The sequence below is a fragment of the Magnolia sinica genome, chromosome 5, assembly GCF_029962835.1.
Source record: "Magnolia sinica isolate HGM2019 chromosome 5, MsV1, whole genome shotgun sequence".
NCBI classification, from domain to species: domain Eukaryota; kingdom Viridiplantae; phylum Streptophyta; class Magnoliopsida; order Magnoliales; family Magnoliaceae; genus Magnolia; species Magnolia sinica.
The window spans coordinates 17,341,183-17,485,361 of record NC_080577.1 but is presented as its reverse complement, the minus strand read 5'-3'; the positions used below and the strand labels follow the sequence as shown (position 1 = coordinate 17,485,361).

Here is a 144,179-nt window from a genome sequence, read left to right as displayed (position 1 = left end):
ACGTCCTAACATAAACTATGTTATTGCAATAAGAAAGAAAACTAAACTAAGATGCAACCTAAAATGAATAAAACTAAAGGAAAAAGTTATGAATTCCTAAAACAAGAGAAAGCTATACAAACGAGAATTGGAAAGAAGAACCCGAGAAAAGGAGATGATGAATGTCTGAAGATTTGAGAGCTCCTCCTTTTGAAGACAATGTTATTTAGCAGCTTCCTTCCTTAATTCCTGTAAACAAAAAGAAAACAAAAATAAATTAAATTTACTAAAATAATGCTAAAAATAAAAAAATAAAAAAAAATCCTAAGCAACGGTTAATTTCTAAAAAAGAAAGTTTGTAATCTTAGAAATAAAAGCTAAGTTAGTTTCTAAAAAAGGAAAATTTCTAAAAAATAGGAAATTAGAAAATAAGAGAGAATCTTTCTAAAAAAATAAAACCTAAAGACTCTTCTAAAAATAATAAAACCTAAACTAGAAAATAGAAAGTTACTTGAAAGAAGAATCAGAATCTAGAATTAGAAAATAGGGAATTTCTAAAAATAAAAAAATAAAAATAAAAAAATTAAAAAAATAGCCTAGAAATAGAAACTTTCTAAAAAAAATAAAACCTTAATTCTAAAAATAGAATTTTAAAAATAGAAATTAGAAAAAAATAGAAAATTTGGAAAGAGATTACCAAATTAGTAGTTTATGTAAGGTCCCTACAAAACAGGATATAGGTTAGTTTCAAAAAATTTAACCTAGAGTTAGTAAAAAACCTAAGACTATGAATTATGATAAGAGAGAATCCTAAATCCAATTAGAACAAAAAAGTCCCCGCGGCGCCAAAAACTTGATGTTTTATTTAAACCAACACGATTTAAATGATTTTTAAACTCGCAAGTATACGAATCAGATGTAGATACGGTACGTATTACGAGATCGTTCCCACGAGGACCGGTCGTCACAATTCAAATCTATGATTCTCCTTAACTAATCCAACAAATAATGGAATGAATTACTAAGCACAACTTTATGAAAAACAATTAATTAAGAACAGGGAAGAAAATCAATCCGAGAGAGAGCACTAGGACTTTCGAATCCACCCCTAATTATCCTAACCCTTGTTTTGTCTCTGTTGATTCACCTTGATCTAGATTGATACCACTTATACAGAGAAAGCACAATCTGTGTCCTTAATCGGGCATACAAACTGCCTAATTCCTTTAAGCAATGCCATGAATGACATATCCCATATCCTTGGTCGGGTACATGGAATGTACATTCATTAAAGCACCTGTTTCTTCCTCTATAGGAAACTTGTTCTTGATCCGACATAAGCACCTATAATAAGCATCCAAACAACATCCATATATATACTTTAATCAAGTTCATAGATGGAGAAGTATAGAATTTAAACCCATAAAGCCCACTTAGAGAAAGAAACAAATTAATTGAAATTCAAAGTAAATCAACCAATACAAGAGCTGATCAAATTAAGGGCTTCATCTCAGCCCTAGCTGAGAGATTAGTGACCCATAAAATCCATAAAAAATATTAAATAAAATTCATAAAAAAACATCAAACCAAACAATCTCTCTCTCTCTTCTTTCTTCTCTTTCTTCTCTCCCTTGCTCCAGATCTGGAATCCCCTGGTTCTGAATGCCTTTCCCACGTCCAAAACTCCCCTTTTATAGCTGCTGGATGGCTGGGGTCGGTGGCAGAGTCGTAGAAGGACTCGAAGTGCAATTTTTCGCAGCCGTGATCGGTGGGCCCCACAGAGGCATTTTCTGAAAAATCTACCCCGTCCATTGGATTCAGGACGAAATTTCAGTCAAGAATAGGTGGTTTTGAAGGTCCATTAGTGCGGCCCAGAGAAGAAAATACAAAAAGATCAGTTTTGAACGTCCCGGGGCAGTCTACTTTTGGCCTCTGCACCGCACACGTGTGTACGCATGGGCACAAGATGAAAACATGGTTTTGTAGTTGTCAAAGCCCTCTACACGATGGACGGCTTGGATCAACCGTACGTGCTACCGGGAGCGGTCCGTAAAAACGGACTTCCGTCCGTTACGCGCGCTGGAAACGGAATTTTCCGTTTTTGAAAAGGAAAGTCGGGTCAGCGCTGCTGACCGACTTAGGTGCATTCGGTGCTCCGATAGTGCACATGTGCACTATGTACATACATTATACATATGGGTCCACTGTGATGATTTCGAGAAATCCAATCCGTCCATCCTATTGCTCATCTTCTTTAAACCGTCAGGACCAAAATTGATGTATATCCAGATATCCAGCGGACCCCACTTAATGAATTAAGGGGCTGATCTGGCCGTTAGACCACTTCCTGAGATTATCAATGGCTGAAATTTAATATGTACGGTTAATTTACGGCCCTCATCCCATGTATGAAGTTTCGAACTGATTGGATAGCGGGAACCATGTGATCTTGCATTCTGGACCCTTTTCGGGCCCCTTTGGCTTGCTTTCCTCAGATCTCAGGCGTGTAAAATCTTCATTATTGGTTCTCTGGAGTCCATCCCGTGCTCTGGAGACTTTGGATCATGAAATCCATGCCTTTAACATCAATTTTCAATTAACGCTCCTGACTTCATCCTGTAACAAAAATACAATTAAAATACTCCATTAAGCATTATCATATACGTAAAATCTGGTAATTACTGGGGTCTGATATGCAATATTTGACCCTGATCACCCTCCATGGCTCAAGACAAGCAAAACAAGCCCAATATTGGGCATATTTCGGTGTATAACAATATCAAGGAAGGTTTCAATGGTGAAAACTACCATTTGCTATGGTATGGTCTGCCCAAAGGTCTGATTGGTCCCATCTTTCGGCTCAACGCCTAAAAGGGGCTTGGGAAAGGAATGGATGGTATGAATTGAAAACATACATCAAGATGGAGCCTACACAAGTGGACCACCCTCATTGGCTTGGAACCAAGCTAGTATTTGTGTTTTCCAACAAACGTCCAGCGTCCCTGGATGCTGGACGTTGCATGTAGCAATTACAATAAAGGTGGGCCCTGCTTAGGTGGGCCACTTCATGGAGGGTGGTGTGGATACAACACACACAAAGTGGGCCCCACTTGTAGATGGTTTGGATAGAATACATACCTCGTGGTGGGGTCCATTCAAGTGGGCCACACAACCTCATTATTATTACACATAAAAAAAATAGAGAGGGAGAGAGAGATAGAGAGTGAGACCCGCGTGATGGAGGGACCACGGCACTATAGGCCCTCCCTTGCACTAAATCATACATCAAGTGGGTCCCATTACATATAGGCCCATTAAATCAAAATCCAACGGCGGAGATCCCTTCTCCACTAAATTAGATGGTCTAGATGACCCTAAATATGCAAGAAAATAAATATCATGATGGGGTCCATGGAGAATGGCCCCATCATGGAATGATCATGATGATCCAAGTGGGCCATCGGCCACATCTTAGGGTCCAAAGTGAGATCCAAACCATTGATCGGTTGGGCTCACTTGGCCCATCAAAAAAAAAGATTAAAACTACCCTATCAAAGCACCCCACCACTTGATCTTCTTGCTCCCTTGGCTTCCTTAGCTCCTTGTGCTTCTTTTTGATGGAGGAAGATGAGAAATGGACGGCTAGGATGGGAGATCTAGGGATGGAAAGGTGGGCCTCACAAATGCATTTTTCTCTCCATGGAATGGCTTAGAGGTGAGGAGCTCTTAGGTTGCTTGGATTCTCATTTCAAAATGAATGAGAGAGAGAGTTGTAAAGAGAGAGGGATGGGTGATAGATGTGTGATGTGGTGAGTGATGAGTGTAAGAGCCCCTTTTTTTACTTTTGTGGCAAGAGTTGTAAGAAAAGCATGGGTTGTAAGAAACTTTTTGACTTTGGGGGCTTGCTTGTGAAAGGGTGTAAGGTGATGTGTACTTAACATGATGGGATTGTTGGGATTGATTGATTGATGTGACATCTTGTAGAGATTCTCTCAAAATTCGCATGTGCGGCGTTGTCCTCGCACCGAACGCTGGCCCACATCTCTTGGCCAGAGCATCGCATCAGCGCTCGAGTCGAGGCATCAGAACCGCGGCGACGACGCGGTCGCTATGGTATAAGTCCTGGGTTGAGTCGACTCGGGCTGACGGCATGAGAATTACGATCACGTGCAAATACCGATTAAGGGTCGAAGGTTGTCGAAATTCGACCGGAAAGACCGCGGAAGCCTATGGAATGGTACGGTCTAGGATACGGGGCTTACACTAATATTAATCTCTTTTATTTGCATAATTCTCTAGCTCATTTTTGTGCTTCTTTTTGTCAGTTAGAAGTAACTCGAAAGGTGGTTATCATTCCGAGATATTGGCTCACTAGAAGGAGTTGCTATTACTCAAGGATAAAGTTTCAAAAGCCGGAATGATGTTTTCGGGCTATAATAAATAATACAATTCACTTCAGGAACAATTGAAAACTTCAAAGCAGTTTTCAATAACCATTGATGAGCAAATAATTAGCCGGCCTCAAGAAGTAGATACTCAATCTTGAAGCTCAAAAGCAAGAAGATGATTTGAGGTCAAGCAAGATTGAGGTAGACATTGAAGATAACATCCGAATAACTAATCTTTAAAAATTCAATCTTTTAAAGAATGAAGCAATCATAATTTCCTTAAAATAAGAGTTAGTTGATACCCCTGATCAGGCTAAACTCATTGTTGATATTAAGTTAGATACTACAGCCACTCAGGTGCAGTTTAAACAAGATCTGCAAAGATATATGGTTGCATTAGGTATTCACGAAGAATTGTAATATTTTATGTGATTAATGCATATTATCATTTTTTATACATGAAATTTAAACAATATTTTCATAATAACTTCTAAGTATGAATGCTTTACAATGTCAAATTCCTACGAGTATTTCATATTAATAGATGTTCACATTCCCATAATTGAGAAGTATGATCATGATAGGCGCATATGTCTTATGCATATAAAATACTTCACATGTTGTAATTTGAGCATTCTTCGCTATGTTTCAAAACTTGGGGATATTATATAATAACATATTTTGTTAGTATGCCCTACATGATGTTTATTTTCAATAGGTGGAACTATTATAGCATTCAAATTAGTGTTCCTAAGGCGCCACACACAGTTTAGGCTCATGAGCAGTGGAGCGTACACAGTTTTATCTGTTGAGTAGTTAGAGCACACACAATTTTACCTTTTGAGTAGTTGGAGCAGGTGGACTTATGCAAATGGTCTATGTAATTCTTAAGAGTTCTCTCAATCACCGCAGCCAAGGAGTTCACGAACCACGATCCATCAAACGGGCCCAGTGAAGCTACCGGGGCATTGAACTCGGTTGGATTTACGTGTAGGGTTGGCCATAATAACTCTTTAGAATTCACGGGGTTCACCGAGCTACCTGTTTGAGTACCATATCCAAGGCCGTTGGTCCATCGATTAGGAGGAGATTCATTTAGAGGTCAACTATTCCCCATGAGTTCTACTGAAATTAAATCAAGAACCTGGGAGGTCTTACGCACGATTGACCTATCTATAGATGAACCAAAGAGCTCACACTGCGGCCCACTTTTTATTCGTCTATAAGGCCTGACTAATTCATGGATGGGCATTTTCTCTCACCTGTCCCCATGGTGCTGTCAGAAAACTATACAAACGGCATTGGTCTCACGCATGATTGGCCTTCATGGACTCTTGGCCGCTTAGGGCTTTTAGTCATTGGCTCTCTCCACAACCCGCATAGGTTTAAGCATGTGATTGCCTTCATGGGTGTTTTAGGGTCAATGGCTTTTCACTAATGCCCACATAATGTTTGGCGAATTATTGATATAATAGGTCTTATGCATGGTTGGCATACTTAGGCGCTCATCGCTGTTATAAATGATAAATCGCTATTGTTGATAATATAGGGCTTATGCGCTCACCGTTACCGTAAATGATAAATTTCTATCATTGATAATGTAGGGCTTATGTGTGGTTGACTGTTATAGGTTTTTAATCATTGGCGCTCATCGCTACCATAAATGATAAATAAAGATATGTGTGATAATTAGAGCAATGTATCAGCTTAGCGATAATATCAAGTAAGCAATGATCGGTGATTTAGCAATAATATCAATTTGGCGATATTGGTGATTTTGAAGATGTTGGCGATATCAGTGATGATAATAGCTTCAATTTAATAACAATTGGTGATGACATCAAATCACCAATATAATCGATCATCTTAAGCGTAATCAGCGATGGTCAAATAGTGATTGATAATTGGCGATATTGTTGGTGACAATAATAAGTGATGATAACCGTCCAGTGATAATATTGTTTTGGTGATAGCCGACGATAATAATAATTTATTTCAACGATAATATAAGCTTGACAGCGATCTATAATAATAATATTCTATAATCAGTGGTAATTGATGAAATGGGTGATGATCGATAATAATTGACGATAATAACGATAATCAACGATGATTTAATAATCGACGATGCTTCATCATGTGCATTATAGTGGTAAGTCTTTTGAAATTTTTAGAAGTCACCTACTGACTATTATTATTCATATCGTCGTATTTGTTATAGACCTTTCGATTGTCACTTTATCATCAATTATTAGCTAAGGAAACCCTTGTAGAGCTTTAGAAGTATGGAGCTTCGGGAGTAATAATATATTCTTGAATTTGTTCTTTATTCGAAGCAATATCTGAATAATACATATGTTTTACAAAGAGCTCTTTCTAATCATGGAGCTATGGTTGTCTTGCCCCCTCTTGATTGTGATAGATTTTATTGATAATCTTTCACAATCAAAATTTTGTTTGTTTCTTAAGGATGATATTTCTTAATGAATCGAGCATTGATATGTAACACCCCGATTTTCGGGACCCGAGTATACAACTCGTTTCCTGAAAATCCGAATATTAGCAGATAATCAAATGATAATCAACAAGATCAAAGTGTAATTAACAGAAATCAAGCGTAGCATAAATGTAACTCAATGATAACAATATCCTGGGCCACTCAGCTGGGGCCCATATATAAAACTTAAGTTCTCAAATGTACTAAAATAGATATAAGCAAATAGTCTACTGATTTAATCCAAAATAAGCAGTCACCTCTTGATATGGCTCATCCTCGAATGGCTCATCTTCTACTGTGACGGTAGCAGTCTCGTGGTTTGCTACGTAGTCGTCCACCTTTGCTCCTGTAATCTCTGTATGGTTGAACATTGATGAATGAGTGACCAGCTCAGTGTGATTTTCTCTCAAAATTTCACACCATCGCCCTAGACAAGAAATAACATAAAAACATCCAGGCAACTAAAACATAGTAGAATGTAGTTTTGTTATATGCATAGATGCATGAATGTAGTAATCGACCCAGGGATGCCCATCCATTCGGAAGTTGGTCACGTCACCCATGTAAAGGCTGACCAATAGCGAAGCATATCACTTGCTTACATTACATTCCGCATATTGACTGCCTAGCGTACATTACGTACGTTAGCGATAGACGCTGGTCTGTGCCATGTATGCATGATTAGCCAAACCATTATTAGTCCAATTACAATCAGCCAATTTAAATGAACTCAAAGGTCACTACGGGGGCTCGTTGCCAACGTAGACCGATGGGTCGGGCATAGTGTCCCATGACCACCATCCCCGGCCTATGAGTCTACCACCTTAGGGTGTGTATAGAACCCATCATCATGTGGCCAATCAACTTCCCTTGTATGAGGACTACCATTGTATGCCGACTAGGAATGAAGTATTGCAACATTAAAACAACAACTAAGGTGAGACGGTATATATGATTAAATTACGAGTAAACAATAGTAATAACAATTGCTGAAAGGTCATTCCATAGTCGGGTAGATGGTAGATGATAAACCCCATATTCAAACTGCCACTAACCATAACCTTCATATTGAGGGTCTATACTTATCACAACTGGTCTAGTTACACCCTAAGTACAGACTCTCTTTAAATAGAGGTTCCCATAGAGAGATTTCAGACAATATGTGACTTACAACCAAAACAATCATATGGAGCCTCAGGCATGCTTCGATATTCAAAGTAAAACTCACATATACGAATAATTCAAGAATCATGTGTTGATAACCTATCAATTTCTAAAGCATATATCTCCAGGAAGCAAATCAAGTGATCCTTATACTTAAATAATTTGTTAATCAATTCTTTAAACATGTACTCCAGTAACTAATCGTGAGTTCTAATAAATCCAAAGCATGTTCTTATGACAAGCTCATCAAGTATTTAAGTCCAGCTAATTAAGTACTCCAATTAATTCTAGGACATTTAGTTAAGTAAATAAATCAAACATCCTACTAAGTGTTAAATAATCGATCTGATAGATTATTTCTAATACAGGTGATAAGTTGATTAATCAATTATTCTAATCAATTCACATCAAGTCTAAGGCATAAGTTAAGCTATCCAAGGATTCAAATCAATTTTAAAGCATAAGTTTAAGTAAACTAACCAAGTATCAAACCACCTAATAAACATAAGCTTAAGCAACTAACCGAATAATTTACCATTTATGGGCTATCATTCATGGTTACCATAAAGGCTAACCTTAGCCTAACTTGGAGATAGAAAGCCCAAGGAGAGAAGTCATCACCTGAGTTATTGTAGTCCTGCCCTTGACCTGAGTTCCTGTGTGTAGCTAATGGCCCCAAGTTACGCAAACAGCTTCCTAGAGGACCAGTTTGCATTAGACAATAATTCTTAAGGCTTTAAGCATATTGACAATTTGTGGGGGTTTGAAGGGCCTATAAATAAGATCATTTGGGCCCGATCTAGAGTGGTTAGGCCCACCGGATCTTGTCCCACTGATGGCCCAGATTGGGCCTAGAATTTGCTCCAAGCTAAGGTCCAAATTGGGCCTAGTATGGTCCAAACTAAGCTACAACATCAAGGTCCTAAAAGGCCTGGGCCCAATGAAATTTGGCTGATCAGTCTGGCCCATTTAGGTGGCCCAAATGGGACTGGGCCGGGCCAGTGGCATGGCCCATTTTGGTAGCCCTTCCATCATCTAGAGACTGGTTGGGGCTGGACCTTGTCCGGCCCACCTCAAGGTCCAGCCCACCTCGGCAGCCCTACTCGCTGCTTGAGTGCGGCCCGCTACAATGTAGTGAGGTCCACTGGCACGTGGCCCTCAAGGTAAAGCCCGCTGGAATTTATGGCAAGGCCTACTGTGCTTCAAATGTGGTGCAGCCCACCTGATTTGAATGTGGTGCGAGCCACCTGATTTGAATGTTGTGCGGCCCACCTGATTTACAGGGTGCAGCCCACATGATTTTCAGCCCCCTGCCACGACCCGCTAAAGGCCCGCATTCTAACCAAGGTTAAGGTCTCTTCAAGGCCTGATTCCGACCTAATTCCAGGCCCATTTACAGGTTGTGACAACTCGTTTCGAAGCCCAAATAAGGGCCCATCTTCTGCCAAACCTCCGGCCCAGTTAAGGGCCTGTTTTGCAACCCTTCCATGGCCTAGTGATTGTTGGATTTTAGGCCGGGTTTTAGTATGTTTACTTAGCCTGGTGAAGGCTCTTTTCAGTCTAACATGAAAGCCGTTTTTGGCCTATTACAGAGCCTAGTTAAGGGTCTGTTTTTTCTCCAATTCAAGGCCCATAGGGAGGTCCGATTGGAAGCTGTTTTCAGCTCTATACATGAACCAATTATTTTCGAATCTCAACCTGATACACGGCCTGATGGAGGCTAGATCTCAGTCCGTTTTCACGGCCTGATGAATGCCCGCATCTCAGTCCTATGCTCGACCTAGAATGTGGGCCGGCTTTGGCCCACGGCTTGTGGCTGAGACCCAGCAATGGGCGGCTGGATGGCATATGAACATTGGGGTGATGCTCCTCAGATAATCCTACCCATCGATTGAAATGGCCACTGCTGATCAATGGACCATCATCCGTTTCTACTGATGGTGCAGTTACGAAGGTAGGATGCCTACTAAAGTAGAGTTCGGCCGAAACTGGGTTCCGACCCAAACTAATTGCATCTCCAACAGCCATGTTGTTGTTGGTAGAAGGAAAATGACGAGAGGGAGTTCACTACCTGGCCTGCTTCGATGTCGGCCGAGTTAATTCAACTCAGTCACAGTCCCAGCGACAGAAACCTGCAAACGTACATTTCGAATTAGCAAACTAACGTTGAAAATGGAAGGACTGACCAAGGCAAGCCCCGGGCCCTCACTTGATGGGTTCCTAGTCTCGGAACTCAGTGAGGCAGCACCTCCTCTTGACTGAGTCGAGCTGGAGATGGGCTGAGTCGAGCTGAGTAGCTGGGACTTGCTCTCTCTCTCTCTCTCTCTCTCTCTCTCTCTCTCTCTCTCTCTCTTTTCTTCTCTCCCACTCTGGTGCAAATCCCGAGGGCAACAATGCCCTATTTATAGTCGTGGGAGAGAGGCCACCAATGACTGGAAAAAGAACTCCCCTAGCAATGGTCGTGATTGAAAAATGGCCATGCATGGGGTCCATCCACACTTGGGGATGGATTACTGATGCCCTGGCCTACCAAAAAAGCAAGTTTTTAGGCCTGTTGGGGTCCATCTCGTGATCACGCTCGAATGGGTTAACAGGGAAGATGACCTGGCTGTTAATGGCAGATCACTACCCAAGACAGTTCGACATAATCTGGTCCATTTGAGTGGACCAGATGGAGTCTCTGATCAGTGTGGGGCCCACTTTTTAGACCACAAACGTGAGTTCTGGTTCATCTCACGAGAAAATTCGATTCTCATCACTTTCTCATGAGATGAGATGTTCTTCTCTCTCACCTCGTACTACCTCATTGGGAGGGACTGGGATCGCTCCACGTGGCCCAAGGAACGGTCAGGGGCGTGCCAGCGTCTAGTTCTTGAAAGGGAAAGTCTGCTTTTGCCTTTCCTTGCCACAGCCGGTAGCCTAGCCATTTTTGGCAGTGAGAGAGAGCTCTCTCGTAAGGGCAAGTGGACGGCTGCGATCTCCTGGCCAAACCGACGTTTGCTTCCACGTCAGGCCCTCTGATGGCTCATCATCCGAGGATCCTAGCCGTACGTGAACTATTAAACAGCTCTATTCCAAAATTGTCGTTCCTTTGCATGGGCTCGAAAGCATATAGGGTTATGATCAGACGGGTCCCACGAGCCTGATAAATGGTCTGGATCAGTCGAATAGTGCCCAGGGTGGGCCACTTAGGAGGCCAAAGTCCATCAGATTCAAATGAACGTTTTTTGGTGGGAGGGAATTTGAAATTTTGTGGAAGGCTCGGTCAAGGCATATTTAACCCGCCCAGCTCATCCGGTGCACATCGTGCACAAGTATACAAGGCGCACTTGCACACCGTGTGGGGTCCATTTTGATGTTTATGTTAGATCCACTCCGTTCAATCATCTTGGGGGCCCCACTTAGGGGTTCTGGCCCAATTTGGGGCGGGGCTAAGGCCTAGGTGGGCCGTATCACATGTCTCAGGCTCTATTTAGCCTAATATACACTGATCCGATGGCTGGATCAGTTTGATACTTAATTTCAATGGCTTATTATGGATTTAAGACACAGTGGTGCTTGGTTGGCTATCCACTAGCCTTCGAAGATCGATCATTAGAGTATCGCTACAATTAGTTGATTTAGAAACTACTCTGACTTAAGGTGCTTAATCAAGGTTACCTTCTTAACTGATGTAGAGTGCAAGTCAGCTCTTAGGGCGTTTGATGGGTGGCTTTAACAATAACTGAAAGCCCCATCCTGCGCATGTTGAGTTCAAGTTGTTTGGTTAATTGACTCTGGATTTCCAATGATGTAGGTTTAAGTGGTAACACCCGTATACCAGAGGTGTAGGGTGTTACATGACAGTTATTCCGATACCTTGCCAATTCTAATTTAATACTCGATAAGCATCATTAGAGTAGACTTCGGTAATAATATATGGTTCATCCCATTTAGGATTGAATTTGCCTACAGTTCTGTGGGCAACCAAAATGGGCCTTTTCAACATTGGTACTATGTCACCTTTCTTCAATGAATGGTATTTGATTTTCTTATCGAAAGCAGCAGATGTTTGTACTTGATATAATTTCGAGTGTTGTTGCGCTGATACTCGCTTTTCGTCCAATCCATCCAGTTCTATAAATCTCATTTTAGCATTTTCGTTGTTTGTTATTGATTCATTGACTGCCACTCTGAGTGATGCAACTTGTACTTCAATTGAGATAACAGCTTCGACCCAGTATAGTAGTGAATAGGGTGTGGCTTTTGTCACCGTTCAATGAGTTGTTCGATAAGCCCACAAGGCTTCTTGTAATCTCTCATCCTAGTCTTGTTTATTTCCCATGACAATCTTCTTTAGAATTTTGACTATTGTCTTATTGAAAGCTTTTGCCAATCCATTAGTTGAGGGATAATAAGGCGTTGAGAATGACTGTTGAATATCGAACTTTTGGCATAATTTTTCCATATTTCTATTCTTAAAAGGGGTACCGTTATCAGTAATAATTTTCTTCGGAATCCCATGACGATATATGATTGTATGACGAATGAAATCAGTAACATCCTTTTCTTTTACACTACACAAAGTGACCGCCTCCATCCATTTGGAAAAGTAATATGTTGCCACCAGAATATACTGACGTCCCTTTGATGATGGCGAATTAATAGGACCAATAACATCTAATTCCCAACCTGTAAAAGGCTATGATGTCATTGATTGATGCAAGCCTTCTGGAGGCACATGTATAATATCACCGTGTATTTGGCATTCATGGCATCATTTGCATAAGCTATTGCATCTTTGAACATGGAAGCTAATAATATCTCATACGGTGCACACAATAAAATAAATTTTGACCTACTTGATGAGCTCCACACTCCCCTGAGTATGCTTCTCGTAATACATGATTTGTTTCTTCTGTACTTAGACAACGTATCAACATTTCGTTATAGGATTTTCTATATAGTACTTCATTGTGTATAACAAACCTTTTCGATCTTTGTTTAATTTGTGATTTCAGAACTCGATCTTCTGGTAGAATCCTATACTTAAGATAATCGACGAAATGTTGACGTCAATCTTCAATAGTAATTTCTAAACAGGATACTGGTAGCATTTTGATAGCTTCGTTTAAGAGTTCCGTTAATGGTAAAAATCTTTGTTCTTCAATAGTTACCTATAGAGGACTCCTGTCATGATAAGAAAGGGCTACGACTAAACTAGCCAATGCATCCTCCCTCACATTTTCATATTGCAGTATATGTTTAATTTCAACACCCTAAAAATCTTCCAATAGTTGATGTGCTCGTCTGCAATAGGGCACTAATTCTGGCTTTCTTATTTTGAATTCTGTTGTTAATTGATTTATTGCCAGCTTAGAGTCTCCATAGATATGCAAACTTGTATCTTCATCTCGTGAGCTGTTTCCAATCCTATGATGAGCACATTATATTTAGCTTCATTTTTGGTACATGTCAGACCTAAGGTGAAGGAATATAGTAACAAATCACCCTAAGGGCTGATGAATATTATCCTGACTCCTGTTCCCGATGTTCGGGAAGCGCTGTCGAAATACATTTGTCAGAGATTAGGTGATTCGACTAACAACACATGTTCAATTGGTAATTTATCATAAATTTCTTCATCATTAGGGATCGGAGGAGCTGCTAAAAAATTGGCAACTATTTGTCCTTTTATTGCTTTTGATGACTCATAAGTGATTGTATATTCAGAGAGGTGCAACATCCATTTAGCTAACCTTCCAGATAACATTGGCCTTGTTGTTGAGGGTCAAATATTGCATATTATCTCTCATTTATATCTTAGTTTTATGAATATGATAATGCTTAATGATCTATTTTACTCATGTTTGTGTTGCAAGGTGAATTTAAGAGCTTGGATTAAAAAGGGTGTTAAAAGTATGAATTTGATGCTCAAGAATCACTAAGGCAAGGGATGGATCTTAGGAGACCAAGATTGAATAATTCACACGCCAAAGATCTAAGAAAACCAAGTGAGGAATGAAGAAAATTAAAGATCTAAAGTGAAGAAAAGGAATCATGAAATCGTCCTGAAAAAACATATTCTGAAACTCTGGGTCATTTTTTGAAATTGCACAAAGTTAAGTCTATTTTGAAAAACTGTGCAGAGTGAAGTCTATTTTAGTAAACTACGTAAATTTGAGAGAGGTTTCCAAATTTTTTAAATCAGTTTGAATGAAGGAGTTCTCCACTTATAAATAGGGCTTCTCAGGGCATTCATAAGCATTATTCAAGGCATTCCAAAGTAAGATCTAGGTTTTTTAGAGAGTTTTATATATAGTTTTTAGAAAATTTTATAGTTTTAATTTATTTTTCTTTATAAGCTTTTATATATTTATTCTTTCTTGTTGCTTTTTTTTTTCTATTCTAGTTATGTTTTTCTAGTTTCCTCTAGCCAAAGCTAAACGGGAAGTACATTGGTTTAATGATTTTATAAATTATAATGATTGATTGTTTTTAATGATAAGAAGAATGGTCTATACATGTTATCAATTATCTAGGTTTAGGTTTTTGATCCTTACATAAGATCCATATGTTTCCATCATATGAGATCCATATTGATAGATAGGCTTAACCTGGATTAGTTAGATTTCCTAGATGGAAGATGTTCTCAACCTACTACATTTCTTTGATTCATTATCTCATGGATATTGCATGCTTAAAATCACTAGCGCTTGGGAATGTATATCAATGATGCTAATCCATGATTCTCTAATCTTTTATATCATTTATTAAAATATTTAAATTGTTTTATTTTTTGATTAGGCTGACCATAGTGCTCATATCCTAGTTGCATTATCAAAGTCATCATGACTTATGGAACATTAACCTATGTGTGAAACATTGAAGCTTGGGTGTTGTTTTCAAATTAATTGAATTCCATATATTCAAAACCTTCAAAATCATTTAATTTGTTTAGTTTCCATTACTTAGTTAATTTTGCATTTGATTTTCTCATTCTCAAAAATTATCTCTCTATGGGATCGACCATGTATTCACAGGATATTACTTATGAACCTCTGCACTTGGAGGCAAGCAATTACTTGTCATTAAGTATTTTATCGGATCAGCTCGTGAAATCAAAGTTATCTCATGAGACAGGAAATAATGTCGCAACTTTTGCACCGTGAATACCAGGGTTAGGCATATTTTCTCAATGAGCGAATAGTTGCATTCCGCACCTATTAGGGTTTTGCTTATATAATAAAGTGTACTTTCTTTTCCTTGTTTGTTACATTGCGCTAATAAGGCTCCTAAGGAATTCTCACAAGCAGCAATATTCAGGAGTAGGGGTTTACCCTTCATAAGCGTCGTTAACACTGGAGGTTGTTTTAGTAATTCTTTGATAAAGTCGAACGCATTTTGACACACTTGATGCCATACGAATCTACCCCTTTATTCATAAGATGAGCAAATGGCTGACATCTCCTGGCTAAATTTGAAATAAAGCATTAGATATATGCTACCTTTTCTTGCAAATTTTTGAGTTCTTTTAATGTTTTTGAAGGCGACATGTTTTGAATAGCCTGGATCTTTCCTGGATCAACTTCGATTCCCCGATGTTTAACAATGAAGTCAAGGAATTTACCCGATGATACACCAAACATGCACTTTGTCAGGTTCATTTTCAACTGTTTCTTTCGAAGTTTGAAGAAGATCGAAGACAAATGTTCGCGATGTTCTCGGTTGCTCGATATTTTCTCGAGACAACCTATAACACCCCGTACTTTCAGTACTTGGGTGTCACCACGTAGATCCAAATTAGCTCACATATATGCATTGACCCACATAATTTGCCTTACACGTCACTATCCAATGACCCTCAATCTATTCATCTTAACCCTTAGATTTTAGACCACGACAACTCACAAAATCATAATAAGATTTGAAATCAATCTGTCCGTTTGACTATCACAAGTTCAACTGTATTTAAATAAATGAATTTTTTTTTTTTAATAATCTTGAGCGTGATGACATCTCATCATACACCTATTTAGTACAGTCGAACCGTATGAAACCAATGTAGGGATCAAAATCACAAGGTCCACTATTCATCGGTCTACAACGCCCCGTAGAAAGATCCATCCTATTCAACTCCTAAATTTCACCTAAACATTCATTTAGACCCCTAGAGTTATCAATAATGAAATACTAGGCAATCTAATCGTTGGGTTAGTTTATAATGGTCCTAACTCCTAATGACCTACAGTGTGGCCCAAACATGAATTATATATATAGTGTGCAGACAATAGTAATAATAATACAGAAATGATATAAATACATACACATAACAAAATAAATGAAATAAAATAAAATTATTATTATTATATGGGTAGTAACAAGTCTTGAAGATGTGGGCAACCCATAGGGCCACTTTAGCCATTGACGATTGATTTGAAGTAAATCTGACCACCAGAACAATTATAATCATCCGTTAAGGGTCAAGATCTGGTTGGCATGGCCCACCTAGGTCTCACCATCGACCATAAATGGGACAAGTCCCTATCAAGGGTTCCTAATGCGAATGGATGGTATGGATTATGATACTAACATCTCAGCGGGCCCCTATACGGTGCATGTGCACTAAGGACGCTGGTACACAAGCCACACTGGGACCAAGCCCTTTTGCAAACAAGAAATATCTCCCGCCTTTCTCTCTCTGTTTTAAACCGGCGTACTTCAAACCTATAAGTGGGCCACCACGGCCACTTTCCGAGCTTTCTAAACCGTTGCAATCCTTCATGGGACCCACACGATCAAAACGGTATAGCCGTTTGATCACCTGTACTTGGATGAAAGAGATCGAATGCCACCGTCCAATCCATGCCAAAAATCGCTCGACCCGAGCCTGTGAAAGATGAGAGAGCAGGACTGCCCTTCCTCTTTGGGAAGGACGAATCCCAGCCGTCCAATGAGAGAGCAATCTCAGCCGTTGTCTCTCTCTCACTCCCTCTATAAGATGGGTCCTGCAGCCCTAGGAAATTCATGCCAGGAGAAAAGAAAGAGAGAGAAAGTGAGGAAGAAGGCCGAGCCTCTTTTAAGCTTGAGAGAAGGAGAAATCTGTCGTTTTAAGTAAACCATTTTTCCCTTTCATTCCTTTGTAGCTCGGCTAGATAGAGGTAATATTTGCCTAGACCGAGACCAGGCAAACCAATGGTCGGGTTCGGTCCAGCCACATTAGCGTCTGAACGAGCCAAGCAATGGCCATTTCAGACCCCTGTTCAGGCCTCATTTTGATGTTGTTTCAGCTCTCCATAGAGCTTCGAACCAGCTTAGGAGACCAGCCAAACAATGGCTGTGGGACGGACTGACGAAGTAGAAATGTCGGGTCCCTGTGTTTAGGCTGGAACGGAGCCAACCCATGGCCCTGTTTTGGTCTGGAACTGAGCCGATCCATGGCTCTGTTTCAGTGGGGAATCCGACCCTATTACAACACTAGTTTCGGCCCAACCTAAGCCAATCAATGGCAGCAGGGTGAGCTGAGAAATCGTTGGGCTGATCAGAAGATGGTCCGTGAGTGGGTCCCAAACCGGACCTTAAACCGCAGCAACCAGGCCGAGGGAAGGAGAAGAAGACACTGCTTATGGGGTTCACGTAGGCTGATGGGCTGACTGCTGGCTTTTGGGCCTGCACAAATGCAGGTGGGCCTTAGTTGTGGGCTGCCCTGACCGCAAGTCCTGCATTGACCGTGGGCCCCACCAACTAAGGGTGGGTTGCACCATGGTTGGCCACCCCGAGCAGCATGATTTGGACCGTCCATCAGGGACGATGGCCCAGCAGCGGACCATGGGCTGGACGTCCTTCAATGACGTCCAGCGCTGGATGCCCCTTTTGCAAGGACACATGTCTACATGTGTGTAGCATGTGCAAATGCACCGTTCAGACAGTGGGACGTAGGTGGGGTACATCCAGGCCGTCCATCCATTCCGGCTTAGGACTTAGGGCCCACCTTAAATTGTATACATGGAAGGTCCATGTAGAACCCATCTGGGAAAAAGAAGGAGTGGTGTACGTACACACCAGGACGTGTAAATAGTACATAATGTTCACCTGCCAACCAGTTACGTAAACCACATGCAAAAAGTTGAGATCTCATCATACCTGATGAGTCTCGAAAATCTGAACGGTCCACCTGAAGCAGAACCTCATGAAACTCTCTGGTCCCAATATTTACTTTGAACCAAAACTTCGGCGGGCCATGATTAAGGCAAACAGTTTCTTCCCTTGAAATTGCATTTATCGTTGCTATGGCCCACCGGAATCTTGGATCAGGGTGAAAATTGACTCCCTAAGGTGTCTCTAGATTCCACACCTCATGAACCGTTCAGATTCGACACCCATGTCACAGGTGTGAAGGTATGCCCGTACCTAGATGCATAGGTAAGCATGTCTCATATATTCATGCAGGGTGAATCCTGCACGTGTGGAACCTACTTTTGTGCTATAGATATAAACTATCCAGGGGCTGGACGTGATGCACCAGGACGCTCGATATTTATATACGTACCATATAATATACATATTGTAAACATAGGTATACTATGTGATATATCTATAATATATATAATATATACATACATACCATATGGTACAAATATAATATGCATGCTTTGTACATAGATATACTGTGTGACGCACCCATATTGTACATAATGTATACATGTATACCGTATGATGCAAATATATTGTACATAATGTATACACAGATATAATATGGGATGTATATAGTGGGCATGCTCATCTATATGGCGGTGGGCCACATATGGGGGCCCCTCCATGATATAAATGCTTATCTGCCTGTCTTAGAATGGACCCCACAAACTAGGAAACTGTATATTGTGCCCACTTATTGGGACAAGTATTGTCGGGCCTATACTCCTCTCAATAAGCACCAAACCATCACGATTTGGGCCTTTCGACCAACCATGGTGTCCTGGAATCTTAGAACTTATCAGCTAATTCAAGGGATTTCTCTAGGAATCTGTTCAAGTGACGCAGAGACGCTAACTTCTCGAGAGGGCTCACACCAAAGGACACCCTACAACGTATCTGGTGATGATTCTTCCCTTTGAGCTTTTCATCTTCTCATTAGCTTAAGTTATAATTTTTATTTAAATTCATAATTGATATCTCCCTTTATAATCACATGTGTTAGCTGGTGGAAATTGAATTGATGTATTACATGCTTTATAATTATCCTGTATAATTGTTCATGCTTGTGGATTTCTTTTTGTGGATTGCTTATGGAATTTAAACTGGTACATTAGTGGAAAATTCCCACATATGAATGTACACCCATACTTGGGATGTAATTGACTAGTCGTGATCGTAATGGACCTTCGACATGGTGGTTATTGAGTGATGGTCTAGATGGATCATTGATGTGGGCCTACTATCCAGGGTTATTGTATCCAATGGCTTTCAAGGATGGTCTTTTATTGCACGGTTCTGATACTCGCCTTATGTGGCCTACTTTGATGTCGCCCTATGTGGCTTTGTTCTAGTATTTTTCCCATATGGGTCCGATGTTTTACACTGTGCAACCATGTAATGGTAAGCCCCATATATTGTAATATGATTGGCCACTAGTCGATGGGGTTCCATTAAACATCCTAAGGTGGTAGCCTCATGGGCCGGGGATGGTAGTCATGGGATACTATGCCCAAGCCGTCGGCTTACGCTGGGTCATGTGCTCCCCGTAGTGACCATGAGCTTACTTAAATTGGCTAGTTGCAAATGGACTAATAATGGGCTGACAAGTCATGCATACGTGGCATATTTCGATGACTTGGATCACTCTGCCCTGCGATTACGCTAAATGTTGTGCTTATAACCAGTCATTCGATGATGATATTGACTTGGATTATCATGCCCTGTGATTATGCTGAATGTTGCGCTGATGACCAGTCTTATTCCTGGGTGACGACTCCGATGTCCATCCGGATGTTTTTCCCGGGACATTGCCCGTCTGGATGTTTTACCCGGGGCACAGACCGTCTGGATGTTTTACCCAGGTCGATCATTACATTCATGCATCCATGCATCTAACAAGACTGCATTTACTCTATTTTGGTTGTCTGTATGTTTTATACTATTTCTTACCTAATGCGGCGGTGTGTAATCTTGAGGAAAATTCACACCGAGTTGGTCACTCATCCATCAAATATAAAACCGTACAGGTAGTACAGGTGGCTTAACTGATATACATGTTCAGACTTGATAAGGAGCAGGGTGTGATCACCAGGAATGCATGACTGTATGCTTGGAGGAGCTGTGTGATCTTGCAACTTATATTTATATACTTTCTATTATTTCTCATGTATTAGATCATGTAATTCTTGTATTTGTTAATTTTGGAGACATTGGTTTGTATAAGTCATTATGGGCAGCACTTGTATATTCTAAATGAAATTTGAAATTTCCCTTTATGCTACTTGTCCACTCGACGCTCATCTACTTACTCTGATAAAAGAAAAATATTATACCTAACCATCCTTTGAGATTAACACTCGGGTTTTCGGGACACGGGTCATGTACTCGGGTCTTGAAAAGTCGAGGCGTTACACAACCGAACCTTGCTGTACCAGTTTGCTCAATGCAATCGAGTCCCACTCAATTCAACCGAACCTTGCTGTCCATGTTCCCCATAATTCTAACCTTCCACTCGATCAGGCAGTTTTACTAGGCCCAATATTACTCCTTTTGGTCCCAAGCATGTGTGAATACACACGTGAACATGCACTCAAATTAAGAAATCAAAAGTAACACCCAAGGACATCCAATTTCTAAGTTAGCAAAAACCAAGGGCGTTACAATTACTGAGATACACATGAGAAAGAAAATACGACCATTCAAAGATTTTTTTTATTGGTATGGGTTCAAATATACATTTCAGGTTATGGTTTAACATAAGCCCTTAATTACATTATATAGGAAAATACTCTTGATTCCAAGGTAATGCTCAAATAACCATTAAGGCATGCATCATATAAAATGAGATAATAACTAGGATGAAGTCGTGACTTAGGAAGAATTAATATAATTTAAAAACATAAAGTGTCCGTGAACCTGCACAAGTTGGAACTTTTTGGGAGATGTAAGGTGCGACTGAGAAGGTGTGGATACAAGCCCTCCTAATGTAGGCCTCGGAACTTTTATGGTGTCGATATATGATTGCCTCTTCTTCTAGTCAAATTGCCAAAATACAAGAGGCACAAAGATTTTTATGGTTTAAAAGTATACATACTCTACAAGCTTATCAGCTTTCATTAAAATAAGAAAAATCAGAAGTACAAGTATTAAAACATAAAAGAAAGAGGGTTGATGCATGCGATGCATATACTTTGATCGGGGATCCCTTATGTTTAAAGTGCCTGAAACACTAATAAGGGCATTCGTAGCATCAAGGAACTATTAGCCTCAACGCCTATCCTGTGCAGTATATAAAGTACACGTTGTAGACACCCTACCCCAAGCTAATAAGCTGATTAAGTTTGAACGGATTGATGGACAACTGAACCTCGATCCTAAACCCTAACCCTAGAAGCTTAAACCCTAGGAACCACAGTCCTAAACCCTAAATGTAACACCCTGCCCTTTTGGTACGCGGGTGTTACCAATTAAAGTATCAATGAGATTTCAAGATTTATTAACGACCAACTGTAATTCAACGAATGTAGGATGAGGCTTCCAATCATCACTAAAGGCATCCATCAGAGACCTTGGGAGCTGAGTTGAAGCCTATAATAGTCATGGGGGTAAGCTTAACTGAACCACCTCAATTAAAATAGTTTACAAATCATCTAGTTGAAGAATAACGAGACAATGCACTGGTGATCGACCCTTGAGGGCTAGTGAATAGCCAACCAAGCAATCACTGCCTCTTGAACCCCCATTTAACCGTTGAAACAAATTCTCAAACCGATCCAGCCATTAGATCGATGTATATTGGCCAAATAAGGTTTGGGATGTGCGATACGGCCCACCTGGGCCTCACATCTGCCCCATACTTGGCCAGGACCCTTAAGTGGGGCTCCTAAGATGAATGGACAGAGTGAATTTGTCACAAACATCACGGTGGACCCAACACAGAGTGTGGGTGCACCGAAACTGCCCATGCACTTCACGAGCTGGTTTGACCAGCGCTGACCCATGCCTATTCAAAAAAAAGGCAGAAATCTCCCACCTTACATGAAATTCGAACTGTGGGACGTCCAATCCCAGGATGACCCACCTTGACCACTATCTGGCCGATCCAAACTGTCCATCGAACTTATGGGGCTCGGACGACCAAAACCTAGTGGCCTATCCAGACCCATGGAAAGAGACGCGGGTTCGAGATCAGTACCTATCAAACACATGTGGATGGCTAGGATCATGGATGGTGGGCTAACATATGGCCACATGGCAACCCACGATTGGCCTGATCGTGCAATCCCAGCCATCCATCCACCCATTTGAAGTCACGCTCTCCCATTGCCAAAAACGGCCGAGCAGCCGTCTGCAGCAGGAAAAGGAAAAGGGAACATTTTCCTTTCGGGAAATGAGTGCTGGCATGATCCGAGCCTTTCCCTGGGCCACGTGGATCGATCCCAGCCACTCCTGCTAGGGCGACATGAGTTGAAAGCGTGAGACGTCTCGTCTCACGAGAAAATGGCGAGATATGGAGTATCTTGTGGGATATTCTAAAACGCACATGAATGACCCAAAAAAGTGGGCTCCGCGGTGATCATAAGCTTCATCTGGTCTGTTCAAATAGACCAGATCTTAAGGAAATACCGTAGATGGAAGGTTGTCATTAACGGCCCTCTCATCTTCCCCGTTGGAGCATCCGATCCATGCTGACAAGATGGGCCCCACCAGGGCTAAAAATTTACTTTTCTAGTGGGCCATTGTAGTGGGAATCCATCATCAGGATTAGATGGACCCCCTGTACACGAGTTTTTAAGGAGGGTCGTGGCAAAGACTACTTTTCATCTGAGCCGTTGGCTGAGACGTGCAAGAAATCTCTCTCAACTATAAAGGTCGCTAGCCCGCCTTGGGATTCACACCAAAGAAAGCAAGAGAGAGAGAGAGAAGGAGAGGAAATGGGAGAGAGTAAGAGAGAGGCAGTAGGGGCGCTGCACCAAGCTCTGAGTCACCTCGACTCGGTCCATTCTCGACCGTTTAAGCAGGGCGAGTCGCTGCTCACCCAAGACCTGGGACCGGAGTCTTTCATCGAGTATGGTCCCTATATATCTCGGTTAGCTCCTGTCGGCCGTGAAACCATACTAACTCGGAAGGAGTGTCCGCAGGTGTCCGTTGTTGTAGTTGTAGTTGTAGTCATGCTGTGCTTGAGTCGACTCAGCTAGCATCAGAGCAGGCTACGTAACAACTAACCTCTCTTCGTTTTCTTTTCATCCAACAACACATGGCTATTGGAGTTACGGTCAACTAGGATCGGAAACCATGTAGTGGGCCAGACTCTGTTAGTGATGCTGGGCCGAGCCCCATTCCGACCTAACTGATTGCCCTCTCAACTCGGTTGGGCACACCCCCTTCACTGAGTCGAAATCTCAGTGAGCCACACCTCAAAGCATCGTGGGCCTCACTGAGAAACATCTCAGTGGGCCACATCGCACATATTACAGTGGGCCTCCATTTTGTTAGTAGTTAAAGGTCATAGTTAGGATGAGGTGGGCATGAGAACATCCACAGCGAACATCTGCTGTCAATGAAATCTTATCAACCATTGAGGGAGGTTAGGTGATCCCGTTCCAGCCATTGTTTGAACAGTTGATAAGCAGATCCACCACCACGCAGATGATATCCTTCGATATTGTTCCGTTTATGGCAGTTAAGCATGGTAAGTGGGCCACACCTGAGAAATGTCTCAATGGGCCACGTCACAAACCACAGTGGGCCTCACCAAGCGTGCAGGCTACACGCTCAGTGGGCCACATCACAACCCACAGTGGGCCTCACCAAGCTGCACGCTCAATGGGCCACACCGTAAATCCCAGTGGGCCGCACCTAGCAGTGCTATGGCCCAACCTTGAAACCATATGATGGGCCAGCCCTTGTAGTGGGCCAGCCTTTTGAGACCATGCAGTTGGGCTCAGGCCCTTTGCAATAACGAGCTGGGCCAGAAAACAGCCCAGCTAATTCCCCCACGAGTTGTGTTGTGGCTGGGCCCACTCATAGATGATAAGCCATTGCTGGGCCGAAATGAATCGGCCTAGCCAGCCATGGTGGATGGAAGACATCTGTTGTTAGGCCTTAGTTAGCCCATCAGCTCAATTTGAGCCAAATGCATGGTAGCTGGGCCAGGGTGCAACCCCCCCATGTGCGTAGGTTTGCTAGGCTAACAACGACCCAGTTTCCTGATAGTTTGCTGAGCCAGGACGTGCCTAACCCAGTCGGTCAGCCTTTGGGCCTCACCTTCACATCCATTGTTGGGCCAAGAACGGCACATCCGATCCTACTCATGATTGCGTTGTAAGTTGGGTCAGGAAGACCCAGCCCAGCCCACTTTAGCTGTCGACATGCACTACCTTAGGGTAATGATGGGCCGAGACAGCTAGGCCAACTCATGGGCTAGTGCGTTTGGTTGCTGGGCTAAGAACGGCCCAGTCCAGCCCAAAAAATTCTAGACATTTATTGGGTCTGGTAGTTGGCCCAGTCAAGCCCAGTTCAAGCCTTAATTATGAGTGGATTCCAGGCCCAATCTAGGCCACTTGCTGGACAAAATCTGGTGAGCCTGGTCACTCTAATGCAGGCCCAAATGACCTTATTCATGGGACCTTTCAAACCCCCCCCCCCCCACCCCCCCCACACACACACACAACTTCAATAAGTTAGTTAGATAAAACCTTGGGAACACTTGACTAATGCAAGCAATGACTTTAGGAGATTCCTTGTGTGATAGCCGCAAGGTACTCACGGGAACTTGGATCGAAGATGGGAATACGATTCTACAGGTGATGACTTCTCCCCTTGAGCTTTCCATCTTTAAACTAGACTAAAGATGGTTTTTATAATAATTACGAATGATAACTCAAGAATGGTTAATCATTCGGTTAGTTTCCTTGAATAATACATGCCTTATAATTGATTTGATCCCTTGGTTAGTTTACGTGAACACATGTCTTAGAATAGATTAAATCACTTGATTAGTTTACTTGAACACATGCCTTGGAATTGATTAAATCACTTGATTAGCTTACTTGAATACACGCCTTAGAACCGATAAGTTATGATTATATGAATGTTAGGACTTGACTGCTTATGTGACTCTTGAATTATATGGATACATGAGTTCTACTTTGATTATTGAATCATGCCTTAGTCACTTCAGATAGTTTGCTACTTAATCTCCATGTCATCCTCTCATATTATTGTATTGGTTGCAAGACACATATGACTCGAAATCTCTCTAGGGGAACTTCTATTTAAAGAGAGTCTGTACTTAGGGTGTAACGAGATTAATTGTGATGAGACTAGACCCGTAACATGGAGGTTATGTTAGTAGCAGTTAAATTCATGGGATTTACCATCTATGGAGTGATTCCACCTACCTGACTATGGAATGAACCTTTCAACATTTTTATCGTTGTTGTTTATTCACATTTGAATCCTACATACCGACTTATTTTAATCGTTGTATTTAATATCTTCAACACTTCATTCCTATTTAGCATACGATGGTAGTTTTCCCTACATTAAGAGTTGATTGACCACGTGTTGATGGGTTCTATCCATACCCCAAGGCAGTAGACTCATGGGTTGGGGATAGTGGAATGGGACACTATGCCCGAACTATAAGCTTACACTGGGTGACGAGCCCCCTGTAATGACCTTGAGCTTTATTAAACCGACTAATTGTAATTGGACTAATAATAGCTTGTCTAATCATGCATACATGGCATATTAACGATGACGGGTGGATATTTCTAGATGTTGTAGCACGTGCCTTCGAGTTATTAGGGTATCGTTTCGTTAGCTGCCAGACCACCAACTATCGATTTACGTACGTGATATACGATAGATAATCGTTATGTGGTATGTGATGTACGCACATGATGTGCTTCACTAATGGCCAGCCTTTGCATGGGTGACGAGCCTAACTGCCGACTGGATGAGCATCCCTAGGTCGATGATACATTCACGCATCCATGCATATAATAAGACTGCATCTTATTATATTTTGTTTGCCTGTTTGTTTTCATACTATAGGTGTCTAAGGCGACGGTGTGTAATCTTGAGGGAAATTCACATTGAATTAGCTACTCATTCATCAATGTTCAACCGTACAGAGGACGCAGGTGCAGGTATGAGCAATTATGGCGTGGATCTTGGGACTGTTACGGCTGGAGCAGATGAGGAGCTGTACGAGGAGTAGCCGCATCAGGAAGCGGCAAAATACTTTGGACTGAATCAGTAAATATAGATGTTGTTGTTTATTTAGTACATTTACACTTGAGGTTTTGTATTTTGGGACCCTAGCTGAGTGGACTAGGATATTGTTACTATTTAGTTGCGGCTTATACTACGTTTGGTTTCACTATTTGCACTTTGATTCTATATTGATTGCCACTTAATGATCTATTAACTCCTGAGTTTTTAGGAAACGAGTTGTATACTCGGATTCTGAAAACTGAGGCGTTACACTAAATTCAACCCAATCAACCCAGTCAACTCGTCAGCCTAAACCTAAACCTTAAGAACCCAAAATCTTAAAGCATTGATTCAACTCACCCAGTTAGTCTACCTAAGCTCACAACCCAGTCAACTCGCCTAGTTAAGCCCAAAATCAAGCCCAAAACCAAGCCCAATCAGAGAAATGATTGAAACTTCAAAGTTGCAACCCTCACAGCAGAGCCTCCACACGCTTGGAGGATGTTACCTGCCAAAGCAGGGAATCTAAGTGGGGGCCAATGACATTCAGGCTGTCATCAGCCATGTGACACTCCCCCTCTTTGGGGTAGCATTCCTAAATCATGTGAGGCTCTCATTTTTCAAGCCTTAAGTGTGCGGTTGAGGTGCATTCACTCCGATGCCCATCTACTTACCCATAAATACACTTTTACCATCTTATCTAACCCATGAGATGATGCCATATGGCAATCTCCAATCCCAACCTTCAACCTCCTTTTCCCCCTATGATCACTAGGAATTACCAGAAAATCAGGGTTGGAGGCTATAAATAGCCCCATTCCCTTCTCATTTCAAGCATCCACTCTTATTTAGATCTACTCCCATTTTTAACAATCTCTCCATAGCCTTAGCCTTAGTCATTCCTCCATCAAAGAGAGTGAGAGTGAAAGTGAGAGTGAGAGAAAGAGCACAGCCTAGCTTAGCCAAAGTCTAAGCCTCTTGAGCCACCTAAGTTCAAATCTAACCCACTCAATCAAGCCTTACGACACTACCGTTCATCCAACCATTCAAGCCTCTATCAGTTTCGTCAAAACCCAGTCATTAGTATCGTGCAACATTCATTCCCTTTTCAACGCCCCTGCTTGTCATATACATTAGCATCATAGTGCATTTTCATCACTTTCATGCATCTGACTGGCGGGCATATTCTCTGTGGCTTGCCGATATAATCGGATATTGCTCATCAGAAACCTTAGCCAGTTAGTCGTCATTTTATCTCGATGGATACTATATAAGGATATTAAGATTCAAACTCCTAATGACGATCTTATAGAAGGAACTCAACAAAAGGTTGAAGCTCAAATTGAACCTCGTAGAAGTCAGAGGACAATGATAAAAAAGAGTTTTAATCATGATCATATAGACTTTTGGCATATCTCATTTCATCTTATTGAGGGTGATATAAAAATGCTATTAGGAAAATACATATAGTTTTAACTGTAGGAGATGACCCTAAAACATTTATCGAGGTAATGTTTTCGAGAGACTCTGTTTTTTGGAAGGAGGTCATTAATGATGAAATTGACTGAATTGTGTCAAACCAAACATGTGAATTAGTAGGTCTACCTATAATTTTCAAACTTATAGGGTGCAAGTGGATATTTAGGAGAAAACACCACATTGACGGTACTATCGAAACCTTCAAGGCTCGACTAGTATTAAAATGATTTCTTAAAAAAAAGAATTGATTATTTTGACATATATTCACATGCGGCTAGAATAACATCGATTAGTATTTTATTCACATTGATATTCATACATCATCTTCACATCCATCAAATGGATGTAAAGACAACATTCTTGAATTGTGACCTCAATGAAGAGGTACATATGGAGCAATCGGAAGGGTTTGCTCTGTCAAAAAATGAGAAAAAAGTATGTAGGCTCATTAAGTAATTGTATGGACTGAGCAAGCACCTAAACAATGGCATGGAATTTCTAATTCAAATGTGATTTCTCATGGTTTTATGCATAATGCAGCTGATAAGTGCATTTACTCTAAAGTGTGTAGTGATTACATCATTATTATGTGTCTATATATGTTGATGACATGTTAATTATTAGTAATACAATAAATGACGTAACTCAAATGAAGAGGTTTCTCTCGTCCATTTTTAAAATAAAGGATATTGGGCAAGTGGATACTGTTGATGTAGAAATTTGGTTAGCCCTCCACGGGCTCGCAAACCTGCACAAAAGACAGACAAGGAAGACCCTGGCTCGTGCAGGGGACCCTATGATGCCCAAGTCAAGAAAGAAATCTGGGTCTAGTTAAATATTGAGGGTTTATGACTAGAGATTATGCGTACCTTTCACCTTTAGCGGTACCTTATTTATAGCCTTAAGAGATGCGGTGGCGTAGAGAGAATCTCCCTATTTAGTAGGTGCATATTAGAGGTGGATTCAGATCCCGGATTAGTAGGAGGATCTTTAGAGATCCTTGGTGAAGATCTCGGGGGTCCGAGCGTGTCACAGACATCCCCCGAGATCCTTAGAGAAGACCTTGAATGGATCTCTCTTGGGCAAGATTTGATTATCTAAGACCATCGGAGACATGCAATGTAAGACCGAGGTGGCCTTAGCCTACCTGACCTAGGAGTGGTGTGCCGCTTCAAGCTATGTCGTCCTGGGCCACACCGATTTGGGTCGTGCCGACCTGGGACATGCCGACTTGCCTCCTTAGTCGAGCAGTGGGACGGGATGTCTCCGATGAACTCTGGGGATCGTGGAATCGAAGGAGGTAGTACTCTTTCATGTGTTTGGGCAGGTCAATGGGTGTTCCGATTTGGTGACAAGATGTCGAGCTGGATCTGACTTCTTGCTCTGGTTTTGAGTATGAGACCGAACCTGCTGCTGTATCCGACCTGGCGGAGTGTGCAAGGTTCCGATCTGACCTTTCACCATTGGTTAACCTATTTTCCTTATAATAGATACCATACTAGGTATCAAAGTTAAAAAATATAGTAGGGGTTATACGCTATGTTAGTTTCATTACATTGAGAAGATGTTAAACAAGTTTAACCACTTGAAAATTAAAAAAAAATGCAAATGCCCCATTTGATCCAAGTATGGAGCTGAAAGAAAATAATGGAATAATAGTTGTATACCTTAAGTATTATAATACTATAAGTAGTCTTTTGTATGCAATGCGGTGCACAAGACAAGATATAACATACACTATGAGTAAACTAAATAGGTTTACTAGTAATCTCAGTGTGAAACACTGGAAGGTTGTTGGTAGAATTATTAGTTACCTCAAAGTAACCAAAGAACTGTGGTTATTCTACTCATAGTTTTTAGTTGTGTTGGAAGAATATACTGATACGAGTCGGATATTGAGTGCAGAGGACAATAAGTCCACAACGGGGTGGGTATTCACCTTAGGAGGTGCAGTTGCCTCATGAGGATCCAAGAAGCAGACATTTTAATACCCTCAATGATGGAATATGAGTTTATAACTCCGATGGCAACATTACAGAGGTTGAGTGGCTGAGGGATCCTCTACTAAAAATCTCATTGTTCGATTCATTTCATTGTGATAATAAAGACACTCTAGTAATAGCCTATAACGGCATATATAATGAAAAGTCTAGACAAATTTGTCTGAAGCATGACTATGTAAGGCAATTAATTCGAGATGGAATCATTATGATCTCATATGTGAAGTCAAACAATAACTTGGTTTATCCTCTTTATGCACGCGAACACTAGCGAGGGTGAGGGCATGGGAGCAGTGTGACTGAGTGGCTATAGAGGTGCTAGTGGCGCACTTTGCACTTCATCATGTCGTGAGTAGTCACTCCCTTGCAACCTAATGTAGACTGTCTCGAAATGGTACGATCGCTGTGCGAGAGGTGCAATGCGTGAGAAGACCAACTTATATAAGTTTATGGAAATGACCAGATCCATCCATTGTAGAGAACGACTAAAAACTGATGCTGGTTAATGCCAACAGTCCAAAAATGGCAGTCATCCAGTAATCCAAACGTTTTAGCAACGATCATAAACGTTTTTGCAACGTTATTATCTTTGATGGACTCAGGTGCAACGGCCCATTTGCTCATTTATATAAACCTGACTTCTTCAAGTCTAGGTCATCATAAAATTAATCAATCTCTTATACATGAAAACAAATGCTCTCTTTTCTTTTTAACTAAGACAAGTTTATAACACACTAAGTACTTGAATTCATTGTATTCTGAGTTAGGATATTCACTTGAGTCTATCAAAGACAATGAGTGCATTAAATGAGTTCCTAAGGTGGCCCCTTCGTGATTGCTGCACGTATGACCTACACGGGCTTGTCATATTCTGAAAGTAATTTGCTAACAACCTGCCAACGATCTCTAATCATCGAGGAGGGGGCGAATCACGTTTTTAGGATAACATATCTAATAAGTGCTTAGATTGATTTTGATAATTTTTATTTTTATTTTTTATGGTATCCAAATTATTAAATTTGGAATTTTTTCAACAGGTCTTGCAACCATGTGCCGTAGGGCCCACAATGATGTTTATATTATATCCACTCTATTCATGCGTTTTGCCAACTCATTTTAGGAGATGAGCTTAAATAAGAAGATCTAAAATTCAAGTCAACTAATTCATTGGAAAAAGTAGAGATGGAAACTCGTTCTATTTAAGCTTTTATATGGGCATGGTGATATCTATAAACAATACGTTCATAATGTAATTCTCAACAGAGTGATGGGAAAAACCAAATTAATAAGAAATTGCACATGTGGCATATAATTAAGTTAATTAAACAATCCAAAATATATATCCCAACTCAGCATGTCTAGGATAAAAAAATTAAGCTTATTTGATTATTCGAACTATCAAATTTATGGACATTCACTAGATGATTAAAATTTAAAATTTTCTATTTCAAAGTAATGGGTCTCTGAGATCAGAGGTTAAGACTATTTAAATAGTGGTTTAACTTTGATGAGGAGACAATGCATCCCACAGTCTAATTGATTTAGCCTGGGTTTTCGACTAGTGGATTGCCTATTAAGTAAACTTATGGATTACCCACTGGGTAAGCTTTGTGGAGTCCACTGTGATGTAGTACATCCATTTTTCCAACTCATTTTAGAGCATGGCCTAGAATTGAAACCCCCTGGATTTGCAATCCTCGTAGTGTGTTTGGCACCCTGGAGTGTGAATCAACTTTAATCCAAAAATACCTATACATGGTATATTTACAAGGGTTTCAATTTAATTACTAAATCAACTTTAATATCTCTAATTAGTGACATATATAATTTTTGACACTATGGTTGTGATAAGCCCGCTGAAATATATGCTTTGCCTGAAAATGATGAAATTCCAAGTCTTGGATGGACTGCAAGCACAAGATCATGTCTGAGTGACTAACCAACAAATTTTAATCTTTGATTAATATGGACAATGTTTAAACGGTGCTGGACAATGTTTGGATGGTGCTGATTTACATTTACAATGTTTGGATGGTCTGATCAGCATTAGTGGGTCATGTGCCCAATAGAATGATAGGGTACAGAAATGGTTTTAGGTGTAATCCAAGCTTTCACTGTGGATTGCAAACCCCCTCAAGGAGGGGATTAGAAACCCCCAACTACTTTATGCGCCAAACAACCAGGGGATTTGAAACCCCCTCCAATCCCCTCCAATCCACATTGCCAAATGACCCCTTAGTAGACCTCAACACAGGAAACAATGGGCATTGAACGTTTGCCATTGAGGGTCACAGAAGTTAGGTTTCAACGGTAGACGTCATTATCCCCACTATCCTGTGGTGTGGTTCATTTGGGCATGCTTCAATTTTGGGTTCATGCCCTAAAATGTAATATGTAATGGTAAAATGGATGGACGGCTTGGACAATGACACAAACATCACGTTGGGCCCCACACATCACGTTGGGCCCCACAGAGAGCCTCCTACTGAGGACACGAATTTCCTGCGAAAGACTTTCGCAGGAAGTTCCTACGCCGGGAACCTAGGTGAGGCCCACTGTGATGCCCACTGTGATGTTTGTGAGAAATCTTACCCGTCCATCCATTTTGTGAGTTCATTTTAGGGCATCATGCCAAAAATGAACCCTTTCTAGAGCTCAAGTGGGTCGAAAATGTGATAATTGAACGTCCACAGTTGAAATATCCGTGGGCCAGGGAAGTTTTGAATCATACTAATATTTGTGATTTTAGTTCATCCTAGTAGGAATGAATTTATTAATGGTATGGATGGCATGTAAATATCACTGTCAAACCCAGGTAGGTTTCAACAGCAGGAATTTACCTAACTACATTTTCCTTTAGTACGGCCCACTTGAGCTTTGGATACAGTTGATTTTTGGCATCATGTCCTGAAATGAACTCAAAAAATGGATGGAAGGGGAGGATTTCTCACAAATATCATAGTGGGCCCCACCTGGGTTCCCAGCGTAGAGTTCTTGTGTCGGGAACCTAGGTAGGGCCCACTGTGATGTTTGTGAGAAATCTTACCCATCCATCCATTTTGTGAGTTCATTTTAGGGCATCATGCCAAAAATGAACCTTTTTTAGAGCTCAAGTGGGCTGAAAATGTGATACTTGAACGTCCACAATTGAAATATTCATGGGCCAGGGGAGTTTTGAATCATGCTAATATCTGTGATTTAAGTTCATCCCAGTAGGAATGAATTTATTAACAGTATAGATGGCATGTAAACATCACTGTCGAACTCAGGTAAGTTTCAATAGTAGGAATTTACCTAATTACGTTTTCCTTTAGTATGGCCCACTTGAGCTTTGGATATGGTTCATTTTTAGCATCATGTCATGAAATGAACTCAAAAAACGGATGGAAGGAGAGGATTTCTCACAAACATCACAGTGTGCCCCCCTGGGTTCCAGTGCATTGCAGGAAGTTCCTGCGCTGGGAACCTAGGTGGGGCCCACTGTGATGATTGTGAGAAATCCTACTCATCTATCTATTTTGTGAGTTCATTTCAAGGCATCATGCCAAAAATGAACCCTTTCCAGAGCTCAAGTGGGTCGGAAATGTGATAATTAAACGTCCACAGTTGAAATATTCGTGGGCCAGGGAAGTTTTGAATCATGCTAATATTTGTGATTTTAGTTCATCCCAATAGGAATGAATTTATTAACAGTTTGAATGGCATGTAAACATCACTGTCGAACCCAAGTAGGTTTCAACGGTAGGAATTTACCTAACTACATTTTCCTTTAACACGGCCCACTTGAGCTTTGGATACTGTTCATTTTTGGCATCATGTCCTGAAATGAACTTAAAAAATGGATTTCTTACAAACATCACAATGGGCCCTACCTGGGTTCCAAGCACAGAAACTTCCTGCTAAAGGCTTTCGCAGGAAATCCGCATCCTCCTACTGGGGAAAACGGATTGGCTATGGATGCGGATTGCAATGTAAGTGTTTTATCCACGCCATTAATCATTTTTATCGGATCACTTGAAAGTATAATCTGAAAAATGTGGCAGCTTCAAGTCCTAATTGAACCACAAAGTGGGGACTGAACTTCCACCATTAAAAAGTTCTTGGACTTGGAGAAGTCTCGTATCAAGCTTATATTTGTGTTTTCACTTCATCTACGTCTACGTGACCTTATTAATAGGTTGGATGGTAAAAAAACATCACTGGCCCTTTAAAAGGTTTCAACGGTGGTTGTCATTAACAAGGCAGATTCCTTTGGTGTGAACCATTGGAGCTGTGGGCCTGCCTTATTTTTAGGATTATATCATAAAATGGTAGGATTATATCATAAAAGGGTTTATAAAAGCGATTAACCGCGTGGATAAAACACTTACAATACTGTGGGCCCACATAGCTCTGCCCGTACGGATTACCGTCCGGGTGGGGATTGGACGCAATCTGCCACCAGCCCGTGGGTGGTAGTCGGTGCTATGTGAACCACGCCATTATGTATGTGTTTTATCCATTCCGTTTATCCATTTTTAATGATCATTTTAATGCTTGATCCCAAAACTTATAGGGATATAAATCTCAGGTGAACCACACCACAGGAAAACAATAGTGATCGGATATCCACCATTAAAATCCTTCAAAAGCCACTGTACTGTTTATTTAACATCCAATCTGTTGATTAGGTCATACAGGCCCAGATGAAGGGAAAAATAAATATCAGCTTGATCCAAAACCTTTATGGCCCCCAAGATTTTTTTAATGGTCAACGTTCATTAAACACTATTTCCTGTAATGTGGCTCACTTGAAATTGGGATATACCTCATTTTTAATATTATTTCATAAAATGATCTAAAACAATATATGGACGGAATGGATGAAACTCATACATCATGGTGGGGCCCACAGAGCAGAGCAGTAACCAATCCGTTTCCCCTACTGAGTTGCTCAGTACGCAATCCGCGTCCTTCGCATGCAATTTCTGGAGTGCCTGCGGATCAAGCGCCGTACTGCCTGAGTATTATATACATATGTCGCCAAATTCCATCCCTTCCCCTCTCCCTCTGGATCGATCGAGAGTGTCCTATAAGTCTGCCAACCCCTAGACGATAAAACCCTCTTTGTTCTTTTATTACTGTAAAACCCCTCCAAATCTCTGTCTCGTTCGCTCTCTCCCAAAACCCTAACCCTAAAACCTCGCTCTCCAGGCACCGTCCGAACATGGTAGAAGGCTCAGCCTTCGAGGTGGGGGCCGTCCCCTTCAACCCCGACGGGTGGGGCCCACCGGATGGTCCGCTCCCTCTTCTCTCCAACCACCCCACTCACGTCCCCTTCGCTCCCTTCTCCCGCTCGGAGAAGCTGGGCCGCATCGCCGATTGGACCCGCACATACAACAACCCTAGCGCCCGGGCATCCAACAACCCTCGTGGCGATATTCCCAGCGTCTTCGATTTCGCCCTCGACGAGTCGTCCGCCGCTGCCGCTGCCGACGACGATTCCACTTTCCGCCTTGTCGACGGGAAGCCCCCTCCCCGCCCCAAGTTCGGCCCCAAGTGGCGATTCCAGCAGCACCGCCCGCTACCACAGCGCCGTGATGAGGAGGTCGAGGCCCGGAAGCGCGAGGCCGAGAAGGAGCGGGCCCGCCGCGATCGCCTCTACAACCTCAACCGCTCTGGCGGCACTGGCCTCCAGCAACGCCGTGAGGCGGCCGCCTTCAAGTCATCTGTCGACATCCAGCCTGAGTGGGCCATGCTGGACCAGATCCCCTTCTCCACCTTCTCCAAGCTTTCCTTTTCTGTCCCTGACCCCCCTGAGGACCTCCTTCTCTGTGGGGCCCTTGAGTTCTACGACCGTTCATTCGACCGCGTCAACCCCAAGAACGACCGCCGCCTGGAGCGCTTCAAGAACCGCAACTTCTTCAAGGTCACCACCACTGACGACCCTGTCATCCGCCGCCTCGCCAACGAGGATAAAGCCACTGTCTTTGCTACCGACTCCATCCTTTCAACCCTCATGTGTGCCCCCAGGTCTGTCTATTCGTGGGACATTGTCATCCAGCGTGTCGGCAACAAGCTCTTCTTTGACAAGCGTGATGGGTCCCAGCTCGACCTCCTCTCCGTCAATGAGACCTCCCAAGAGCCCCTCCCTGAGGCGAAGGAAGACATTAACTCTGCGTACTCCCTCAGTGTCGAGGCCACCTACATTAACCAGAACTTCTCGCAGCAGGTCCTCGTCCGTGATGGGAACAAGGTCACATTCGAGGAGCCGAACCCATTTGCTGCTGAGGGTGAGGAGGTTGCCTCCGTTGCCTACCGGTACCGCCGGTGGAAGCTTGATGATGAAATGTATCTTGTGGCCCGCTGCGAGGTCCACAGCGTGTCGGATGCTAAAGGGCAGCGGTCGTTCTTGACGTTGAATGCCCTGAATGAGTTTGACCCCAAGTACTCTGGTGTGGACTGGAGGCAGAAGCTCGAGACACAGAGGGGTGCTGTGCTGGCCACTGAGCTGAAGAACAATGCCAACAAGCTGGCAAAATGGACGGCCCAGGCGCTTCTGGCGAGTGCAGATGTAATGAAACTGGGGTATGTCTCGAGGGTCCACCCGAGGGACCACTATAATCATGTGATCCTGAGTGTTGTTGGTTACAAGCCCAGGGAGTTTGCAACACAGATCAATTTGAACACTTCAAACATGTGGGGGATTGTGAAGTCTATCGTGGACCTGTGCATGAAGTTGAATGAGGGGAAGTATGTGCTTGTGAAGGACCCATCAAAGCCGCAGGTGAGGATTTATGAGGTTCCTGCAGATGCGTTCGAGAACGACTATGTGGAGGAGCCTTTACCTGAGGAGGAGCAGGTGCAGCCACCAGCAGAGGAAGACACTGCAGCTGGGGAGCCTGCTGTGGCAGAGAATGAAGAAGGAGAGAAGGTCGTTGACGCCGAAGTTTGAAGGGTAATTGTTTACTAATAATGCCATAAGTTTTGGATATTGAGAACAGATTTAGTGTTTTTGAGGGAGTTCATTTATCTTTTTTATTTGCTATTTTCTTGTTTTGACTTCAGAGGGCAATGTGTTTTCTAATTATGCTTGCAGAAACCAGTTATGCTTTTCTGGACATGATGCTTTTTTTTTTTTGCCATGCAAGGAAGTTTGAAGTTTGATCTATTGTAGTTGGATAGAATGGATTATAAGAGTAGAATGTCTATTTTATTATGTGCTTTTTGGGTGTTGTACTTGCTAGTTCATATAAATGATTGCAGGAAGTTAACATGGTGTTCGTTTTTTGTTTTGAATACCGTTTTATACCTTGGCTGTGTTTACATGTGTTTCTCTTTCATAATCTGAATGCAGCATAAGTACTAATCTGACTTTGAAAAAGATGGCATGATACCGGCCAGTGAATTATCATCTCAGACACATGATCTGTGACTTTCCACCTTATACATGTGTTAGGTTTGGCCTAGATTTGAGTACTGAGCCCAAAGTTCTGATTTTTGTAGAAGTCTCACTTGGTTGATATACTTTCCAAAGGTTTATTTGTTGGTTTAGTTCTAATTTTAACATCAAGATAAACCCATTGATTATTCTTTTAACTTTTCATTGCTCCAAATTGATTGTCAAGAAACTGAAAGGCAAACAAATAATGGCTTTGTTGCTAAGATGCGTTGGGCTGTAGCATGACCATATTGTTAGAATTGGGTTTGATTCTGTATTTGTTGTTTTGTTCTGGTTAGTGGATGCTGGACTTTTCACTTAGGTTCATGTCTATGTTTACCTTTGTTTCTAATAATTCTTTCTTTTTTGCATTGGTTATGGACAAGGTAATGAGGCATTTACAAGAAGAGGTCCCATGGTGTATGTTGGTTTCAGATGGCAAAGTTTTCACTGACAAGGTGGAGAGGGGGGAAACAGAAAGCTAGAACTATGGAGGAATGGTTTAGAACCTGAAGGTTTTAAAGTTAGTTGGACTAAAATGGATTATATGGAATGCAATTTTTGTACAACTAGGACTGAAAATGAGGAATGAGTTAAGATTGCTGACCAAGTACCAAAATGATCATTTTTGATATCTCAAGTCGTTCATGACTCATGAGAGTGGAGAAATTGAGAAGGAAGTTGCTTGTAGATTTAGAGCGTGGTGGAAGAACAAGAGAAGTGCCTCTAGAGTTCTTTGCGATTGTGGAATAACAATCAAACTGAAGTGGAAATTTTGTAGGATAGCTATAAGACTAGCCATGCTTTATAGGACATAATGTTTGGAAGTTAAGGAACACTGTTCAAATGATGAGTGTAGCTGAAATGGGGATGTTGGAATGGATGAGTAACAAGACGGGCAAGGATAGCATTAGAAATGAATGTGGGAACCTTGGAGAAGAACCAATAGGTAAAAAGTTGAGGGAAAGGAGACTTTTATGGTTCTGACATTTGCAATGCAGACCAAAAACTGCACCAGTTAGGAGTGAGTGGGTTCAAGTGGAAGACTCTAAAAACGAAAGAGAAAGGCCAAAAAGGACATTGTTGGAGGTAGTAAGAATAGACTTGATGACTGTTGTTTACTTGAGGATATGGTCCTTGATAGAGTGGAATGGTTGAAAAAAAATCATGTAGCCAACCTCAATTGCTTGGGAGGCTTAGATGATTATGACATTTTGCTAAAGGTATCAAATTCAAGTTGGAAACAGGGAAGTTTTGGGAAGATCTTTGGTTTGGGGTTCTATCTAGTGCAGAGATTCTCCCAGACTCTATAGCTCTCTCTCTCTCTCTCTCTCTCTCTCTCTCTTTACTTTTTATAAGGATGACTCAAGCTAAATCCCCATGAAGAATGTTCCAATAAATGATTTCTGTGAGATTCTTGGGTAAAGCCTAGTTTGAACCATCCTTTTCGAAAGGAACCTTTAGGACTATGAAATATTTATCTTTTTTTTATTTTTTATTTTTATTTTTTTAATTTTTTAAATTTATCATAAAGTAGAATAAATTTTATTAAGAAGACAAGCCCTTATCCAATAAGATAATGTGTAAAAGGTTTGTATGCAAAGGAATGGCCTTGAAACACTCTCCTTAGTGAGAGAGTTTGCTAAGGAATCTAGGTCTCTTAGAACATGTACAAGTTTAACTATGATTTGGTTCGCTAATGGAGCACTATGATTTCCTGCAACCCAAGGAAGAGTTGTCCTTAATTTTACCTTTGACAATAATTGGATCTCCAAGCATGTTGAATCATAGCTACAAGCTTCCTTGGAATCTCCAATCCCAGCTGATTTGGAAAAGAAAAATCAAATCATACTATTGTGATCCCTTACCCTAGTCGCCAACTCCACTTTTGTCTTGTTTTCCCATGGAGCTGCCACCGGCATTAACCTTCCTCCATCTCATTGGAGGCAGGTCGCATGAGACAACCTTCTGATTATGCTTGCCTAGTGTCTTATTAGCAAACTCGAATTCTCACTAATTTGATGCCCAAACACCCAAAACTCTTTTAAGTCGAAGGCCCAACTGATGATAGATGGGTCCTGATTCTCTCCTTCAATTTGTCCAAATAAGCAGAACACTCTCCTTCTCTACATAAATGTCATGGGGGAGTATATCCTACAAGATAGCTCCTCTTGACTTAACCTTTGCCCACCCATTCATCACGTTATTCACATTTGCTATTGAAATCCAAAATTTCCCGTGCTTCACCTCACAATTAAAAAGGGAGGTGGCTAATCGATTTTGCTGCTTTCTAACCACATGAAGGAAATGTTGGGAATTGCAAAACTTTTACATTGAAGTTTTTCAAGAGCGAGGATTTTTTTAGCCATTGAAGCCCAACAAAATGCTCCAACATTTGGGAGGCCAATCAATATCGCATATGGAGGCCTATGAAGAATGGCTGAATTGAAGTCCTTAACAAGATTTATTTTTTATTTTTTTGGTTGAAAAGGTAGTGAATGAGGAAGCCCACGGGCACTTGTCCCTGTTTGAGAGGAATAAAACACCCTCAAGACACCCAAGGAGGTCCTCCATCATCCTGATTTTTCTTATCCAATAAATTTCTCGTAAAAATCAATCTCCTCACCACCCTACCTTCGCAAAACCTGCCATGCAATTTTAGCCATGACATCTCCTTTCAAGAGAGAGTACAACAGTATTAATCGATTCACTAGTGCATTATCCCCAGTGCAAATATCCTCCAAGAAACGAATCATTCCCTGCTTCTACTTGAATAGCAATTTCCAAACTTAGAAACTACCATCCAAATGTAGGAGCCCCACCGTTTCATGACTGCCATATAATCCAACCGATCTCGCTGGCCTCATGTTGGCACCTAATAACTAATCTTTGCAAAGCCTCATGTGAATTCCAAACCTCCATGATGTTTCCAATATTGTGGAATTTCTCTTGTGCATTCTTCCCATCCTAGTATCATCACCTTCATCTTTAGGCCCCTATATGTCCTCTCAAAAAATCAAATGAAACTTATGCACCTCCTGCTCCACAAGTTCCTCAGAAATTTCTCAAGCCACTTTACTCACTCTAGCCGAAATCTTAATCAAGGATATACGTGATAGCTGGAAGATTCGACCATGCAACTTCATGAGAGTGATTGTACTCTAGAGTAATATTAGACAATTTTTCTACACAGCCACTTTTTACTTGATCTTTGCCACCATTGTATCCCAACTTGAGGCTGTGTTTGGATTACTGCGCACAGAAAGTGAGGTATTTCATTGGCTTGCATTCACATTTCACAGCCCAAACAAGCCGCAAAATCCACACAACTGGGCCTTTGATCACCATTCCCACCAAACTCTTTTTCTCAAGTTCTCACCCATAGGCCAGACAATGCCTTTGATGATTTCCACCTGCATATCAAAGCCTGCAGAAAAGGATTGCATTGTTGATGCATCCAGGCCTTTGATTGCGAAGATCTGCTGCCAACAATCAAATTGGTGGGCCCCTCAGGTGTCTGATTGAATAGGTGGGTCCACACATGTGCACTGTTCGGGCTTATATTGTTAAGACGTCTACACTGTTTATGCTGGTGCATCATTCACGAGTGTGCACTGTGCACATTGTTCATCTGTACATGCCGGATTAGTATAATGGTCAGTGGGTTTCCTACTTTTTTTCAAGTTATCAGTAAGGTCCCCTTATTTTTCAAGGGCAACTTGATTTAACTAAAAGAAGAGAACACAAAGGAAAGCACACAAACAACCGAAGGGGAGGGAGATGATTAGTGGACTTCTGATAGTAGAAAAGTTAATGAAGAAAGGCCTATCAATGTTGAATACAAGGCCATACACATGGATTGGAGATGGTTATTTCCATAGAAGTTTCATGGAGGCTGTTTCAGCAGCACATTAAAACTATCTGCTTACAATCTAAACCATGCTGGCATAGGTTTTGTATAACTGCCCTTGGCCCCTTTTTTAATTTTTAATTTGGGAAGGCGGAGATCAGCGAGTTTCCTACTTTTATTCAAGTTAGCAAAGGAAAGCAGGCAAACAACTGAAGGGGAGGGAGATGATTAGTGGACTTTTGAGATTAGAAAAGTTAATGAAGAAAGGCCTATAAATGTTGAATATGAGGCCATACACATGGAATGGAGAATTTCCATAGAAGTTTCATAGAGGCTGTTTCAGCAGCACATTACAACCATCTGCTTACAATCTGAACCATGCTGGCATAGGTTTTGTATAACTGCCCTTGCCCCCTTTTTTATTTTTAATTTGGGAAGGAGGTGATTTACCACTCCTGCACATATTACACATGCAAATATCTGCTGAATGTGCGAGATCCAAAGCATCTGTAAGATGCTCCATCACGAGAAATGGTCTTCCTTGAAAAATCAGGCTTGTTGGATAAATATGTGGGCTACAGTTGTGGACACAATCCTAGCTGTTGGTACAAGTTTCAGCAGACATTGATACCACTTGTTGCACTTGTCAGAGAAAAACTCATTAAATCGGGAGGCACCCAAACACGCATATACCCAAACACACATATAATTTTTATCATTCCAGCAATGGGAGTGTATAGAAGAGCGATTCTTCTAATTTTATTCTTCTGGTGTGATGCAGCAGGAGGCCGATAGAAGCCTTTTCTTCAGCAGTCCTTGTGCATACAATTTCAGCCAATCTCTGATCCTGTTTTTGAAAGATCCTCTGCAACTGTTTTACAATTAATCTGTACTTTTCTTTATCACCAATTCCTAGTAACTTTCGGTTGCAATTCAGCCTGAGCTACGTCAGTTTGACATAACATCAGAGCGGGTTCTGATATTTCGAGAACTTTTTTCTACTTCAATCAATCAATTTTTTCATAAAATCTCTTTTCCTGCAAAAATGATATCAGATCCGATCAGTTAAACAAATTTTCCACTTCATGCATCAATTCTGTAAATTAATTTCAAGTGCTGCATCAAATCAAAGTCTTCTGGTAACCAGTTGGCTTAGTTCTTGCTCTATCTCGGCTGTAAACTCTTTATTGGATCTTGGCAGATGAGCCTGATTGCCTCTCTCTCTATTTTTTTTTTACTCATACTGATAGAACTAATCAGGTACCTGGATTTTTTTCTACCGCAAAATCTGCTCTGGAACCTGCTGTTGATCCTAAATAAGTTTCACTGCAAATTCTGATGATTCGAAAAGTTGAATTTGATGGATTGGCTGCTGCACTGATAGTTGGACCCTGTCTTGGATCCGCTGATGGATATAAGCCAATGGATCCACCGATGAATGTATAGTTGGATCAGTCTGCCAAAAATACTACTCAGCAGGGTTCAGGGAAGCTAAATGTTTGAGATGGTGTCCAAGGATATTGGAACATTTAATTTGAGAATTCATTTAGAAGGTGAGGAGAGTTATTGGAGACAGTCTGAAGTGAAGAATGGTTAGGAGACCTAGACTAGATGGATTACTATTTGGTCAATTATAAGCAGTGCTGATTGCTGAGGTGGTAAGAGTTACGAGATTTGAGGACTCAAGCTACATGCAGATTGGGCTCTTTGGGTTAGTTTTAGCTAGGCATATTTGAAGCTTGTCAAGTGAGAATTGGCTGCATAAGGCAACTTCTTCAAGTTGTTCTTGGTAAGTCGTTTGTCTTAGTAAGGATCTAAATATGACATTGATCTTGCTTGTTCCCAAGAGTCATTCATGACCTATAAAAATTTAAACGATGGGGAGCATCCGTAAAATCATGCCTAGGTTTTGGGATATTTGTGCGAATCACTGTTTTTTCAAATATTAGGGTGTGTTGTTGTTGTTGTTGTCCCAAAATGGGTTTAAGGAGTTCCTATCTGACAAGTGCAACAGGTGGTGTCAGTGCTTTTCCGAACTTGTACCGACGGCTAAGATTGTGCCCATGGTTGTGGCTCATTCATTTACTCAGTGGGTTTTATTTTTTATGGGAGGTCCTTTCTCCTGATGGCTTGTCTTGTGGACAATTCTGGATGTCGCACAATGTTTGCATGCCATGTGCTGAGGTGGTAAATTGCTGCCTCTCTCAAATCACTTTTGGAAAAACAGGGCCAGGGCAGTTTTCCTGACAACCGCGCCAATTTGGTGCAGATTTGAAGTTAAAAGGATTTTAATGTGGCACCCAAATAGTCCCTTAGGTTCTCCTTTTTTCTTTTTCAAAGCTTAAAGCAATATTTTATCAAAGTTTGGTGGACATGAATGCGTTGATGTCCATTGCAGTGAGGGATATCCTAGTCTTGTGTGCAGGGTGGATATCAAGAAAGCTTGCGGCTTCACTGATATCAGTTTTCTTGACCATATGGCCAGTTCATTAGATTAGGCGAGCGTTGCTTCAGCATGGCTTTCACTTTCAGTGAATTGTACACCCAAAAGGCCTCTTTTGGAGTTTGTGATGCTTAAACAATGGTGGTCTACTTTGTCCCAATTTGTATTCACCATTGTATCAGGGCTTGGAGTGGGTTGTTCGGGAAAGTGTTGTTTCATGCTTAAACAAAGGCCTCTTTAATGTGGCACCCAAATAGTCCCTTAGGTTCTCCTTTTTTCTTTTTCAAAGCTTAAAGCAATATTTTATCAAAGTTTGGTGGACATGAATGCGTTGATGTCCATTGCAGTGAGGGATATCCTAGTCTTGTGTGCAGGGTGGATATCAAGAAAGCTTGCGGCTTCACTGATATCAGTTTTCTTGACCATATGGCCAGTTCATTAGATTAGGTGAGCGTTGCTTCAGCATGGCTTTCACTTTCAGTGAATTGTACACCCAAAAGGCCTCTTTTGGAGTTTGTGTTGCTTAAACAATGGTGGTCTACTTTGTCCCAAATTGTATTCACCATTGTATCAGGGCTTGGAGTGGGTTGTTTTGGAAAGTGTTGTTTCATGCTTTATTTGCCGGTGTTGATTGGTTGAATTGACCTGATAAAGAAATGGTCTTTCCTGTTAGGGGGCAATCAGTATGTAAATTTTTTTCAGACATTATTTTGCTGAGGATGGAACTATCAAGAGATGCAAAACAATTCATTTCAATTGAGAGATGCAGAAAATGGGTGAAACAGTCACTCTTGACATGGTTTTGATGTTTTTGGTGAGTCACACACTCAAGGGCTTCTCGAGGAAAGTTTAAGATCGTTATGGGAAAGGTGATTTGCCATCCTTATACATCATTGTGTTAAAGGCTAGGTAGTCTGTTTAGGCTTTTGCTTGCACCAGATATCATGAAATTTCATGATATTTGGTGCAACCAAGTGCAAGCTTTAGGGATATTGAATAGAACCTATTCATCTTCAACTGAAATGATGCCCCTTTTCCACATAAGGATTATTCTGCTTGTTCTCATGCAAGTAATAACACAAAACCCTTGTTAGGGATCCTCCACACCTCTTTGATCAATCTGAGATAACGGTTTCCATTTTGGATTCTTCAAGTGCAACTATATCAGTTAATTCGAAATCGAAGCATTTTTTAATTATTGAGATGTTTTGATCTAGTTTCCGTCTCTTACCAGCTGAGCTCCCCTCCAATTTACTAGCCATGATGCTGTTTATCTAATTCATCTCCCTCTAGCCTTTCCTTTCCACAACCAAGATGTCGACATCTGTCTTCTTATTACAATCACGGATGTCCAAGGTCCGAAATGGAGTTTTCCACATCCCTTCGACTTCCCTGATACAAAGGACCAAGTCCACTGTTAAGTTTTGGTGGTTCCTTTCCATTACTAACCTCTTTATCAGAGCCTCCCTGGATTACCTTCAAATTTTCTTCTCTCCATGATCGCCACTAAAAAGTACTATGCCACCATCATTATTTGTTTCAGTATTAACTTACATTGTTGCCTTCTCGTATCAATGCACAGAACCGAAGGGTTGGAATATGGAGATTGTCCCAATTATTGATGAAGTATATGAGGAGCTGAAAAAAGAGGTAAATACTTGGGGGTGAAAAAGATTAACAGGATGTCTTCATCTTGCCCATTTGAGCTGTGGTTTCCACCATCTTTGCCCCAGAATTCTTTGACGGCCTTCTATTCTTTTCCTCACCCCTTTAAAGGTCACCATAAATCTCCCATTAATTTTATCAATAATGGTGTCTCACCACCCCAATAAGAATTTTGCCCTACCACTACTTTCCTGGACATTGCTTCCCTTGGACCTCAGTCCGGACTTCTTTCCTCCTGCATAAATGGCTTTCGTGAACCCAAAAGGCCCCATATGTTGGCTGCTAGTGGTCTTTGCATACTCCCACCAGTTGCCTCACTCGTTTCCTGATTGTCTTGGTTGACTCAGCTCACCATGCAAAAACCCAAGTCTGGTGGCTTAATGGTTTCTCTAACTTGTTTGAAAAACTCACCTAATCCAGTCAAAAAGCATCCTCCAGCTTTCTCTTTTCTCGCCTTCAACACGTCCCAGTCCCTGGATGCATCACAGCACCTTTTGGTGATCCACGTTGCCCTCACTGGACCAATTGCCTAAGGTCCCAACACTAGTTAGAAACAAGAATCTCCCATTTCACTGGAAAATGATGAGAGGAATCACACTGTGATTCACACAGCTCAGCAGTGTGATTTCCTTGTTGGTCCTCCTGACTCTTCTGCTCGCCACCATATCTGACATCCATTTCGGCCACCCATTCATTCTCTGTCAACAGAGAAAGAGGAGAAGACCAGTATTGTTCAAACAATTCCCCATGGTCCTTACCTTCAGGACATAGGCTCTACCTTCAATTAATAGCTGGATGGAGATGATAAAATAATGAGATAACACCAAAAAGAACCTTTACCTTTCATATCTTGACATCCTCCCATGTGCGACTGTATCCTCAAGCTCCATCTCACTTCCCATCATAATAGATCGAGTCATTGAGAGGTTGGAAAAGAAGCTAGCTTGTTGGAAGAGAACTAGTTGAGACTTACTGCTGGTGGAAATTACACCAAGAGGGTGTCTGGTTTTTAATTTACCTTTGTAAATACTGGTAAATGAGTCATCATTAATTACATAGGTAATTCATGCCAGTCACACCCACATGATGTTGACAGTTATGGGTGTTTGGATGGCTCGGACGCTAAAATCGAGAAAAGAAAACACCATACCCTAAAATTTGTGTGGCCCACCTTCATATGTCTGATCCACGCTGTCCATCTGTTTCACCTACTCATTTCAGGGCATGAGCCAAAAGATGAGGCAGAGCCAACCTTTATGTATGTGTCTGATCCATGCTATCCATTCGTTTCACCTACTTATTTTAGGGCATGAGCCAAAAGATGAGGCAGATCCAAAGCGCAAGTGGACCACACCGCAGGAAACAGTGGGAATTGAACACCTACTGTTGAAAACTTCTTGGGGGCCACAAGTTTTGGATCAAGCTGATATTCGCGTTCATGTGGTGTGGTCTACTCGAGCTTACAATCTACCTCATTTTTGGGTGCATGCCCTAAAATGAGCTGGTAAAATGAATGGACGGTATGAATCAGGCACATCACGGTGGGCCCTACATATTTAATCGACGTGCATGCACTCATGGATATCGAGGGGTAGTTAGAAAGGTAATTGCCCTCTTTTTCAAACGTGGGTAAAAAGTCATCATTGTTTGTTTACCATTATTTACGGTGGGAAATGATAAAACAAACAACCCATAAGAGGATGTTTGTATATTCAATTACCAATGTGAATGGTGGTAAATAACTAATAATGGCTTTTGAGGAGTGTTTGACTGAGAGGTAAATACATATATAATTATGCCTTGAAAACCATGTCCAAATGCATGAAATCGAATGGGGATTGGGTACCATTAAAATTTGTGGGTCCCACTGTGATGTGTGTGATCCATGCCGTCCATCTGTCTTACCTTCTCATTCTAGGGCATGCCAAAAATGAGGCAGATTGGAAGCTCAAGTGGACCACACCACGGGAAACACGGGGTTAATGATGTCCACCGACCCCGGCTAGGGTTGTCTTTGTAGCTTCCTTTCTATTGTTGTTTTTTGCTTTGTCGTTTTTAATGAAGTTCTTTACCCAAAAAAAACACAATAAAAAATGAAACCTTCTTAGGGCCCACAGAGATGTATATCTATCATCCAACCTATTCATTAGATCACACTGACATTTACAAAGGGTATACACCAATATCAGCTTGATCCATAACTTCCGTGCCCCCCAAGAAGTTTTCAATGTTAGGCGTTCAATTCCCACCATTTCCTGTGGTGTGTTCTGCTTGGGCCTTGGCAACTTGGGCCTTGGATCTCATGCCCAGAAATGAACTGGCTGCATGGATGGACGGTGTGGATGAGATACACACATCACCGTGCGTCCCACAATTTTTACTTGCCAAAATTGTATGAATATATTCCCTGGAGTCCCAAGCTATGCATGTGTAAATAATCATGACTTATTTACCATGAATTACAATGTTAAATAGAAAATCAAACAGCTCCTGAGTCTCCTCTATGGAGTATTTCCTGTCACTCAATTCAGTATGCTGGCTTTAGTTAAGAAGAAAGTAGAGTGCATGCAGAGAGATGTTGGGATTGGAGAAGTGCGGCCTCCTATGGGTAGGGTAGGGTAGGGTAGGGTAGGGTAGGGTCTTAGTGGTGCAAGAGGTGTTGGTGGGTCTCCCATTGCTTCCCTTTTGTTTTGATGTGTATTCCCTTTTTGTTTTTGGGAGTTGTGGCAGTCTCTCCTCCTGTTTGGTAGGGAGAGATGAGATGGTCACTTGCTTTTAAGGATCCTTGTTGGGCCCTCTTTTCTTTTCCAGTCTATTTATTTATTTATTATTATTATTTTTTCACCTGTCTTTGTTGCTCTTTTTAGCTCTAATGAAGTTGTGGTTAATTATCCTAGAGAGAAAAAGAGAGTAAAGAAATTGATCTGGTTTCACTGGAGTAATTACAGGAAAGACTTGTGGATTGAGAGGATAGGAAGGTTGGTGGTAATAAGCAGAGTAACTTGGATAGGCTTGGCAGATGGATAATGGTAATTTTAACCATCTAAGTGCAGGAATATGCCTCTCTCGATGACATCTCCTCGTCATCTCAACAATCAAGAATACGCCGGATTTAGAAAAAGGCTAGTGTAGAGGGATGTTAGGGGAATTGCTGTTGAGGCTGAATGGGGGGCAGATTGTATGCTAGGTTGATAGGCTGAAAATGGACAGGTTTAGCATGGTTATGGTGGCCTTGTAGGCTTAAGCATTTTGGGGCCATTTGGATTCAAGCATAGTTACAATTTATGCACAAGAACTTAGGAAAATAATGATAATCTGTCCCAATTTCATGGCTGTTGGTGAGGATTGCTTGTTTTTATAAAAGGTGGAATAGCTTGTCCCTAGTTTGGCACCGGATGGCCTATGCTGCCACAGCTAGTCTCAACAGCGTGTCTGGACACAACTTTGCTTGAATTGCTCCTTGGTTACTGCTTTGGGCTGAAAATTTGGGTAAGGTGATGTTGGGGCTGCGATGATGGGCAGAGTGGGCAGATTTGCAGGATATTTGAGGGGGATGGTTCTGATCGAACTACCAATGGCCCCTGAGTGTTGTGAATATTGTGACACCCCTGCATAAATTTCTGTAACTGCTGGGGTAATGGGCCTCAATACCCATCTGACGGGTAATATTTTGAGGATATGATTTCCTTGTTTTGCAGCTTCAGCTCAGCTTCTGCCTTTGTCCAATCTCATCGTTTTTCAAGCAGGGCTTGCAATTTCGCTCAGCATGTCAAAGTACCTCCGTTTGGGCGTGGATCATGTTTTCCCTTTTTTTGAGGGATTGCTGTGTTGCAAGTCGTCCTGAGCTATGTTGTTGATCCTCTCTTTCTTTTCTGTTCTTCTTATTTTTCCCCGTTCTTTAATGTCTTCGAAGTGGGACTTACAAGCATTCATTTCTTACTGGAGGAATGCATTTCCCCTGCCTTTTTAGGAACTTTGGTGTCTTGTTTTTGCCCAATAGGTGTTTGGCTTTCAACTTTGAGATATCTTAAAAAAACTGTAGACAGTGCTCAGTTTATGCTCTATTTGAATCATGTACTTTTTTTTTTTCTTTTTTTGAAATAATATTTTGAAACGGTAGTTCGTTGAGAACGTATGCCAAGTCAGCAAGTGTGGGACATGACTGGTGCATGAGGTGGCTGACTGTGAAAATGAACGTGTGAAAATCAGGTTGAACAGCTCATCAGGTGCGTGGCCACTGGCTACCATAGATAATGGAATTCACGGTTTTATATAACTTGCCAACTCTCCACAAATAGTTTAACCGTGTGCTGAGTCTGATGAGTGGGCCACATTGATCTGGTGGGGCTATCTTATGAAACGGGCAGATGGTGCACACTTGCCAGGTAGGTATGTGTGTGCCACGGGTGGTGGGTATTATGCATTTTCTAGTAGCACCACGGGACATCCGTCATAGGAAACAGATTGGTCCATTTGGTCCGGACTGCAAAACCAATTTTCTTGATTGTATTTATGCAAATGCGGAGATTATATGTTGTTGTTCGGGATTTCAGGTGGGGCCCATTGTTGAGTGATCGAAAATGTTGTAATTATGGGCCATAGTGTGCCGTCCATGCACTATAATTCTTCTTCGCATGGCAAAATCCTCAACCTTTGAATAGGTCTTTACACACACACTGGCGGTTAGGAAAGGAAACTTAGTAAGACACCGTTGGTTCTCCATTCAACCAATCGCAAGACTAATTATCTTATCCATGAACAAGATTTCCACCCCACTATATACTCATTGGAAGGCATGCCAACGTGGCCCACCTGCGAGATATCTGGATTGGACGGCTCGGATGGTTAGCCATTGGCCTTGCTCATAAATGTATGGCCCATCTGTCAGGCAAGGAGTATGTGGGGGCCACGCCAGTCTCTCATAAATGTGTGGGACCCTCGCCACACGAACGGTTGAGGCTCAAAACACAAGTGCCGTGAACTCAAATTTGGAGTCCTATTGATGTGACCGTAGGCCTTTCGAATCCCACATGCAGCAGCAGAATACTCCAAAAAGCTCACCAGGCTGGAAGAATCGCCTTCGGTCTCACTAAGCTATATAAGTCGAAAGGTTGGGAACATAGGATTAAGCAGAACTTTCAGGAATAGTCCAGGGGCCATGTAATAAAACATATCAATAGTCATCGACTACCCAACTGTGGGCTCCACTTGTAAAATATGTCCACACATTGGAATTCCTTGAATTTAAGACCCCCATCCACCTTCTATCTTGGATTTTTAACTTGAGAAACCAAATTCATGATTTAATCCTTTCAGCTTGGATTTTCTATCTCGAATAATTCAGAAATTTGACTATCTGAATATAGAAGAGAACATTTACTATAATTGGAGGATTGAAGATCCAAATTTAGTAAGAGAACAGTCATGACAATTGGAGAGAATTGAAAATCCTTGGATTTGCAGCTCACATTCTAAAAATGAATAATACTGAGGCATTTTGAGAAATTTCAATAAGATGAATTTTTGATCCAACAAATTCAAGGTGACAAACACAACTTGGTTTCAACATCCCGGATTAGAAATCCTCACTGCTCAAAATCAATGCCAAACCATCCCCTGGCACGTTGACATGGTTGATATGCTGGCATTAAGAACTTGTGGACACGGTATATAACTCAAAATGAGCCATTGAAACCGTGGAACCCAGTTTAGATGGGGATAATATATAAAAATTCAACTGATTTAATTTCTTAAAACAGTCCATTGGTGGATATATACTGAACAGTTAGAAATGGAAAATGTTCATTGGTCCCAATGCTAATTTGGGTTGTTTAATTTGAGTTGATGAATGCCACATTATAGATGTAGCTAAGCATGCAACCAATCCTTATTCAATCGGGCTATTCTCATCCTCGCATTAACTCAGAAGATTAGATACATTCAGAACTGCCATAGCTTTGCTTTATTCATTAGTTGAAAAAAAAAGAAAAAAACCATGCATGAGCTGTTTGGGTTCAAGGTAAGGATCGTTCAACAACAAAGTCAATGGAGACTGTAATGGGAAGCTGAAACATAAGAACCCAGTGGTTTGCTCAAATCAACATGTTCAGAAGGGCGAGCCTCTTACTGACCCATTGATGAAGGTTTGCCAGCAGGAACGGCCACCAGCAAATGGCAAAATGGGTATGACGTTTTCATCTCCTTTCTCTGCGCTCCTCTCTTTCCTTGGTTTCTATGAACAGATTATAAGATTGAGTGAAACAATGATTATAGGTTTGTTTTTCAGCTTAACCAAGCTTACACTTTAAAACAGTCTCTCCAATCTGGCGCTTCCACTTTAATTGAATTGGATCTTGTCAAGTTCGGCCTCAATCACAAATGAGATAACTTGGTGCTATCTCCATGTTTACCAATAATCTTTGCAAGAACACAATCCATCCTTGAAATGGTGGAATCTCATTCGGTCTCTGACAATGATTTCTCGAGAATAAACCTTGGAGATGAACTTTGTCACCTGATGGCAATCTCCACAGACACGCAAGTTCTTTACAATGCGGATCAGTGTCCCGGGCGCTGTGTTGATCAACCCAAAAGCAATTGCCAATCTCTCACTGTGTCTCAATAATGCAGTTTCTTTCTCTTCCTCATCAAGATCAAGCATGACCTCTCTGGTTTCTGGCACATAGCCAGCAATCTTCAATTTAATGGCCATCTCATCCAAAAACGAGTAGATCAGCTTCGTTTGAGGGTGCGATCTATCTCCCACGAGGAACTGGTGGAATGTTCCACCCAATTCGATGGAGCTACAACCTGGGGTCTTCTTCACACCGGCGATTTCAATCCTGTCTCTCAGATCTTTTGCATCATTAAATCTTCTGGATTCAGAATACATGTTTGCCAACAGAACATGACAACCCACATGATTAGGTTCTGAATCTCTAATGAATTTCCCAACCCTTCTCCCCATCTCCATATCTCCATGAATTCGACAGGCACCCAGTAGAGCCCCCCATATTACTGTATCTGGGGCCATAGGCATGGAGGTTATCATTTCTTCTGCCTCCTTCAAAAGTCCGGCACGGCCAAGAAGATCACCCATGCACCCGTAATGCTCAAGTCCAGGTTCAATGCCATGAATGCTTCTCATCAATTTGAAATATAGCCGTCCCTCATCCACCAATCTTCCATGGCTACAAGCATTAAGCAAAGCGACGAATGTGATCCTGTCAGGAGCTACATTTACAATCTTCATCCGCTCAAAAAGATTTATTGCTTCCTTGGATCGGCCATGCATTGCAAGCCCACTTATCATGGCATTCCAAGGCCATACGGTTCTCTTTGGATTGTTTTCATCACAGAATACTCTGAAGGCGAGATCAATATCACCGCACTTAGCATACATGTCAATGAGGCTGGCAAGCAATCGCTCGTTCATGTTGATTCTAGCCTTCTCTATGTAAACATGGATCCATCTTCCTTGATCCAAGGCCACTAAACTAGCACAGGCTGCAAGAACGCTGGCAAGAGTAAACTCATTTGGCACAATACCAGCGAGCTGCATTTTGCAGAATAGCTCCATTGCCTCCATGAAGAAACCCACCTAACAATAACTAGAGAAATTTAAAGGAATCACATGAACATTCCTATTATAGAAATGGAAGTCAAAGGAAATGAAATCAATGCCACAGAAAATAAAACAATGTCAAGGGAATCAATGTGTATTATTGGAGTCATGCTTAAAAAAAGGGAAAAACCATATACCTGCACATAACCTGCGATTATAGTGCTCCACGAGACAACATCCCGCTCGGGCATTTCATCAAACAGTTCCCTAGCCTGACCCAAATCGGCCGCCCTCACGTATCCACCAATCATCGAATTCCAAGAAAACAAATCCCGCTCGAGGCTCCAATCAAACACTTTCCTCGCATCATCAACAAACCCCTGATTCGCGTACATCCGAATCAACACATTCGCGACAAACACATTTGTATCTAGTCCACGTTTGACTGCTTGGACACGCACCTGCTCCCCTTCCGAAATGCCTAACCCGTAGTTGCACGAGTGGAAGACGAAGACGAAGGTGTATCGATTGGGACAAGGGCTCGAATTCCGGAGCATTGACCGGAAAAGGAGCAGCGAGTTGTGGGAGGAGTGGGCCGTGGGCTCATAGGCTTTGATGAGAGTGTTGTAGAGGAAGAGATTGGGGGAAGGGATTTGATCAAACAGTTGGTGCGCGTATGAAAGAGAGGAGGGTATTGGTAAGGCGAAGAGTTTTATTATCAACTTGCTTGCAGGAAAGGAGTGGAGGATAAGGCCTGTGATGATCAGGTGGGCCTGGGCTTGCTTGATATGGGCCATGGATTTGCAAGAATCGACCAAGGAGAGAAGTGGGTAGTCTGAATCTAACGGCGTTCTGGCCTTTCTGGTAGGAGATAACAAGGTAGAGAAACGCTTCATATCTCTCTCTCTCTCTCTCTCTCTCTCTCTCAAGCGTGCGAAGTTTCAAAAGTATCAACGGTAGGTGGTTAGAGAGGGATCGTAAAGGGTGTCTTCCTAACACGTGGCATCATGTGAAGATATCCAGACCATTGAAATTGTGGGACACGTTGTGGATTGAGCAATCTCTTATCTTAACCATACAGTTGGAGCATGAACCACTTAGTCCGTCAGGAACATAACTTTGCTTGCATCCAACACCAGCATATATGCTGTATTCGTAATAAGATGATGGTTAAAGGACCAAGTGAGTCTCAAAACCGTGGGAAAGATCGGGACCTTTCATCTGTCAGGCTTACTGTTGGTGACGGCTGAATGATCTAATCTAGCCACTTACTCTTGAGAACTACAGATGGGTAGTTAGAAAAATGTCCAACAACACAGTCCAAGTTGTATGGATGAAAATCATCCAATTACATGTCCGGTGTGCTTTTGGCCTATCGCCTGCCCACTGTTGGGTACGACAGATGAACACTCAAGATCTAATCTAGGTGGGCCACATCTGCGTAGATTGATTGCTTGATGACTGCTGTGTTAGGATACTTCCACTGTGTACTGTGTTATGGCGAGCGAAGCGTTCTCTTTGAGGTGGGGATTTGTGAAATTCATGGGCTTCTATGTAGGACGTGGATCAAGCCCGTTTCTAACCTAAGTGGAGCTGAAGAAGATCGATTGACCCATCCATCGGAACTCACATAATTTTTTAATTTTAGTCTCTGATGTTTTTCAGCCATTCCGATCGATCGACGATTTAATTGACAGATGGCGGGAACTTTCGCAATTTTCAGTTTTTATTTCCTTATTTGTTTAAGTCTCTTTGAATTGTGTCTTAGGGTTTATTTAGGGTTATTTAAGCATGCAATCTTATTTATTTTAGAGAGTTTTTTAATAAAATATTTCTAAAATTTTGAATTAGAAAAATTTCTCTCGGGGATTCAAGAGGGCCTTATAAATTCAAGGTGTTTATTGTTTGAAGAAGCTGATGATTGTCCTCATCACACCCTTTTCCATGTCAATTTGGTTTTGGAGTGAGGCTTTTCCTTAGATCGATGGCTTTTAATGACGAATCGAGTAACAATCTCATGTACAGTGCTTTAAGGAGTTATCCTTTAACTATGACGGCTTTCGAGGCAACTCGGCAGGAGAATCGACTAGTTATGCAAGGGTTGTAAGCTGCTCTTGACCGCATGACGGAGGCCTTAGGGCAACTTCGTATTTGTTGCGGTGATATGCCATCGGTAGGTGTTGGAATTCATAATCGTGCTGATTGCGGGGCGATGTCGGTGGTGAATCGCAAAATCATACTTGAGGATGTGGAATCCAGCGATGAGGAGATCGATGGCATGATCCTCCAATACCCTGGACAAGGTGATGATCAGGTAAATTGGACATATCGAGAATTTAATATGCAAGTGATCTTCCTAACTTCAACAACTAACTCCACATCGAGGACTTCCTCAATTGACTACTTGAAGTTGAGTACTACTTCGACTACATGGGCATCCTTGAATAGAAGAAAGTTAAACTTGTGGCTTACAAGTTGAAGGGTAGAGCTTCGGCTTGGTGGGAATAGCTTTATCTCACGCTGATGAGACAGATGGAGGCACCAATCCGCACGTGGCCGCGGATGAAGCAGTTGATGCGTGCGCGATTCTTGCATAGCAATTACAATCAAGTACTGTTTCAACACTACCAAAATTGTTGGCATGATAGCCGATCAGTGATGAGTTATGCAGAGAAATCCCATTGTTTGTCGACAAGAGGTGGCCTGGTCGAGACAGAGTTGCGACAGACTGCTAGATTCATCAGTGGCATACATGTGGCCTCTATGAAAATAGAGAACCAACCCAATACTTCTAAAGTGGACGATCAACATCTTGTAAATGAAGAAGATTTCACTAAACACTTTGAGGAGATAGGAGTGATAGTGGCATTAGTAAGAAAAAAAAGAAAGCAGAAGTGGAGTACATGAACATTATAGAAGATGTAAAGCCAGTGTTGCAGGAGTTCAAGGTGATTGTGCTCGCTGAACTTCTCAACGAAGTATCCTCTATGTAGGAGATTGGTCTTTCTTAAGTTAAGTTTGTATTCAACAACGCAAATAATCAATCTACCGACCAAGCCTAATTTGAGTTTGTGTATGCTCGAGTTCCTAAACTCGCACTCAACTTGTTTCCATTGCCTAACCTATCTGGAACGAGTGTTGCGGCGGGGAATATGACAGTTCGGGTAGCAACTAGTTATGGTGATGTCAAGGAGAAGTCAGAGAAGCCTACTACAAAGTACAAGGAAGAAGTTGATAAATGTCGGCACCCGAAGTTGAACACGTATCGTGAACCAAGTCCGTCGAAGAACTTGAGAACGAGTTCTTTTTCAAGTGGAGGGGTTTGATGTAGGACATGGATCAAGCACGTTCCTAACACAAATGAATCAAAAGAAGTCCAAAAGGAAATCAACAAAATTCGACATAGTTCGATCGAGCCGAAACTCCCATAATTTTTTAGTTTTAGTCTCTAGACATTTTTGGGCCATTTCAATCAATTGATCATCTTCCACATTTTCAGATTTTATTGCCTTATTTGTTTAGGTCTCTTCTAATTGCATCTTAGGATTTATTTAAAGTTATTTAAGCATGCAATCTTATTAATTTTAGAGAGCTTTTTAATAAAATATATCTAAATTTCTTATTTCTCTTGTGGATTCGAGAAATTTCTTTTGTGTATTCAAGAGAGCCTTGCACATTGAAGGTGTTTATTATTTGAGGAAGACGGTGATCATCCTCATCACACCCTTCCTTGTGTCAACCTCAAATCTCTCTTGTTTGTACTTTGTCTTGAATTTTAAATTTGTAGTTTTTCTAAATCCTCATCCCCAGTGAATTTGAGGCAAATTCAAATCTTTCAAAAATTTTTAAGACTTTACAAATTACAAAATGAGAGACATGTTTAAAAGCAATAAAAGTTGTTAATACTAGAAAAGAAGATAGGGATCCACCATCATGCTTGAGTAGTTTTGAATCAAAACTACCCACCATCACCTTTACACGTTTTAATAGTTTTAGTGGCTACAGTAGTTTTGGTGGTGTTAATGGCTAATTTCCAAAACTAAAACAGGTGATAATTTTCAAAACTACCACTTCCAAAACTATTCAAGCATGTGATAGCGGTCCCTATCTTCTTCTCTATTAATTACAATGCAATAAATGATCTAAAAATGCCGTAAATGCTCTTAAAATCTAAAGATCTATAGCTTGGTTTCCAAACAATGGATTTTTTATTTTTTATTTTTTGGGAAAATTTCAAATTCGGATCTAATTCAAATCCATGAATTTGACAAGTTTGTAAATTTATCATTTCCATAATTTCATTTTTCCCATCCTCAAACTAGGCCAATAGCAAATTCATATATTAATATGAAAAGGTGGGCCGTATACAATCTGACTACTAATCAACAAATCCATACATTTATAGGAAAAGTTGGGTCATGTAAAATCCAATCACATATCATATTCAAACTCAAATGACACAAAAAAGTGTACTTAAATTACATATTACAGATCCTAGGCATACTTTCATATTTTTATATGATAAGATGGTCTCCGTCCTCAAAATTATCTGATCTCAAAAGGATACCAATAGAGATAAGACTGGTAGATGTAACAATATTGCAATGGCCCATGTAGACAGACGGTGACGATGTTGCAGAGACGATCTTGAGGCCCATTTGGTGCGCATTATGGTGTTATCAGTGTAAAAATAATGCTATTAAGATAGTTAATAATGCGTTTAGGGCATTAACACACTAAGCATAGCATTATTATCAAAATAAATTACAAGAAAAGTAGGTTGTGACTGGATAGGCAGTCCATATACAATATGGTGAGCCCTACACAGTCCATATTGGATAAGTACGTGAATAAACAAGATAAATACACATTTGAATAGCTTTTAATAGGAGAGGGGATTCGGTCAGGCTGTGACTGTAGGGCCCACCTTGATGTATGTGTTATATATCCACGCTGTCCATCTGTTTTTCCATCTTATTGTAGGCCCTGGGCTAAAAAATGAAGCAGATCCAAATCACATATGGATTACGCAGGAAACAGAGGAAATCTTCATTAAAAACTTCTGGTGGGCCATAACAGTTTTGGATCAAGCTGATATTTCTGTTTTACGTTCATCCAGCTGTGTGCGACCTGAGCTGTAGGTAGGATGGAAAATAAACATTACTGTGGGCCCTAAGAAGTTTCTAATGGCGGGCATTCAATCAGCACTATTCCTGTGGTGGGATCCACCTGAGGTTTGGATATGCTTCATTTTTGAGCTCATGCCCTAAAATGAGCTGTCAAAACAGATGGACGGTGTGGATATATAACACATAGGATTTCTGCATTTCATGTCACTTATGGCTACTCATCCCCAACACATGTAGAAAGGCATGGTCTAATATGGTAGCTTGCCAAAATGGCTCACCACTGGTCACATCTTACCATTTAATAAGTGGGGTCCATGGTTTTGTGCTGAAGCCTACACACAAACTCAATATTACATGTTTATTTACTTAAAAAAATAAATAAAAAAACTCAAATATTTTATGATTAATATATAACATCCCAATTTATGTAATCCAAACAATAGATAGCGGTATCCACATATGTTAATACCGATAGCGAATGTTACTGCCAAACATAGATATTTATTGTCATCACAAGAATAATTATAATAAAATAACCATACCTAGATGATTCCATCAACATAGTTCCATGACAAACGCCAAATGGACACTTAAAGTTTATGTAAGATGAGTTGAGCGCCATACTCAGGACGGAGAGTTACAACAGTGTAAGGAGCATGGACATAGGAGGGTGATAGCTCGAACGAGAAACGCTGTAGGATCATGGCCAAAGCTAACTTAGATTCTATCATGGCAAAGTTCTGCCCGATGCATATCCGAGGGCCCCACCCAAAAGGGAAGAATGAGACTTGATTTTTCGTCGCCTTGGAGACTCCTCCAGAGAATCTCTCTGGCTTGAATTCATCTGCATCCTCGCCCCAGAGCTCAGGATCATGGTGGATGAGGAGAACCGGCAGTGCGAGTTGTACACCGACTGGGAGGTTTATTCCTCCTAGTTGCATTCTTTTGTAAGTGCACCGAGTGAGGAATATCGCAGGCGGGTACAGTCGGAGAACCTCATACAGAATCATGGTTACCTGCCATCAATTTCAACAATTTTAGAGATCATGTGTCTGGCCAATGATTAAATGCAATACTTTCATGTGAAATCAGTGAATTCACATATGCACACAATTCAGAAAGGCCCTTCAGTGAGTGCACCCATCGCAAAAATCACGTCCCGCTATCCATTAGATGGGCCACATTGTACTAAAATGCACAGTTAGAAATGACAACCAACTTCCACATTTTGATGTAACATGTGTGGCCCACCTGGAGTGCGACCAGTCTGATTTTTGGACTGTGAGCTGCTCACCACTGGCTGTGTCACCTGTATAGTGGCATTACTTGAAAGGAAAACACTCACAATCTTGAGGTGGCTTAAGCCATCAATATCCGGTTTGTTCTCCCCAAAGACTTGCAACACCTCCTCCCTTGCTTGCACTTGCCAACTCGGATGCATACTCAACACAATCATTGTCCATGTCAGCAAGCTTGATGTGGTCTCCTGCCCTGCAAAGTAGAATAGCCTGCACTCCTCTATCACATCTTCAATATTCATGCTATTGGAGTTACCTTGTTCTTGGGATTCTTTGAAATTGGATTCCATTAGCAAGCCCAACAAATCATCATTGTCGGCTTCCCCTGTTTTCATAGCCTTCTCCCTCTTCTCAATCATACTCTTCAAAATAGCTTTCACTTCTCTGACGATTTCCCTTCTCCTTAGGTTCCCTTTTGTGGGCAAAAACCTGCAGTGTGATCGTGCACACGATATGGAATTTATATAAATTATCATTTGGATCTCCAGTTTTGGAATTTATGGTAAAATATCATTTGGGTCTCTGATTTCAGTACCTTTTTATCACTTCTTACTTACGGAACGTATTGGAAAATTTTTAAGGCTGAGTTTGGATGCACAGTTGAACTGAATTGCAATAATTAGTTCAGGACTGAAGGAGTGACCAAATTGCAATAATGAGAAGCCGCTGTCAAACTGTAGTTACGTTCCTTTCAAGGCTACCTTCAAAGTAACTAAATTGCACTGTGGATCGCAGTCCCCTGATATGAATACCAGGCAAGATTATTGCATTTTCCACTTTATGGAACTGATTATTGCAATGCAAATCCTTAGAGCATCCAAACACAGATTTCAATTGATGGTGGAATTAACAAGTGGAATCCTACATAGAGTCAGAAGTAGTTCCATGGGTGTTCCATAGTCTAATGGGATAAATGGGTACTGAAAAGTAATGCTCCTCAGCCATCCCAAAAAGGACATTGAGTTGTACTAATACCTAAATCAACTGAAATTAAGCATAAATGTCTTTAAAAAGCCATACAATCTAGATGTTGGTGTGCAGATCACTCTTTCAAGAATTGATTTAGGTTCTGTTTGGATGCACTATTGAATGGAATTGCAATGATTAGTTTAACGATGTGGAACTGGCTAATTGCCCCTTATTTTGCATCTTGAGGTGCTTTGCCTGAACTCGCGATCATGTAACATTCAAGTTGGAATTGAAATGAATGCAATGGCTATTTGAGGGCTACTTCCTCACATTGAGTAGTAGGAAACACTGTCATTTCCAATTGAATGAGCTTAATCATTGTGATTCAGTTCACCCTCGTTTGAATTCTTTTCATCCAAATGCTAAAGAGAAAGAATGCAGAAAACAAAAAATGGAAATGAAAGCAAGAAAGCAAGAGGAAAGTGAGAACATACTCATAACCAGGTATGAATGCTGTCTGAACAGCCTGCATAATAAGCTCTGACTGTTCTGTTAGGAGTTGGAAAATCCGCTTTCCTTCTTTATAGCTGCTACCAAACCCTGCCCGTGAGATAACGTCTGCCGTTAAAGCCTGGAGGTCAGGCCACACATCTAATTCACGGGACTCTTCAGAACCAACCCACTGCTCCCATTTGCTGACCAATTCATTGCAACTTGTAGAGAATGCTGGTAACATCCGCTATAGCCAACAAGAAACAGAAAGCAGCTCACAAATAGGCATCGCCTTGTACAATGAAAAATAACCAGTATTCAAAAAAAAGTGCCGTGCCATGCCACAATTAAGTGCGAGATCAGAGCCGTTCATCAAGTGTCTGCTTATTAGATTAGCCACACTTGTCTAATCATCCATTTATTTTGTACATATGCAGTCAAGCCACACATGAATCCCACATTTGTGTGCCACACGTGGAGATTCATGTGTAGCCTTTGATTTCTGAGAAAGAAGTCATGGGTGCTTACTTTCAACTTCTCTACATGGAAGGCGGGGTTGATGATTCTCCTATGTTTTGCCCATTTTTTGCCTTCGTGGGTCACTAGCCCTGTTACTAACTGCTTCAACAGTGACGTCGGTGGTGGCTTTGTAAAGTGGCCAAACTTATTTGAAAGGACTTCCCTTATCAGTTCTGGATCCATGATATTCACCCTCGGATCTGTTCCAAACCATGTGACGGATGTTTTTCCTGCATTTCCCCCCCTTTCATTCTTCAGTAATTTCATTACTTATAAGGATTGATAGAGGAGAAACAGCTAAAGTACAATAAAAGATTTGAGTAAACATATTTTTGTGTGCGCGTGTTGTATAAGAATAGGATTCAAATATAAAACTTGAACTGAAACAGTTAAATTCCTACCTGTATGTGTCATGTCGTGTGAATTAGTTAAGTATGGGAGCCCTTAAACAAGTGGATGCTAAATGAAGAATGCCCACTGGGGTTCCTTGGCGCCTGTTTCTCACAAAATGGTCGACTTGCAGGTTTTAGATCAAACTAGGGTTTGGCTTGGTGTCCAATGCCACTTTTGAGGGTGCATCCAAATAGTCCCTTGAGGGGTCTATATAAGGAGAAGTCCTAGTTCCTTACTCCCACTCCGAGTTTACAAAAGCCTACCACAGTCTACTCCTCCATTGAGGTGAGTGAAGAGAGAAAGATCAATCTTAATGGGAGTCAATCCAGGTGAATTTTTTCCTAATGATTTTTCGCACAAAATCCTGGGCAATAACAAACCCTAAGATAACACTTCTGGCTTGTTTGGTAGAAACCTAAAAATGAATTCATCTCATTTGAGTTAATTGAAATTATGATAAACTAATTTTAGGCGTCCACCAAACAAAGCCTTTGTGCCCACATACTAACTGTCACACTACTGGAGTTATCAAGGTTTTTATTTGAACACATTCCCAAGGAGGGGATTGGTATGATGAGATGGGTGGTTGTTAATTGATACTTGGTTTTGAAAATGGCGTTTGATTTGTTGTACTAGTTAGATGATTTTCATGGTTTTGCGAAATACCTTTGGCAGACCCAAATCCTAAGAGGTCATTTCATTCCTTTAAAAGTGATTAGAGAATGTTTATTTCACCTGCTCCAAATATTCATTTGAAATTTGTAATTGATAGCAGGGCCTTCATGGTCATCATTCCAACAAAGATCCATTGGCACAAAAATGAGGCCGGTCTAATCATCAGGTGGGCCACACGTTGGAATTGATGGACAACCTGAAAGCAAAGAGATGCAGAAGGTTTTCTGTGTATTTGAGACAATCCAATGGGGTTGAATATATACATATTACAATCATCTATACAAGGAAAGAATAAACGCAGAATTCTCTATCTATAGAAACAAGATATATAAGATATGGATATACAAGGTATGTGAGCTGTCTAACATCCCCCCTTAAACTAATGCTGGTCATCGACAAGTAATAGTTTGCCAACAAGAAAAGAGTGACGTGCAGACATGAGGGACTTGGTGAGAATGTTAGCAATCTGATCATGGGATGCCACATGTGGAAGAGAAATGAGCCCATATTGAAATTTCTTGCGGATAAAATGACAATCAACTTCAATATGCTTTGTCCGTTCATGAAAAACTAGGTTAGAGGCAATCTGAATTGCACTGAGATTATCGACATGGAGTGGAGTGGGATTCCGTAGAGGAAAGCCCAAGTCTGAAAGAAGTCCACGTAACCAGACGAGCTTACTACATGCAGCTGATATCGCCCGATACTCGGCTTCTGTACTCGATTTGGAAACAGTGGCCTGCTTCTTACACTTCCAAGAGATGAGAGAAGTGCCAAGAAAAACACAGTAGCCAGTGGTAGATCTTTGTGTGAGAGCGCATCCAGCCCAATTAGCATCCGAATAAGCACGAAGATCCAGAGTCGCCGTGGAGGAGAAGAACAGAGATCGATCTAGAGTGCCACGAAGGTACCGTTGGATGCGCAACATCGCAGTCATATAAAGAGTCTGAGGAGTAGAAACAAACTGACTGACGACTTGGACGACGTATGCAATATCAGGATGAGTCATAGTTAAGTTAACCAGACTCCCAATCAGACGGTGGTATAAATCGGGCTGTGCAAGTAGATCACCATCGTCATGGCCATAATGAACGTTAAGTTCTAAAGGAGTCTGAACCATCTTCTGATCCGTCAATAATGCCAAGGCGAGAAGATCCTTGGTATATTTACGCTGGTTGACCAGAATCCCACGGTTAGAACGCGAAAATTCAACTCCAAGAAAGTATGTTAGATGACCGAGGTCTTTCATCTTGAAGGATGCTTGCAGAACTTCCTTTAAAGCCGAAATGCCAGTAGCATCACTACCAGTCAGTAGGAGGTCATCAACATAAACCAGAATAATTACAATGCCGTGAGCAGTGGTGCGCAAAAATAAGGATGGGTCATGACCACTTTGAGTAAAGCCAGCACCTGTAACAACATCGTGAAAGCGTTGGAACCATGCCTGCGGTGCTTGTTTAAGGCCGTACAAGGCTTTCTTTAGGCGACATACCTTATTGTCGGGAATTAAAGAGCCAGGAGGAGGTTTCAAATATACGGTTTTTTGGAGGTCTCCATGGAGAAAGGTATTTTTCACATCCATCTGAGAGAGTGGCCATGAGCGAACAAAAGATATAGCCAGAAGAGTACGAACAGTTTTCATCTTGGCCACAGGAGCGAAAGTTTTATCGTAATCAATTCCGTATTCCTGTTTGTATTCCTGAGCGACAAGTCGAGTCTTGTATCGATCCAATGATCCATCAGACTTGAGCTTGACAGAATAAATCTATTTGCTACCAATTAGCTGTTGGTCAGCAGGTCGAGTGACAATGTCCCATGTATGGTTATCATTCAATGCCACAAGTTCTTCTGCCATAGCCTTCTTCCAACAATCATGAGCGGTTGCCTGAGAATATGAAGTAGGAATAGAAACAGTATCCAGAGTATCATTCATGACAGACATAGAGCATATCAAGCGATCAGGCGCTCGATGTTCACGAGCGGAACGATATATCGAGGTAGGTTCAGGATCCGCAACAGGTACAGTAGGTTCGGGTTGAGTAATAGGTGGTGGATCTGTACGTGGTCGACGTGAGTAAACCTGCAACGGAGGAGGGAGAGTACTTGAGGCAAATGGAATTTCAGGAAAGGTGGTTAGACCAGAAGAGTTTGGAGTATGCGGAGGAGGAGGAGAGGAATGAAATGCAATATGTTCAAGAAAAACAACATGTCGTGAAATCCGAACACTATGAGAAACACGATCATAACATCGAAAACCCTTTTGAGTTTCCCCAAATCCCAAGTACATACATTTGACTGATTTTGGAGATAGTTTATTACGTTCACGTGAAGCCAGGTGAACATAACAGATACAACCAAAAATACGGAATGTGGAATATGCAAGAGGTAAGCCGGTGAGAACAAAGTAGGGAGATTTACTGTGTAGAGCTTTAGTTGGCATCCGGTTAATCAAGTAGATTGAATGTAACATGGCCTTCACCCAGAAGGAACGAGGAACACCTATAGCTGTCATCAGGGTGTTGGCAGTTTCAACAATATGACAATTTTTCCGTTCAGCCACCTCGTTCTGTTGTGGAGTATTAGAACAGGTGGTCTGATGAATAATTTCATGACTTTGAAGAAATGTACGAAATTCGGTTGAGAGATATTCTCCCCCTAAGTCAGAGTGGAGAGTTTGAACTGCAGCCTGAAACTGAGTCTTCACCATAGAGTGAAATAACTTGAATTTTTTAAAAACCTGTGACTTTGATTGAAGAAAGTAAATCCAAGTGTACCGTGTGAAATCATCAATGAATATAACATAGTATCGTAATCCAGAGAGAGACATATTGGTGAAGGACCCCAGACATCCGTATGCACAAGTTCAAACATATAAGATGATTTTGTAATACTTAAAAAAAAGGGAATACACTTGCTTTTTGAACGACAACAGGAAGAACAAGAATAATCCAAATCATTTTTATTAAGAGAAATATTCCTTAACATGCCAGATGAAATTAACTAAAGTAACCGATCAGAATGGGGATGACCTAGGCGAAAGTTCCACAATTTATTTGCTGAAGTAATATCTGATGAAGATGGAGAAAAGAAACAACGAGCTGGAGTGATAGATGGATCAAAGTCCAGCACGTACAGACGACCATGCCGCCTACCCTTCCCAAGTACCTTCCTCGTTGCCAAATCCTACACAAAACAACGGTTAATAAGAAATATGACTAAGCAGTTATTGGATGTGAGTTGACCAACTGAAATTAAATTGGAGGAGAGGTTAGGGACATGAAACACATCACGAAGAGTGAATTGACGATGAGTAGAAGGAAAGAAAGTCAATGAACCAACGGATTGAATAGGTAATCTAGTGCCATCCGCAATAGAAATAACCTGATTGTCGGTGTAGGGACGAATGTCACGAAGAGGAGATACAATACCGGTCATATGATTTGAAGCATCCGAATCAAAGAACTATGTAGGAGATGGGGATATACCTGATATACCGGCCGCAGAAAGAGCCTGAACAATTTGTTGGAGCATCGCATGAGTCAACGGAGATGAAATACCTTCAGCAGAAACAGTAGGTGGAGAACTACTAACAGACGGCTCGGAAGAAATAGTGGTAGTAGTAGCAGAAAGAGCACGACTACGGCCACGACCACGACCACGACCACGACCACCACGGCCACGACCTAAAGAAGATGCATAGGCACGTGTACAACAGTCCTGAATACCATGACCAGTCCGTCGACAATAAGCGCATCATTCTTTGCATTGAGCGACAATATGACCCACCTTGTTGCAGCCGTGAGAAGTCAAATGAGTGGAACCACGTTTTGGTGTCGTAGTAAACACAACAAGCACCATATCAGATGACCCTGGAGTTAAGGAAGGAAGAGAGAGAATCTTCAGTTGTTGTTCCTCAGCCAATAAATCATTAATAACCGAATTCAATGAAGGATGAGGGCTACGGTTCAAGAGAGCATCTCGACAATGCTCAAATTCCGGACGCAGCTTCATAAGAAATTGTCATACTTGCGCACTCTCGCGCATATATTGAAATATCTTAAAGTCATGAGGAAATGTTGGATCCATCATAGCCATCTCTGTCCAAATAGTGACAATTTTAGAGTAGAATGATTGAATACTGTCATCACCCTGAGTAAGGTTAATGAGATCCTTTTCCAGGTGGTATAACCGGGCCGCACTACTCTGTTGATAAATTGTCTGGAGGTACTCCCACATTGCCTTAGCAGTGCGATGAGGTGTGAGGCCAATAGCAATGGACCGATCGACCGAATCGAGAATCCAGGTAATAATACGTCCATTGTTCATGTCCCAATCAACTAATTTTTCGGCATCTGTGGAAGTGGGGATAGAAATAGATCCATCAATGAGTCCCCACAACCCACGACCCTTGAGGAAGTTCTGGAAATGGATGGCCCATAGAGAATAGTTGGTACCATCAAAACTACAACATGAGGCCTCTGTACGTGATGAGTTCTTGTCCATTGTTCTAAAGTAATTTAAAGTATTCAAAGAGTTGTAGCAGAAGAAGGTGTAAGATGTACCGTATAGCAGGAGTAACAGTATGGAACAGCAACGGATTTGAATAGAGATACCCAAGCAATTGTAGTTTCTGGATCTGACCGAATAACGCAGCAACAGTAACAGATTTGAATAGAGATAAGATTCAGACAAGCAGATGTGGAACAGGATGGAACAACAGCAGCAGTAATAGGTTCGAATAGCAACAGTATTCGGACAGCAGATCTGCAGCAGCAACGGGTTCGAACAGTAGCAGGGTTCAGATGAGAAGATTTAGGACAGGACGAGCAGATCTGAAGCAGAGGGCGGCCGGATGATGCAGGGGCGGTCGGATGCGTAGGAACAGTGACCGGACGTAGCAGGGATGACCGGACGACGCAGCAGGGGCGGCCGGATGATGCAGGAGGGGCGGCTGGATGATGCAGGGTGGTCGGATGTGCAGGGAAAGTGATTGGACGCAGTAGGGATGGCCGGATGATGCAGGAGGGGCGGTCGGACGGTGCAAGGACGGTCGGATCAGTAGGGGCAGTTGCTAGACGCAGAAGGGGTGGTGATCGGACGACGCAGGGACTGTTTCGGATCAGGGAGGCTCTGATACCATGAAAGCAAAGAGATGCAGAAGGTTTTCTGTGTATTTGAGACAACCCAATGGGGTTGAATATATAGATATTACAATCATCTATACAAGGAAAGAATAAACATAGAATTCTCTATCTATAGAAACAAGATATATAAGGTATGGATATACAAGGTATGTGAGCTGTCTAACACAACCGACGATATGACTTAATGTAAGGTGTGGCCAACCTAGTGAGCGGATCAGGTTCATTTTTGAAAAGGGTGGTTTTCATTGTGGGGTCTATTTTTTCCTGCTACAGTTCGACTATATAAGAGGGAAATGGACTCCATAAGAGGGAAACGGATTGGCTACTCCCTTGCCACCAGCCCGGTGGCTGGTGGTCGGCCGTGGGCCCCACCATGATGTATGTGTTTCATCCATTCCGTTCATCCATTTTTACATATCATTTTAGGGTTGATTCCAAAAACGAGACGGATATAAATCTCAGGTGAACTACACCACAGGAAAACAATAGTGATTGGATATCCAACATTAAAATCCTCCTAAGACCCACTGTACTGTTTATTTGACATCCAATCCGTTGATTAGGTCATACAAGCCCAAATGAAGGGAAAAAACAAAAATTAGCTTGATCCAAAATTTTTATGGCCCCAAAAGTTTTTCAACTGACGCTCATTCAACACTGTTTCCTGTAATGTGGTTCACTTGAGATTTGGATGTACTTAATTTTTGGTGTCATACTATAAAATGATCTGAAAAATATATGAACGGCATGAATGAATCACATATATCATGGTGAGCCCACGTAGCACTGACCACCAGCCATGGGCTTGTGGCAGGGGGAGTAGCCAATCCGTCTCCACATAAGTGGCATATTGGCAGGGAAAGATGGTACGGTCCAAGATGCTGCGGTTGCCTGAAGGCTATCAGTTGTCGGTACATGGCCTTAATCAGCAGTGTGCCGCCGGCACTTGGAGTCAGTAGTTTCGCCTCCACTACCATGTCGGTACCGAAAAAGATCTACACGCCATATGATATGATGATGTATGTATTGCTAAAAACATTAGGTATATCCAAATCTCAGGTGAGCACGCTATAAGAAATAATGGTGATAAGAATTACCCCATCAATAGTGGGAGTGGACCTTCAATACATGTCATGGTGGGTCTCCCAAAAATAAAGGGTGGGCATCCCAATGGATGAGAGCTGTTCCGTACATGCATTGTGTCTCAAGGAAGGGAGTAGATTAGGTGAGACCCAAGACAGTGCAGCCCTTACTGTGGGGCCCTCCTTGATTGAATATGAGCCACAAAAGTTTTGGACCAAGCTGATATTTATATTTTTTCATTCACCTGAGGCTTAGGATCAGGTGGTATGGAAATGCATTTGGTACTTTGCAATTCCATCCAACATTTGGAGAGGTTGGGATTAGGTGCGAAGGAATTTCATTTAGTCCCGTGGGTTGCATTTGGTCCATGTTGGATTTTCATGGATTTTGAAATCTATTACACATGTGGGCCCCACATTGATGGATGTGTTTATCTATGTCATCCATCCACACACACCAATTACACATGACATTCTAGTTATATATGTGTACAATTGAATGAAGTCTGCTTTGAATTTGGTCTGTTGATTACAATTCTGTGGTCCATGAAACATGATTTTGCTTAATATGGTGTTTTTGGATAGTAAAAATTTTATCCCAAACGTAGGATTGGATGACTACAATACCATGAAATTTCCAGACATGCAATCATTGTGCAATACTAATGTTAATCCCATCTAATACCATTCAATTCCACAAACCAAACACGCCCTTAGTAGTTTCAACACCTGGTCAAGGGTTCGAGTACCCAAAGGTGGTGAAATCCCACTATGGTGTGAGTGTGTGGGGGTGTATGTATGTATGTTAGGAAAAAAAAAATAGAAGTCACAGAGAATACCAATAGTTTAAATTTCGACCTTGACTCCGCTTGCTAAATACTCTATGTGATTAAATATATATGGATATAACTTGCCTAATATGTCCCCCTTGTCCATCCATTTTGCAATACTATTTTAGGGCATGAACCCAAAACAGGTATTTAATCCCAACTGCTTTTTGTGCAATCAATTTCTACTTTGGATTAAATAGTAGAGTGTTCAATCAGTCACCATTATTTCCTAAAGTATGGTCCACATGAGATTTGAATCTTCTTAATTTTTAGGATCTTGCCCTAAAATGATCCAAAAAGGGATGGACAGTGTGGATACATGATACATACATCAAGGTGAGCCCCACGGCAAGGGTTGCACCATCTTATATGAGGCAGGGACTCACCAAATCCGCTCTGTCAGGCCGGCCTCTCATCTAATCCGATTCTCTCGAGGTGGGTTTTTTAATTTATTTTTAAAGTGGGTCGCGGCTTGGGTGGGGTCCACCAAGGTGGTGTTGTGAAATCCACCTCAATCATCAGGTGTCTCACACCATTTCAAGCACATGGCCCAAAAATCAGCTCCATCCTTGATTCAAGTAGGCCACACGGTTGAAAACAATATACAAGACAATGCTTACCCTCCAAAATATTTCTTTTGGTGTGGCATCCATTGGCTAAGAGTGAATTTTATATAATGATTACAGTAGTCCTTATAAGGACCAAAGGAGGACTTCTCTCTGCAAATCTTTCCTTTGGTGTGGACCACCTGAATCACATATCAGCCTACGATTTTCCCTCTTGGCCTAAAATGAGACCACACATCTAATTTAAAATTAAGGGTGACTTCCTCTAATTAAATAAAAACGTTAATTCCACCACGACTATCTCCGTCTCTCTCACTAGCAACCCACTGCTTGCATGTCTCTCCTACCTCTAACTCACATACCTCTTCATCTTGACAGAGGGGTCCACCAGATGCACAGATCGCATGTCAAAAGGGACACTTGCCTGAGGTATGTGTAGGCCCACCAAAATGGCTGTTTATTTTATAAAACTTCATCAGCCTCCGGCTTGGGCCAGGTCTGTGTAAATGTTCTAGGCCAGGCACGGGTTAGTCTATTTTGGCCCGTTGTGGGCCCAGCCCAGGCATGGGCATATGTTGAACAATTTAGGACCGGCTTCGACATAGCTTGGCCCAGCCCTAACCTACAGCCTTAGTTGGGGACATAAGTAAATTGTGAAGTGAGCCTCTTGCCATTACTGTAGTGTGAAGACTCTGTAGAGCTCATTTTCACCAATATTCATAAATTTTCTATCTTATTTTAGAGCATGAGACTAAAATTGAAAAAGATTAAAGCCCAAGCCAACAATACAACAAGAGAGAATGAAAATTGAACACTTATTTTGAAAATTTCTTGAGAGCCACAAAAGTTTCGAGCCAACCTAATATTTGCATTTTTTCCATTACCCGAGTCTCCTATGGCCTCATGAACAGATTTGATGACAAATAAACAGTACTGTAGGCCCTTACAAGGTTTCAAGGGTGGACGTTATTACCATTATTTTCTGTAGTGTGGTTCACTTGAGCTTCGGATATGCTAGAATTTTGTTTTGGGATCGCCCTAAAATAGTTGAAAAAATAGATGGACAGCATGGATAAAACACCAACATCTGGGTAAATTCCACAGTTCTTCACACACAGATAAAGATTGGTGAGCGCCTCCCTACACAATCTGCGTTCATGTTATTAGGTTAGGTAACACACCATCTTTCCCGCCAATGGACGCCCGCCGTCTCCGGCCAGGAATGGGCAGTTCTGTGTGTGGGCCCACCGTGATGTATCTGTTTATCCACACCTTCCATCCCTTCTCTCGGATCATTTTAAGGTATGCCTACAAAAATGAGGTAGATCCAATGCTTACATCCGTACCATTAAAACGAGAGGGCCCATCATGTAGATTTCTTGGGGCAAAAATCAGACCATGTTGCTCATTATGTGGGCCACGCAGTTGGAATAAGTGCACAACCAATGGTCTGACTCAACATACAGTTTTGTCCCACCTAATGAGCCATCTGATCATCCTGATTAATTTTCAGGGTGGGGCCTACCATTTTAATATCTCTGATTTCCGACCGAAGTGTCATGTTACCGGAGAAAGATGGTACAGTACCACAACTTGTGGTACCGTTTGCATGTACGTGATTAGTCCTCTTACTAATATTCCATTAATTTTCAGGGTAGAGAGTACCGTTTTAATGGCTCTGATTTCCTACAGAAGTATCATATTGCCCGAAAAGATGGTATGGTCCACAACTTGTGGTATTGTTTGCATGTACGTTTTTCTATTAATCTACCATCTTCACATTACTGAAACTAATAAACCGAAAAAAATAATACCATAATTCTTCACCGTCTGAAGATGGAAGGGGGCGACACGTGGCAAGATATGGTGAGACAGGCCCATGGGCTTGGCGTGTGATGCCTTCAAGGCCCTGAACTCGTCGATGATATTCCCGGAGAGGAGTTTGTAGGGTGGGCCATGGATGCCTTGCTTCTTCAGAGCCCTCTCCAGCCTTTTGGGTCTCCACCAAGCGTAATTGAATAGCATCAAAACCCATGGTAGGATCAAAACACCACCGATTACAAGCAAATTCGGCAGAAATATTCCCATCTCTCTCTCTCTCTCTCTCTCTCTCTCTCTCTCTCTCTCTCTCTCTCTCTGTTTTTCCTGTAAAGCCGTTCAACCTTCGATGTGCGGAATACTATCAGATTGCAGGAGGGAGGGAGGGGGGGAGGGAGAGAGAGAGAGTCGTGACTTAAAATACTGTGGGTTGAAGGCAATTTCTTGTAGGCTGGAGCTAAGAGGTCGAGGCAATTTCTTGTGTTTTTCTGTGTGACGCGACTTGTGTGTAACCTCGGGTTACCCGGCTCCCCGTGACACGAAGTTCCGTGGGGCCCACCACGATTTTCTGTCATTTCCACTCCGTCCATCCATCCATCGATTTCGTCAGCTCATTTCAGGACATGAGCCGTAATACGAAAGAGATCCAAAAATCGAGTGAGCCATTAGAATGCTATTTGTGTCAAGCGCATTGACAATAACAATGGTGATGTATTATTAACGTCGATGATATAATCTCTAAAAGAAGTGAGTGTGTTATAAATAGTGGTTTAAGAAGACTATGGTTTGTGAATTTGAAATTATGGACATAAGCCTCATCACATATTATATCAAGGTTGAAGTAAATCAGATAGATAGTGGAATTTTTATTTATCAGTAAAAGTATGTTGAGCAAATTTTAGAACGGTTTTTTTTTTTTTTTTAAATTCTAATTCTAAGCCATGTGTGTAGAAACTTCAGGAATGAAAATGGAAAATATACGAATATAAGAAAATGGAATAAATATAACTCCTGGCTTGCATTGGGTATATGTTATAGCAGCAATAACACAATTGATGATGATTTGGAATGGCTGCTGGGTCGAGACGTGTACGGGGTGGTTATCTTTGAGATAATTCGTGTCCCTCAGAATGTTGAACCGGTGCAAAAGGTCCTGGACACGCTATCTCCTAAAACACAACGCCCTAATAATCAGATCTTCACAGTATGTACTGCCTGCGAGAATCCCAACACCAATACCACCTTTCCTCTTTAAAGCCTGAAAGAGAAAAAAAATTCAATTTTAAAACTAAGAGATGAGATAGTAGATGGAAAAGAAAATTTTCAATTTTCTGTGTAAAAATCTTAACCTTATGCTTAGCCATCTTGTAGAAAGACCCATTGAGAGAAACTATTACCATGTTTTATATTTGCTGCGAGTTAAGATACATGCTTTATACAATGGAAATGAGCTAATTAAGTGGGTCACATCCAACAATCACGATAAGACAAAGATTAACAAAAAAAGAGAATTGTAGTCCAGATGAAACCAAGCCATTAATACTCAATTCGAGGAGGCCCATCCAAGCCAATCGGGGTCCAATTTCTCCTGTGTGGGAGTATACGAAGGTTTGCATGTGCGGACACGCTCGGTTAAAAATTTTCAGGCTAATTTTTTTCACCAGGCTGGGCTTGCCCGCACATATGAGCTTCGATATAGATTAATACATTTCACAAGAGTCTATATAAGACAAATGTATATAAACCTATTTACAGTACTCTATTCCATCTAATTTGAGAATAAAGCTTTTCATAAAAGACAAAAAAAATGTAGCTTTTGTTTTTTATAGATTTTTTATTTTATTTTTTAATTTTATTTTTGAAATACACATAACAATGTGCATATCTATGAAAGTTGGTTTTAAATTGAGCAGCAACAAGAAATACAATCTAATAGATCTTAATTACACACTTTCAAATGGTGGATTGAAAGCCTTTAATACTTTACAACCTTTGATACTTTACAACTACTAGGCCGATGTATTGGTGTGGGGTTAATTGCTTCGTGAAGTCTAGTAAAATTCATTTACAAGTATAAACAAGAATTTTGTGATACTTGAAAGATTCACTTGATCACAATATTCTTTATTGTTGTGCTAAGGGCCTCTTTGATTTTTTTAAAGCAGTACCTGTAAATGGGTAATTATTACCTTTTCACCCGTTTGAAAATTCATGGTATTTCTGTCTTGGAAATTGGTTTAAAAGGGCTAGTTTAAATTTTTCCGACCCCCTTGTGATGTATATGATATATTCGTTCTGTCCATTCATTTTAACACAACATTTTGAGGCATGAGCCAAAAAAAATGCAAATCCAACATTCAAGTGGCCCACGCCAAAGTAAACAGTGGCCTCAAGAAGTTTTTAAGCGTTAGTGTTCAATTCCCTTTTTTCCTATGGTGTGGTCCACTCGAATTTTGAATGTGTCTCCTTTTTATACTCAAGCCCTAAATTTGGTTGGCATAACGGATGGATGGTATGAATAATTCACATATATCACAATGGGTCCCACATGTATTTGTCAACAACCTTGATTTTAGTGTTAAAAAAAGTAAGACTCAAATCAACCTTGGGAATGATGAGGTAATTACCATAGGAAGTAATTATTACATATTTGCCGATTACATTGGAAAATCAAACATGTCCTAAAGAATTTAGACTTTTGGGGTATGCGAATAGCAATTGAGCTAGTGCTGCGATGATAAAGAACACGTTGTACTATGCATTATGTATTAGAAGTAGTGCATTCAATTGGCATGAAAAGAATTAGGATGTGGTCACTCTCTCAACTGCCAAAGTAAAGCACATTACAAGTACATTTTATGCAAGTCAAGCCGTTTGATTAAAAAAAATGCTTAAAGTAATGTATCATCCTTCTTAAGATGGTTCCACGCCAATCTATTATGATAATAGTTTGATCATCCTTCAATAATGGTTCTAGGATGATTCATCGTGATAATAGTTTAACTATTTCTTATGAAGAATATGATATTCCTTGGTTGTGGCAAGCACATCCATATTTGTTATCACTTCATTCGAAAACTCGTAAAGAATGACAACATTAACCTTGAATATTATAGGTCGAGTAATCAAGATTCTTATATTTTCACAAAGGCATTGAAGTTTGACTCATTCGATAAATCTAAACAATGCTAAGCATAACTAATTTTGGAAAATGCAATTTAAGAGAGGATGTTAGAAATGGGAGTTGATTAGGTGTTACCAAGTAATACGTTAGTGGGTGTTGTCCTGACTGTGGCACCCACCTTGAGAGATGTGTAATATATTCACATCGTCCATAAACTTTTAAAGCTAATTTTAGAGCATGGTCCCAAAAAAAAAAGATCAAAATATTTAATGGACGACACATAGGAAACAATGGTTATTGAATGGCCACCATTAAAAACTTCTTAAGGTCTAATGTAATGTTTATTTGTATTAAAAATATTAAGAACTATAATTGTAGTTTTTCCAACATCGCATGATCTTACGAAAAAGTTCATAATTCCTTTGTTATAGGTTAGATTGGGGTGATCTTGAGCTTGTTGGAAAGATGATTCGATGACATTTTAATTATGATTGAAATTATCTCATTTGGAGACCGTTTGACCATTCAAAAATAGGCCATAGTTCTTAATGTCGTAACTCACAATGCTTGCATGATCAACACCGTGCGACTTGATAAATGGACTGGATCTCTCTCGTTACACCTCAGATCTCTTTGTCATTACACTTTGGATTTGAGTGATTTTGGGTTTGTTGGAAATATAATTTGATAAGCTTTCCAATGAGTTATAAAATACTTCGATCGAGAATTGTTTGGTTTATCAACGTCTGACTTGAAAGTTATAGAGAACTAACTTGTGCCATCAGGGACTTTGGGCCCACTTTTGATTGGTCAAATGATCTCCAAATGAGATGATTCCAATCATGGTTGAAAGCTCGTCGAATTATCTTTCCAACGAGCTCACGATTTCTCTGATCCAACCTATAATGAGGGAGTTACGAGTGTTTTCGTGGAATCAAGTGATATTCGAAAAACTACGATCGCGGCTAGCATTGCAACTTTGTGCAGACCGCGATGACAAATTTTTCAACATCGAACAATCTCATGAAAATGCTCAGAACTCTCTCGTTATAGGTGAAATCGGGGTGATTTTGAGCTCGTCAAAAAGATAATTTAACGAGCTTTCAACTAGGACTAAAATTATATCATTTGGAGACCATTTTAACCTTTCAAGGGTGGGTCCATAGTCGCAGACAATGTAAGTCACATTACTTACACGGTCAACATCACCGGACTTGGGTAAATGAACTAAATCTCTCACGTTATACTTCGAATTTGAGTGATCTTAGGCTTCTTGAAAAGGTGATTTGATAAACTTTTAAACTTTCAAATTATGAAACGAAACGCTTCGATCAGGAACCGTTTGGTTTGTTATCATTTGACATGAAAGTCATGGAAAAGTGAGTTATACCATTGGGAGTTTTTGGCCCACTTTTAAAAGGTCAAAAGATCTCTAAATGAGATGATTCTAGTTCTAATTGAAAGCTCATTGAATTATCTTTCTAACAAGCTTAAGATTGCTATGATCCAACCTATAAGGAGATAGTTATGAGCTTTTTTGTGTGATGCTGGTAAAATTTTTTGAGAGCTTTATATAATACATGGCATTTTCGTCCTGTAAAATTATAATTTCCTCAATCTTGCACTTGAGGTGTAAAGTAAGTTTTTAAAGGAGTGTTTATGGAGCTCCCACTATGTTATTTAGGGAAAACACCTGAGGATAAAACACCAAGAAATATGAGAATCCTCTGCAACGACAAGTGTACAAGACTACAACACCTAAAACATCTGAGCTTCATGCGACCCACCATGAAACTATGTGAATCCACTCCATCCATCAGATTCTGCCCTTGAATCTAGGCTCTGCATATAAAAATCAATCATATTCTCAACTCAAGTGGGCTCCACCGAGGGGAAAGTAGGAGTAGGATGCCTACCATAGGTTTATGTGTGGGATCACCATGGCATGCATCTTTCATCAAGCCCATTAATCAGTTGCGTATCGCATCCAATCTATCCACAAGATTTGCCCCATCAAGTGTCTGGACACCCCAAGAAATCAGCCATCCAGCCATCATATGGCCCCAATAAGAATTTGGAGTTTTCTTTCGGTGGTTTTCCACTGTTTTCTATTGTGTGACCCACCTAATTATTGGATAGAATTGCTTTTGGGCCAAGCTCAGGACCTGTCAGAAATGGGCCCACAGCAAAACATATTTGAAAGCTCTTTGGTGAAGTAGGTACTCGACTGGACTCATCTATAACATCAGCTTGCCCTCCAATCAAATCCAACCACCTCAGGGACAGAGAGAGATTTGTCTAGGCAGGTGCAGTACCCAATCCACTAACCCTTTTGGGGGCATCCCATCATCAGTGCGGTGCTCACTTTATACACAGGTTGAATGGCACATATACAACATGGTGGGCCCTACACGATATTCAATAAACAGGTGAATAAACAAGATAAATACACATGTGCATAGCTTTCATAGAGAGGTGAACAAGTTTTCAATACACGACATATGTAGAGAGTCATGGTCAAGTATGGATGGCCCGCCACTGCTCACATCTAACCATTTGATAAGTGGGGTCCATGGTTTTGTGATTTAAGCCTACACAGTACACACGAACTTAATGTTGCTTATTTATTTGTAAAAAAATTTAAAAAACTAACACAATTTATTGATAATATATGAGATCCCAATTTCTGTAATCCAAACAACAGATAGCACTATCCATATAGATTAATACCAAACCAATAGTCAATATTACAGCCAAACATTAGATATTCAGCACAAGAGTAACATTATAAAATAAACACATCTAGATGACTCTATCCACATAGCTCTATGACAAGGGCAAAATGGACACTTAGGGGGTGTTTGGATAGTAAGTTACTTAAGATAAGCTACTTATGCCTCAAGTAACTTATCTTGGTTTCTACTTATTAACCTGAAGTGATTAAGTAAAAAAATTACTTATAATTGATCATAAACCAAACTTACTTATCTCAAATAAGTTACTTATCTACTGCCATAAGTAGAAAAAGTAACTTATTTGGTGGTATCCAAACAGGCCCTTAAAGTTTACGGAGGATGAGTTGAGCACCATACTGAGGACGGAGAGTTATAACAGTGTAAGGAGCATGGACATAGGACGGCGATAGTTCGGACGAGAAACGCTGTAGGATCATGGCCAAAGCTAACTTAGATTCCATCATGGCAAAGTTCTGCCCAATGCATATCCGAGGGCCCCATCCGAATGGAAAGAACGAGACTTGATTGTTCGTCGCCTTCGAGACTCCCCCGGAGAATCTCTCCGGCTTGAATTCATCTGCGTCCTCACCCCAGAGCTTGGGATCATGATGCATGAGCAGAATCGGCAGCGTAAATTCCACATCAGCTGGGAGGGTTATTCCTCCTAGTTGCATTCTTTTATAAGTTCGCCGAGTAAGGAGAGTTGCAGGTGGGTACAGTCGGAGAACCTCATACAGGATCATGGTTACCTGCCATCAATTTCAACAATTTCAGAGATCATGTGTCTGGCCAATGATTAAACGCAGTACTTTCATGTGAAATCAGTGAAAAATCTAAAGAAGAATTCACATATGCATGCAATTCACAAAGAGTTGTGCAGTTCATCAGAAGGGCCCTTTGGTGAGTGCAACCACCCCAAAGATCATGTCACCCTACCCATTGGATGGGCCACATTGCATGTAAATGGACAGTCAGAAACGACAACCAACTTCCACATTCGATGTAACATGTGTGGCCTGCCTGGAGCACACCAGTTCGATTTTTGGACCATGACCTGCTCAGTGCTCATCGTTGGCCCTGTGTCTCTTGTATAGTGGCATCACTTGAAAGGAAAACACTCACAATCTTGAGGTGGCTTAAGCCATCAAAGTCTGGTTTGTTCTTCCCAAAGACTTGCAACACCTCTTTCCTCGCTCGCTCTTGCCAACTAGGATGCATACTCAACACGATCATCGTCCATGTCAGCAAGCTTGATGTGGTCTCCTGCCCTGCAAAGTAGAATAGCCTGCACTCCTCTATCACATCTTCAATACTCATGCTACTGGAGTTCCCTTGTTCTTGGGATTCTTTGAAATTGGATTCCATTAGCAAGCCCAACAAATCATCGCTGCCAGCTTTTCTCGTTTTCATAGCCTCCCCCCTCTTCTCAATCATACTTCTCATAATAGCTCGCACTTCTCTGTCGATTTCCTTTCTCCTCAGGTTGTCTTTTGTGGGAAAAAACCTGCAGTTTGATAGTGCACATTACATGGAATTTATATGAACTATCATTTGGATATCTAGTTTCGGAATTTATGGTAAGATATCATTTGGGTCACTGATTTCAGTTCCTTTATATCACTTCCTTTTCTCACGTATGGAATTTATTGGAAATTTTTAAGGCTGCATTTTGATGAACAGTTGAACTGAATTGCTATAATTGGTTCAGGACTGAAGGAATGTCCAAATTGTAATAATCAGAAGCAGCAGTCAAATTGTAGTTATGTTCCTTTCAAGGCTACCTTCAAAGTAACTAAATTGCACTGTGGAGCCCAGTTCCTTGATATGAATACCAGGCAAGAAAACTGTATTTCCACTTTATGGAACTGATTATTGCAATGCAATTCCTTAGTGCATCAAAACACAGATTTCAATTGATGGTGGAATTAACAATTGGAACCCTACATATGGTCAGAAGTAGGTCCACGGGCATCCCCCAGTCTAATGGGATAAATGGGTACTGAAAAGTAACGCACCTTGGCCATCCTAAGTAGGATTTTGAGTTGGACTAATACCTAAATCAACTGAAATCAAGCAGAAATGTCTTTAAAAGGGCATACATTACTTTAGATGTTGGTGTGCAGATCGCTCTTTCAAGAATTGATTTAGGTTCTGTTTGGATGCACTATTGAATTGAAATGCAATGATTAGTTTAACAAATTGGAACTGTCTTAATTGAGACGCCCTTCCTCATTTTGCATCTTGAGGTGTGTGGTTGAAATTGCAATCATGTAACATTCAAGTTGGACTTGAAAGCAATGCAATGGCTATTTGAGGGCTGCTTCCTCATAGTGGGTAGTAGGAAACACCATCTTTTCCACTTGAGTGAGCTTAATCATTGTGATTCACTTCAGTTGAGCTTCCAAACACACCTGTTTGTTTAAGTGGAAATGTGCTGAGAAGTACTCCAACCTCCACTTATGAGATGGTTTCTTCTGTTTGAGAAACCAGAGATGGGTCTCACTGTTCAACTGTTGACCTTTTAACATTTACACTTAAAACAAAACTCCAAATAACAGAATTCCAGTTGGTTGGATTTTTAGGTTTTGCATTCCCTAAGGATTCCGTAGGGATTTTCCATTTCCTCATTCTGGATTCTGTCTATCCAAACACTAAAGAGAAAGATGCAGCAAACAGAAGAAGAAAATGGAAAAAAAAAAGGAAATGAAAGCAAGAAAGCAAGGGGAGAAGTAAGAACACACTGATAACCAGGGATGTATGCCCTGTGAACAGCCTGGATAAAAAGCTCTGCCTGTTCAGTTAGGAGTTGGAAAACCCGCCTCCCTTCTTTGTAGCTGCTACCAAACCCAGACCGTGAGATAACGTCTCCTGTTAAGGCCTGGAGGTCGGGCCATACATCTAATTCACGGGACTCTTCGGAACCAACCCACTGCTCCCATTTGCTGACCAATTCACTGCAACTTGCAGAGAATGCTGGTAACATCCGCTATATCCGACAAGAAACAGAAATCCATTCATAAATAGGCATCACCTTATAGAATGAAAATTGACCAGTATTGTGTCATTTAAAGAAAGAAAAAAAAAGGAGCTGTGCCACAATTAAGTGCAAGATCAGAGCCGTTCGTCAGGTGTGTCTGCTCATTAGATGATTCACACCTGTGTTCTAATCATCCACTTCTGTCCTACATGTGCAGTCAATCCACCCAATTTTTGAACCACAGCACAATCGCAGTGGGGTCCACTTGATGAACAGCTCTGGTCCCGCATTTGCGTGGCACATAACGGGGATTCGTGAGTAGCCTTTGATTTCTGAGAAAGAAGTCCTGGGTGCTTACTTTCAACTTCTCTACATGGAAGGCAGGGTTGATGATTCTCCTATGTTTAGCCCATTTTTCGCCTTCGTGGACCACGAGCCCACCCACTAACTGCTTCCCAAATGAAGTCTGCTTTGGCTTTGCAAAGTGGCCAAACTTATTCGAAAGGACTTCCTTTATCAGTTCTGGATCCATGATGTTCACCCTAGGCTTTGTTCCAAACCATGTGACGGATGTTTTTCCTGTATTTTTCCCCCTCCCATTCTTTAGTAGTTTCATTACTTACAAGGATTGATAGAGAAGAGAAACATCTAAAGTAAAATTAAAGATTTGACTAAAACATATTTGTGTATATGTGTGTTTGTATATAAATAGGATTCAAATATAAAACTTCAACTGAAACAGTTAAATTCATACCTGCATAACTATAGTGGGAGAATGTAAGAGTTATTTGTTTCAGGCCAGTCATAGATCACACAGGGAGTAAAACTAGATTGAATCAAAACCGTTAGGTTAGGGAATGGGCATACTGATGGGGCCCACTTATAGTTGTGACGTGTAAACATGACTGGGCTGATGCATCTGTCACATACTCGCGTGTCATGTCCGTGAATCAGTCAAGTATGGGAGCCCTTAAACACATGGTTACTAAAAGAGGAATGCACACTTGATAGGTTAGGGTCGTTTGGTGCCTGTTTGGATGCAACTCCCACAAACAAGGGTTTCCTGCAATTTTGCCAGTTGACTCAGCTGGTTTTAGAAGTAACTGGGGTTTGGCTTAAAACAACATTTTTGGCATCAAACACTCCTTTTGAGAGTGCATCCAAATGGGCCCTTGAGGCATCTAAACAAGGAGAAGTCCTACTTCCCTACCGTCACTATGAGTTTACAAAAATCTAGCAGTCAATGCTTGGATTGAGGAGAGTGAAGAAAGGAAGATCAAGCTCAATCAACAACAATGGCAGTCAATCTGGGCGATTTTTTTCCTCATGATTTTACGCAGAAAATCCCGGGCAATAACAAACCCCAAGAAAACACTTCTGGCTCATTCCGTAGACGTCTAAAAATGAATTCAGCTAACTGGAGTTCAAGGAAATTATGATTAACTAAAATGGTATGAACTCAGTTTAGGCCCCTACCAAACAGGGCCTTGGCACCCACATAATAACCGTCACACTGCCAGAGTATCAAATTTTTTATTTGAACGCATTCCCATTTCTAACCATAGGATCGTGGAAGGAGGAGATTGGTGTCATGGGATTGGTGATTGCTAATTGCTACTAAGTTATGAAAATGGCCCTTTTGTTGTGCTTGTCAGATGATTTTCATGGTTTTGTGAAGAACCTTTGGTAGACCTAAATCCTAAATGGGCATTTCATTCCTTAATGGATATTAGAGTGTTTATTTCATCTCCAAATATTCATTTGAAACTTGTAATTGATAGCAGGGCGTTAATGGCCATCATTCCAACAAATATCACCTGGCACAAAAATGAAGTCGGTCTAATAATCAGATGAGCCACACTGTTGGAATAGACGGACAACCGATGATATGACTCAAAAGTACAAGTGTGTCCAACCTAGTGAGCGGATCTGATTGATTTTTGATAAGTGTGGTTTTCTTGGTAGGCCCTACCTTTTTCATGGTACCGATGGACTATGTAAGTGGCATATTGGTAGGAAAAGATGGTATGGTCCTAGAAGCTGTGATAGCCTGAAGGCTTTCAGCTTCTGGTACATGGCCCTAATCAGCAGCTTGCCACAGGCACTAAGAGTTGGTAGTGACTCATCCAGTACCCACGTTAGTACAGGTCGGTGCTTGAAAGGATTTGTGGGCCCCACCATGATGTATGTGTTTTATCCATGCCATCCATCCATTTTGCTAGCATATTTTAGGGCATGTGCCCAAAAATGAGGTAGATCAAAATCTCAGGTGGACCACACCATAAGAAACAATGGTAATTGAATGCCCCCCACTAAAAACTTCTTGGGGGCCGCAAGAGTTTTGGATGAAACTGATATTTGTGTTTTCCCTTCATCTAGGTTTTTGTGACCTGATCAATAGGTTGGATGGCAAATAAACACTACATGGGTCCTTGGAAGTTTTTAATGTTGGGCATTCAATCACAATTATTTCCTATAGTGTAGTCCACTTGAGATTTGGATCTACCTCATTTTTGGGCTCATGCCCTAAAATGCACCGGCAAAATTGATGGACGATGTGGATAAAACACACACATCATGGTGGGGCCCCCAAAGTTCTTCCAGCACTAACCAATACTGATGCAGGCACTGGAAGGATCACTACCGAATCCGAGTTTGTGGTGGATGTACATGGATTATGAAATGAGGCGCTCACCACCCTCTACATGTGGTATGAAGATGATTTTATGAATAAGTTGGATGAGAAATAAACATCATTACCTCTAAAAATAAATAAATAAATATCAATGTGGACCCTAGGAAGGTTTCAACGGTGGATGTCAATGACAGTTCGGCTTCGGTGGATCCTTGGATCCATCCAGGTGGGTGGATCCCTGACTATGGGGCCCACCCTGATGTATTTGCCTTACATCCATGCCGTCCAACTGTTTTAACAGATCATTTTATGGCATGATCCAAAAAATAAAGCAGATCCAAATCTAAGGTGGACCACACCACAGGAAACCGTGATGATTGACCATTAAAAACGTCTCGTGGGCCCCAAAAGTTTTGGATCATGCTGATGGTTATGTGGAAAATAAACTTTCCAGAGGCCCCCAAGAAGTTTTTAGTGGTGAGTATTCAATCACCACTGTTCCCTGTGGTGTGGCCCACCTTAAATATGGATCTGCTTCATTTTTGGGATCAAGCCCTGAATGATCTGTTAAAACAGATGAACGGCGTGGATGTAAGGCACATACATCAGGGTGGCCCCACAGTCAGGGATCCACCCACCCACCGAAGCCGCACCCTAACAGTTTTCTGTGGTATGGCCCACTTGATCCTTGGATATGCTTCAATTTTGGGATCATGCCCTAAAATGATCTGCAACAACGGATGGACGGTATGGATGAAACACATACATCATGGTGGGCCTCACAGAGTCTTCACACCACGGTAAAAGGGGGAGAGGACCTCACTACACATCCGCGTCCGCGGTAGACAAGTCCACTCTCGCCTCGATCTACTCGAATCGATTTAGACCACATATAAGCAAGGCACCACAACTTGTGGTACCGCGCCATCATTCCTTCAAGACTCCCCCGGAGAATCTCTCCGGCTTGAATTCATCTGCGTCCTCACCCCAGAGCTTGGGATCATGATGCATGAGCAGAATTGGCAGCGAAAATTCCACACCAGCTGGGAGGGTTATTCCTCCTAGTTGCATTCTTTTATAAGTTCGCCGAGTAAGGGGAGTTGCAGGTGGGTACAGTCGGAGAACCTCATACAGGATCATGGTTACCTGCCATCAATTTCAAAAATTTCAGAGATCATGTGTCTGGCCAATGATTAAACGCAGTACTTTCATGTGAAATCAGTGAAAAATCTAAAGAAGAATTCACATATGCATGCAATTCACAAAGAGTTGTGCAGTTCATCAGAAGGGCCCTTTGGTGAGTGCAACCACCCCAAAGATCATGTCACCCTACCCATTGGATGGGCCATATTGCATGAAAATGGACAGTCAGAAACGACAACCAACTTCCATATTCGATGTAACATGTGTGGCCCGCCTGGAGCACACCAGTTCGATTTTTGGACCATGACCTGCTCAGTGCTCACCGTTGGCCCTGTGTCTCTTGCATAGTGGCATTACTTGAAAGGAAAACACTCACAATCTTGAGGTGGCTTAAGCCATCAAAGTCTGGTTTGTTCTTCCCAAAGACTTGCAACACCTCTTCCCTCGCTCGCTCTTGCCAACTCGGATGCATACTCAACACGATCATCGTCCATGTCAGCAAGCTTGATGTGGTCTCCTGCCCTGCAAAGTAGAATAGCCTGCACTCCTCTATCACATCTTCAATACTCATGCTACTGGAGTTCCCTTGTTCTTGGGATTCTTTGAAATTGGATTCCATTAGCAAGCCCAACAAATCATCGCTGCCAGCTTTTCTCGTTTTCATAGCCTCCCCCCTCTTCTCAATCATACTTCTCATAATAGCTCGCACTTCTCTGTCGATTTCCTTTCTCCTCAGGTTGTCTTTTGTGGGAAAAAACCTGCGGTTTGATAGTGCACATTACATGGAATTTATATGAACTATCATTTGGATCTCTAGTTTCGGAATTTATGGTAAGATATCATTTGGGTCTCTAATTTCAGTTCCTTTATATCACTTCCTTTTCTCACGTATGGAATTTATTGGAAATTTTTAAGGCTGCATTTTGATGAACAGTTGAACTGAATTGCTATAATTGGTTCAGGACTGAAGGAATGTCCAAATTGTAATAATCAGAAGCAGCAGTCAAATTGTAGTTATGTTCCTTTCAAGGCTACCATCAAAGTAACTAAATTGACTGTGGAGCCCAGTTCCTTGATATGAATACCAGGCAAGAAAACTGTATTTCCACTTTATGGAACTGATTATTGCAATGCAATTCCTTAGTGCATCAAAACACAGATTTCAATTGATGGTGGAATTAACAATTGGAACCCTACATATGGTCAGAAGTAGGTTCATGGGCGTCCCCCAGTCTAATGGGATAAATGGGTACTGAAAAGTAACGCACCTCAGCCATCCTAAATAGGATTTTGAGTTGTACTAATACCTAAATCAACTGAAATCAAGCAGAAATGTCTTTAAAAAGGCATACATTAATCTAGATGTTGGTGTGCAGATCGCTCTTTCAAGAATTGATTTAGGTTCTGTTTGGATGCACTATTGAATTGAAATGCAATGATTAGTTTAACAAATTGGAACTGTCTTAATTGAGATGCCCTTCCTCATTTTGCATCTTGAGGTGTGTGGTTGAAATTGCAATCATGTAACATTCGAGTTGGACTTGAAAGCAATGCAATGGCTATTTGAGGGCTGCTTCCTCATAGTGGGTAGTAGGAAACACCATCTTTTCCACTTGAATGAGCTTAATCATTGTGATTCAATTCAGTTGAGCTTCCAAACACACCTGTTTGTTTAAGTGGAAATGTGCTGAGAAGTACTCCAACCTCCACTTATGAGATGGTTTCTTCTGTTTGAGAAACCAGAGATGGGTCTCACTGTTCAACTGTTGACCTTTTAACATTTACACTTAAAACAAAACTCCAAATAACAGAATTCCAGTTGGTTGGATTTTTAGGTTTTGCATTCCCTAAGGATTCTGTAGGGATTTTCCATTTCCTCATTCTGGATTCTGTCTATCCAAACACTAAAGAGAAAGATGCAGCAAACAGAAGAAGAAAATGGAAAAAAAAAAAAAGGAAATGAAAGCAAGAAAGCAAGGGGAGAAGTGAGAACACACTGATAACCAGGGATGTATGCCCTGTGAACAGCCTGGATAACAAGCTCTGCCTGTTCTGTTAGGAGTTGGAAAACCCGCCTCCCTTCTTTGTAGCTGCTACCAAACCCAGACCGTGAGATAACGTCTCCTGTTAAGGCCTGGAGGTCGGGCCACACATCTAATTCACGGGACTCTTCGGAACCAACCCACTGCTCCCATTTGCTGACCAATTCACTGCAACTTGCAGAGAATGCTGGTAACATCCACTATATCCAACAAGAAACAGAAATCCATTCATAAATAGGCATCACCTTATAGAATGAAAATTGACCAGTATTGTGTCATTTAAAGAAAGAAAAAAAAAGGAGCTGTGCCACAATTAAGTGCAAGATCAGAGCCGTTCGTCAGGTGTGTCTGCTCATTAGATGATTCACACCTGTGTTCTAATCATCCACTTCTGTCCTACATGTGCAGTCAATCCACCCAATTTTTGAACCACAGCACAATCGCAGTGGGGTCCACTTGATGAACAGCTCTGGTCCTGCATTTGTGTGGCACACATGGGGATTCGTGAGTAGCCTTTGATTTCTGAGAAAGAAGTCCTGGGTGCTTACTTTCAACTTCTCTACATGGAAGGCAGGGTTGATGATTCTCCTATGTTTAGCCCATTTTTCGCCTTCGTGGACCACGAGCCCACCCACTAACTGCTTCCCAAATGAAGTCTGCTTTGGCTTTGCAAAGTGGCCAAACTTATTCGAAAGGACTTCCTTTATCAGTTCTGGATCCATGATGTTCACCCTAGGCATTGTTCCAAACCATGTGACAGATGTGTTTCCTGTATTTTTCCCCCTCCCATTATTTAGTAGTTTCATTACTTACAAGGATTGATAGAGAAGAGAAACATCTAAAGTAAAATTAAAGATTTGACTAAAACATATTTGTGTATATGTGTGTTTGTATATAAATAGGATTCAAATATAAAACTTCAACTGAAACAGTTAAATTCATACCTGCATAACTATAGTGGGAGAATGTAAGAGTTATTTGTTTCAGGCCAGTCATAGATCACACGGAGTAAAACTGGATTGAATCAAAACCGTTAGGTTAGGGAATGGGCATACTGATGGGGCCCACTTATAGTTGTGACGTGTAAACATGACTGGGCTGATGCATCTGTCGCATACTCGCGTGTCATGTCCGTGAATCAGTCAAGTATGGGAGCCCTTAAACACATGGATACTAAAAGAGGAATGAACACTTGACAGGTTAGGGTCGTTTGGTGCCTGTTTGGATGCAACTCCCACAAACAAGGGTTTCCTGCAATTTTGCCAGTTGACTCAGCTGGTTTTAGAAGTAACTGGGGTTTGGCTTAAAACAGCATTTTTGGCATCAAACACTCCTTTTGAGAGTGCATCCAAATGGGCCCTTGAGGCATCTAAACAAGGAAAGTCCTACTCCCCTACCGTCACTATGAGTTTACAAAAATCTAGCAGTCAATGCTTGGATTGAGGAGAGTGAAGAGAGGAAGATCAAGCTCGGTCGACAACAATGGCAGTCAATCTGGGCGATTTTTTTACTCATGATTTTACGCAGAAAATCCTGGGCAATAACAAACCCCAAGAAAACACTTCTGGCTTGATCGGTAGACACCTAAAAATGAATTCATCTTATTTGAGTTTAATGAAATTATGATTAACTGAAATGGGATGAACTCATTCTAGGTGTCGACCAAGCAGGCCTTACTGCCCACATACTAAGGCATCACACTCTGTTAGAGTATCAAAGTTTTTATTTGAAAATATTCCCGTTTCTAATCATAGGAATGTGGAAAGAGGCGATTGGTGTCATGAGATTGGTGATTGCTAATTGCTACTAAGTTATGAAAATGGCCCTTGATTTGTTGTGCTTGCCAGATGATTTTCATGGTTTTGTGAAAAACCTTTGGTAGACCTAAATCCTAAATGGGCATTTCATTCCTTAATGGAAATTAGAGAATGTTTATTTCATTCCCTTCAAATATTCATTTGAAACTTGTAATTGATAGCAGGGCCTTCATGGCCATCATTCCAACAAAGATCACCTGGAACAAAAATGAGACTGGTCTAATCATTAGGTGGGCCACACTATTGGAATTGATGGACAACTGATGATATGACTCAATGAACAGGTGTGGCCAACCTAGTGAGTGGATCAGACTGATTCTTGAGAAGGGTGCTTCTCATGGTGGGGCCTACCTTTTCATGGTACCGATGGACTACATAAGTGCCATGTTGGCAGGGTTAGATGGTATGGTCCCAGATGATGCGGTAGCCTGAAGGTAACCAGTTTTTGTTACATGGCCCTGATCAGCAGCTTGCCACAGGCACTCAGAGTTGGTAGTGACTCATCCAGTACCCACGACAGTATGAGTCGGTGCTTGAAAGGATTTGTGGGCCCCACCATGATGTATGTGTTTTATCCACGCCGTCCATCCATTTTGCTAGCATATTTTCGGGCATGTGCCCAAAAATGAGGTAGATCAAAATCTCAGGTGGACCACACCATAAGAAACAATGGTAATTGAATGCCCCCCACTAAAAACTTCTTAGGGGCCACAAGAGTTTTGGATGAAACTGATATTTGTGTTTTCCCTTCATCTAGGTTTTTGTGACCTGATCAATAGGTTGGATGGCAAATAAACACTACATGGGTCCTTGGAAGTTTTTAATGTTGGGCATTCAATCACAATTATTTCCTATAGTGTAGTCCACTTGAGATTTGGATCTACCTCATTTTTGGGCCCATGCCCTAAAATGCACCGGCAAAATTGATGGACGATGTGGATAAAACACACACATCATGGTGGGGCCCCCAAAGTTCTTCCAGCGCTAACCAATACTGATGCAGGCACTGGAAGGATCACTACCGAATCCGAGTTTGTGGTGGATGTACATGGATTGTGAAATGAGGCACTCACCACCCTCTACATGTTGTATGAAGATGATTTTATGAATAAGTTGGATGAGAAATAAACATCGTTACCTCTAAAAATAAATAAAAAAATATCAATGTGGACCCCAGGAAGGTTTCAACGGTGGATGTCAATGACAGTTTGGGCGCAGCTTGGGTGGATCCTTGGATCCATCGAGGTGGGTGGATCCCTGACTATGGGGCCCACCCTGATATATTTCCCTTACATCCATGCCGTCCACCTGTTTTAACAGATCATTTTATGGCATGATCCAAAAAATAAAGCAGATCCAAATCTAAGGTGGACCACACCACAGGAAACAGTGATGGTTGACCATTAAAAACGTCTCGTGGGCCCCAAAAGTTTTGGATCATGCTGATGGTTATGTGGAAAATAAACTTTCCAGAGGCCCCCAAGAAGTTTTAGTGGTGAGTATTCAATCACCACTGTTCCCTGTGGTGTGGCCCACCTTAAATATGGATCTGCTTCATTTTTGGGATCAAGCCCTGAATGATCTGTTAAAACAGATGAACGGCGTGGATGTAAGGCACATACATCAGGGTGGCCCCACAGTCAGGGATCCACCCACCCACCGAAGCCGCACCCTAACAGTTTTCTGTGGTATGGTCCACTTGATCCTTGGATATGCTTCAATTTTGGGATCATGCCCTAAAATGATCTGCAACAACGGATGGACGGTATGGATGAAACACACACATCATGGTGGGCCCCACAGAGTCTTCACACCACGGTAAAAGGGGGAGAGGACCTCACTACACATCCGCGTCCGCGGTAGACAAGTCCACTCTCGCCTCGATCCACTCGAATCGATTTAGACCACATATAAGCAAGGCACCACAACTTGTGGTACCGCGCCATCTTTCCTTCCAACATACCACTTTGTAGAAATCCGTTCCATGAAAACAAGAGGCCCCGTCATTTGGATCACTTGGGGAAAAAATCAGACCATTGTTCTCATTAGTGGGCCACGCAATTGGAATAAATGCACAACCAATGGTCTGACTCAGCATACAGTTTTGTCCCACCTAGCCAGCTATCTGATCATCCTAATTAATTTTCAGGGTGGGGCCTACCATTTTAATGGCTCTGATTTCCTACAGAAGTGTCATGTTGCCGGGAAAGGATGGTACGGTACCACAACTTGTGGTACCGTCTGCATGTACGTGATTAGTCCTCTTACTAACTTTCCATTAATCTACGGAGAGTTGCAAGCCTATATTTTCACGGAACTGAAACTAATTAAAAAAAAAAAAAGACAAATACCATAATTCTTCACCGTCTGAAGATGGAAGGGGGCGACACGTGGCACGATCTGGTGAGACAGGCCCATGGGTTTGGCTTGTGCTTCCTTCAACGCCCTGAAATTATCGACTATATTCCCAGAGAGGAGTTTGTAGGGTGGGCCATGGATGCCTTGCTTCTTCAGAGTCCTCTCCAGCATTTTGGGTCTCCACCAAACGTAGTTGAATACCTTCCAAACCCATGGTAGGATCAAAACACCAGCTATTACAAGCAAATTCGACAGATATACATCCATCTCTCTCTCTCCCTCTCTCCCTCCCTCCCTAAAAAGCCCTTCAAGCCGTGAGTTAAAAAGTGATGGCGTGTGGGTTCGAGGCAATTTCATGTGGGAAACGGATTGGCTACTCCCCCTGACACCAGCCAATGGCTGGTGTTCGTTGCTACGTGGGTGCCACCATGATGTAAGTGTTTCATCCATACCGTCCATCTATTTTTACAGATCATTTTACAGTAAAAGACCAAAAATGAGGTATATCCCACTCTCATGTGGACCACATTACAGGAAACAGTGTTGAATGAGCGTCCACCATTAAAAACATTTTGGGGGCGATAAAAGTTTTGGATTAAGCTAATTTTTGTTTTTTCCCTTCATCTGGGCCTGTATGACCTAATCAACAGATTGGATGTCAAATAAACAGTACAGAAGGCCTCAGGAGGATTTTAGTGGTGTATATCCAATCACTATTGTTTTCATGTGGTGTGGTCCACCTGAGCTTTATCCGATCACTATTGCTTTCATGTGGTGTGGCCCTATGTGTGAGGAAGCGGATTGGCTGGTGGACCACACACCAGATATGTAGCTATGCAGATACGTGTCGTGCTAAGACGAGCGCGGACGCTCCTCGAGCTCTGAGTCGTACGAACGGTTCAAAGGAGATCAAAGTAACATGGCCCCACAACGATGTATTTATTATATCCACATCGTCCATCCATTTTTCGAGATCATTTTAGAGCATTGGACAAAAAATGAATCATATCCAAATCTCAAATGGACCACACCAAAAATAGCAGCGACGATAATGATTTTCACAGTTAAAAATTTCGTAGGGCCACCATAACGTGTATTTTCCATCCAATATGGTAATAAGGTCTCAAATACATGGATGAAAAGGAAAAACAAATTTCACATTGATCCGAAACTTCTATGATCCCCCAAAGGCTTTCAATGGTAGGCGTTCAATCCCCCCTGTTTTTTTTTCAATGTGGTCCAATTGATATTTAGTTCTATCTTATTTTTTGGATCAAGCCTTAAGAAGAGCTCGCCAAATGGATGGATGGTTTGGATATAACACATACCTCATTATGGTTCCTGAGGAACTTGCTGACGTCAATACACTAGCTATATTGCTGATGTGTGGTACACCAGCCAATCCGCTCCTTAGTGTACCACACACCAGCTATATAGCTGCTGTAAGTACGTGTCGTGCAAAGAAACACCAACTATTTAGCTGCTGTAAGTACGTGTCGTGCGAAGACGAGCACTTATGCTCCTCGAGCTCCTAGTTATACGAACGGTTCAAAGGAGATCAAAGTTATAGGGGCTCACATTGATGTATTTGTTATATCCACACCGTTCATCTATTTTCAGAGATCATTTTAAAGCATTATCCAAAAAATGAATCATATCCAAAGATCATCTGGACCACACCACAAATAGTAGCGGAGATAATGATTTTCACTGTTAAAAAATTTGTAGGGTCCACCGTAACGTTTATTATCCATCCAATCTGTTCATAAGGTCACAAAGACCTGAGCGAAGAGGAAAACCAAATTTCATATTGATCCAAAACTTCTCTGACCCCACAAAGGTCCCCACAAAGGTTTCAATGATAGACGTTCAATCCACCGCTGCTTTTTTGCAGTGTGTTCCACTTGATAGTTAGATCTGTCTTATTTTTCGTATCAAGCCCCGGGACGAGCTGCCAAATAGATAGACGGTATGTATTGTATATCCACGCCGTACATCTGTTTTTTTTTTTTAAAAAAAAAAAGCTTATTTCATGACAGGATAAAGAAATGAAGCATATCCAAATACAATAACTGGCCATTAAAATTTTTTTTGTGGGTTATATAAGTTTTGGATCAAGTTGATATTTGTTTTTTTTTCTTTCCCCTAGTTCGGGTCCACGGGACCTTATCAACATATTGAAACGAAAATAAGTATTATGGTTCACACTAAGGAGTTTTCAATGGTTGGCTCTCAACCACCACCTTTCCCTAGTACGGTCTAGCTGATTGCTGATTGGATCTACTCTATATTTGGCCCGGGGATAAGAAAGAGCCGGCAAAACAGATGTGGGGGATGGATATAAAATATATACATCAAGGTGGGGCCCATGGTTAGGGCTCACCCTCTCAGGCCGCACCAATACAAAATTCTTGTTTAACACGCAATAATATTGATTGTGATATTTCGACTACCTCCGTCATCCCTTACGTCAGCTCATCTGGACGAGCCCAAACACCAGAGATGTCCAAAACTCAAGTGGGTCCGCAAGCATGCTATTTGTGTCCAAAATTCAAGCGGGCCAAGGAGCATGCTATTTGTGTCAAGCATACCGTGATGATGAATTAATATTAATGATCTAATCTTAGTAAGAAGTGACTGTGTTATGAATAATGGTTTAAGATGGCTATGGTTTATGAATTTGAAATTATGGACATAAATCTCATGGTTTATTATTTGACTAGGGTTGAGGTAAATTAGATAGATAATAGATATTTTATTTGTCAGCAAAAGCATATATGCTCGAGAATTTTATAAAGGCTAAAGAGAAAAAGCCGAAACTAGCATGTATGCCCATGAAAATTGGTTTTAGGTTGATTAATGATAATAGAAGCAATCTAATAGATGTTACACACTACATTTTATGGCTGCTAGGCCGAGGTATAATATCTATAGAGTGTGAGGTTACTTTGTTGCTATATAAAGTTTTTGGTAAAAATATATAGAAAGGAAAGAGAATTTTGCAATAAAGGTATGCTTGATCATTGCTGGAGAACTGCAAAAGTAAATTCTGAATTCAAATCACATGATGAGAAACAAATGCAAGCAAAGCATACATAAAAACACATGATTTTACATGAAACACCCTTGTAGGAAAAAATCACAGAGTAAAGCGACAAACAAATCTACGATGAAAATGAATTAAAAGAAATAGATCAACTTACAAATTTGAGAACCATTCTTAAAAACCTATTCTAATCTCGGTTTGCACCTACACACACACGCACGCACACACACACACACACACACCCCAATTTGATGCATGATAATTAACTAGTTGCTCTAAAAGCTCGAACTGTTAGAGCATGATGAATTAATCCTTTCTCATAGCCCAAGCCCCACATGGGTTAGGACCTCGACCGAACCCCCCTCGTGGGCCTCAAATCATATGGGTATTGCTTCACACGGGCCGCTCACCCCGAGTGTGTCCCCGCATCCCACATAGTACCCCACTCGAACCCGGTGTGAAATTCTCATTAATCACCCCCGGTGAGGAGTCTCGAACATGAGACCTCCCCTGTGGGCCCCGCCCACCCCGAGTGATATATATATATATAGCGTTATACTGTAATAGGAAATAAATTGTGCAATTACGCAAAACTTCACATGCTATTGATCTAAGCATCAATCGATTGAGCCCACCATGTTCGATCAATCGAATATGCTCAAAAGTGTCCAGAGGGTTAACATAAATTTTTTTTTTTTTAATTTAAATTTCGTCGATCACTCGAACCTCTAAGGTCGATTGATCGAACATGTCCAAAACTGTCCAGAGACTAATATGTTTAATCCTGGGCTCACTTGATCGATCGACTCTATCCCTTGATCACTTAAAATTCTTGTTTCTTAACAGATTGAAGACATTTTATTAACAATCTCCATCATGGTTTTAATTATCATGATCCTCAGATTCAAGCTCTATCTTAATCGTCTTCATCATAGCTTTACCGCGTTCATCACTTCTCGTGCACACTCCATCTTTATCAAACCTTTGTTAGACCTAGAAAAATCAATTAAAATTTAAATTTTTTTGTGACAACCACCTTAGTAAGCATATCTGTCGGATTCACGCTCATATGAATCTTCTCAAAAGTGACACCCCATTCCTCAAACACCCATCGGATAAAATGATGACGAACATTAATATCCTTAGTACGAGAATGATATACCGAATTCTTTGTCAAATTGATTGCTCTTTTGTTTAAGTGATTGGGCAAATTTGGGTCCTAGATAAACAAATCACAATGCTAAACTCGATGTTTAAGTGATCGAACAGATTCATTGACTTCCTATGATTGATTAATCGAATTTATACAGTTCTTTATCGGTACCACCCGCGTATAGGCCCACCTTGAGCATTAAGGGCTAGTTAGTGACGACCTAGGCTAGTTATATTAAAAAATTTCAAGGATTTTTTGGTAATCCAAAATAACGAAAATCTAGGATATTACACGATTCGACACCAACAACTTTATAGGCAATATTATTGCTCATAAACACCTGACGACCATCGTACTCGCTATAACTGGTGAACTAACTCCGATGAGAGGACATGTGGTATAAAGCTCTCTAATCCAAAATCCACTCATTGCTGAGATACCTGGATTTGAATGCGGTCAATACGTCACAACCACTCGCATTTTCATTAGATTCCGCTACGTTGGTCTCCTTCGACGATTTATCTGATTTCTTTACTTTCTAGGCATTAGGATTCCGATAATCCTTCTTCACATGCTCCGTCCTTCCACATTTTCAAAACTTCATTTTCTCTTTGCCTTTAGACTTGGACCTAGATCGTGAATTTTTCTTCTCTCACTCAGAACCTTTTTCCCTAATAACCAATGCATCCATAGAGGAACCTCCGCCACCGTCCTTTCTCAATTGATTCGAATGAAAGGTTGAGATAAAAATTTTGACATCAATGGTCTTCCTACCGTTGCACATAGTGTCTATGAGACTCTCATAAGACTCTAAAAAAGAATTCAATAAAATTAGGGCTCAGTCTTCCTCATAGATCATAACTTCCACACTCGTCAACCTGTAAAGTAGTTGATTGAATGCGCTAATGCGTTCATTAGTATTTAACCATTCTGCCATCTTCAGATTGTAATTTTTTTTTTCTAAATACAGGCGATTCGATAAAGATTTCATTATGTACAAACTTTCTAATTTCGTCCAAAGCCCTGCGATGATCTTCTGATCAAGGGCGTTATAAAGGACGTCTCTGCCAAACATAATTGGATTGAGATTTTTCCCTCTCATCTAGTTCTTCCCACTCTTCATCGCTCATAGTCACTTGACGCTTCATTATATCAAGGAGTGCATGTTGTAATACTTATTGAACTAGAAGGCCTCTCATCTTCACTTTTCATAGTTCAAAGTTATTTGTTTCGGGTGGACTTTTTTGTCTCATACTTCATGTTAGATCCCTCCATCGTTATGTTTCAGATTCAAACTCAAGTTGCAATGTATGGCTTTAGAACCACTTGTTGGGGAATCACGAAAGTAAACTCTAAATTCGAATCACACAATGAGAAACAAACGCAAACAAAGCATGCACAAGAATACACGATTTTATATAGAAAACCCTTACGGAAAAAAATCACGCCACAAAGTGACAAGAAAATCTACTATGAAAATAAATTATAAGAGATATATCAGGTTACTGATGCGAGAATACTTCTCAAAACCCTAGCCTCTCTTTAGAATAAGCCTTTCGATACTCTAAGCCCGTTTTACAAGGATATATATATATATATATATATATATATATATAGTGTTACACCGGAAATAAGAAATAAAATGCGCAGCTATGCAAAACTGTGCGTGCCATCGATCTAAGTATCGATCAATCAATATTGATCAAACAACACTCGATTGATCGTCAAACATGCTCAAAAGTGTCTAGAGAGTTAACATGATTTTTTAAAAAAAATAAAAAATAAAAATTTTTTGTCGATCACTCAAACCTCCAAGGTTGATCGATCAAACCTGTCTAAAACTGTCTAGAGACCAATCTGTCTAATCTATGGTTCACTCAATCAATCAACTCTGTCCATCGATCATTCGAAACCTCTTTTTCTTTATAGATGAGACATCTAATCAACAATCATGATTTTATTTGTTATTGTGCTAAAGAATTTAGACTTTTTGGGCCTAAAGATGGCAATTATGCCAGTATATGGATGATAAAAAGAGCATGCCACATCGTATTTTGTATTGGAAGTGTTACATTCACATGGCCTTTAAAGAGGTGGTCGTTCTTTCAACTATTAAAGCCAAGTACATTGTAGCTACATCTTATGCAAGTCAAGTAGCTTGATTAAGAAGATAGCTTTAGAGTGATTTACTATCCTTAAGATGGTTCCATGATTATCTATTGTGATAATAATTTGACTCTCTTATAAAGAATCTGATATTTCATAGATGTAGTAAGCACATTAATATTTGTTTTCACTTTACACAAGAGTTTAATGTAGGGAATAGCATAAAACAATAAGAAGAAGATCATCATCTTCCTCAAGTGATTAAAACTTTGAATACACAAGGAGAGTTCTTGAGTCTATAAGAAAATAAGAAAGAAAATTTGGATATTTTATTGAATAATGTGTATGATTTCTGATTATACTTGGTAAAGAAAACCCAAACTCTGATTCGAAATGATTCAAAATAGTAAAACTCTTAGTTACTCGAAATAGTAAAATTCTTTTGAAGTCTAATTTTCTAAAAATAGAAAGTCCAAATAAACCTTACTGAAGGATTCCTATTATGGTTACAAGCAATTTCTAAAAAGCCAGAAATCCTAAAACTCTAAAATTAAGGAGATATGACAAAAAATAGAAATGACTAAAAATAATAATTTTTTTCCAAAATCATAATTTTGAACCAAAAGGGCACACTTTCTCGCAAAATGTACATATGCGACCTGCATAGTAGGTCGGTTGACCCTGGAACCATCATTACATAAAGATAGATACGTTGTGCGTGACGATACTTGGATCAAAAGTTATGTTTGATTTATAGTCCACACTTTGAATGATAATTTCTCCCTATCTAGTCATCTAGGACTGGAATCTTTTCATTTGGATACCATTTGATATTTTAAAAAGTAGGTCCATGGTCTTTGATGGTGTAACTCACGCTGCTTAAATGGTTAGCACCACGCAATTTTGGGTAAACAAATCGAAGCTTCCTCATTATACCTTAGATTTAAATATTTTTATGCTTGTTGAAAAGTTAATTTTATAAGCTTTTCACTGAGTTATAAAATGCCTCTGTGGAGAACCATTTGGTATGTCATCGTTTGAATTGAAAGTCATGGAGAAGTGGGTTACACCATCAATGAAATAGGCCTCACTTTTAAAAGGTCAAAAGGTCTCTACATGAGATGATTCCAGTGCTAACTGAAAGCTCCTTGAATTATTTTTCCAGCAAGCTTAAAATCACCCTGATCTAACTTGTAATAAGGGAGAGCATATTCATAAAATTGCATGATACTGGAAAATATTTTAAGGGCTTTATAAAGTACATTGGCATTTTGGTCCCGGGAAAATATAATCCCCTCAATCCTGCACATAAAAGTTTAGAAAAATAATTTTAAAAAAATGGAGCTCCAAAAATGGCCTAGGCATATTTAGAGAAAACTCCCAAAGATTAAACACCAAAAGAATGAGAATCCCCTGCAAAAGAGTACAAGACTACAACACCTAAAACACTTGAGCTCTATAGGGCTAACCATGCTATATATATGAATCGACTATGTCCATCAGTTTCTACCCTGGAGTCTAGGCTTTGCATATAAAAGTCAGCCATATATATTACAACTTAGGTGGAACTCAGGTGAGCTCCACCGAGGGGACAATAGGAATAGGATGCCAACCATAGGTCGGTGTGATCCCACCATGGAGTGCATCATCAAACACAATAATCAGTTGTGTATGTCATCCAATTCATCAACAAGGTTTGCCCCATCAAGGAGCTGGACACCCCAAGAATCAGCCAGTCTAGCCATCATGTGGGCCAACATAAGAATTTGGAGTTTTTCAGGTGGTTGTCCATTATTTTCTATAATATGACCCACCTAATTATTGAATAGACCTGCTTTTAGGGGATGCAGACTAGGTAATTCCCCCATTAGACATAGCTCATGCTGCAGTAAAAAATGGAGCCCAGCAAAACATTTTTAAAAGTTGTTCAGTCAAATAGGTACTTGATCAGCCTATCTATGATGGCAGCCAGTCCTCCATTCAAATCCCACCACATTGGGGGTGAGGAGAGTTCCGTCCAGGCAGGTGCAATACCCAATTCAGGTATGCTTTAGGTTAATAACAACAGTTATCACTATAAAATAACCAAATCCAGATGACTGTCCACATAGCTCTATGACAAGGACCAAATGGACCTTCAAAGTTTATGTAAGATGAGTTGAGCACCATGCTGAGGACGGAGAGTTATAACAGTGTAAGGAGCATGGACATAGGAAGGTGATAGCTCGAACGAGAAATGTTGTAGGATCATGGCCAAAGCTAACTTAGATTCTACCAAGGCGAAGTTCTGCCCAATGCATATCCGTGGACCCCACCCAAATGGGAAGAACGAGACTTGATTGTTTGTTGCCTTGGAGACTCCTCTGGAAAATCTCTCTGGGTTGAATTCATCTGCGTCCTCGCCCCAAAGCTTGGGATCATGATGGATGAGGAGAATCGGCAGTGAAAGTTCCACACCAGCTGGGAGGGTTATTCCTCCTAGTTGCATTCTTTTATAAGTTCGCCGATTAAGGAGAATCGCAGGTGGGTACAGTCGGAGAACCTCATGCAGGATCATGGTTACCTGCCATTGATTTCAACAATTTCAGAGATCATGTGTCTGGCCAATGATTAAATGCAGTACTTTCATGTGAAATCAGTGAAAAATCTAAGAAATAATTCACATGTGCATGCAAATTAATTCACAAAGAGTTGTGCAGTTCATCAGGACTCTTTGGTGAGTGCAACCACCCCAAAGATCACATCACCCTGCCCATTAGATGGGCCATATTGTACGAAAATGGACAGTTAGAAATGACAACCAACTTCCACATTTGATGTAACATGTGTGGCCCACCTGGAGCACGACCAGTCTGATTTTGGACTATGACCCGATCACCATTGGCCCTGTGTCATTTGTATATTGGCATCACTTGGAAAGGAAAACACTCACAATTTTGAGGTGGCTTAAGCCATCAAAGTCTGGTTTGTTCTTCCCAAAGACTTGCAACACCTCTTCCCTCGCTCGCTCTTGCCAACTCGGATGCATACTCAACAAGATCATTGTCCATGTCAGCAAGCTAGACGTGGTCTCCTGCCCTGCAAGGTAGAATAGCCTGCACTCCTCTATCACTTCTTCAATACTCATGCTCTTGGAATTCCCTTGTTCTTGGGATTCTTTGGAATTGGATTCCATTAGCAAGCTCAACAAATCATCGTTGCTGGCTTCCCCCGTTTTCATAGCCTTCTCCCTCTTTTCAATCATACTCCTCACAATAGCTCGTATTTCTCTATCGATTTCCTTTCTCCTCAGGTTGTCTTTCATGGGAAAAAACCTGCAATGTGATAGTGCACATGATATGGAATTTATAGAAATTATCATTCAGAATTTGTGATAAAATATCATTTGGGTTTCTGATTTCATTTCCTTTATATCACTTCCCTCTTCTCACTCATGGAATTTATTGGAAACTTTTAAAGCTGCGCTTGGATGCACAGTTGAAATGAATTGAAATAATTAGTTCAGGACTGAAAGACAGACCAATTTGTAATAATCAGAAGCAGCAGCCAAATTGTAGTTATGTTCTTTTGAAGGCTACCTTCAAAGTAACTAAATTGCACTGTGGAGCCCAGTCCATGTGAATACCAAGCAAGAATTTCATTTTCCACTTTATGGAACTGATCATTGCAATGCAATTCCTTAGTGCATCCAAACACAGATTTCAATTGATGGTGGAATTAACAATTGGAACCCTACATAGAGTCAGAAGTAGGTTCATGGGCATCACCCAGTCTAATGGGATAAATGGTAACTGAAAAACAACGCTCCTCAGCCATCCCAAATAGGATTTTGAGTTGTGCTAATACCTAAATAGCTAGAAATCAAGCAGAAATGTCGTTTAAAAAGGCATACAATCTAGATGTTGACTTGCAGATCGCTCTTTCAAGAATTGATTTAAGTTCTGTTTGGGTGCACTATTGAATTGAAATGCAATGATTAGTTTAACAAAGAGGAACTGGCCAAATTGAGATGCCCTTCCTCATTTTGCATCTTGAGGTGCTTGGCTTGAAATCACAATTATGTAACATTCAAGTTGGTCTTGAAAGGAATGCAATGGCTATTTGAGGGCCACTTTCTCACAATGAGCACTAGGAAACACGAGCTTTTCCACTTGAATGAGCTTAATCATTGTGATTCAATTCAGTTTCCAAACACCTATTTGTTTCATTGTGTTTCAATTTAGTATATGACCTCAATCATGAGATGGCTTCTTCTGTTTGAGTCACCAAAAGAGGGGGAAATCGATTTCTTTTTCCTAGCTTTTCCTTGCAAAATGAGGGAAACCGTTCTGCACTGCCCCAACCGAGAGACAGGTCTCACTGTTCAACTGTTGACCTTTTAACATTTACATAGAAAACAACACTCATAACCAAACGACGGAATTCCTGTTGATTGGATTTTGCGGTTTTCCATTCCCTGAGGGTTCTTTAGGGATTTCCCACTTCCATATTTTGGATTCTTCCTATTCAAATACTAGAGAGAAACAATGCAGCAAAAAGAAAAAAAGAAAAAAAGAAATAGAAAAAGAAGAAGAAGAAGAAGGAAATGAATGCAAGCAAGTAAGAGGAGACGTGAGAACACACCGATAGCAGGATGTATGCCTTTTGAATAGCCTGGATAACAAGCTCTCCCTGTTCTGTTAGGAGTTGGAAAATCCGCCTCCCTTCCTTGTAGCTGCTACCAAACCCTGTCCGTGAGATAACATCTCCCGTTAAAGCTTGGAGTTCTGGCGACAGATCTAATTCACGGGACTCTTCAGAACCAACCCACTGCTCCCATTTGCTGATCAATTCACTGCAACTTGCAGAGAATGCTGGTAACATCCTCTATAGCCAACAAGAAACAGAAAGCAGCTTACAGATAGGCATCACTTTATACAATGATAAATGACCAATATTGTGTCATTTAAAGAGAAAAAAGAGCTGTGCCATGATTAAGTGCGAGATCAGAGCCATCCATCAGGTGTGTATGCTTGTGAAATGAGCCACACTTGTGTTCTAATCATTCAATTCTTTCTTACATGTTCAGTCAATCCATCCAAGATTCAAACCATAGCACAAACATAGTGGGGTCCACTTGATGAACAGCTTAGGTCTCACGTTTGCATGTCACGGGTGGAAATTCATGATCATGAGTAGCCTATGATTTTCTGAGAAAGAAGTCATGGTGCTTACTTTCAACTTCTCTACATGGAAGGCGGGGTTGATGATTCTCCTATGTTTTGCCCATTTTTCGCCTTCGTGACTCACGAGCCCAGATACTAACTGCTTCACAAATGCAGTTTGCTTTTGCTTTGCAAAGTGTCCAAACTTATTCGAAAGGACTTCCCTTATCAGTTCTGGATCCATGATGTTCACTCTAGGAGTTGTTCCAAACCATGTGACGGATGTTTTTCCTATGTTTTTCCCACTTTCAATCATCAGTAATTTCATTGCTTATAAGGATTGCTAGAGAAAATAAACAGCTGAAGTAAAATAAAAGATTTTGACTAAACATATTTGTGCGAGCATGCCTGTTATATATAAATAAGATTCAAATATAAAACTTCAACTGAAACGGTTAAATTCTCACCCGCATAACTATAGTGGGGTCCAGTTCCATAATTCAGTGGTACACAAGACTGTTTCGAAGATTATGGGATTGAGTGCCCATGTGGTGTGTGTAAAAAGATTTTTTTTTTTTTTTTTAAACACTACAGTGGAAGAATGTAAGAGTTATTCGTTTCAGGCCATTCATAGATTACAGAGTTAAGTGGTGTTGGGTGCCTATGAAGTTTTAAGTTAGTACTTTATATTTGAAAAGAGTTTCATACTATTTGGAAGCTACTCTATTTGTCTTTTAATAGTAATTTGTTTACATGTAAATAGATTATGTGTTTGGTTAACTTGTTAAGTGTTTTCAATGTATAAAGTAGGTAATCACACCACATAGAGATTAAGGTGGTAAATCCCTCCACAATGGGCCCAAAAAAAGGAGTTGATTTTTTTGGGCCTAAGAAAGCATCAAATCATGCATTTACTGGACGGATTGGATGTCCTGTACCCATCATTGTCAGCCCCAAATGCAATACATATGGAAGTTTTTAATGGTGGGCATCCCATCCTTCCCTCTCATGTGGTCCATTCAATAATCAACCAAGCTATTTTTTTCAAGATCATAGAAGAGCATTAAGGGAAGCACATGATGGACAGATTGGATGTACCATACACATACAATGGGCCCTACACATCACAAGTATATATCAACCATTGTGTTCTATTGTGTATCATGGATTTATTTATTTTATTATTATTATTATTATTATTTTTTAAGCTAATAGACTTAATCTCAAGTATCGCTTTTTGCTTGGTTTGATATTATTACAACTAAAAGCTATAATGCGTTTACAGCATGTAAAGTCTTTACAGGCAAATGTAAGTATCCAAATTGCCGTGCAATCGAATTACATATAAGTCAAAAAATGAAGCAAATCCTAAGCTCAAGTGGACCACACTACATGAAATAATGGTGATTGAACACTCATCATTAAAAACTTCTTGGGGGCTATAAAAGTCTTGGATCAAGTTGATATTATCCATTCATCTACATATGTGTGACCTTATCAATAGGTTGGATATATGTAGGGATGTACATCGGGCCGAACCGAGTCGAACTGGGCTTAACACAGCTTGCCCGAGTCACCAGCCAAACCAGCCCGAACCCGGCCAGGCTTGGCCCAGTCACCGGGCCAACATGTCCAGCCCTGGAGCTGTAAATGGTTAGGATAATTGGGTAAGAATTTAGAAAAAATATACACACACATATATATATATATTTATATTTATATATATATATATATATATATATATATATATAGGGGGGGCCAGGTCGAGTCGGGTTTTGGGCCGAGTCAGGCCGAACTGGAACCTATTCGAACTCGGCCCGAAGAAAATGGCCTGTCTCGACCCGAACTCAGTTCTGGGTCGGACCGAGTCGAGCGAGTTAATCCGGCTAGCCCGGTTTGTGTACAGCCCTAGATATATGGCAAAATAAACATCACAATGGGTGTCATTATCCCTACTATTTAATGTGGGGTGGTCCACTTGAGCTTCGGATCTGCTTCCTTTTTGGGTTTATGCCCTAAAATATCTGAATAAAAATGGATGGATGGTGTGGATATAAGAAACATCTACCAAGGTGGGCCCATAACGCCCAACGTATCACCACACCACCTAATCCGAGTCCAAATTCTAACTGGCCATTTCAATCTTTCAATAGGAATCAGTGGATGTTTATTTCACCTCCAAATATTCATTTGAAACTTGTAATTGATTGTAGGGCCTTCATGGCCATCATTCCAACAAAGATCACCACGTAAAAAAATGAGAACCGTCTGATCATCAGGTGGGCCATGCTTTTGGAATGGATGGACAACCGAGGATATGACTCAACGTACTGATGTGGCCAACCTAGTGAGCGGATCACACTTATTTTTGAGAAGCTGGTTTTCACGTTGGAGCCCACCTTTTTCATGGTACGGGTGGACTACATATGTGCCATATGGTCCGAAGCTCTGGTAGCCTGTAGGCCATCAGTTTTCAGGACATGCACCTAGTCGGCAGTGTAAGCGGTTGTCTGTGACTCCGGGCACAGAGATATACCTGTGCCAGGGGCTGTGTTGGGTCTGAAGATATGTACTTGACAAATCCACTCCGTCCATCTGTTTTAAAACACCACAATAGGACAATTGCGTAAAAATAATACAGATCCAACACTCATGTGGGTCACACTAAACGAAACAGGGGGAACGGAACCGTCCACGGTTGAAACCTTCCTGGAGATGAACATGATGTTTATATGCCATCCAAACCGTTCATAGGGTTATTATCAGTCAGATAAACAGTAGGAACATATATCATCCTGATATAAAACTTCTGTCAACCCCATCCATTCAATCTCCACTGTTTCGTGTGGTATATGGCCCACAAGAGTTTTGGATCTGCCTATTTTTATATCCGTCATATTGTGTTCTTTCAAAACAGACGGACGGAGTGGATTTGTCACGGACACCTCTGTGGATTCCACACAGCCCAGCTCACAGGTATATCTATGTGCGCGGGGTAACAAGCAATCCGCTTCCATCGGCAGTGTGCCGCGGGAGACATGTCTTCCATCCATTCGAATCGCTTCACCAATTGAGAACCGATCACATATAAGCATAGCACTACAGCTTACCGCACCATCGTTCCAGCTAACATGCCACTTTGTAGACATCCGTACCATGAAAAGGAGAGGCTCTGTCGTGAGGATTGCGTGGGAAAAAAATCAGGCCGTTTTGCTAGTTAGGTGGGCCACGCTGTTGGAATCAGTGAAAAACCAATGGTCTGACTCAACATACATTTTTGTCCCACCTAGCGGCCCATCTGATCAGCCTAATTATTTTTCAGGGTATGCCTACCGTTTTAATGGCTCTGATTTCTTACAGAAGTGTCACGTTGGCGGGAATGATGGTACTGTACCACAACTTGTGGGACCGTTTACATGTACGTGATCGAAGAGCAGGCCCACCTTCACAGAACTGAAACTAAGAAACCGAGCCAGGAAAAAAAGTAAACAAAAAAACTTAATTCTTCTTCGTCTGATCAATTGGACTATACCATGACCTTAATATGTAGCCTTTGATCCACTTATATTACTAAAAATGGATCGTGGTTGTCAGGGGTCGTAGTTGTCATGTTATATGGGTCGTGGTTATCATGTGATATGGGTTGTAGTTGTCATGTTATATGGGTCGTGGTTGTCATGTTATATGGGTTGTGGTTGTAATGTGGTAGGGGTCGTAATTGTCATAGGTTGTGGTTGTCATGTTATATGGGTCGTGGTTATCATGGGTCATAGTTATCATGTTATATGGATCGTGGTTCTCATGTAATATGAATCGCGGTTGTTACATGTTCACTTCCTTTAATTTCAAATGAAAGGATAGCCATTGGTACCATAACCGCCCACAATGGAGTCATCCGATCCATCCACCTTGTCGGCCAACTCGTCGTGGGCCCAAAAAGTCTTGACTTGAGCAATGTCCACTTCTAACAAACATCATAGTGAGCTTGGAAAGTTTCAAGAGTGGGTGCACTGTCATTATTATTTTCTATTACGTGACACACACAAGCACTGGATCAGGCTGACATTTAGGCCCTAACCTTAAAATGACACGACAAAAAGGTTGGGTAGCATGGATTATACACATACATCAATGTGGGCCTTGATGTATGGTCAAATTCCCAAGTCGTGGTTGTAATGCAGTACAGGTTGTGGTTGTAACGTAGTAAGGGCCGTAGTTTTCATGGGTCGTGGTTGTTATGCTATATGGGTCATGGTTGTCATGTTATATGGGTCGTGGTTTTCATGGGTCATAGTTGTCATGGATTGTAATTATCATGTTATATGGGTCGTGGTTCTTATTTTAGGTCAAGGCCTATAAAATGAAGACTACGACTCTTACCTCATGACAACCACGACCCTTACCTCATGACAACGATGACCCATATATTATGACAACCATGACCCATGACAACTACGATGTAAGGTATGTATCCTAATCCGCACCGTTCCGTAGACTCTCTCGATCCTCCCCGTTGAATTCTAGCAACCCGCGACCTATAATCGACGTTTGCGCGCGACCCTAAGTCGTATCCCGTAGATCTGAGTTGGCTCAACCCAAGACTTGTACCATTGCGACTGCATCATCGCCGTAGTTCCAACGCCGCGTCTTGCACACCGATGCGATACTTAGGCCAGGAGATGTGGGCCCATGTTTATCTCGAAGAAACACATCGCATTTGCAATCCCGAGAGAATCTCTATAACCCATTCCATCAATCAATCAAGTCAAGTATACATCACATCTATAGCCCATGCTTTCTTTCTCCCCAAGGCAAGCAACCTACCAAAGTCAACTCTCAAGTCAAGTACCTCCATCACTCACACCTATCACCTTTCTTATAACATATCTCTCTCTCTCTCTCTCTCTCTCATTCTCTACCCATTCTCCCAAGCAACCAAGAGAGGTGGACATCCATGCATTCTCAAGGAGAGAGACCTTTGTGTGTGGCCCACTTCCTACCTCTCTCATCTCCCATCTCAACCTTCCAACCTTCATCAATCTCCATCAAAGAGAGAGGCAAGGAGTTTGACATTCCATCGGACCAAGAAGATCCAACGGTGGGTGTTTGATAGACTTATATTTTATGTTTTAATGATGGGCCAAGTGGGGCCTACCGATTGATGGTATGGATCTCACTTTATACCCTAGGTGTGGCCGATTGCCCACCATGATTCATATATCCATCCCATGATGGGGCCATTCTCCATGGACCCCATCATGATGTTTAACTTCCTTGTATGAAAAAGGTCATCTAGACCTTGCATTTTGGTGGAGAAGGGATCTCCACCGTTAATTTTGATGGAGAAGGGATCTCCACCGTTAATTTTGATTGGTAGGTCCACATGTAACGAGACCCACTTGATGTATGTTGTAATACATGGAAGGGAGGGCCCATAGTGCCGAGGTCCCTCCATCACGCATCTCTCTCTCTCTCTCTCTCTCTCTCTCTTTGATGTGTGGCCCACCTTGATGAATTGAGTAGATCCACACCATCCATCAGTGGCAGCCACCTTGCTGACCACCTGCTGGATGATTTTGGGCAGGCCTAAATGAATGGAAAGACACAAATATCAGCTGATCCAAAACTGTGTGGGCCACCCATGTGGGGCCCGCATGTGATGCATGTGTCTTGCATCCACCACCGTCTAGTAGACAAACGGTGGGGCCCTGACTTGAGGTATGTATTGCATCCAGGCCATCCAGGGCCTGGACGCTGGAAAAATAATAATAATAATAATATATAATATACATATATATGCACGTATATCTGGTGGGCCGCACGTGGGACCCACCTAGATAAGATTAGAAGTGGATTGGCTGGTGCGTCTCACACCAGCTATATAGCTGCTATAGTGACATCACCAAGTTCCGTGGGACCCACCTAATGTGTGTGGATTTCATCCACATCGTCCGTCCATCTGGACGGGACCCACCTGATGCGTGGGTGGAATCCACGCCGTCCGTCCATCTGAATGGAACCCACCATGATATATGTATCTTTAATCCACATTGTCCATCAGGTTGGGACGGTGGGGACCCACGATCAGCAGCATAGCTGTTGTACACATCAGCAAGCTCGGTGGGTCTGATCTGAGGTATGTGTTTGATCCAGACCATCCATTTGTGGCCCCACCAACAACAGTTAGTTGCTGGTCTTGACATCGGCAAGTTCTATGGGTCCCGCTGATGTATGTGTTACATCCAAACCGTCTATCCAATTGATGAACTCGTCTAAGGCTTGACATTGAAAATAAGATAGATCTGTCTATCAGGTGGACTACACTGCAGAAACTAGTGGAGGATTGAACGCCTACCATTGAAACCCGTTTGGGGTTCCAGAAGTTATGGATCAATATAGAATTTGTTTTCCTCTTAATTCAAGTATTTGTGACCTTATGAACAGATGGGAAAATAAATGTTTTGGTGGGCCTATGAATTGTTAACGGTGAAAATCATTATCTCCACTGCTATTTGCAGTATGGTCTAGATGATCATCTGATATGATTCATTTTTTTGGGTAATGTTCTAAAATGATCTCTAAAAATAGATGTATGGTGTAGATAGTTCGCCTAGAACGGTGGGCCCGACTTGATGTATATGAGGCCTATTATTGCGGCCCATGTGATTTGGCCCACTTGATGTATATAAGGCTCATGTGATGCGGCCCACTTAATGTATATGAGGCCCATGTGATGCGGCCCACTTATTGTATATGAGGCCCATGAGATGCATATTAGGCCCGTGTGAGAGGCCCATTGTGATGTATATTAGGCCCGTGTGAGAAGCCCATTGTGATTGTTTATGAGGCTCATTGAGAATGTGTGAGGCCCACCATGATGTATGCATGCCATCTATCCATTTTCTTTAGGCTGTGGACCCCGCCACCTTATGCAGGCCCACCATGTATGAGTGATGGGCATGAGCTGTCCATTCATTTCCTAGATAATCGGAGGGTCGAGAGCCTCGTCATGATTCCGATTCCGATTTCCAAACGGACCGCACCTTAGTACAATGGTAGTTAAATGTCTACCATTGTAAGCTTCGTAGGGCCCATTGTTAGGCCCACTTCCACCCTTACCTAGTGGGCTAACCCAAACTGTTAGGTCCCCACTTATATTAGTAATACCCATTCGGTTAACCCAAACCATTAGGCCTCCATTGATGATGATACTTTCCACCGTCCTTGCAGAGGACCGCGCTTTAGAATATATGATATGCTAGTACTTACTATATCTGATAATCATGTTAGTTTATTTAGTCTATTAGGACACACTGTGAATATGCTTAGTATAACATCATGATACATGACTATACACATCATTTGTATGCCTGTTATGAGGAGTGTTTGATCATAGCATACGCCGTTGGGCTGATACATTTATGGGACTCCTTATGAGACGGAGTGCCCCACATAATCGCATGGTACGTGCAGGACTGATGCATAACTAGATAGTATGAATCATACATTCTGCATTTACGTGACATAATGACCGTACGCCCTAGCGACATCAGGGCTGTGGCCTCCACAGGCACATCGTGGATGACCGGATTGGATACCGAAAATACTTGGTTCTAGCACTGGGGCACATAGGATGTCCTTGGGTGAAAGTCTTAGAACCTTTTTGGTACGAGTAGATGCTCCAACGTCTAGACCGAGTGGAAACATAAGCACACGAGTGCGAATACCAGTAGGCCGCGTCTCCAACTGTATCGTGGTCGGTTGGAATGGGGTATGGCCTTATCCATCCGAGTGAGGGGGTTGTAAGCTAGGCTGACTTTAATTAGCTCGTGAATAGATCCGCTATCGATGAACAGGGTAGGTATTGACAGACTACTGGTCAAGCGGATAGTGTGGTCTCTTCCACTTGCTGGGTTGTGCGGCTAGGAAGGCGGCAGTCAGTATGGAGTGTAATAGACCTCAGTGATATCCCAGAGGGGAACTGTACTGATATATGTACTTGATGAGGACTGACACGCTTGCGTTGCATCTTACATATTGTTGAAGGTCAAATATTGCATATTAGACCCCAATTATTACTTGATTTTACGAGCATGATACTGTTTAACAGCCTATTTTAATCGTGTTTGTGATGCAGGGTGTACTTAAGAGCCTGGACTAAAAAAGGGTATTAAAAGCATGGATTTAACGCTCATAAATCACCAAGGCAAGAGACGGACTCCAGGGGACCGAGATCGAAGAATTTACATGCCAGAGATTTGAGAAAATCAGGCCACTCACGTTAAATGGGCCTGAAAATCGTCCAGAATACAAGATCACAGGGTTCCTACCATCCATTCAGCTTAAAACTTTATATATGACATGAGGACCATAAATTAACCGTACATGTCGAATTTCAACCATTGGATCCTTGTAAAAATGGACCAACGGTTAAATCAGCCCACAAATTGTCAAATTGGGGCCCACCTGATATGTGGATATGCCTCAATTTTGGTGTCAACTACTTTAATGAGATGAGAAAAGGGCTGGATGGAGCGGATTTCTCACACGGACCCAAGGAACTTCGCTTAAGGGAGTGCAAGTGCACAAGTATGCACACACTAGCCGTGCACTGCAACTTAGATTGGGTCAAACCGACTTTGACCTGATCTCATTAAAAAAATGGCAACTGCCGTATTCCTCTGCTGTGAACAGGGAGATCCGGACGATCTCAGTGGGCCCTCAAGATGCAGCTAGATGGATAATCCACACCGTCCATTCGAAGCTGAAAGATGGTTTGACTAGGACCATGAAGTCCTCACACATTTATACACACGTGTGCATACACGGACTTGGGAAGAACAACACGTGTGCAGATGAAGGAAAGCAGAGAATCTTTGCATTCATCGCATCATTGGACGACTAAAAATACACAATTCTGACCGAAATTCTGAGAGGAATCCGGTGGATGGAGTGGATTTCTAAAAACGACATCGAAGTGGGCCCCACCATCGGCACAGCGCAAGGCTTGCGCATGCCTTATTTACGGCGCAACTGAGACCCGGTTGATCTGGGCCATTTAGTGATCATGGTCAGGATCTGTCCAATGATCCCGGCCGTGCAAAATCATCCCAAGGTGGGACCAACAAGAGCTATGAAGACTGAACAGCTCAGATCGCGCTTAGAGCTCCGATAGCCGAAAATTCCACTCTAATACAGATCGGTTGCGTTTTGCTGTGAAAGGAGTGCGTAAACTCCAGCTTCCGTCCGCATTCTCCATGCACGAAATTCCTTCACCGACTGATACAGCCGACCGACCTTGGTGGTCTTATAAAAGAAAGACGTGAGAGAGAGAGGAGGCATCTAATTGCTCAGGACGTCAGTGAGTTAGAGAAAGAGAGTATCTTAGAGCTTTTTATTTGCTTTGTTTACTGTTTTTTTATTATGATTTTTGAGAGATCTAGTCCTATTATGTTGGGCTAAACCTCTTAGCTAGGGCTAAGAGGTGAAGCTTGTGGCGTGATGGGACTGATTCTACGACTTTGATTCGTGATATGAACTATGTTGATTCTAGTTTTGATTAATAGGGATATCTACAGTTTTTTTTAATGATTTGTGGTGACTTAAATTACAATAGATCTGCGATGTCTTTAAGTATTCCCATTCCATTATTTTGATCATGATGTTAGGAAGCTCTGTTGTTCACCATTGCCTCTTGGACATGGTTGGATGATGGAATCCTGTCTAACATTCATACATCTTTCTGACTGGTTGTGGATTGGTTTAATTCTGTTGTTTGCTTTGTCCATGGGCATGGTTTTGTGATGGAATCAACTCTAATTCTCATACCTTTCATCTCATTGAAAACTAGATCAAAGGAAGTTCAGATTGAGTTTTAGTGATGTATCTTCCACCTGGATGAAGATGGGACTCGAAGTCCAATTGAGTTCATGAATCAAGCGTAGATCTCCCTGATCTCTACAAGTAGATCCTCTGAATCTCTAGTTTCCTACCTTTGAATTTTTGAAATTTTAGTTTACTATTTCACCATTATTCCCTCATATTCACCTGATTTAGATTTTATCTTATTCTAGTTCTAGTTCGAGTTACTTTCAGATTACATACAAGGTTTAGTCCCTGTGGATTCGACCCCCGTCTTATCGAGATTATTATTACATCACAACCCTATACTTGGGTTGTGAAGAAGTTTTTGGCGGCGTTGTTGGGGACTGGCGGTTACGTTTTTCTAAAATTGACTAGTTTTAGAATTAGGTTGAGATTAGGTTTAGGTTTTCTATTTTTAGAAAATTTCTAATTTTAGGCTTTCTTTTTTTAGAAGTTAACTTTCTATTTTTGTTTTTAGGATTTTGTTTCCTCTAGTTTTAGACACTAATCTAACTTTCCTGTTTTGTAGGAATTTGACCTAACTTCTTAAATTGGTAATCTCTTTCCGATCTCTCTATTTGCTATTTTTAGGAATTTGTTTGATTTTTTTTAGAAATTTTCTAATTTTTTGGATTTCCTAATTCTAGTTAGAGCTTTCCTCTTTTACTTTTAGAAACTAGGTTAGTAATTTTCCTTTTTAGAAACTCTTTCTAATTTAGAAACTTTTTAATTCTAGGTTTTCTTTTAGAAATTTCTTACTCTCTACTTTTGGTTTAGAGCTTTTCTAATTTGTTTTTAGAAACTTTCTATTTGATTATCTTTAGAATTCTTCAATTTTTTAGAAAATAGTTTACTTTCTATTTTTAGACTTACTATTTTTAGAAACTAACTTGTTTTGGTTTGTTTTGCAGGTTTTTAACTTAGGGAGTCTAATTTGGTAACTTCTTTCCAACCCTCTCTTTCTTTCTAGATTTTTTATTTCCTTTCTTCTCTTTAGGATAGGTTTAGAATCTGATTGAGGGCTGCAAGTGTTTCATGCCCAAGTGGGCTCGTGACAACACTTGATGTATCTGGACTAAATGAGGATTGGTTGAGGGGTTGACTATCCATCGCAAGACTAAACATTGCTCGAAATCTCCTGAGTTAATTGAAGTGATGGCTGAAAACCAACCTCTTCTACCCCAACTTAGGGTGGAGGACATTCAGGATGAGAATGAGGTGCATCAAGCACCTCCGCCTCGTACTTTATGAGATTATTTACAACTGGCGGGGGTGAGTACGTCCTCATGCATGATTTTTCCTAAAAATGCTAGACACATGGATATCAAGCCAGGGGTGATCTAACTCCTTCCTAAATTTCGTGGGCTTGAGTCAGAAAATCCATATTTACATCTGAAAGATTTTTATGAGATCATCGCTACTTTATACTTTCCTAAAGTGTCTGATGACACAATCAAGTTGAAACTCTTTTCCTTTTGTTTGAAAGAGAAAGCTAAGACGTGGTTACATTCACTACGTCCCCGATCTATTGGCAGATGGAATGACATGACAAGAGAGTTCATCAAGGAAATTTTCCTATACCATAAGACGAACACCCTTAGAAAGTTGATCATGAACTTCGCCCAAAGGGAAGATGAAATATTCTTCCAATGTTGGGAGTGGTTCAAGGATCTTATCAGTTCATGCCCATAACATGGTTTTAAAACGTGGCACATCACGAACTTTTTCTACGATAGGCTGACATCTCCCATACACCAATTAGTCGAGACGATATGTAATAGGGAGTTTATGAATAAAGGTGTCGATGAGGTGTGGGACTACTTTGATAAACTTGCTAAGAACACACAATCATGGGACATCTACCCTAGAACAAGTACTACGTCTAGGCCGACTCATTCCAAGGAAAGGGGTGGAATGTATCTCCTGAAAGAGGATGATGATATGAATGCTAAAGTGACTAATCTTACCAGAAAACTCGAGGCCATGGAATTAAAGAAGGATAAGGTTAAGGAAACTGTTTGCGGTATTTGTGCTTGCAATATTCACACTACTGAAAATTGCCCAACTATATCTGCTTTTCAAGACGTATTAAATGAGCAATCTAATGCCGTAAGCAATTACCAAGGACCTTTCAGTGGGCCCACCTCTAACACATACAATCCTGGTTGGAAAAAAATATCCAAACTTCAGTTGAAGGAATAGAGAAACCGATACACCTTAAGGTTTCCTAAATCAAAATCCAACTCAAGAGAAACCTCAAGAGGATTAAGTTCTAAAACACTTTCAAAAGCAAGAGCTTTTTAATCAAGGTATACTATAAGCCTTTCAAGACCTTACAAAAGCGATACAAGGACTTAAGGCTAAAAATACGATTCGGAACAAGGGGAGCTTCCCAGCTCAACCTCTTCCCAATCCTAAACTGCAATATGAAGTTAGCAACCTAAGCTCTTCAAATCAGAGAGAGTAGGAAGATCATTGACAAAACCTTTCCGGTGAGGGCTGAAAAGCCCAAGGACCCAGAAGTGGACAAAGAAGATGGATCTAGTCATGTCCCACCAGAGTTAGAACCGGAACCTTAAGGGAAGCCGGTTGCTCCATTTCCCCAACGGTTGGTTGCACCAAAACTTCTCTCTAACTCTCAGGATATTCTAGAGGTGTTGAAACAGGTGAAGGTCAACATTCCTCTATTTGATGCCATGAAACAAATACCTTCATATACCAAATTCCTGAAAGACTTATGTACGACCAAAAGATGGCAAAATATTCAAAAGAAAATCTTCTTAACTGAGAAAGTGAGTGCCATCCTAAAGAAAAATTTACCGCAAAAATTCAAAGATCTCGATAACCCAACTATATCATGTGTAATCGGGGACTATCGAATTGAGCATGCACTTCTTGACTTAGGAGCGAGCGTCAATCTGATTCTTTACTCGGTATACAAACAGTTGGGTTTGGGTGAATTAAAACCCACCCTAACTACACTATAACTTGTTGATCATTCTGTTCGTGTACCAAGAGGGATAATTGAGGATGCGTTGGTCCAGGTCGACAGATTTTACTACCCTATAGATTTTATCATCCTAGATACCGAACCCATCGGTAACATGAGCACTCAGATTCCTGTCATTCTTGGTCGCTCATTCCTTGCCACCTTAAACGCAATTATCAATTGTAAGAATGGTGTCATGAGTATGTCTTTCGAAAATATGATATTAGAAATGAATATCTTTTTCAACACAGGCAGACGGTTAGAAGATGATGACGATATCCATGATATTAACATGATTGACACTTTCGTGGAAGATATGACACCCTTTACCTTATCCTCTGACCCTTTAGAGATGTGCCTGGCTCACTTCCATGATTTTGATGATGACATGATTAAGGAGACGTGTGCCATGCTTAATGCTGCGCCGGTACTTGAAGTTAACCGGTGGAGGCCACAATTTGAAAAGTTGCCCCAAATTGATGAAGTGCTTCTGCCGTTTAACCTTAAGCCATCGAAGCTTGACCTAAAACCTTTGCCATCTAATTTGAAATATGCATATTTAAGTCATGATGAGACATATCAGGTAGTAATTTCTGCTCACCTTGAGAAAGAACAAGAGAGTATGCTCATATCTACTCTCATTGAGCATAAGGGAGCCATTGGATGAACGATTACGGACTTCAAGGGAATTGACCCCTCAATTTATACTCACCGCATTTATCTTAAGGATAATGCGAAGACCGCTCGGCAATCATAACGTAGACTAAATCCAAACATGAAGGAAGTGGTTAAGGCCGAGGTTCTTAAACTATTGGATGTGGGTATCATATACCTTATATCCGATAGTCAATGGGTAAGTCCAACTCAGGTGGTTTCTAAGAAGTCCGGGATCACACGTATGCGGTACAGAGGCCATAAACGGACTACCCTGCAACGTTCAAAAGTAATTTTATTGTAATTTCTCCACTAGGCCGTGTCAATGGACGTTCAAAACCACCCATTCTTGACTGAAATTTCATCCTGAATCTAATGGATGGGATGGATTTCCATGAAAGCACCTCTGTGGGGCCCACCGATCACGACAGCGCTGGACGTGTGAAAGGTTACACACGTTCGCGAAATTCGATTTTTTAGGCGATTGTGGCCCACCATCTTTGATCATATAGCAGATCTGAACAGTCCATCGTGTAGGCCAGCTAAAATACTTCCAAGAGACGTTGATTTTACAGAAATAATGCAAAGAACGCGAGAGTTATGAAGCCCCGAACTTGGCTGCGAAAAGGCTTTCGCTGCGCGTGCGATAGCTTTCTAAATCTGATTTCCACCACTCCAGCAGCTATAAAAAGAGTTCCAAAATGTGGAGAAGAGGATGGAAGCAGGGGAAGATGATCTGGGGCAGCCGTGAAGGCCAGAGACGTGGAGAGAGAGAGAAGTGGAGCGGCCTGGACGTGGAGCTATATTCCTTCCATTGGTTATTCCCTTTTTCTTTTATTTTCCTTTTTATGAGATTTTAGCATGTCTATGATAGGCTAAACCTCTTAGCTAGGGCTAAGAGGTGAAGCTTGTAGTGTGATGGGAGGGATTTTATGACTTTGATTTATATTATTTGAACTACTTTGATTATAGTTTGATTAATGAGAATGTTTTTAGTTTTTAATGGTCTGTTGTGATTGAAATTACAATGGGTCTGCGATAGCTTTGAGCATGTTCCTTTCCTTTTATGTGCATGACGTCAGGAAGCCTTGTTGTTCACCATCGTCTCATGGGCATGGTCGGATGACGGTACCCTTCTTAACCTTCATACATTGTTGATTGGTTGGTAATTAGTTTAATTCTGTTGTTTACTTTGTCTCCTGGGCATGATTTGGTGATAGAATCCATTCTAATTCATATACCTTTCATCTCTTGAAAACTATATCAAAGGAGGTTCAGTCTTGATTTCCATGGTCACACCTTCAACTGGATGAAGATGGACTCTAAGTCCAGTTGAGTTTCTGATGCAGGCATAAGATCTCTCTGATCTCTACAAGTGGATCCTCTGAATCCCTAGTTTCCTATCTCTGATTTCTCTTAAGTTTTAGATTAATCTCTCACTATTATTCATCACTTTATATTTGATTTAGATTTCATCTTAGGCTAGTTCTATTTCTACTTAGTTTCAAATAATGTACAAGTATCAGTCCCTTGGGATTCGACCTCGGTCTCACCGAGTTTATTACTACATCACAACCCTGCACTTGGGGAGTGAACACATGACCTTGGTATGACCGATAACATTCATGCTTTGTATCACATAGCCTTAGTACGGCTGATAATATTTATGGACTTACCAGCGTACTTCCACATTACTCTAATATTGCATACTTGGAATTTGCCTTACGCGCACACTTACACCACCCTCTAAGCTTTTCATAAGCTTATATACGACCGTTGCGTACAGGTGACGTTGGATCACAGCAGCACTAAGGCAGGAGCGTGTAGTTGAGCTTTTGGAGTTCCGATATCTATTTTGTATTTCCCTTTCCGCTTTGTACTCAAAGTTTTTGATACAATGGATATGTGGTGATGTTGTTTTGTGACTTGGTTATGCTCCATTACAAAAAAAAATTCATATTGAAAATCCTCCTTGTAGGATCCCAAGATCGGAATCTGGCATATGGGTGATAGGAGCCGAGAATGGGGCACTACGGAGGCTGTTGGCGCCGGATTCGGCGATCGAAAATTTTATGAGCTCGGTTTCCGAGTTTGGTGCGTGACATACAACCTTTACCACATTACAACCACGACCTTTACCGCATTACAACCACCTGGTGTGACTTATGCTACTATACATATATCGTTTGCACGACTATGGCGTGACTTGCACTAAGTTGGTGACTACATGGGATAAACATACATAATATCCTTACTGTCCATCAGATGAAACGACCTATTTACACTGTGGATACTAAATTTCATTCAAATATAAATCTTAAATGTACTATAACGTAGAGAACAGAGTAAAATTCTGAGTAAAATTTTCAATCTCAATTGTTTCCCATGAAATAGCCCACCTGACCCTTGAATCATTCTCATCTTTGGGTCTCAATCTAAATATAAGGTGGGGCATCTAACAGACGTTGTGGATCTTATCCTCATGAAGTTATACAGTACAAAGGTAGAAAAGTAACGTGCCCATCTGTACGAAAGTTAGGCTGGCGTTTTTCGAATATGAGATGACTATTGATAGACTACAGGAGCAAGGAAATACAGGCTATATGAGTCGTGATTATCATATTATATGGGTCGTGGTTGTCATGTTATATGGATTGTGGTTGTAATGTGGTAAGGGTCGTAGTTGTCATGTTATATGGGTCGTGGTTGTCATGTTATATGGGTTGTGGTTGTCATGGGTTGTAGTTATCATGTTATATGTGTCGTGGTTCTCATGTGATATTGGTCGCAGTTGTTACATGTTCACTTCCTTTATTACCAAATGAAAGGATAGCCATTGGTACAATAGCCTAAGGCCCACAATGGGGTGATCCGTTCCGTTTACCTTATCGGCCTGCTCGCCGTGGGCCTAAAAAGTCCTGACTTGGGCATGGTCCACTTTTAACAAACATCATAGTGAGCCTGAAAAGTTTCAACAGTGGGTTCCATTGTTACCATTATTTTCTATTATACGGCCCACACGAGCTCTAAATAAGGCTGATATTTGGGCCCTAGCCTTAAAATGACACGGCAAAAAGGATGGGCAGCATGGATTATACACATACATCAATGTGGGCGCCACTAATTTGGTCCTTGCCCATGCACAAAAAAGGGTTCCATACACATCACTTTATTAGCATTAAATACAACTTCTTATTCCTACAAAACCGTATTACTTAAACAAGGACAAGGGCATTTTGGTCCAAGTAATTTATGGAAGCCTGTCAGAAGGCCACCTTCGGAATATTTGAAAGGTTGAATCTCGTTAGGTAATTTGACCAAACTATGAGATCAGTATAGTTAAATTCCCTAACAAATAAATCCTGTTATTTTCCATGGTATGGTATGGTGTGGTTCACTTGAGCTTTGAATATATTACAATTTTAGGATCGCCGTAAAATTAGCTGGAAAAACGGATATACAACATGGATAAAACACATACATCAAGGTACACGGAGTGGTGAGCTCATCTTATCAGGATATTGGCCAACATGCCACTTGACAGACATCTGTAGAGCTATACATGAGCAGAGTATACTCGTTAACTCGCTCGACTCGACTCGGAAATACTCGACTCGACTCGGCTCGAAATGAGTTCGAGCCGAGCACGAGCTGATTTTTGGTGCTTGAATTGAGTTCGAGCTAAGCACGAGCTTGACGCTGCTTGACTCAGCTCGACTCGAATAGTACTCGAAATAGACTCGACTCGGCTCGACTCAGACTCGACTCGGTACTCGACCAGGGGTATATATACCTCAAAACAAAAAAACCTGAGGAGAGAACTTGACATGCATGAAAAGCCAGCAGTCTCTGCAGACCCAAGGAGAGAAGACAAGAGACAGCCATTTCCTAGTCAACACCCTTTGAAGGTGTTGAGGGTCAAATATTGCATATCAGACCCAGTTATTGCATAGATTTACAAGCATGATACCGTTTAATAGCCTGATTTAATCGTGTTTGTGATGCAGAGTGTATTTACAAGCATGAACTAAAAAAGGGTGCTTAAACCATGGATTTAACGCTCTGATGACACCCAAGACAAGGGACGCCATCTGATTGGCTCAAAACTTCATACATGGCCTGAGGGCCATAAATTAACCGTACATGTCAAATTTCAGCCCTCGGTTCACTATGGAAGTACCCCAACTGACAGATCAGCCCATAAACCGTTGATTCTGGGCCCACCTGATATCTGGAACTGTCTCAACTTTGGTCTCGGCGGTTTAAATAAGATGAGGAAATAAATGGATGGATCGGATCTTGCATATACATTACAGTGGGCCCCGTATATACAGTGTGTGTACATGAGGTACACACGTGCCGAGCCGCACCGAACCACGTAACCCGCGTCTTCTTCCCAAAAACGGCAACTGCCGTTTCACGCTGGTGTAACGAACGGACGCTGTTCATTTTTGCGAACGCTAGTGGGCCCCACACATTGTCCTAGTGGACAATCCAAACTGTCCATCGTGTAGAGGGCCTCGACTACTACAAAACCTTGTTGAAATTTTACACCCATGCATGCACATGTGCGCGATACAAAGGCTACAAACAGGCAGTCCTGCGACGTTCAAAACGATTTTTGGGGTGATTTCTTCTCTGGGCCGCGTCAGTGGACGTTCAAAACCACCCATTCTTGACCGAAATTTCGTCATGAATCCAATGGACGGGGTGAATTTCCCAGAAAATACCTGTGGGGCCCACCGATCACGTCAGCGCCGGACGTGCGAAAGGCTATGCACGTCCGCGAAATCTGATCTTCCAGGCAGTTGTGGCCCACCATCTTTGATCATATGGCAGATCTGAACCGTCCATCGTGTAGGTCAGCCAAAATACTTCCAAGAGACGTTGATTTTACAGGAATAACGCAAGGAACGCGAGAGTTATGAAGCCCCGAACTTGGCTGCGAAAAGGCTTTCGCTGCGCGTACGATAGCCTCCCAAATCCGATTTCCACCACTCCAAAACCTATAAAAAGAGTTCTAAACGTGGAGAAGGGGGTATGCTTGAACAGGGGACATCAGATAGAGAAAGAGAGGCGGAGAGAGAAGTGTTTGGAATTTTTATGTATTTTTTCTTTATTTTTCTTCTTTTTCCTATGATTATGTTAGGCTAAATCTCTTAGCTAGGGCTAAAAGGTGAAGCTTGTGGCGTGATGGGAGCTTCTACAGGTTTGATTTGAACTGAACTGATTGACTTTGTTTTGATTTAAGAAATTCTTTTAGTCATTAATGGTTTGTTGTGATTTAAATTACAGTAGATCTGTGATGGCTTGAATAATTCCTTTCCTTTTATTTTGATGTTCGGAAACCCTGTTGTTCACCATCGTCTCATAGACATGGTTGGATGATGGAATCCTTCCTAACACTCATACATCTTTTAGTTGGTTATGGATTGATCTAAGTTCTGTTGTTTACCTTATATCTTAGGCATGGATTTGTGATGGAATCATATCTAATTTTTATACCTTTCATCTCTTGAAACTATATCAAGTAAGTTCAGTATAATATCTATGAAGCAGGCATAAGATCTCTCTGATCTCTACAAGTGGATCCTCTGAATCCCTAGTTCCCTTTCTCTGAATTTTTTAAGTTTAGATTAATATTTCACCATTATTCCTCAAATCACAATTGGTTTAAATTTCATCCTAGCCTAGTTCTAGATCTGGTTATTTTCAGATAACGTACAGGTTTCAGTCCCTGTGGATTCGACTTTGGTCTTACCGAGTTTATTACTACATCACAACCCTGCACTTGGGGTGTGAACAGAAGGCCATCCGTCCTTCCTTCCACAAAATTCCCTTATCCCATTCATCCCAAAACCCTTCTAAAACCCATATTTCTTTCCAAAAGAAAAATCAAATCTATTGGATTCCACAAACGATCCAGAAGCTTTAGAAAGACAAAAGCTCTGATATATATATTTCTTTTTTCCAGCTTCCTCTTTTAAGGCCTTCCCTTTACAGCTGCTTTCCATATGTCATTGAAGTCTTGAATTTTAGTTTCATTTGGATTCCATCCCTCCATTAGAAATAACTGCCCCGGATCGCGTTAAAGAAGAATTCAAAGATCCGGAGATGGTTTGACTTTTCTGGTTCTTGGGCTTCCAACGCTGAGATTTTCAGAGCTTTGTTTTTTTATTCTTCTGTTTTGGGATGGATGGATCGGAGTCTCGAAAACTCATACTCGAAACATGCTTGAAGACTCGAACTTGAACTCAACTCGAAAACTCTGCTCGAACTCGGCTCGATATCTGCTCGAACTCGGACGAGCCGAGCACGAGCTGGGCATCCGAGCTCGAAGGTCGAGCCAAACCGAGTACGAGCTAGGTGTATGGCAGTGTGAGCCGAGCACGAGCTGGGCAATACTCGGCTTGTGTACAGCTCTAGACATCCGTACCATGACAACGAGAGGCCCCATCAAGAGGATCGCGTGGGAAAAAAATCAATCCGTTTTGCTCATTAGTGGGACACGCAGTTGGAATAAGTACACAATCAATGGTCTGACTCAACATACAGTTTTGGCCCACCTAGTGATCCATCTGATCAACTTAATTATTTTTAGGTAGGGCCTACCATTTTAATGGCTCTGATTTCCTACAGAAGTGTCATTTACGGTACCACAACTTGTGGTATTGTTTGCATGTACGTGATCTGTCATACCAATTTTCTATCAATCTACAATCTTCACATAACTGAAACTAATAAACCGAAAAAAAATACCGTAATTCTTCACCGTCTGAAGATGGAAGGGGGCGACACGTGGCAAGATCTGGTGAGACCGGCCCATGGGCTTGGTGTGTGCCTCCTTCAGCGCTCTGAAGTCATCGATGATATTCCCGGCGAGCAGTTTGTAGGGTGGGCCATGGATGCCTTGCTTCTTCAGAGCCCTCTCCAGCCTTTTGGGTCTCCACCAAGCGTAATTGAATAGCATCAAAACCCATGGTAGGATCAAAACACCACCGATTACAAGCAAATTCGGCAGAAATATTCCCATCTCTGTGTGTGTGTGTGTGTGTGTGTGTGTTTTTCCTGTAAAGCCGTTCAACCTTCGAAGTGCGGAATACTATCAGATTGCAGGAGGGAGGGAGGGAGAGAGAATCGTAACTTAAAATAGCGTGGGTTGGATGCAATTTCTTGTAGGCTGGAGCTAAGAGGTCGAGGCAATTTCTCGTGTTTTTCTGTGTGACGCGACTTGTGTGTAACCTCGGTTTACCCGGCTCCCTGTGACACGAAGTTCCGTGGGGCCCACCACGATTTTCTGTCATTTCCACTCCGTCCATCCATCCATTCATCGATTTCGTCAGCTCATTTCAGGACATGAGCCGTAACACGAAAGAGATCCAAAACTCGAGTGAGCCATGAGCATGCTATTTGTGTCAAGCGCATTGACAATAACAATGGTGATGTATTATTACCGTCGATGACATAATCTCTACAAGTAGTGACTGTGTTATAAATAATGGTTTAAGAAGAGTATGGTTTGTGAGTTTGAAATGATGGACATAAGCCTCATGACATATTATATCAGGGTTGAAGTAAATCAGATAATGGAATTTTTATTTTTCAGTAAAAGTATGTTGAGGAAATTTAAAAAGGTTTAAGGAGAAAAGTTTTAAGCAATGTGTGTTGAAACTTGAGTGAAAATGGAAAATATACGAATATGATAAAATGGAATAAATGTGACTCTGCACATGCACTGGAGATCTGTGATAGCGGCAATAACACAAGTGGTCGTTATCTTTGAAATAATTTGTGCCCCTCAAAATGCTGAACTAGTGCAAAAGGTCCTTGACGTGCTATCTCCTTAAATACAACGCTCTAATAAACGGATATTCTTCACAGTATGTACGGGCTGCGAGAATCCCAACGCCAATACCACCTTTCTTCTTTAAAGCCCAAAAGAGAAAAAATCAATTTTAAAACTAAGAGATGTGATAGTAGATGGAAAAGAAAATTTCAATTTTCTTTGTGTAAAAATATTAACCTTATGCTCATTTATAAAATACAATTAGCCATATTGCAGAAAAACCCATTGAGAGAAACTGTTACCACGTTTTAAATACGCCGTGAGTTAAGATACACGTTTTATACAATGGAAATGAGCTAATTAAGTGGGCCACATCCAACAATCACAATAAGACACACAAAAAAAAGAAAAAAAGAAAGAGAATTATAGTCTAGATAAAACCAAGCCATTAAGAACTTGAGGAGACCCATCCAAGCCAAGCGGTGTCCAATTTCTCCTGTGTGCCAGCATACGAAGGTCTGCATGCACGGACACGCTCATTTAAAAATTTTCAGGCTAGTTTTCTTTACCTGGTTGGCCTTGCGTGCACATATGAGCTTCGAAATAAATTAACACATTTCACAAGAGAGTGTGTATGTGTATATATATATATATATATATATATATATATATATATATATATATATATATATATATATATATAAACCCATTTACAATACTCCATTCTATCCGATTAGAGACTAAAGCTTTTCATAAAAGACAAAAACCAAAAAAAATGTAGCTTCTGTTTTTCTAAGATTTTATTTATTTATTTATTATTATTTTAATTTTCGAAATACACATAACAATGTGCATATCTATGAAAGTTGGTTTTAAATTGAGCAGCAACAAGAAATACAATCCAATAGATCTTACACACTTTCAAACGGTGGATTGAAAGCCTTTAATACTTTACAACCTTTGATACTTTACAACTACTAGGCCAATGTATATGGTGTGGGGTTAGTTGCTACATGAAGTCTCTAAGTAAAATTCATTTACAAGCATAAATAAGAATTTTGTGTTATTTGAAAGATACACTTGATCATGATATTCTTTATTGTTGTGCTAAAGAATGTAGACTTTTTAGGTCCACGGATAGCAACTGGGCTAGTGTTGCGGATGATAGAGAGCGTGTCGTACTATGCATTATGTATTAGAAGTTATGCATTATGTGTTAGAAGTAGTGCATTCAATTTGGCCTTTAAGGAAATAGGATGTGGCACTCTCTCAACTGCCAAAGTAAAGCACATTACAAGTACATTTTATGCAAGTTAAGCCGTTTGATTAAGAAGAATGCTTAAAGAGATGTATCATCCTTCCAAAGATGGTCCCACAACAATTTATTATGATAATAATTTGATCATCCTTCAATGGTTCCACGACGATCTATAACTATAATAGTTTGACTATTTCTTATGAAGAATCTGATATTCCATGGTCATGGCAAGCACATGGATATTCGTACTTCATTGAAAACTGGTGAAGAATGACAACATTAACCTTGAATATTACAAGTCAGCGTAATCAAGGTTCTTATGTTTTCACAAAGGCATTGAAGTTCGACTCATTCGATAAATCTAAAAAATGCTATGCATAATTCAACGAGCTTTCAACTAGGACTGAAATTATATAATTTGGAAAGTATTTTGACCTTTCAAGGGTGGGTCCATAGCCCCGGACGGTGTAAGTCACATTGCTTACATGGTCAACATCACTTGACTTGGGTAAGCAAATTGGATCTCTCTTGTTATTCTTTGGATTTGAGTGATCTTGGGCTTCTTGAAAAGGTGATTCGATAAACTTCCAAATTATAAAATGCCTCGATCAGGAACCATTAGGTCTGTTATCATCGGACCTGAAAGTCATGGAAAAGGGAGTTATAGCATTGGGAGTTTTCGCCCAGGTCAAAAGATCTCTAAATGAGATGATTCTAGTTCTAATTAAAAGCTCATTGAATTATTTTTATAACAAGCTTAAGATTGCTATGATCCAAACTATAAGGAGAGAGTTACGAGCATTTTTGTGTGATGCTGGTAAAAAATCTTGAGAGCTTGATATAATACATGGCATTTTCATCCTGTAAAATTATAATCTCCTCAATCTTGCACTTGGAGGTGTAAAGTAAGTTTTTAAAGGAGTGTTTATGGGGCTCCCACTATGTTATTTAGGTAAAACACCTGAAGATAAAACACCAAGAAAGATGAGAATCGTCTGCAACGACAAGAGCACAAGACTACAACACCTAAAACATCCAAGCTTCACGTGGCCCACCATGGTACTATGTGAATCCACTCCATCCATCAGGTTCTATGCTTGAATCTAGGCTCTGTATATAAAAATCAGCCATTTCCACAACTCAAGTGGGCTCCACCGAGGGGAATAGTAGGATGCCAACCATACGTTTATGTGTGGGATCACCATGGCATGCATCTTTCATCAAGCCCATTAATCAGTTGCGTATCGCATCCAATCTATCCACAAGATTTGCCCCATCAAGTAGCTGGACACCCCAAGAAATCAGCCATCCAGCCATCATATGGCCCCAATAAGAATTTGGAGTTTTCTTTCGGTGGTTTTCCACTGTTTTCTACTGTGTGACCCACCTAATTATTGGATAGAATTGCTTTTGGGCCAAGCTCAGGACCTGTCAGATATGGGCCCACAGCAAAACATATTTGAAAGCTCTTTGGTGAAGTAGGTACTCAACTGGGCTCATCTATAACATCAGCTTGCCCTCCAATCAAATCCCACCACCTCAGGGACGGAGAGAGATTTGTCTAGGCAGGTGCAGTACCCAATCCACTAACCCTTTTGGGGGCATCCCATCATCAGTGCGGTGCTCACTTTATACACAGGTTGAATGTCACATATACAACATGGTGGGCCCTACACGATATTCAATAAACAGGTGAATAAACAAGATAAATACACATGTGCATAGCTTTCATAGAGAGGTGAACAAGTTTTCAATACACGACATATGTAGAGAGTCATGGTCAAGTATGGATGGCCCACCACTGGTCACATCTAACCATTTGATAAGTGGGGTCCATGGTTTTGTGATTTAAGCCTACACAGTACACATGAACTTAATATTGCTTATTTATTTGTCAAAAAATTAAAAAAACTTACACAATTTATTGATAATATATGAGATCCCAATTTCTGTAATCCAAACAACAGATAGCACTATCCATATAGATTAATACCAATAGTCAATATTACAGCCAAACATTAGATATTCAGCACAAGAGTAACATTGTAAAATAAACATATCTAGATGACTCTATCCACATAGCTCTATGACAAGGGCAAAATGGACACTTAGGGGGTGTTTGGATAGTAAGTTACTTAAGATAAGCTACTTATGCCTCAAGTAACTTATCTTGGTTTCTACTTATTAAGCTGAAGTGATTAAGTAACTTTTAAGTAAAAAAGTTACTTATAATTGATCATAAACCAAACTTACTTATCTCAAATAAGTTACTCATCTACTGCCGTAAGTAGAAAAAGTAACTTATTTGGTGGTATCCAAACAGGCCCTTAAAGTTTACGGAGGATGAGTTGAGCACCATACTGAGGACGGAGAGTTATAACAGTGTAAGGAGCATGGACATAGGACGGCGATAGTTCGGACGAGAAACGCTGTAGGATCATGGCCAAAGCTAACTTAGATTCCATCATGGCAAAGTTCTGCCCCAATAAAAATTTGGAGTTTTTTTTTGGGTAGTTTTCCACTGTTTTCTAATGTGCATGTGACCCACCTAATTATTGGATAGAACTGCTTTTGGGGGACGTGCAATGGGTACTTCCCCACCTAGACCAAGCTAAGGACCTGTCAGAAATGGGGCCCACAGCAAAACATATTTAAAAGTTGTTTGGTGAAGTAGGTACTAGACTGGGCTTATCTATAATATCAGCTTGCCCTCTAATCAAATCCCACCACATCAAGGACGGAGAGAGATTAATCTAGGCAGATGCAGTACCCAATCCACACACCCGTTTGGGGGCATCCCATCATCAGTGTGGTGCTCACTTTATACACAGGTTGAATGACACATATACAACATGGTGGGCCCTACACGATATTTAATAAACAGGTGAATAAACAAGATGAATACACATGTGCATAGCTTTCATAGAGAGGTGTACAAGTTTTTACACAGGATTTCTACACTTCTCATACACGACATATGTAGAGAATCATGGTCTAGTATGGATGGCCCACCACTGGTCACGTCTAACCATTTGATAAGTGGGGTCCATGGTTTTGTGATTTAAGCCTACACAGTACACATGAACTTAATATTGCTTATTTAATTTTTTTTTTTAAATTTAAAAAAACTTACACGTTTTATTAATAATATATGAGATCCCAATTAGTGTAATCCAAACAACAGATAGCACTATCCACATAGCTTAATACCAATAGTCAATATTACAGCCAAACATTAGATATTCAACACGAGTAACAAAGTAAAATAACCATTTCTAGATGACTCTATCCACATAGCTCTTTGACAAGGGCGAAATGGACTCTTAGGGGGTGTTTGGATAGTAAGTTCCTTAAGATAGCTACTTATGCCTCAAGTAACTTATATTGGTTTCTACTTATTAAGCTGAAGTGATTAAGTAAAAAAGTTACTTATAATTGATCATAAACCAAATTTACTTATCTCAAATAAGTTAACTTATCTCAAATAAGTTAACTTATTTGGTGGTAACCAAACAGGCCCTTAAAGTTTATGGAGGATGAGTTGAGCACCATACTGAGGACGGAGAGTTACCACAGTGTAAGGAGCATGGACATAGGACGGCGATAGTTTGGACGAGAAACACTGTAGGATCATGGCCAAAGCTAACTTAGATTCCATCATGGCAAAGTTCTGCCCAATGCATATCCGAGGGCCCCATCCGAATGGAAAGAACGAGACTTGATTGTTCGTCGCCTTGGAGACTCCCCCGGAGAATCTCTCCGGCTTGAATTCATCTGCGTCCTCACCCCAGAGATTGGGATCATGATGCATGAGCAGAATCGGCAGCGAAAATTCCACACCGGCTGGGAGGGTTATTCCTCCCAGTTGCATTCTTTTATAAGTTTGCCGACTAAGGATAGTTCCAGGTGGGTACAGTCGGAGAACCTCATACAGGATCATGGTTACCTGCCATTGAGTTCAACAATTTCAGAGATCATGTGTCCGGCCAATGATTAAATGCAGTACTTTCATGTGAAATCAGTGAAAAATCTAAGAAGAATTCACATATGCATGCAATTCACAAAGAGTTGTGCAGTTCGTCTGAAGGGCCCTTTGGTGAGTGCAACCATCCCAAAGATCAGGTCACCGTACCCATTGGATGGGCCACATTGCATGAAAATGGACAGTTAGAAACAACAACCAACTTCCACATTTGATGTAACATGTGTCTGATTTTTGGACCATGACCTGCTGACCATTGGCCCTGTGTCTCTTGTATAGTGGCATTACTTGAAAGGAAAACACTCACAATCTTGAGGTGGTTTAAGCCATCAAAGTCTGGTTTGTTCCTCCCAAAGACTTGCAACACCTCTTCCCTCGCTCGCTCTTGCCAACTCGGATGCATACTCAACAAGATCATCGTCCATGTCAGCAAGCTTGATGTGGTCTCCTGCCCTGCAAAGTAGAATAGCCTGCACTCCTCTATCACATCTTCAATACTCATGCTACTGGAGTTCCCTTGTTCTTGGGATTCTTTGAAATTGGATTCCATTAGCAAGCCCAACAAATCATCGCTGCAAGCTTCTCTCATTTTCATAGCCTCCCCCCTCTTCTCAATCATACTTCTCATAATAGCTCGCACTTCTCTGTCGATTTCCTTTCTCCTCAGGTTGTCTTTTGTGGGAAAAAACCTGCAGTGTGATAGTGCACATTACATGGAATTTATATGAACTATCATTTGAATCTCTAGTTTCGGAATTTATGGTAAAATATCATTTGGGTCTCTGATTTCAGTTCCTTTATATGACTTCCTTTTCTCACGTATGGAATTTATTGGAAATTTTTAAGGCTGCATTTTGATGAACAGTTGAACTGAATTGCTATAATTGGTTCAGGACTGAAGGAATGTCCAAATTGTAATAATCAAAAGCAGTGGTCAAATAGTAGTTATGTTCCTTTCAAGGCTACCTTCAAAGTAACTAAATTGCACAGTGGAGCCCAGTCCATATGAATTACCAAGCAAGATAATTGCATTTTCTACTTTATGGAACTGATTATTGCAATGCAATTCCTTAGTGCATCCAAACACAGATTTCAATTGATGGTGGAATTAACAACTGGAACCCTACATAGGGTCAGAAGTAGGTCCATGGGTGTCCCCCAGTCTAATGGGATAAATGGTAACTGAAAAGTAATGCTCCTCAGCCATCCCAAATAGGATTTTGGGTTGTAATAATAGCTAAATCACCAGAAACCAAGCAGAAATGTCATTTTAAAAAGGCATAAAATCTAGATGTTTGCATGCAGATCGCTCTTTCAAGAATTGATTTAGGTTCTGTTCGGATGCACTATTGAATTGAAATGCAATGATTAGTTTAACAAAGTGGAACTGGCTAAATTGAGATGCCCTTCCTCATTTTTCATCTTGAGGTGCTTGGTCGAAATCACAATCATGTAACATTCAAGTTGGAGTTGAAAGGAATGCCATGGCTATTTGAGGGCAACTTCCTCACAGTGAGTAGTAGGAAACACTGTCTTTTCCACTTGAATGAGCTTAATCATTGTGATTCAATTCAGTTAAGCTTCCAAACACACCTGTTTGTTTAAGTGGAAATGTGCTGAGAAGTACTCCAACCTCCACTTACGAGATGGTTTCTTCGGTTTGAGAAACCAGAGATGGGTCTCACTGTTCAACTGTTGACCTTTTAACATTTACACTTAAAACAAAACTCCAAACAACAGATTTCCAGTTAGTTGGATTTTTAGGTTTTCCATTCCCTAAGGGTTCCATAGGGATTTTCCATTTCCACATTCTGGATTCTCTCTATCCAAACACTAAAGAGAAAAATGCAGCAAACAGAAGAAGAAAAATGGAAAAAAAGAAAAAAGAAAAAAAGAAGAAGAAATGAAAGCAAGCAAGCAAGAGGAGAAGTGAGAACACACTGATAACCAGGGATGTATGCCCTGTGAACAGCCTGGATAACAAGCTCTGCCTGTTCTGTTAGGAGTTGAAAAACCCGCCTCCCTTCTTTGTAGCTGCTACCAAACCCAGACCGTGAGATAACGTCTCCCGTTAAGGCCTGGAGGTCGGGCCACACATCTAATTCACGGGACTCTTCGGAACCAACCCACTGCTCCCATTTGCTGACCAATTCATTGCAACTTGTAGAAAATGCTGGCAACATCAGCTATAGCCAACAAGAAACAGAAATCCATTCGTAAATAAGCATCACCTTATAGAATGAAAATTGACCAGTATTGGGTCATCTAAAGAAATAAAAGAAAAAAAGAAAAAAAGAGGAGCTGTGCCACAATTAAATGCAAGATCGGAGCCATTCATCAGGTGTGTCTGCTCATTAGATGATTCACACCTGTGTTCTAATCATCCACTTCTGTCCTACATGTGCAGTCAATCCACCCAAATTTTGAACCACAGCACAATCGCAGTGGGGTCCAGTTGATGAACAGCTCAGGTCCCGCATTTGCATGGCACACATGGAGATTCATGAGTAGCCTTTGATTTATGAGAAAGAAGTTGTGGGTGCTTACTTTCAACTTCTCTACGTGGAAGGCGGGGTTGATGATTCGCCTATGTTTAGCCCATTTTTCACCTTCGTGGGTCACGAGCCCAGCCACTAACTGCTTCCCAAATGAAGTCGGCTTTGGCTTTGCATAGTGGCCAAACTTATTCGAAAGGACTTCCTTTATCAGTTCTGGATCCATGATGTTCACCCTAGGCCTTGTTCCAAACCATGTGACGGATGTTTTTCCTGTATTTCCCCCCCTTCCATTCTTTAGTAGTTTCATTGCTTACAAGGATTGATAGAGAAGAGAAACATCTAAAGTAAAATTAAAGATTTGACTAAAACATATTTGTGTATGTGTGTGTTTGTATATAAATAGGATTCAAATATAAAACTTCAACTGAAACAGTTAAATTCATACCTGCATAACTATAGTTGGAGAATGTAAGAGTTATTTGTTTCAGGTCATTCATAAATCACACAGTGAGTAAAACTGGATCGAATCAAAACCGTTAGGTTAGGGAATGGGCATACTGATGGGACCCACTTCTAGTTGTGACATGTAAACATGACTGGGCTAGTGCATCTGTCACATACTCATGTGCGTCATGTCCGTGAATCAGTCAAGTATGGGAGCCCTTAAACACATGGATACGAAAAGAGGAATGCACACTTGATAGGTTAGCGTCGTTTGGTGCCTGTTTGGATGCAACTCCCGCAAACAAGGGTTTCCTGCAATTTTGCCAGTTGACTCAGCTGGTTTTAGAAGTAACTGGGGTTTGGCTTAAAACAACATATTTGGCATCAAACACTCCTTTTAAGAGTGCATCCAAATGGGCCCTTGAGGCATCTATACAAGGAGAAGTCCTAGTTCCCTACCTTCACTATGAGTTTACAAAAATCTAGCAGTCAATGCTTGGATTGAGGAGAGTGACGAGAGGAAGATCAAGCTCAATTGACAACAATGGCAGTCAATCTGGGCGATTTTTTTCCTCGTGATTTTACACAGAAAATCCCGGGCAATAAAAAACCCCAAGAAAACACTTCTGGCTCATTCTGTAGACGCCTAAAAATGAATTCATCTAATTGGAGTTAAAGGAAATTATAATTAACTAAAATGGGATGAACTCATTTTAGGCCCCTACCAAACAGGGCCTTGGCACCCACATACTAACCGTCACACTGCCAGAGTATCAAATTTTTTATTTGAACACATTCCCATTACTAACCATAGGATCGTGGAAGGAGGAGATTGGTGTCATGGGATTGGTGATTGCTAATTGCTACTAAGTTATGAAAATGGCCCTTGATTTGTTGTGCTTGTCAGATGATTTTCATGGTTTTGTGAAAAACCTTTGGTAGACCTAAATCCTAAATGGGCATTTCATTCCTTAATGGAAATTAGAGTGTTTATTTCACCTCCAAATATTCATTTGAAACTTGTAATTGATAGCAGGGCGTTAATGCCCATCATTCCAACAAATATCACCTGGCACAAAAATGAAGTCGGTCTAATAATCAGATGAGCCACATTGTTGGAATAGATGGACAACCGATGATATGACTCAAAGTACAAGTGTGTCCAATCTAGTGAGCGGATCGGATTGATTTTTGATAAGTGTGGTTTTCTTGGTAGGCCCTGCCTTTTTCATGGTACTGATGGACTATGTAAGTGGCATATTGGTAGGAAAAGATGGTATGGTCCTAGAAGCTGCGGTCGCCTGAAGGCGTTCAGTTTCTGGTACATGGCCCTAATAAGCAGTTTGCCAGAGGCACTTAGAGTTGGTAGTGACTCCTCCAGTACCCACGTCAGAACGAGTCGGTGTTGGAAAGGATTTGTGGGCCCCACCATGATGTATGTGTTTTATCCACGCCGTCCCTCCATTTTGCTAGCATATTTTAGGGCACGAGCCCAAAAATGAGGTAGACTAAAATCTCAGGTGGATCACACCATAAGAAACAATGGTAATTGAATGCCCCCAATTAAAAACTTCTTGGGGGCCACAAAAGTTTTGGATGAAACTGATATTTGTGTTTTCCCTTCATCTAGGTTTTTGTGACCTGATCAATAGGTTGGATGGCAAATAAACACTACATGGGTCCTTGGAAGTTTTTAATGTTGGGCATTCAATCACAAATATTTCCTATGGTGTAGTCCACCTGAGATTTGTATCTACCTCATTTTTGGGCTCATGCCCTAAAATGCACTAGCAAAATTGATGGACGACGTGGATAAAATGCACACATCATGATGGGGCCCGCAAAGCTCTTCCAACACTAGCCAATACTGATGAGGGCACTGGAAGGGTCACTACCGAATTCGAGTTTGTGGTGGATATACATGGATTGTGAAATGAGGCACTCACTGTTGAGGGTCAAATATTGCATATCAGACCCATTTATTGCATAGATTTACACGCATGATACTGCTTAATGGCCTGATTAATCGTGTTTATAATGCAGAGTGTATGTACGAACCTGGACCGAAATGGGTGCTTAAAGCATGGACTTAATGCTCTAATGACACCAAAACGTGGGACGGACTCCAGAGACTCAAGATCAAAAGAATTACACATCAGGGACCCAAGAAAATCAAGGAAGTGAAGCTCAAGTGGCCTGAAAAGTGTCCAGAATGCAAGATCATAGGGTTCCCACCATCTGATCAGTTCGAAACTTCATACGTGGCCTGAAGACCATAAATGAACCGTACACGTTAAATTTCAGCTCCTGGATCACTGTGGAAGTAGCCCAACGGACAGATCAGCTCCTTTAATCATTATGTGGGGCCCGCCTGATATCTGAATATACTTCAAAATTGGTATGGACGGTTTATAGAATATGACAGAATGGATGGACGGTACAGATGTCTCTCGAACATTACGATGGACCCAGATGTACATTGCATGTACATCGGGTACAGGTGCACGAGCCATGCACCGGACGGAGAGTCCGGTCAAAACACTCGCTGACCGAAGTCCCTGTTGCGAAAGGAAACAGCGACCGATACTGTTTCGACAGGCGCTCGATGTGGGCCCCACTCGCGCCTCATTTCGATAATCCGGACCGTCCAGTCATTCCAGAGGAGCCAACCGACCGTACAAGAGGGGTTTCTTCAAACCCATACACGCATATGTGCGTGGGCCTCTGTTTAAACGCAGGATGGACGGCTGAGTTGCAATTCAATGGGCCGCATCAACGGACAACCAAAACCGTCCATCTCCGACCGGAATTCCGAGGCGAATTCAACTGACGGAGTGGATTTGCTCTCCAGCATCGTTCATGGCCTCCACCAACATCCCAGCGCAAGAACCGCGCATGCCCTGTTATGCGCAACCGGGACTTCCAGGATGTTCGGTGATCAGGACGGTGATCGGATCAGCAATCCAAATCGTTCATTCTCATCAACAGGGAGCCGTGACCACCTCCAAGGAGTCCGATTCTGATTTTGGACGATCAGTCGTCCAAAATCTCGATCCAAACACAAGATGTTTTGCGTTTCACTACGCATACAAACGCGATTTGAATAGCTGGCCGCGAGAGGACTGTCGCCGCAACCTGTTTCTGGTAGGACTCTGCAGGAGCTCGCGAGAGGACAGTTCTATAAACGGGGGAGGACGTCTCTTCGGCTGGGGGACGTGAGAGCTGGCAGCGTGGATGCTCGGTTTGGAAGGTTGGAGCGTTCAAGGAGGCTGAGTTTTGAGGCTAGACAGCAGCAGCTGGTTTTCTTTGCTAAGGCTGCTGGAGAGAAACAGCGGCTGTGGATTTTCTGCTGGACGTGGCTGAGACGTGAAGCAGCGTGGAGAGGAGCTTGGTTTTTCGGAGAGAGCTTGGGAGAGGAAAAGAGGAGCCGGTTGAGGAGAGTGGAAGAAAGAGGTTTTCCTTTTTCTTTTATTTTATTTCTTTCCTTTAATGTTTTTTTCCTTCTTCTTCTTTTTAGTTGGAATTTAACCCATATCATGCTCGGCTAAACCTCTTAGCTAGGGCTAAGGGGTGAAGCTTGTAGCCTGATGGGAGAGATGTTGCTGGTGCCCTTTGATTAAGATTGAAGAGATTATTTTTGACTTAATTTTATGGGAAGATTTTTAGTTTTTAATGGCATGTTGTGACTGAAATTACAATGGGCTTGCAATGGCTTTGAATATTCCTTTCCTCTTTTTATATTTATGAAGTCAGGAAGCCCTGTTGTTCATCATTGTCCCATGGGCATGGTAGGATGACAGTACTTTCCTGACCTTCATGGCATGTTGATTGATTGATAATTAGATTAATTCTGTTGTTTGCTTTGTCTCCTGGGCATGGTTTGGTGATGGAATCCATTCTAATTCATACACCTTTCATCTCTTGAAACCTATATCAATGGCAGTTCAGTAAATTTCCATAATTTGTGATCCTGGCATACGATCTCCCTGATCCCTACAAGTGGATCCTCTGAATCCCTAGTCCCTTTCTCTGAATTCCTTAAAGTCTTAGATAATTCTTCCACAATTATTTCTTAAATTCTATTTGGTTTAGATCACATCTTAGTCTAGTTCTAGTTCTACTTGGTTTCAGATAACGTACAGGTATCAGTCCCTGTGGATTCGACCTCGGTCTTACCGAGTTTATTACTACATCACAACCCTATACTTGGGGAGTGAACACTCACCGCCCTTTACCTGTGGTGTGAAGAATTCATGGGGCCCATTGTGATGTATTTGTTTAATCCACACAGTTCATTAGTTTTTCAATTTAGGGCGTGGCGCAGGGAAGAGCGTGGAGGCATAAAGAGAAAGATCACCATCTTCTTCTAGTGAATAAGACCTTGAATCCACAAGGTGTAATGGCTTTTGAATCCACCAGAGTTAAGAAAATTCAAAATACTTTATTGAAATCTATCTCTCAACCAAGATTACAAAGCTTTAAATAATAAAAGGAAATCCTAATTAAGAGTCCCAATGCAAATAAACCGAAACATTCTTACTAAAAATAAAAAGTTCTTATTTAACCATGCATGATGATTCCTGGCATGATAAGAAGCAAATCCTAACAAGACACCAAATATTAAAACTCTAAGAATAAAAAGTTATGTTCAACATAAAACTTACTAAAAATAGTAAGTCTTCCAAAAAACGGGAGACTTGAGTAGGAAGGAGTCGTTTTCTCATGAAAATGGAGCAACACGACATACTTACAGGAGTTGGTTGGCCACAGAACGAAATTTTAGTTGAAATTCATAGGTTGTGCGTCCCGTAACTCATTCCGGATCAAAAGTTATGGTTGATTTACAACTTGCGCTTTAAACGGCATTTTTTCTCAATCTGAAATGAATTTCTCTGATCCGGACATGCCTAGGACCCAGTTACATAGTGCCCCACGTAAGAGTGGGCCCAAATCTGATGGATTACACGTGCTTCCGTTCGAGCTTTTTTCAGTCCATCTGGGTCAAGAATAGGTCTGCGACCTGCTCCACTTCAAGGTGTGGGACCAAAATTGAAGTATCTCAACAGCTCAAGTGACCACACCACGGGAAGCAGTGGGAATTGAATGCCGATATTTGAAAACTTCTTGGGGGCAACAAAAGTGTTGGATCAATATGATATTTTCGTTTTCCCTTCATGTAGGTCTATATGACCTTATGAATAAGTTGGATGAAAAATAAACATCATTACCTCTAAAAAAACAAATAAATATCAATGTGGACCCTAGGAAGGTTTCAACAATGGATGTCATTAATAGTTTGGGCGCGACTTCGATGGATCCTTGGATCCATCGAGGTGGGTGGATCCCTGACCATGGGGCCCACCCTGATGTATGTGCCTTACATCCATGCCGTCCACCTGTTTTAACAAGTCATTTTATGGCATGATCCAAAAAATAAAGCAGATCCAAATCTAAGGTGGACCACACCACAGGAAACAGTGGTGATTGACCATTAAAAGCGTCTTGTGGGCCCCAAAAGTTTTGGATCAAGCTGATATTTATGTGGAAAATAAACTTTCCAGAGGCCCCCAAGAAGTTTTTAGTGGTGGGTAGGGGTGTACACGAACCAAGCTAGCTCGGTTAGCTTGCTCGACTTGACTCGAAAAAGCTCGATTCGACTCGGTTCGAAGTTGAGTTCGAGCCAAGTCGAGCTGATTTTTTGAGCTCGAAAATGAGTTCGAGCAGGCCCCTGCTCAACTCGACTCGGATCGAATCCAGCTCAAATCGAACTCGGATCAAACCAGTTCGGTGACTCGGTTACTTTGCCATTGATGTTGCTCATCGACTGTTTGATAAAATGACTCAATGAAATGTGGCTGGTGGCAAGCAAGATATGTACATGAAACGAATACCTTTTTTCTCTCTTTTTTTTTTTTTTTGGTTTTTATGTTGCGTAGAAGGTGTTTGACAAAATACCTGTAAAACCATTGCCTCTGTTTGTAAAACAGTGGGATTTTGAAGTTGCAGTTCAGGTGTTTGTGGAAATGCCTTAATGGCAAACTCGGCTCGATCTTGGATCGAACTCAGCCCAAGCTGCTGAGCGAACCAAGCTGAGTTGGCCAGTCAGGCTCAAGGATCGAGCCGAGCCGAGCCGAGTTCGAGCTGAGGTCAGCCAGTGTTCAAGCTGAGTTGAGCTGAGGCCAGCTAGACTTGGTTCGACTCGATGTACAGCCCTAGTGGTGGGTATTCAATCACCATTGTTCCCTGTGGTGTGGTTAACCTTAAATATGGATCTACTTCATTTTTGGGATCAAGCCCTAAATGATCTGTTAAAATAGATGGACAGAATGGATGTAAGGCACATACATCAGGGTGGCCCCACAGTCAGGGATCCACAAACCCATTGAAGCTGCACCCTAACAGTTTTCTGTGGTATGGTCCACTTGATCTTTCGCTATGCTTCAATTTTGGGATGATGCCATAAAATGCGCTGGAACAACGGATGGACGGTATGGATGAAACACATACATCATGGTGGGCCCCACAGAGTCTTCACACCACGGTAAAAGGGGGAGAGGACCTCACTACACATCCGCGTCCGCGGTAGACAAGTCCACTTTCGCCTCGATCCACTCGAATCGATTTACCAATTAAGAACTGACCACATATAAGCAAGGCACCACAACTTGTGGTACCGCGCCATCTTTCCTTCCAACATGCCACTTTGAAGAAATACGTACCATTAAAACGAGAGGCCCCTTCATGAGTATCGCCTGGGAAAAAAATCAGCCTGTTCTTCTCATTAAGTGGTCCACGCAATTGAAATCAGTGAACAACCGACAGTCTGACTCAACATACGGTTTTAGCCCACCTAACCAGCTATCTGATCAGCCCAATTATTTTTCATGGTGGGGCCGAGCGTTTTAATGGCTCTGATTTCCTATAGAACTGTCATGTTGCTGGGAAAGATGGTTCAGTACCACAACTTGTAGTACCTTTTGCATGTATATGTGATTAGTCCTCTTACTAACTTTCCATTAATCTACAGAGAGTAGCAAGCCTATATTTTCACGGAACTGAAACTAATTAAAAAAAAAAAGACAAATACCATAATTCTTCACCGTCTGAAGATGGAAGGGGGCGACACGTGGCACGATCTGGTGAGACAGGCCCATGGGTTTGGCTTGTGCTTCCTTCAACGCCCTGAAATTATCGACTATATTCCCAGAGAGGAGTTTGTAGGGTGGGCCATGGATGCCTTGCTTCTTCAGAGTCCTCTCCAGCATTTTGGGTCTCCACCAAACGTAGTTGAATACCTTCCAAACCCATGGTAGGATCAAAACACTAGCTATTACAAGCAAATTCGACAGATATACTTCCATATCTCTCTCTCTCTCTCTCTCTCTCTCCTAGAAAGCCCTTCAACTTTGGAAGTGCAAAATACTAGTTAGAGAGCGAGGGAGAGCCGTGAGTTAAAAAGTGATGGTGTGTGGGTTGGGAAAGCGGATCGGCTATATAGCTGCTCTAGGTACGTGGCGTGCGAGGACGAGCACTGACACTCCTCCATATCCGAGTTGTACGAACGGTTCAAAGGAGATCAAAGTTTTATGGGCCCACAGTGATGTATTTATTATATCTACACCGTTTATCTATTTTTAGAGATCATTTTAGATTATTATCCAAAAAAACGAATCATATCCAAAGATAATCTGGACCACACCATAAATAGCAGCAGAGATAATGATTTTTACCGTTAAAAACTTTTCAAAGCCTACCATAATATTTATTTTCCATCGAATCTGTTCGTAAGATCACAAAGACCTTAACAGAGTGGAAAAACAAATTTCATATTGATCCAAAACTTCTATGACTCCAAAAAAGGTTTCAATGGTAGATGTTCAATTCCTCACTTTATTTTTGCAGTGTGGTACATTTGATAGTTATATCTATCTTAGTTTTCATCACAATCTTAAGATGAGCTTGCCAAATGAATGGACGGTTTGGATATTACACATATCTCATGATCACAGCCACCGAACTTGCTGACCGCAGTACACAAGTATATAGGTAGTGTGAGATACACCAGCCAATCCGCTTCCCGGCTTACGGGGTTCCAGGCAATTTCATGTGTGCCTATGTGTGATGTGACTTGTGGGTAACCGCCGGTTAACGGGCTCCTTGTGACACAGGGAAGTGGAATGGCCGGTGTACCACACACCAGCTATATAGCTGCTGTAAGTAGGTGTCATGCAAGACGAGCACTGCTGCTCCTCGAGAGCTTCGAGTTGTATGAATGGATCAAAGGAGAACAAAGTTAGAGGGGCCTACATTGATATATTTGTTATATTTACGTTGTTCATCTATTTTTAGAGATCATTTTAGAGCCTTATCTAAAAAATGAATCATATCCAAAAATCATTTGGACCACACTAAAGATAGCTGCAGAGGTAATGATATTTACAATTAAAAAACTCATAGGGCTCACCATAACATTTATTTTCCATCCAATTTGTTCATAAGGTCACAAAGACCTAAATGAACTAGGAAAATAAATTTCATATTGATCCAAAACTTCTGTGACCCCAAAAAGGGTTTCAATGGTAGATGTTCAATCATCCACTGTTATTTTGTAGTGTGGTCCACTTAATAGTTAGATCTATCTTATTTTTTGTCTCAAGCCCTAGGACGATCTCGCCAAATATACGGACAGTTTGGATATAACACATACATCGTGATCAGACCCACAGAACTTGCTGACGTCAATACAACAGCTATATAGGGTGTGTGAGATACACCAGCCAATTTGCTTTCGCACAGGAGTAGATTAGGTACGGCCCCAGCCTCATCTGCATGGTGCGGCCCACCTTAATTTATGTATTGTATATTCACGTCGAACATCTATTTTTTTAGCTTATTCCAGGACATGGTCAGAAAAGCATATCCAAATACTGTTATATAAAAAAGTGATTTTATAATATATATATATATATATATATATCTATATATATATATATATATATATATATATATATATATATATATATATATATATATTTGTAGAAAAACTTTTGTGGGAGGTTTTTAGAATAGTCCCACATGGAAAAGGGAAGAGAACTTTCTGTGGGTTAAATGAAAAGTGTGGAGTACCTTATTTTTTGCCCACATAGTCCATGGACTGTGGGACTTGCGTGTTCCAGTGCTATGCACTGGAACACCCAGCGCGCGCGCTCACACTCGGGCTCGGTATCGGTCTTGGTCATGGGCTCGGTGCGAGGGCGTGGGCATGTGAGGCAGTGTGACTGTAGAGGCGCTAGTGGCACACTTTGCACTTCCGGAGCGAGACATGTGCGAGTCGCGGTGGGATTAAGTGGCTAAAGTAGATGGCTGGTTGGAAGAATAGCTAGAGGAGCGAATGAAGGTCTCTCAGCATATATAGAGGCTGGAAAAAGGAGCTGTTATAGCAGGAATGTAACAGCTATGCCATAAATGCAGGATTCAGGTTGTAACTACTGCATAGCTAGCCCAACAGCTAGAAAACGGCTAGCCGCTGTCTCACAACAGTCACATGCAACAATGGTTATGACCCATGCACAATAGTCAGAAAATGGTCATAAAACGGCTAATTTTCCAATAGCTAAAAATGGCTTAATGAGAGTTATTTTCCTGAACCATAACCCCCTAGCCACTGCAGCCTATAAAAACAGGGTCTGGATGGGATTCCAAACCATCTCTCAACCCACTCCAGTAGACCAATACGAACTGAGTAGCCATTCATCTTCTATACTTCAGTGATTCCAGCAAGTCAGCAACTTTAAACAATTGCTTGAAGCTTAGACCAGTAGTGTGATCTAGAACGGTTTAACTGAACCAGTGGCTGGAGAACTGACTAGTGCAGTGGTCCAAATCACAATATTTCTTTTTCTTTTCTTCTGGGATTTTTTCTTTTCTGTTTTTCTTCCAGACTGTGTAACAGAGTTTCATTAGTGGGCCTTCGTGTTTGCTGAACGCAGACCCACATTAAGCTCGTCGTATCCTAGAAGTGGTTTACCTATAACCTATCAGCATACTCAATTCACTTGAGTAGGGGCAAATGTCGCTTTAAGGACAACATCCCAAATGTGCTTCAGCCTGTCATTTTTAAACCAATTTTATTTTTCGGTTTCCACATTATACAGAAAAAATATTAATCTGTATAATTTCCAACAATCTTAAAGCGTTAATTATCATGGAAGCCAACAATGTTTCATCCATCAAGTTGATGAATCAGGACTTGATACGTTTTGATCGATTCGATGGAACCAATTTTACGAGATGACAAGATAAGCTGAAATTTTTTCTGACAGTGCTGAAGATCTACTACATATTAGATCCAAATTTGCAAGCACTACTTGAAGCATTCGACAAAGACACACCTGAATAGGTGGCTGCCCGCACCAAACGAGTTGAAGACGAACTCGTGTCAAGGACACATTCTGAACGTACTCTCCGACCGCCTGGACGATCTGTACCAACAGACGTCATCAGCAAAGGAAATCTAGACCGCTCTGGAATTCAAATACAAAGCTGAAGAAGAAGGCACTAACAAATTCTTTATTGTCAGGTATTTTGACTTCAACATGGTAGATAACAAACCGTTGTTCTCCCAAATCTAAGAATTGTAGCTAATAGTAAACAAAATCAAAACCATCAAATTGATCTTCCTGAATCATTCCAAGTTGGGGCTATAATCGCTAAACTACCACCGATGTGGAAAGACTATAGAAAGAAGTTGTTGCATAAGACTAAGGACAATACATTAGAATAAATGCAGAAACATCTTTGAATTGAGGAAGAATCCCGTAATCGCGATAAAAAGGATGATAACGAGAATGCGTTGTCCAAGGTACATGCAGTAGAGAATACTAATAACAAGAATCCCGAGAAGGATGATTTTCTGAAACCCAATGAAGGTAAATTCAAGAAAAATGCCCAAAAGAAGAACGGAAAGTTCAAAGGCCCATGTCATGTCTGTTGGGAAATTGGGTACTATGCTCGAGTATGCCGATATCGCAAATCTAAAAAAGAGGCAAGTGCATTAGAAGAATGTGATATTGTGGCCATGATCACTAAGGTGAATACTATCCAAGAAAAAGTTCCTAGTTGGTGGTATGATACTGCCGCTACTGTACATATGTGCTTTGACAAATCAGCCTTCAAAACCTATGAGGAATTGACCAATGGTCAAGAAGTCCAAATAGGTAATAAAGTCCGATCGAAGGTTGTTAGAAAAGGAACCGTCGAACTAATATTCACCTCTGGAAAGAAAGTAATTTAGATAAATGTCCTGCACGTCCTAGACATGAGGCGAAACTTAGTTTTCTGGGGACCTTTTGGGTAAACCACGGATAAGGGTGGTGTACAAATCAGGAAAACTGATTCTGTCCAAGAATGAGAACTTTGTCGGAAAGGAATATGCTTGTAACGAAATGGTCAAGTTTTCTTTGAATGAAAGTAGTATTTCTACGTATATGGTTGAATCCGTTTGTCTATGGCATGATAGACTAGCCCATATAGGGTATAGTACCTTAAAGTTCATGGCTAAGAATAGTTTAATCTCATATACAGATAATGAAACTGATAAATGCGAAGTGTACATACGATCCAAAATGACAAAAAACCTTTTTTAAGTGTTGAAAGATCGTCTGAGGTATTGGATCTTGTGCATAGTGATATCTGTAAGTTAAACGGCATTCTTACTCGTGGAGGTAAACGATACTTCATAACCTTTATTGATGATTGCTCTAGATATGTGTATGTCTATCTGTTAAAGAGCAAACATGAAGCATTGAACATGTTTAAAATATATAAAGCAGAAGTAGAGAATTAACTAAATAGGAAGATAAAAATTCTTCGTAGTGATAGAGGAGGAGAATACGTCTCCAATGAATTTGATAACTTTCGTGAAGAACATGTACTAATACATTAATGTACTGCGCTATACACACCTCAACAAAATGGAATAGCTGAAAGAAAGAATAGAACATTAGTAGAGATGGTTAACTCAATGCTAATAAGAGCAAAGTTGTCACTAAGTCTATGGGGTGAGGCACTTCTTGCAGCGTGCCATATACTAAACAGAATTTCATCTAAAAAATATAAAATATCTCCATATGAAATATGGAGAGATAAAAAACCTAACCTAAGATATCTTAAAGTGTGAGGGTGTCTTGCATATTGCAGAACCCCAAATCTAAAAAGAACTAAATTAGGACCCAAAGCTATTAAGTGCGCCTTCGTAAGGTATACACAAAATAGTAAAGCTTATAGACTTCTAGATATAGAGTCTAATACAATAATAGAATCAAGAGACGTTGAGTTCTTTGAGAACTCACTATCCTTGGAGTTAATGGATAATGAAGTCCAAACTCCTAATAGACACCAGATAGCACAGTTCCACAAATAGTGGAAGCACCTGTTGAATCTCATAGGAGTCAAAGGACAAGAATAGAGAAGAGTCTAGGAGATGACTATATAGACTCTCAATGCATCTTTTTCCATTTTGTAGAAGGAGATAAAAAAAATGTTATAAGAAAAATACCTATAGTAATGATTATAAAAGATGATTCTAAAATATATAAAGAGGTTGTATCTTATAGAGATTCAGCTTTCTGAAAAAAGGCTATAAACGATAAAATGGAATCCATAATGTCAAATCAAATATGGGAACTAATAAACTTACTTTCAAGTTCTAGACCCATATGTTGTA

The 144,179-nt window shown here is 41.0% G+C and overlaps 3 protein-coding genes and 1 non-coding gene across 12 annotated transcripts; 1 reads left to right on the top strand and 3 right to left on the bottom strand.

Moving 5' to 3' along the window:
- Positions 1–34,927: 34,927 nt before the first annotated feature.
- Positions 34,928–49,293, top strand: LOC131245601 (eukaryotic translation initiation factor 3 subunit D-like). 3 transcript variants are annotated; one of them, XM_058245171.1, is made up of 2 exons: positions 34,928–36,840; positions 48,980–49,293. In XM_058245171.1, the coding sequence occupies exon 1, from the start codon at positions 35,110–35,112 to the stop codon at positions 36,835–36,837; it is 1,728 nt and encodes a 575-aa protein (XP_058101154.1). In that variant the 5' UTR covers positions 34,928–35,109; the 3' UTR covers positions 36,838–36,840; positions 48,980–49,293. The 3 variants fall into 3 exon arrangements, with proteins under 3 accessions (XP_058101154.1, XP_058101155.1, XP_058101153.1); XM_058245172.1 differs by lacking the exon at positions 48,980–49,293 and adding an exon at positions 37,759–37,957; XM_058245170.1 differs by lacking the exon at positions 48,980–49,293 and adding an exon at positions 37,710–37,957.
- A 1,663-nt stretch (positions 49,294–50,956) lies between these two features.
- Positions 50,957–55,312, bottom strand: LOC131245600 (pentatricopeptide repeat-containing protein At3g62890-like). Its single transcript, XM_058245169.1, has 2 exons — positions 53,043–55,312; positions 50,957–52,881 (listed from the first exon to the last, which is right to left on the bottom strand). The coding sequence occupies exons 1-2, from the start codon at positions 53,739–53,741 to the stop codon at positions 51,688–51,690; spliced, it is 1,893 nt and encodes a 630-aa protein (XP_058101152.1). The 5' UTR covers positions 53,742–55,312; the 3' UTR covers positions 50,957–51,687.
- A 3,041-nt stretch (positions 55,313–58,353) lies between these two features.
- Positions 58,354–138,905, bottom strand: LOC131245595 (cytochrome P450 CYP72A616-like). Of its 7 annotated transcripts, none has more exons than XM_058245160.1 (5): positions 122,247–122,535; positions 61,202–61,422; positions 60,676–60,920; positions 59,320–59,701; positions 58,354–58,990 (listed from the first exon to the last, which is right to left on the bottom strand). In XM_058245160.1, exons 1-5 carry the CDS (start codon positions 122,518–122,520, stop codon positions 58,565–58,567), a joined length of 1,548 nt encoding a protein of 515 aa, XP_058101143.1. In that variant the 5' UTR covers positions 122,521–122,535; the 3' UTR covers positions 58,354–58,564. The 7 variants fall into 7 exon arrangements, with proteins under 7 accessions (XP_058101143.1, XP_058101144.1, XP_058101141.1 ...); XM_058245161.1 differs by lacking the exon at positions 122,247–122,535 and adding an exon at positions 90,525–90,845; XM_058245158.1 differs by lacking the exon at positions 122,247–122,535 and adding an exon at positions 71,697–71,985.
- Positions 113,438–113,544, bottom strand: LOC131247680 (small nucleolar RNA R71). The gene has a single exon (XR_009171953.1). It is a non-coding gene; the product is annotated as a small nucleolar RNA R71 (small nucleolar RNA).
- Positions 138,906–144,179: the final 5,274 nt, after the last annotated feature.

What these genes read in the sequence shown, in the direction of transcription:
- LOC131245600 (XM_058245169.1), bottom strand. Translation starts at nt 53,741, where the DNA reads ATGAAGCGTTTCTCTACCTTGTTATCTCCTACCAGAAAGGCCAGAACG. An exon ending in TAATCGCAGGTTATGTGCAG is followed by an intron (nt 52,882 to 53,042) that starts GTATATGGTTTT and finishes AGTTATTGTTAG; the next exon opens with GTGGGTTTCTTCATGGAGGC.
- LOC131245601 (XM_058245171.1), top strand. Translation starts at nt 35,110, where the DNA reads ATGGTAGAAGGCTCAGCCTTCGAGGTGGGGGCCGTCCCCTTCAACCCC.
- LOC131245595 (XM_058245166.1), bottom strand. Translation starts at nt 138,816, where the DNA reads ATGGAAGTATATCTGTCGAATTTGCTTGTAATAGCTAGTGTTTTGATC. An exon ending in TCCACGTAGAGAAGTTGAAA is followed by an intron (nt 130,700 to 131,060) that starts GTAAGCACCCAC and finishes TGTTGGCTATAG; the next exon opens with CTGATGTTGCCAGCATTTTC. An exon ending in GCATACATCCCTGGTTATCA is followed by an intron (nt 129,203 to 130,454) that starts GTGTGTTCTCAC and finishes ATCACACTGCAG; the next exon opens with GTTTTTTCCCACAAAAGACA.